The sequence below is a fragment of the Scyliorhinus canicula genome, chromosome 13, assembly GCF_902713615.1.
Source record: "Scyliorhinus canicula chromosome 13, sScyCan1.1, whole genome shotgun sequence".
NCBI lineage: Eukaryota > Metazoa > Chordata > Chondrichthyes > Carcharhiniformes > Scyliorhinidae > Scyliorhinus > Scyliorhinus canicula.
Genome location: NC_052158.1, coordinates 125868371 through 126012549, shown reverse-complemented (window position 1 = coordinate 126012549; position 144179 = coordinate 125868371). Strand labels below are relative to the sequence as shown.

At 44.1% G+C, this 144179-nt stretch overlaps 1 protein-coding gene across 4 annotated transcripts; it reads right to left on the bottom strand.

The window, feature by feature from the left end:
* Positions 1–47967: 47967 nt before the first annotated feature.
* On the bottom strand, positions 47968–125487 carry rubcn (rubicon autophagy regulator). Of its 4 annotated transcripts, none has more exons than XM_038815581.1 (22): positions 125200–125487; positions 119938–120091; positions 114785–114868; positions 110011–110158; positions 107838–107944; positions 103598–103754; positions 96582–97109; positions 94913–94957; positions 86035–86130; positions 83146–83261; positions 82378–82582; positions 79653–79751; positions 76803–76877; positions 70818–70878; positions 67291–67423; positions 63301–63446; positions 63134–63198; positions 62346–62584; positions 61420–61481; positions 57361–57514; positions 55208–55301; positions 47968–48996 (listed from the first exon to the last, which is right to left on the bottom strand). In XM_038815581.1, the coding sequence occupies exons 1-22, from the start codon at positions 125262–125264 to the stop codon at positions 48833–48835; spliced, it is 2997 nt and encodes a 998-aa protein (XP_038671509.1). In that variant the 5' UTR covers positions 125265–125487; the 3' UTR covers positions 47968–48832. The 4 variants fall into 4 exon arrangements, with proteins under 4 accessions (XP_038671509.1, XP_038671512.1, XP_038671511.1 ...); XM_038815584.1 differs by lacking the exon at positions 125200–125487 and adding an exon at positions 121430–121538; XM_038815583.1 differs by lacking the exon at positions 76803–76877.
* Positions 125488–144179: the final 18692 nt, after the last annotated feature.

Here is a 144179-nt window from a genome sequence, read left to right as displayed (position 1 = left end):
GGAGGACAAGAAGGCAGTCCTCCGCTTTCTCAGGATGGTCAACTTCCTCGGGAAATTCATTCCCAATAAGGCACCCCACACCACGGCCTTCCGGCATCTCGTCAAAAAGTCGATGGAATTCCAGTGGCTGCCCGCGCATGAAGAGGAATGGCATGAGCTAAAAGCGAAGCCCACCACAGCCCCGGTTCTGGCCTTCTTCGACCCAACTAAGGAAACCAAGATATCCACTGACGCAAGCCAGGACGGCATTGGGGCGGTGCCCCTCCAACGAGATGACTCCTCGTCCTGGGCTCCAGTGGCGTATGCCTCCAGAGCCATGACGCTCACTGAGCAACGGTACACTCAGATTGAGAAGGAATATCTGGGCCTTCTAACGGGAATCGTCAAGTTTCACAACTATGTTTATGGCCTGCCAAAATTCACAGTAGAGACGGACCACAGGCCACTAGTCCACATTATCCAGAAGGTTTTAAATGACATGACGCCTCGGCTACAGCGAATCCTTCTCAAGCTACGCCACTATGACTTTGAACTTGTCTACATGCCAGGCAAAGAGCTCATCGTTGCAGATGCCCTATCCAGGTCCATTACCACACCGTGTGAACAAACTGACTTCATCTGCCACATAGAAGCGCAAGTGCAATTGTGTGCTATCAACCCTCCGGCCTCTGACGAGCGGGTGATCCAAATTTGTGAGGAAACAGCCAAGAATCCTCTGCTATAGCGTGTGATGCAGCACCTCACGAATGGATGGCAGAAGGGACAGTGTCCCCAGTTCTACAACGTCAAGGACGACCTGACGGTGGTGGACGGCATCCTCCTGAAGCTTGACAGGATCGTGATTCCGCAGAGCATGCGAGCTATGGTCCTCGGCCAAATCCATGAGGGACACCTGGGGGTCGAGAAATGCCGATGCAGAGCTCAGGAGGCAGTCTACTGGCCGGGCATCATCCAGGACGTTGCCAACATGGTCCTCAACTGCCCTACATGTCAGAAATTTCAGCCAGCTCAACCCAAAGAAACTCTGCAGCAACATGAGATAGTGACCTCCCCATGGTCCAACGTCGGCGTCGACCTTTTCCACGCCAAGGGGAGTGACTATGTCCTCCTGGTCGACTACTTCTCCAATTACCCCGAAGTAGTGAAACTGTTCGACCTCACGTCGAAGGCGGTGATCAAAGCCTGCAAAGAAAAGTTCGGCAGCATGGAATACCGCTCACGGTGATGAGTGACAACGGTCCTTGCTTTTACAGCCAGGAATGGTCTGATTTTGCACGGTCCTTCAACTTCCGTCACATAACCTCCAGCCCCCACACCCGCAGTCAAACGGGAAGGCCGAAAAAGGGGTCCATATTGTTAAGCAGTTGCTATGCAAGGCTGCAGACTCAGGCTTCGACTTCAACCTGGCACTGCTGGCATACAGGGCAACCCCACTGTCCACTGGGTTGTCTCCAGCGCAGATGCTCATGGATCGCACTCTGAGGACCACGGTTACAGCCATCCATGTTCCAGACCTTGACCACCTCACGGTCGTACAAAAGATGCAGCAGTCTCGAGCCCAACAGAAATCCACATATGATGCTCATGCCACAGATCTACCCAAGCTGGTCCCAACTGAACGTGTTCATGTACAGTTGCCTGAGGGCGGCTGGTCTGCCACAGCTGTGGTAGTCAAGCAACTGGCCCCAAGATAGTTCCTTGTCCACATGGCTGATGGCTCCTTGCTACGGCGCAACAGACGGGCACTGCGTAGAGTTCCACTCCCGCCACCTGACCAAAGTGCCCCCCACCCACAATGCTTCCTCCGGACGTGCCCTACCACGAGGCCACCGATCTACCAGCAATCCTGCCGGCCCCTGCGACCACCGCGTTGGCGGCGGTCCTGCCTATCCAACTGCAGGCGGCCCCTGATCCACTCCTGCAGCGGTCAACAAGAATTCGTCGCCCGCCACAAAGACTAAATCTATAGACTGAATTTTTGTACATTTTGTGACCTCATTGTTTTGACCTCTGTAAATATCGTTTTCTCGTTTCATCTGCCTTATATCTGCACTAGCAACACTTCCTATGTATATAAGTTTATTTTGACACATTTTGTATATAGTCAGGCACATATACACATCCATACGCACACGCACCTTAATATTTATTATCTAAAAAAAAAGGGGAGGAGATGTCATAATATACATCTATGTATATAATGGAGTGCAGACAGGCAGTGATTGACACACAGAATGACCAGTAAGCACACAGAACAGAGCAGCCAATCACCAGACAGGACACCACCACTATAAAGCCAGTAGGCACTAGGGGCAAAATTCTCCGACCCCCACGACGGGTCGGAGAATAGCGGGAGGGCCTTCCCAACATTTTTCCCGCCCTCCCGCTATTCTCCCCCACCCCCCGCCCAACTCCCGACCCGAATCGCTGCCGCCGTTTTTTTAAGGCCGGCAGCGATTCACAGCTGTTCGATGGGCCGAAGTCCCAGCCCTTTACGCCGTTTTTACGAACGGCAAACACACCTGGTCTGGCCGTTCGTAAAAACGGCGTCACAAACTCGCTTTTCATAACCATGGCACCGATTGGCACGGCAGTACCACGGCCGTGCCAAGGGTGCCATGGGCCGGCGATCGGTGGGCACCGATCGCGGGCAGCGGGCCCGATGCCCGCGCACTATTTCTCCTTCCGCCGCCCCGCAGTATCCATTCGCGGGGCGGCTGAGGGGCATCCCGGCCCGCGCATGCGCGGGTTTCGCACAAATACGCGATGACGTCATCCGCGCATGCGCGGGTTGGAGTCTTCCAATCCGCGCATGCGCGGCTGACGTCATATGACGCGTCAGCCGGCGCTAACTCCGGAGCCTACGGCGTCGGGCTGCTAGCCCCGACCGGGGACCAGAATCGGTTCCCGGTCGGGAAGGGGCGCGCTGGCGTCAAACCCGCCCGGGTTTAACGCCAGCCTTACGATTTCTCCCGTTTTGGGAGAATCGCGCCCTAGGTTTCCCGCTCTCTCTGGACCCAGCCACTGAGACAGTCAGAGTTCGTGAGCTAGCCAGTGCAGACTCCATGCGGTAGCTAGTAAGTCTGGTCAGGCTAGTACTAGGTCTCCAGTCAATTCAGTATAGTGTCAATCCACAGTTGAACATGAACATAAGTTAAGACGTTGAATAAAATCGTGTTGCACCTTATCCTGTCTCTCGCTACATTGTCTCTCGCTACACTGCATCAAGTGCAGTCCACGTCGACCCAACCTGCCTAACACATCAAGTACCATCCAAGGTAGGGGAGCTCAATTGATGACATCCCATCCCAAATGTTAAACATTTATTCCCTTTACCATCAGTGCACAGTGGCACATGATATACTACAGCAATGCGCAATGCTCATTTGACAGCATCTTTCAACCCCATGACTTCTACCTTCTAAGGGCAGCAAACGCCCAATAACACCACCACCTGCAAGTTACCCTCAAATCACAAATCATCCTGACTGGGAACTACATCGCCATTCCTTTACTGTTTCAGTCTAAATCCTGAAACTTACTTCCTAATAGCACTGTGGGTGCACCTTTATCACATGGACTGCCCATGGACTGGTGGCCCATTACCAATTAGGAATGGGCGTAAGAGTAGGTGTTGCCAATACCCACAGAACATGAAATAATTTATGAAATGGAAGAACCAACAATTTGGGCAGCACGGTAGCACAGTGGTTATCACCGTTGCTTCACAGCTCCAGGGTCCCAGGTCCGATTCCCGGCTTGGGTCACTGTCTGTGTGCAGTCTGCACGTTCTCCCCATGACTGCGTGGGTTTCCTCCGGGTGCTCCGGTTTCCTCCCACAAGTCCCGAAAGAGGTGCTGTTAGGTAATTTGAACATTCTGAATTCTCCCTCCGTGTAACCGAACAGGCGCCGGAGTGTTGCGATTAGGGATTTTCACAGTAACTTCATTGCACTGTTAATGTAAGCCTACTTGTGACAATAAAGTTATTGTATTATAAACTATCCAAAGCGCTGCAAAGGAGCTTAGTTTTAAAACGCAGCTGCAAAGCATATTAAATTAAAGATTAACATACACATGAACAATGTTAATAGCATTAATGAAACCAAAAATAGTCAAGTAATTAAGTATTTGAACTGAACAAAAATGAAAAATCTTACCAGAAATTGTAAGGTAAGCACACAAAATAGTTTAGGGTATGTTGCCATTGCAGTGTTACAGCGGGAGATCTTCATGAACAAGTATCTCCAAAACTATCCTGTTATTCAGGGAACAGTCAAGCAATGTTTTGAGCAAATGCGACAATGAATGTTTTCTTTCAAACATTAGATAAACACGCTTTTATTATGCTCTTTTAAAAGATACTGACTTACGCTCCATAACTGTTTATTTATTCAGTTTCCAAGTGGACTTTCCCCTGTAATATATTCATTTAATCTGATTAAAGATTATTTTATACAAGGTATTTAGGTGCTTTTCAATTTTTGTTTGCAACTGATAAGTGTTCATGCAAAAATGTTTTTCGAAATTTCACTTCTTATCCATTTTAAGAGTTCAGAAGTGTTCAGTAACATTGGAAATATTGTTATACTTTATCAGTGACACAGGGGGCAATTCAGTGGACAAAGGTTAAAGTCCGCTTTTGGGGACTTGGGCGGCAGCAGTGCCGAGATTCACACTGCTATTCATTGGCACATTGCCAGTATTTTGTGCCCGCTAAAGCCACACCTAGGCAGTGGTCCTACACTGGCAAGCTGATCTTGCTAGCAGAACTAGCTTGTCGCAGAGCGGGTCACCATGTTTGGAAGGCTGCCCGATCTCTAGAGCCCCCTTTCAGACCCCTGGACTTTCAGGACCCCTCACTCCCACTCTAATGGGCAAGGTCCACCAGGCCTGATCCCTGACACTGCCAACCTGGCACCTGGGCATCCCCCTGGCATTCTGGCAATGCTACGCAGGTACCCTGGCAGTGCCAGCCTGGGTACCTAGGAGAATGCCAGGGTACCAGACTGCCTGTCCCTGAAAATACGATCTCTGATGGCCTGCAAGACCCCCGCTGTGCCATCACGTCTGGTCCAGGTTTGTGCTAAATGGCGCCCTGGCAAAGTCTAGCAGTCGCAGCCATTGACTCCTGGGCACCGGGTACTTACAGTGTCCGGGTATTTAAATGAGTCTAATGAATCATTTAAATATGCAGACCTGGTTAGGTGACTCGCCAATCGGCCCGGATTGTGGGCAGTCACGCAATTCACCCATTGTTCCCGGATCTACGCAAAGCACAACGCTGTTGCTGGAGCGTCCCCTGAGTCTCAGTACAAGCGGACAATCTTTGGAATTCTCCACCCCAGAGGGTTGTGGATGCAGCACAGCTGAATATATTCAAAGCGGAGATAGACAGATTTTTGATCTCTTAGGGAATCTAGAGATATGGGGAATAGGTGTGTTGCGCGTTTTACTGGAGTGTTACGCGTTTTATTGGAGTGTATTAACACGCCTCCGTTTAAAGGCCGTGTGCTTAACACTACTACGGCTCTGTGTATGTAATTCTGCTCAGGAGTCGCCAGGTGCCGTATTTAGACACCTCACAAGTATATCAAGGTCAGGTTCAAAGTAATAAATCTGTACACCGATTAGTAAGTCCAAACGATTGTGTTTATTATAACAAATATAATAAATACACATGCATACGCTAAAGAGACTAAGTTACTTCTAAACTAAACAACTAAAATACTTATCTAGACAGGAACAGGCAAGGTCAGGGAGCGAGGCCTTCATCCCGTTCTTGGTCTGCAACTCTCAGAGTCTTAAAAGTCGTCAGGGTCTAGCAAAGTCTGGATCACGTAGCGATCGTTGTGGTGACACTTACAGTTCGATGGCTGGTGACTCAACGGCTGGTGATGGAACTGGAGTCAGGATGCGATGTAACAGCAAAGCGATGAAAACAGCAGAGAGCCGGAGCCAAAAACAGCGGAACCATGTGCGGCGTCTACTTTTATAGGTCCCCAAAGTCCGTGCCTCTTCGGGGCGGTTCTCTACCTGCCCTGTATCGATTGGGCCTTTTTCCCAATCGATATTTTCCAAACCCCCCAATCTGAGGGTCGCTTCTCGATGGGTGGGGCGGTCTCTATGGTTCTTTGTGTTGGATACTATGGTGCCGTTTTGTCTGGGCGTCTACTCTAAAGTATCCATTAATACCTAAATGTTTCTATTGTGCGGGCCTGGATCTGGATCACCTCATTACTATGTAGATCATTGTTGCCATTTACACCTTTAGCTGAGATTCTGCACCTGGCCACAAACTGATTTCTGTACGTGCAGAATGCTAATTAGCCTTCTGCAAACTGCTTGTCCTTGCTAAGACTGTTTTCTCCCTGCAGCCTCAGCAGTTCTCCATTTTGTAGCCCAGTGTCCATCTTAGGTGGCTACAGGTGAGAAGGCAGAGTTGAAGCCAAAGATCCCCATGATCATATTGAAAAGCCTCACTGTTATGTGTATGTACATTTAGGTGTGGTTTTGTTTGGGGGCAGGGAGGTGGAGGGATGGGGGTGGGGGTAGGGATAGTTTGCTGACGGTGACTATGGATTTTTGTTTGTTTTGTCTTATCGGTGGGCTTAGCAGCCATCTTGGGGGGGGGGGGCTGGTGCCTGTACTCACTAAACAGTGGGTGCATGACCCCTCTTGATGGAAATGGCTGACTCCGGTTCGAGGAGGGGTGGGGAGCCCCCTATGCGGTTGGTCACCAGGAATCTAAAGGGGGTGAATGGCCCAGCGAAAAGGTCGAGTGTATTTGCCCGCCTGAAAAATTTGAGTGCTGATGTGGTGTTTCTGCGGGAGACACATTTGCAGGGAAGGGACCAGGCTATGTTGTGGAAGGAGTGGGTGAGTCAAGTATTTCACTCGGGTTTAGATGGTAGGGCCCAGAGGGATGACAATTTTGATCAGTAAAAGGGTTCAATTTTAAGCCACCAAGATATCATCCCCCCCCCCCCCCCCCCCCCCCCCCCCAGCCCTCCTATCCGCCACTGTGAATGTGTCTCTAATTCACTTGTCTCTCAGTCCGGAAGAAACGGTCTCGAACACGTTCGTACTTTAGAATATTCTTTATTGCGATCGGGGCAGCCCTCTAGGTATTCCAAAGAAACACCTCTAAGTGTGCCAAAGTTTTGCTCAAAACATCCTGTCTTTATATGTTTTTTTAAGGGGCTGTCCCTTACATTCACTTGAGCTTGCCCCATTACAAAATATAGCTTGTTTTTACCAAAGATCTAATACATGATTAACTTGTTATTGCCACATTTTCAATACATGATTTTACAGACATTGAGGTTATCTATTGGCACATAAGTATATAGCAATTTTAGCAAAACAACAGGTGTTCAGCCACAGTATCAATGGCTCCCACATTTCATATTCCGTCATCCAGCCATCTTCCTTGTTTCTCAAGGCTATTCGGCTTACTGTCATGAGTCGGCTCACGAATTCAATAATAACTCCCTTATTAGTAACTTTCCACTAATGTGTCCCATTAATTCTGGATTGTTCTAGCTATTAACCCTTGCTTCACATTCTCACCACTACAACCCTGCCCACACTTTCGTTACCGGCACAGTTGCACAGTGGTTAGCACCGCTGCCTCACACCCTAGAGACCAAGGTTCAATTCCAGCCTTGGGTGACTGTCTGTGAAGGGTTTGTACTTTCTCCCCATGCCTACGTGGAATTCCTCTGGGTGCTCCGGTTACCTTCCACAGTCCAAGGATGTGCAGATTAGGTGGACTGGCCATGCCCAATTGTCCCTTCGTGTCCACAAGGTTAGGTTGGGTTATTGAGTTACGGGGATAGGGGGAGGTGGGGGCTATAGTAGAGTGCTCTTTCCAACGGCTAGTGCAGACTCGATAGGCTAAATGGCCTCCTTCTGCACTGTAAAGTCTATGATTCTATGACGATTCTATGATCACCTCATCCCCCCTCCCAGAATCCCCCATCACCTCCACTAGCAAACACCTCACCCAATATTTATACCCTCCCCCCACCATTCACACATCCCAAGTCCATCAAAACCTGCTCAACCAGGCTCCAATAACCCCACTGCACTTCCCTTCACCAGCCAACCTACATTTGTTAGTGAGGTGACCCCTGCCAGAACACCCTCCTTCCCTCCCCCTCCTCAGTAACCCGGCCTCAGCTGCCCAAAACCCACCTCCCTTAAACCAAGAAACAATACAGAACCCACCCATAAGGAAGTAAGAAAGCAAAAAGGCAAAATACATGTAAACAAACCCACTCATTGAAGAGACAGAAACAGAATCCCAATCAAATAGAAAACCCTCAATAAGAAAACAGAACCCCCTTCCTCATCAACCAAATCCAAATCCCAACCCTCATCTCAGTCCCAGTCCTTCAGCCTTAACGAAAGCCTCTGCTGCCTCCACCATTTCAAAATAAAAGTCCTTCAAATTGTGAGTCACTCTCATCTTCGCTGGGTAGACAACTCCAAATCTTACTCCACTGCTGTACAATGCTGCCTTCACCGGTCCAAAGGCCGCCCGCCTTCTCGCCAACTCCGCTGTCAGATTTTGGTAGTTACACATGTCAGCACCTTCCCACTTCACATCTCGTCTCTGCTATTCCCAGCTCAAAATCCTCTCTTTCACGTGGGAGCTGTGGAAGCAGAATATAACCGTTCTTGGTGGCTTATTCACATTGGGCTTCGACCTGAGCAACCAGTGTGCCCTGTCCAAACTGTGGCAGGACGGTTCTTCCCCCACCCCCATCAGCAAACATCTTTGCAAAGTACTCGGTCAGCCTTGAGCTCTCTACCCCCTCAGCAGGCCTCCTTGGCCTGTTTTCCAGGTACTCCACCTTAGCTCTGAACCCTTAGTTGACCTCCGCCACCCTCCACAACTCCTCATCCATTGAGGTGAACTGGTCACTGTGTTACAACAATGCCCCCACCACTCCCTTCAACTTCTCTCCTTGCTCCCGCACCTCGACCAACATATCACTGCCGCCTTTACTGGGGCAATCACCTCCTCCACCCATTCTTTGAGCGAAGACTTATTTGGAAGAAAATAGACTTATCAGTAATAGGCAGCATGGTTTTGTGCAGGGAAGGTCATGTCTTACAAACCTAATAGAATTCTTTGAGGAAGTGACAAAGTTAATTGATGAGGGAAGGGCTGTAGATGTCATATACATGGACTTCAGTAAAGCATTTGATAAAGTTTCCCATGGCAGATTGATGAAAAAAGTGAAGTTGTATGGGGTTCAGGGTGTACTAGCTAGATGGATAAAGAACTGGCTGGGCAACAGGAGACAGAGAGTAGTGGTGGAAGGGAGTGTCTCAAAATGGATAAAGGTGACTAGTGGTGTTCCACAGGGATCCGTGCTCGGACAACTGTTGTTTGTGATATATATAAATGATCTGGACAAAGGTATAAGTAGTCTGATGAGCGAGTTTGCAGATGATACTAAGATTGGTGGAGTTGCAGATAGCGAGGCGGACTGTCAGAGAATACGGGAAAATATAGATAGATTGGAGAGTTGGGCAGAGAAATGGCAGATGGAGTTCAATCCAGGCAAATGCGAGGTGATGTATTTTGGAAGATCTAACTCAAGAGCAGACTATATGGTCAATGGAAGAGTCCTGGGAAAAATTGATGTCCAGAGAGATCAGGGAGTTCAGGTCCATTGTACCCTGAAGGTGGCAACGCAGGTTGATAGAGTGGTCAAGAAGGCATACAGCATGCTTGCCTTCATCGGACGGGATATTGAGTACAAGAGTCAGCAGGTCATGTTCCAGTTGTATTGTACTTTGGTTAGGCCACATTTAGAATACTGCGTGTAGTTCTGGTCGCCACATTACCAGAAGGATGTGGATGCTTTAGAGGGGGTGCAGAGGAGGTTCACCAGGATGTTACCTGGTATGGAGGGTGCTAGCTATGAAGAAAGGTTGAGTAGATTAGGATTGTTTTCGTTGGAAAGACGGAGGTTGAGGGGGGACCTGATTGAGGTCTACAAAATTATGAGAGGTAGGGACAGGTGGATAGCAACAAGCTTTTTCCAAGAGTGGGGGTGTCAATTACAAGGGGTCACGATTTCAAGGTGAGAGGGGGAAAGTTTAAGGGAGATGTGCGTGGAAAGTTTTTTTACGCAGAGGGTGGTGGGTGCCTGTAATGCTTTGCCAGCGGAGGTGGTAGAGGTGGGTACGATAGCATCATTTAAGATGCACCTGGACAGATATAGGAATGGGTGGGGAACAGAGAGAAGTAGACCTTGGAAAATAGGCAGCAGGTTTAGATAAGGATCTGGATCGGCGTAGGCTGGGAGGGCCGAAGGGCCTGTTCGTGTGCTGTAATTTTCTTTGTTCTTTTGTTCTTTGTTCTCTCCCAAGCGCCTCCATTTACTTGGCAAACAGCCTTTCAAATTTCACCTACATCACCTCAGTAAGAGTTTCCACCGTGAGGGGATCAACCTCACCCGATGACCCAGGCCCCACCATCTTTCTTTCCGCAGGCCTAACAGCCATCCCTGCCGACGGAATTTCGCTCCCCCTTGCTTTCCAGCACCTTTAAAAATGAATAAATAATCTTTATTGTCACAAGTAGGCTTACATTAACACTGCAATGAAGTTACTGTGAAAAGCCCCTAGTCGCCACATTCCAGCTCCTCTTCGGGTACACAGAGGGAGAATTCAGAATTCTCAGCTGGTACGGGAATTGAACCCATGCTGTTGGCCTTGTTCTGTATTACAAACCAGCTGTCTAGCCCATTGAGCTAATTCAGCCCCTCTACTGGGACATAGACATTCCTCGACTTCCTTATAACTTCCTACACCAACTCACGCACAAACTAACTCTGAAACTGGGCATAAAAGTCCAAAAACCAGAGACTCTGGCAGGAGCCATCTGACGTGCGACTTTCACCTACATGTTGCCACTGGAAGCCGCCCCCAAAACACATTGGTTTTAAGTTGCTTATGTTGAGGCATGGCAGCACAGTGGTTAGCACTGCTGCCTTACAGCGCCGGGGCCCGGGTTCAATTCTGGCCTTGGGTGACTGTCTATGAGAAGTTTGCACATTCTCCCCATGTCTGCATGAGTTTCCTTCTCATTCTCTAGTTTCCTCCCACAGCCCAAAGTTGTCCAAAGAGGTGAGATGGATTGGTCATGCTAAAACTGCTCCTTACTGTCCATGGATGTGTAGGTTAGGTCAGGTTACGGGGATAGGGCAGGGGTATGGGCATAGCTAGGGTGATCTTTCAGAGGGTCAGCACAGACTCGATGGACCAAATGGTTTCCTTCTGCACTGTGGGGGATTCTATGTTTCTAAAACATTTAGGAGAGCAAAGAGGGGATATGAGAAAGCTCTGGCTAGTAAAATTAGGAAAATTAACAAGATGTTCTATAAGTTTATCAATGGGAAGAAGATAATCAGTGAAAGAGTAGGGACCATTAGGGTCTAAGGGGTGGCAATCTGTGCGTGGAGCCAAAGGACATTAGCAGGGTGTTGAACAAATACTTCATATCCGACTTCACCCAAGACAATGAGGATATGTAAGGACGCAGGGAGAGAGGTGCGAGGTTCCTGAGCAAATTGGCATAGGGAGTGAAATGAAATGAAAATCACTTATTGTCACGAGTAGGCTTCAATGAAGTTACTGTGAAAAGCCCCTAGTCACCACATTCCGGCAACTGTTCAGGGAGGTTGGTACAGGAATTGAACCGTGCTGCTGGCCTGCCTTGGTCTGCTTTAAAAGCCAGCGATTTAGCCGAGTGTGCTAAACCAACCCAGGAGTGACAAGGTACTGGAGGTGTTGGCAGGCTTAAAAGCGGACAAATCCGGACTTCCATTGATGGCAGGCGGGAGGCAGCCAAACGTTGGAGGGCTCCCATTCGGGAACGGCATTGTCGGGTTGAAAGCCCGGTCCTAGGGGCAGTGAAGGCAGTAAAAGTCGTAGTGGCGGAGGTGTGGGAGCAGGGTGAGGCGCTGAAGGAAGTGGAAGAGACATTATTGCAGCACGGTGATCAACTTACCTTGATGGGGAAGGAGATGCGGAAGGTGAAAGTGATCAACAAGGATCTGCGAGGCAAAATGGAAGACCTGCAAAACAGATCCAAGCGACAGAATTTGAGGATTGTGGGGCTGCCCGAAGGAGTGGAAGGCCCGAGGCCGACTGAATATTTTGCCACGGTGTTGGCGAAACTATTGGGGGAGGGGGAGGATCCCTCCCAATATGAACTGGATCGGGCTCATCGGTCGTGGAGGCCTGTACCAAAGGCGAGTGAGCCACCAAGAGTAGTGGCTCTGTGCTTCCGTAGGTACAGTGTGAAGGAGAAGGTCCTGTGCTGGGCTAAGCAGAAGCGGGTGGTGCAGTGGGCTGGAGCTGGTGTACGCGTATACCAGGACTTTACGGTGGAGCTGGCGAGGAGGCGGGCTACCTTCAACCGGGTGAAGAGGGCACTGTACATCAGCAAGGTGCAGTGCGGCATTGTATATCCAGCAAAGCTGAGGGTGACCTACAAGTTCAAGGACTTTTATTTTGGGACGGCGGAAGCAGCGGAGGAGTTTGCAAAGGCAGAAGGACTTTGGCAGAATTGAGAAATGGTCATGTACCGATGTGGCCTCATGACTGTATTTTTTCTTTTCTGTTTCACTGCGTGCTGGTTATGGGCTAAAGGAGCCAATGTTGTGTATATTTGGACAAGGGAAGAGATGGGACTTTCACTCGCAATGAGGGTTCTTTGGGGTGTAGGTGGATATGCGGGGTGTGTGTGCTAAAAGGGGATTTCTGGGCTTTCCTAGGGTCGGGCAAGGGGGAAAGGGAACCGGGTGGGGGCCTCCACGCTGGCTGGTTTAAGCCGGCCTGTGAACGGGAGTGAGGTGGGGGGAGGGGCTGCGGCCATCAGAGCCTGGCAGAACAGGGTCCAATGGGTCTAGCCGGGGTGGAAACTTGGGGGAAAGGAACCGAGGATGGGGGAGGAGTTTTACAAGAGGAAGTGGAGGGGAGGAGTTGGGGAGGGGGGGTTTACAACTCTTGGATGTCATTTACGGTACTCGTTCGGAGGTTGGTAGGCTTTGAGTGTCAAGGGTCGGGGGGGGGGAGGTGGACTCTGTAGATTAATGGTGACCATGGGTGATTCCGGACTCCTTTTTCTTTTTCTCCTTTGTTTTCTTTTCCCACCGTGGGAGGATTTTTCTTATTTGATGCATATATTGACAGGTGGGCCGTTGTTTGGGGTGGTGGGAGGATGGGATCGTTGTTGTTAAGGGAATTGACTTTGTATTTTTTACCATTTACTGCTTGTTGATGGGGTGTCAATTTTGAAGGAAAATGTGAAAATGGAGAATAAAAACATTAAAAACACAGTGGACAAACCCCCAGGTCCAGACAAATTGTGCCCCAGGCTGCAGTGGGAGGCAAGGAATTGAAAGGGCCAAAATTTTTAATTCCTCTCTCGCCACATGGGAGGTGCCAGAGGACTGGAGGATAGTTGATGTAGTTTTACTATTTAAAATGTGTTGTAGAGGAACCTCCGGTGGCACAATGAAGATGCACCGGAGGTAGCTCCCCCTGAATTGGACTGAGCTCATCGTACACTCCGGCTGAGGCCACATCCCGAAGATTCACCACATGCAGTGATAGTGAGCTTCCACAGCTTCAAGGAGCAGGAAAGTGTTTTGGGTGCACAAAGGAAAACCGTGACTTTAAGTGGGAAGGCCATTCCATCAGGTTCTATCAAGACATGGGTGCGGAGCTGGCGAAGAAGAGGGCTGTGTTCAATGGAGCCAAGGCCGCCCTGTATCAAAGTGGAGTCCAGTGGAGCGTGGTCTACCATGCTTTGCCTAGAGTAACTGTCGAGGGAAAAGACTATTTCTCCAGCGCTCCTGGAGAGGTGGACTCTTTTGTTAAACATCACAAGTTGGGCATGATGTAGTTGAGTTTTTGTTTCTGTCAATGGGCATGTTGAATTGCTACAATGTTGAGGTTTCATGTTTGTTCTTGTTTTTCTTAATTCATAACTGGATGTGGGCATCACTGGTTAGCACAGCATTTATTGCCCATCCCTAGTTGCCCTTCAGAAGGTGGTGTAGGTTGCCTTCAACCGCTGCAGTCCTTGAGGTGTAGGTATACCCACTGTGCTGATGTTAGGGAGGGAGTTCCAGGATGCTGCCCCAGCGACAGTGAAGAAACAGCGATATATTTCCAATTCACAATGGTGAGTGACTTGGAGGGGAATCTCCAGGTGGTGGGATTCCCAAGTATCTGCTGCTCTTGTCCTACAAGATGATGGTGGTTGTGGGTTTGGAAGGTGCTGCATAAGGAACCTTGGCGAGTTACTGCAGTGCACTTTGTTGATGGTACTCAAGGCTGCCACTAATCATCGGTGGTGGAGGGTTTGAATGTTTGTGGAAGGGGTAGTAATCAAGCGGACTGCTTTGTCCTGGATGGTGTCAAACTCCTTGAGTGTTGTTGGAGCTACACTCATCCAGGCAAGTGGAGACTATTCCATTACACTCCTGATTTGTGCCTCATGGATGGTGGACCGGCTTTGTGGGGTCAGGAGGTGAGTTAGGATTCCTAGCCTTTGATCTGCTCTGGTAGCCACAGTATTACTATGACTAGTCCAGTAAAGTTTCTGATCAATGGTAATCCCCAGGACGTTGAGTGTGCGGTTTCAGCGATGGTAATGCCATTGAATTTCAAGTTCTTGCTGGGGTTGAGATTGTATAGTTCGTGTCTAGATTTGGGGTTTAGCTGATGTGGGGTTATGATAATATATAACTCCCTATCAGAATGCAGAATACATGGGGTATTGGTACTTTATTGTTTATAACCATTTTTCTTTGTCTCCAGTCGGGAGCCTCCCTGCTAACCAAAGAGTTAGCTAACGGAAACAATTTTGAAGGGTTCGCTGCAGCTCATTATAGTAATTTCTTTGACAATGAGCTTTAAGTTCTTGTTCTGTTTATATTTGTTAGAAGTAGACTGTAGTAGTTTTGTTTGCCTCACTTCGATTTGTATTTGCACTTAGATATGGTAATATTCTAGGGTGTTGGGGGTGGCGGTGCTTTCATGACGGTGTCTGTAGATTTCTCTTCATCCAGTCTTTTGACTTGGTTGGGTGGCCATCTTGGGTGGGCCTGTTTGCTGTACCTTGCAAGTATCTTTTGGAGAATGTCTCTTGGTGAAAATGGCTGACTTCTGATTGAGGGGAGTGGGGATGGGAGACCCCCAGTTCGCTTGATCACCTATAACATTAAGATCAAGTGTATTTGTTCACCTTAAGAGTTTCAACTCCGATGTGGTGGTTTTGCGAGAGACTAAATTTGAGGGTCAGAGACCAAACCAGACTGCAGAAGAGGTGGTAGGACAGGTCTTTTGTTCAGGTTTCAATGATAGGGCCAGGGATACGGTGATATTAATTAATAGAAGGGTTCAGTTTTATGCCTTTAAGATTTTGGCCGGCCCCAGCGGCCAATACGTTATTGCCTGCGGCTTCCTGGTGCACCCCAATGGGTATCGTTAATACAAATAATTACACTCACCAGCTTTGTAAGTTTAAATACAGTTTATTTATAACAGGAACTATAAGAAAATATGCAGCAAATACAGCTGGTTAACTATAATCTAATTCCCAATTCCCCACTTTAACTTACACACACAGACACAAGACAGGCAAACATAGATGGGGAAAATGGGGTAACAAAAAAGTTAAAGTTAAAAGAAAGCCTTTCTCAAAAAAAAGCCTTTCTTGCCATAGATAAAGACAGAGTAGACGCCCAGGAACTTGCTGAGGTCAGGGAACTCAAAGAGGGCACCCAAAGGCACTCGAAGAAACGTACATAGGTGATCCATCACAATTTCTTGTGAGGATCACAAGGAGGGAATGTAGTGAGCCCTGGGCTGTTTGCAGCCTGTCATTAATTCAGGTTCCCTATACAAATACAGAACTCACAGCTTTCTGGAGAAAATATGGAGGAGAGAGAGAGAGTCCTTGTTTCTGTGCTCCCAGGAGTCAAACAGAGCTCCTTAGGACTCTGAAAGTCATTCCACTGCAACTGGATCCAGTCACCACCTGCTACCGGGCAGAGTTCGGCCATTTGAGCCAATTCATTGAGCACCAGCCAACCAATCAAACCATAGAACATAGAACATAGAACACTACAGCGCAGTACGGGCCCTTCGGCCCTCGATGTTGCGTCGACCTGTGAAACCATCTGAAGCCTATCTGACCTACACTATTCCATTTTCATCCATATGTCTATCCAGTGACCACTTAAATGCCCTTAAAGTTGGCGAGTCTACTACTGTTGCAGGCAGGGCGTTCCACACCCCTACTACTCTCTGAGTAAAGAAACTGCCTCTGACATCTGTCCTATATCTATCACCCCTCAATTTAAAGCTATGTCCCCTCGTGTTGGTCATCACCATCCGAGGAAAAAGACTCTCACTGTCCACCCTATCTAACCCTCTGACTATCTTATATGTCTCTATTAAGTCACCTCTCAGCCTTCTCCTCTCTAACGAAAACAACCTCAAGTCCCTGAGCCTTTCCTCATAAGACCTTCCCTCCATACCAGGCAACATCCTAGTAAATCACCTCTGAACCCTTTCCAAAGCTTCCACATCCTTCCTATAATGTGGTGACCAGAACTGCACGCAGTACTCCAGGAGCGGCTGCACCAGAGTTATGTACAGCTGCAGCATGACCATGTGGCTCCAAAACTCAATCCCCCTGCTGATAAAGGCTAGCACAACATATGCCTTCTTAACAGCCCTATTAATCTGGGTGGCAACTTTCAGGGATTTATGTACCTGGATGCCGAGATCTCTTTGTTCATCTACACTACCAAGAATCTTGCCATTAGCCCAGTACTCTGCATTCCTGTTACTCCTTCCAAAGTGAACCACCTCACACTTTTCCGCATTAAACTCCATCTGCCACCTCTCAGCCCAGCTCTGCAGCTTATCTATGTCCCTCTGTATCCTATAACATCCTTCAGCACTATCCACAACTCCACCGACCTTCGTGTCATCTGCAAATTTACTAACCCATCCTTCTACACCCTCTTCCAGGTCATTTATAAAAATGACAAACAGCAGTGGCCCCAAAACAGATCCTTGCGGTACACCACTAGTAACTGAACTCCAGGATGAACATTTGCCATCAACCACCATCCTCTGTCTTCTTTCAGCTAGCCAATTACTGATCCAAACCGCTAAATCACCTTCAATCCCTTATTTTCTGCAATAGCCTACCGTGGGGAACCTTATCAAACGCCTTACTGAAATCCATATACACCACATCAACCGCTTTACCCTGATCCACCTGTTTGGTCACCTTCTCAAAAAACTCAATAAGGTTTGTGAGGCATGACCTACCCTTCACAAAACCGTGTTGACTATCACTAATCAACTTGTTCTTTTCAAGATGATTATAAACCCTATCTCTTATAACCTTTTCCAACATTTTACCCACAACCGAAGTAAGGCTCACAGGTCTATAATTACCAGGGTTGTCTCTACTCCCCTTCTTGAACAAGGGGGCAACATTTGCTATCCTCCAGTCTTCCGGCACTATTCCTGTCGACAAAGACGACATAAAGATCAAGGACAAAGGCTCTGCAATCTCCTCCCTGGCTTCCCAGAGAATCCAGGATAAATCCCATCTGGCCCAGGGGACTTATCTATTTTGACATTTTCCAAAATTGCTAACACCTCCTCCTTTTGAACCTCAATTCCATCTAGCCTGGTCGACTGAACCTGAGTGTTCTCCTCGACAACATTGTCTTTCTCCAGTGTAAACACTGACGAAAAATATCCATTTAACGCTTCCCCTATCTCCTCTGATTCCACACACAACTTTCCACTACTATACTTGATTGGCCCTAATCTTACTCTAGTCATTCTTTTGTTCCTGATATACCTATAGAAAGCCTTAGGGTTTTCCTTGATCCTATCCGCCAATGACTTTTCGTGTCCTCTCCTCGCTCTTCTTAACTCTCCCTTTAGGTCCTCCTGGCTAACTTGTAACTCTCAAGTGCCCTAACTGAGCCTTCATGTCTCATCCTAACATAAGCCTTCTTCTTCCTCTTGACAAGCGCTTCAACTTCCTTAGTAAACCACGGTTCCCTTGCTCGACAACTTCCTCCCTGCCTGACAGGTACATACTTATCAAGGACACGCAGTAACTGTTCCTTGAAAAAGCTCCACATTTCGATTGTACCCATCCCCTGCAGTTTCCTTCCCCATCCTATACATCCTAAATCTTGCCGAATAGCATCATAATTGCCTTTCCCCCAGCTATAATTCTTGCCTTGCGGTATATACCTATCCCTGCCCATTGCTAAAGTAAACATAACCAAATTGTGATCACTATCACCAAAGTGCTCACCTACATCTAAATCTAACACCTGGCCGGGTTCATTACCCAGTACCAAATCCAATGTGGCCTCGCCACTTGTTTGCCTGTCTACATACTGTGTCAGAAAACCCTCCTGCACACACTGTACAAAAACTGACCCATCTATAGTACTCGAACTATAGTATTTCCAGTCAATATTTGGAAAGTTAAAGTCCCCCAAACCAAGTCCCGCACTCTCTCTCTCTCTCTCTCTCTCTCTCCCTGGTGCTGAAAAGTCTGAAGCTCCTGTTCAAACTGGCAGTGTGTTCCCTCTTGTAACTTCTGAAGTACTCATTCTCTCTGCTGCTTGACTTAAAGATACATTTCCATTAATCACCCATGGATCAAAAGTGATAGCAGCAAACTAAAAGAAAAGGGAAATAAGAGAATAAACAGGAAGGATCCTTACACTATCTCATTGTTGGATGCAGACATCAAGTTACTTGCTGAGGTTTGCCGCTTTAGTGGGAGCTCTGCCTGCCAAATATAATGTCTGAGAATCAGATGGGCTTCGTGAAAGATCGACAATTGCCGGCCAATAAACGGCGCCTGCCGAATGTTGTCCAAGACAAGCTTTCATTATTGGGGTGTCCCACAATTGGGTCTCTCTTTATAAATTAAATTACACTGGTCTGGTTGGCAGTCCATCTTAGATGACTACATTCCCTCCTTGTGATCCTCACAAGAAATTGTGATGAATCACCTATGTACGTTTCTTCGAGTGCCTTTGGGTGCCCTCTTTGGGTTCCCTGACCTCAGCAAGTTCCTGGGCGTCTACTCTGTCTTTATCTATGGCAAGAAAAATTTTATCTGACATTTCTACTTGGCGCTATGTCAAAGGGGACAAGCATTACCAATAACCGGGAACCTCTACCTATCACAACTACTATCCTTATCTTTAAACATTTTATTACAGTCTAAAAACCTTATCCATTCACACCACATTACATATCACTTTCTGACTCGGCAGTCGAGTTCAGAACAATATAATACATTAGTGTCTTTTTTATTAACATAGTGCTTTATTCATTTCCTAGGCATCAAGGGGTTGGGGGGATTGGTGAAAACCGAAAATAGGGGTTTGAAAATAGGGGTAGATGGTTGAGGGGCAGAAACGGGAGGCTCTCCTTTTCCATTTCCTCAACCTGAGGGTCTGTACAATAACGCAGAGAATTGCAATCACCAACAGTGATTCAATCACGTACGACATTGAGTACCATGTCATAAATTTTGTGCACCAGGTCTGAACTTTGCTGATCAGAGCTGAGCACGGGGAAGTTGGTGTGAGGGAAACATTGACGGCGGGGGTTGTGGGGGAAACATGACTTGCTTCCACGTATACAAATACAACATTTAATAGTAGTAGGTAGGCTTCCATCATGGTCTTCTCTTCGTTCTCTTTGTCCTCTTCCTTTGTATGACCTATCCTTGCCGTGAACCCTCTTTCGACTCTTCGAAAGCTATGGGATCAAGCACAGTATCTGTCAATACACAGTTTAATATCCGTACTTGCTAGTGTATCTGTCCTCTCATTCCAATTGACCCATTAAATGACTGGCCAAGTCACACCCTGTGACTCCCCTCATTTTTTTTTTTTTCAAAAGCGAATTTAGGAGCAGAATACACATAACAACGTTCCTCCTGCGAGCCGTCTCGCAGGCTTTGTAAATTTACCATCCAAATGTTCCTGGATGTAAATAGCATGTGGGATGGCGGCCTAAGGGCTACCTAACGAAAAATGAAACAAAGTTTTGAAACAAAAAGGTCGGATGGGTTGCGTATGGGCCGCTACGGGTATGATTTGGATGGAATCCCCGGGTAAGGCGTGCTGTGCCGTACCCGAGCTTGGCTGACCAAAGTGGGTTCTCAGACAGGGCGGGTCCTCAGTGCCGTTTCTCCACTGCCTGAGTAACCTGGAATGAACGGGCAAGAATGTGTTAACCGTGGGTTTGCAGCCTCTATTCACCGAATAGAGGGGCACCTGAAAAACAAGGGAGGAGCCAAGATGCTCCTTGTGAAAGTTGAGCTGTGCTCCAGACATTGTAGCGATAATGTGAGGTGGTCACAATCTTTTCAGCTGAAAAGATCTGCAATCAAACCCTTAACATATCGACAAGCAAACAAACATAAACTAACAAACAAAACATACGTGCAGGTTCCATCAGAAAGGATATCGCTTCCCTCAAGCGGTTCCTATTTTACATCATCTGGACACCTCACTTTTCCTCTGTCTCTGTGAACAGGGTCACAAAGGGGTTGCCGTATCGGGAGTCAGACACCGTGTCGTCCTGCTCTCCCGGATCCCACACCCTTGTGTGGATCAGGCATGCAATTTTGGAATTATGTGACCGGGGGTCACTTTCATCGTTACGGACAAGTCTGTATGAATTGTCCCTGTGCCAAAGTGTGGGGTCTAAACTTGAATGGGCATTGTCGGGGTAGTCGGGGTCGGGTGGTGGGTCTGGGTTTTTAACATAGGTGACCTCCATGGGGTCACTGGAGTCGGGGTCATAGTCGCTACATTGTGGGCTGTAGGGTTGTGTGCTGTGGCTGTCCTCAAAGTCAGTGTCAGTATCGCTGTCTCTGCTGTGGCAGCTTGTGGGCGTTTCGGGGCGTGGTCTGTTGTGGTCAGTGGGCGGAGTCGTGGGCGAGTCCGATGATGAACTGGTCTGTGAGGGGGATGGTGGAAACGTGTCTCTAGTGGGCGGGGCGAGGTGTTCAGCTGCGTCTAGCAGGACATGGTGTGCGTGGTTAGACTGTGTTCCATATGCCTTCAGTTGGTTAATATGGAACCATGCAGTCTTTCCATTGGGGTATTTTATCCTGTAAACTGAGGGGCTAATTTTGTCCAAAATTGAATACGGGCCTGAAAATTTTGGTGCCAAAAAACTGCTGGGGTTATACACAGATAGCATTACCTGTTGCCCAACCTGAAATTCTGTGGGGTGTACGTTCTTATTAAAGCAGGCTGTGCTTTGTTTGCGTCGTTTTCCCAGTTGAACTGCGGCTGCGATCTGTGCAGACCTCACAGTCTCAACTAGGTCTTTAACTGCCTTTTCATGTGTGAGGGCCGTCACTTCGGGGCTAGTCATGTCCAGTCCTAAAAGGAATTCTGTACCTTTCATAGGGCGTCCGGTCATGAGTGTGTGTGGGGTGAATCCTGTTGATGTTGAAACCGTGTTTCGGATAAACATTAGTGCAAATGGGAGTACTGAATCCCATGTAGAATTGTTTTCCTGAACCATTTTTCTGAGGGTCGATTTTAGGGTCCGATTCATGCGCTCTACAATCCCGCTGGCCTGTGGGTGATACGCAATGTGAAAATTTTGTTTGATGCCGAATATGGTCAGGACGTTCTTCATGACACGTCCTGTGAAGTGAGATCCCTGGTCCGAATCTATACTTCTGAGTAAACCCCATCTCATGAAGATGTGGTGGGTCAGGATCTTTGCAGCTGTCTTAGCTGTATTTGTTCGTGAGGGGAATGCCTCTACCCATTTTGTAAAGGTATCAATTACAACCAGCACGTATGTATAGCCATTCCTACAAGGGGGCACTGGTCCTATAAAGTCGATCTGGAGGTTTGTCCAGGGGCCATTAACTGGTCGAGTATGCCGAAGCTGTGCCTTTTTGGAATACCTCTCCGGGTTATTCTGGGCGCAAATAAGGCAATTCTCAATGTAATGGGTTACATCGATCCTTAAGTTAGGCCACCAACAGAGTTGCCTGAGGTGCCTCGTGGTCGGGTCGATCCCTTGATGTCCATGGCTGTCATGGAACAAGGCAATCATTTGATTTCTGTCCTGCTGCGGGACCACATAAAGCTGGTCCTTGATGATCACACCCTCATGTGTGGTCAGAGCGTGTCGGAACTTATCATACTGGGGCACAAAAGTCCCTTTAAAAATCTCCCTGAGATCTTCATCTTGCTTCTGTGCCTCGGCTAAATCCTTAATGTCTGTCTGTGAGACCTGAACTGCACTCACATGGGCGCTAGCTGGTGCGCTAGCTGGGGGTGTCCAAAAGTGTCCTCGCCTGGAACCTGCTTTAGCCAGTGCGTCGGCTTTTACATTTCCAGGGGGGGATGGGCGATGGTGGCTTCTAACTTTTATAATGCCAAAGGTCCTATCCCTCGCTTTGTCTAGAATGTGGCGGAGTAAAGGGGCTGATGGAAGGGGATTCCCGTCTGCGGAGACAAAACCTCGTGTCCTCCACAGGGGTAGAAAATCTGTTAAGCTGTTGCAGACATATAGACTGTCCGAGTATATGTCTGCCGGGCTGGGGAAAGAATCGGAGTGGTCCACTATGTAAGCTATGGCCGCGAGCTCTGCTGCCTGCGCGCCTAAGTGACCTGGCAATTTTAGTGCTATTTCTTCGAGTGCGCGACCCTGCGCGTCCTCGACATAGATGCCGCATCCAGTGATACGCTCACCATCTAAAACCGTGGATGAACCGTCCACGTATATCTTCAGTGGGCCACACATGTCTGTGTGTTGGGGGCTTTGTCTTGGGTTCCCTATCTTCCTGGGGGGTGTCTTCGCTATGAAGGGTCCTGTGTTGTGTAGGGGTGCTACAATTTCACATTCATGGGGCTGTCCTGGATATTGAAGGTTGTCAGCTAAATGTGTGTGTGTCCGGGTCCGTTTAACCGTAATGTCGCGTCCTTGTAAAAGTAGTGTCCACCTAGCTGCCCTAATCTGGCTAACTGAACCGTCCTTCAGTCGACCGTCTAGGAGTAACTGTGTTGGGGTGTGCTCGGTCAAAATGGTGATGGGGTTGAGTCCGGTAATGTAGGAAAAGTATTGAACTGCCCAGAAAACTGCTAAGAGGTGCCTCTCGCAGGCTGAAAATCCTTGTTCTACTGGGTCTGAAAGTCGGGAGGCATAAGCCACGGGTCGTAGCTGCTTGTGCCGTTCCTGAAGTAACACGGCCGAGAGGGTCAGATCTGTGCTCGCTACCTCTATTGCATAGGGGGAGAGTTGGTCTGGGACTTGTAGCGCGGGTGCTGCGCTAAGGGCTTTCTTTAACTCTTCCACAGCCCCTGTATGCTGCGGAAGCCATTCCCAAGGGGCTCCTTTTTTAAGGAGGTCTGAGAGTGGGGCTGCCTTTGTCGCGAATCCATCGATATGGTTCCGACAGTACCCAACCAGTCCTAAGAACGACCGGAGGGCTGAAACATTCTGGGGAAGGGGCAATTTGACAATCCAATCAATCCTTTTGAATTCGATCTTCCATTTGCCGTGCGTGATGACTGTACCCAAATACATCACTTTATTTTCCAATATCTGGGCCTATCTGGGGTTAACTTTACATCCAATTGAGGTTAAAAGTTCCAGGAGCTCGGCCAGAAGCGTAATGTGCTCTGCCTTTGTGTCTGTCTGCAGTAATAGGTCGTCCACATACTGTACCAGACATTCGGGGCGGGAAAATTTTTCTAAACCATTCGCCAGCTGTCGGTGGAAAATTGAGGGGGAATTGTGGAATCCTTGTGGAAGGCATGTCCATGTATACTGCTGTGCTTTGAATGTGAAGGCAAATTTGTACTGGCACGCCTTTGCCAATGGGATTGACCAGAAGCCATTGCTAATGTCCAATACCGTGAAATATTTGGAGTGGAGTCCCTGTTTGAGCATGGTCTCGGGACTTGTTGCTACCATGGGGGCTACTGCTGGGGTTAATTTATTGAGCTCCCGATAATCGATGGTCAGACGCCATGATCCGTCGGGCTTTCTCACTGGCCAAATAGGAGCATTATTGGTCGAGGCTACTGTCCTAAGTACCCCTTGTTCCAATAAGCTACCTATTACTTTCTCTATTTCTCCCTCTGCTTCTAGGGGAAATCTGTATTGTTTCTGTGGTCAGGGGTCAGGTCCGGTAACGTGAACTTATCCAGTCATTCTGCCGCAGTCGTGCCGGTGACTGGCAAATGCTGTCCTGTGTTTGTTTAAAACTGCTCTCACTTGTCTGTCCGTGTTTAGTGTAGTCAGGTCGAAAGAATATTCGCCTACTGCGCTAATCCGATTAGCGTACTCTCCTACTGTGAGAGTAGCGGGTGCTCTGTCTGACCTTGCTATTCGCCAGACACACTGGTTTACTGGGTCGAACGACAGGCTATGGCCATTCATAAAATCTATACCCAATATGTGTTCTGCTGAACGGGGAAGATTTACTAAAACGACTGGGTGTCTGGTGGAAATGTTCCCTAGCTGGATTGCTACGGGGGCTGTAATGTGTCCCTGCTGCGAGTGACCTGTGAAACCGCTAAGTGTGATGGTGGAGGTGGTCAGCCACGTGTCTGCCTGTGCCGTGGTGGTGGAATTAATTGTGGTGCGGGACCCTCCTGTGTCCCAAAGTAACTCTATGGGCTTCCCTCTAACCTTTGCCGTGACTACCGGTCTTCCGGATTGATCCCAAAGAGTGTCACAGACCCAAGTGGGGGAGCCCGAACACCGTCAGTCCGTCCCGTCCACATTGGTCTGTCCTGACTGTATCCCTATACTATGGATCGGCTGTGCTTTATTTCTATTCAGAGTGCCTGTCTGCTGGCCTCTCTGTGATCTTTGGGGTGCATTGCATTCCTTAGCCCAATGTCCTGATTGGCCACAGTTGTAGCATTCGAGCGACTTCTGTGGAGGGCTGTTCTTCCCTTCATTTACCCATGCGGGGCTTTGGTGTGCTCTCACTGCCTGAATGTCCGCTGCAGCCTGAGCTTCCTCTGGGGACTTTACTTTGCCTTTGCCCTGAACTGATTGCTCCCAAGCGCGGGACAATCTTTTCAGGACCCATTTCTCATTGTGGGCTTCTTCTGAGGGGTCATAACTTTTGCAAGCACTCTGTCCTGCATCTGTGGCATGGGAAATTATGGTGCGCGTCCATTTAACCATGTTTTCACGTTTCAAATGCGCTCTATTTAAATCGCCGAAAACTGCGTTAAAATGGATCCACAGCCTTCCTGCAAATGCTGTGGGATGCTCTGTTTTCTTTTGTCGGCACTTGTTTAGTCCTTCAACTGGGTCACCTCGGTTATACTCTATGGTATCTAAAATGGAGGTGTGCATTTCCTCTAGTGTGCCTCCTCCAACGTTCTGTGGGTCGGGGAGGGCTGCTACAACAGACTGGTCGAAGCTCAGGACCGTGAGCTTAACCTGCTCTCTCTCGTCCAGGCCGTACATGGTTGCCTGCTGTTTCACTTTCGCGAAAAATTGGTGGGGGTCTGCGGTGGGGAGAAACGGAGTGATCTTCTCACACGCGTCCCTGAGTTGGGTTACAGTTAAGGGGGTGGTGTAGGTAATATCGGGTGCGCCTTCTGTGGTCGCTTTCCTTTGGGTGGTAACTGGATTCATGGGTGCGGTAACTATCTGATCTGTGGGGGGTTGGGGTGCTTTTCTTTTCTGCTGCGCTGCTGGCGCACATGTTCCTTGAACATAGCGCTGCGCTGTCTCACTCAATTCCTGCCAGTCTGGGGCATTCTCCTCATCTAGCTGTGTTCCAAAAGTACTTTGGAACCCATTCTACACTGAAAGCAGAGATAGCAGCTCCGCAATCTGCTTCCTACACTTGGCATGATCCACTGTACTTTGTCTTTGTTCTGTGGTGGCAGCATGGAGTGCTCTTAAAGCTGCCTTAAGGTCAGAGCATTGCCTCTGCAGTGCCTCTACCTGCTTTTCTGATTCTTCTCTTATCAGGACGGCACGTTGCACGTCCTGATAGGCTTTTTCGTACTGGGTCTGGGAACTGCTCAGATGGGCTAGACATGACTGATGTGCCCTCTTGGCATCATCCACCTCGCTACCCTTCTCTGCCAGCTTCCCTCTAAGTTCCATGTTTTCTTTCACGATGTCCCTGACATCCACTTTGCTCATCCTATTTCGTTCTTCTAATTCTGCCCGGAGCGTCTGAACGACCTCCTCAGTGCCTCGCAACTGTGCCAAACAGGACACGATTGCCATCGGCTTGCGTGATTTACTAAGGTTTTTCTTATGAATTTGAGAGAGGTTCTCCCACCAAGTATGTCCTATACTTCCGGGACCTGTCTCCTCATTCATACAGAACTCTTTCCAAAGGGGCCATCCCTTTCCTTGCAGATACTTGCGGAGTTCCAGCTCCCACACGGGACACTGACCTACTCGGCTACTGCTGGTCGCTGCGACCACAAACCGTTCTGGGTTCATGAGGCGTTCCATTGCCTGCATGGCCATTTTATCTTTCTCTCTTAAATTTAGAACAGGGGGTGTTGAGGTAATGTTTTACAAGACGGGTAAGGCTTACGCTATGTTCCGCTCACAAAAATCCCGATAGTTCGTCGCAACAAAAAGCTCTCAGGTTTTCCTTACAACCCTGTTAGTACGCATGCACAAAACACACTTCCGAATTATGTTTATTCGTTTGAACACCTTGATTACTTGTGATTTTTCCTTTTTCTTTACTCAGATTTCTAATTCAAATTTCTGGGTCCTCGACGGAGTGGGGGTGCCATTTGTAACCGCGTCCCATCAGGATGTCGCCACTAAATGTTGCTCGTTTTACTGGAGTGTATTAACACGCCTCCGTTTAAAGGCCGTGTGCTTAACACTACTATGGCTCTGTGTATGTAATTATGCTTAGGAGTCGCCAGGTGCCGTATTTAGACACCTCACAAGTATATCAAGGTCAGGTTCAAAGTAATAAATCTGTACACCGATTAGTAATTCCAAACGATTGATATTTATTATGACAAATATAATAAATACACATGCATACGCTAAAGAGACTAACTTACCTCTAATACTAAACAACTAAAATACTTATCTAGACAGGAACAGGCAAGGTCAGGGGACAAGGCCTTCGTCCCGTTCTTGGTCTGCAACTCTCAGGTACTTAAAGTTGTCAGGATCTAGCAAGGTCTGGATCACGTAGCGATCGTTGTATTGGCACTTACAGTTCGATGGCTGATGGCTCAACGGCTGGTGATGGAACTGGAGTCAGGATGCGATGTATCAGCAAAGCGGAGCCGGAGCAAAGCAGCAGTCAGAGTCGGAGCCAAAGCAGACCGAACCATGTGCGGGATCTACTTTTATAGGTCTTAGAAGTCCGTGCCCCCGTGGGGCGGGCCTTTTACCTGCCATGTATCGATTGGGCCTTTCCCAATCGATATCTTCTAAACCCCCCCAATCTGAGATTCGTTCCTCGATGGGTGGGGCGGTCCCTATGGTTCTTCGTGTTGGATACTGTGGTGCCATTCTGTCTGGGCGTCTACTCAAAAGTATCCATTGATACTTAAATGTTTCTATTGTGCGGGGTCTGGATCTGGATCACCTCATTACTATGTAGATCTGTTGCCATTTACACCTTTGGCTGAAACTCTGCACCTGGCCAAAAACTGGTTTCTGTATGTGCAGAATGCTAATTAGTCTTCTGCAAACTGCTTGTCCTTGCTAAGACTGTTTTTCCCTGCAGCCTTAGAAGTTCTCCATTATGTAGCCCAGTGTCCATCTTAGATGGCTACACTTTCCCCTCCTTTCCTTTGGCACCAGCCTCTTCCCCGTTGGCTCGGCCTGACTGGGGGTCTATTTCAGACATTCCATGCCATACACCTTCAACGGATTCTGTTCCGTTGAGTGAGGTGAGAATGAAATAAGAGGGCAATTCGGGTCCCGTTCTTAATGGTGAGTACGGAGTGAAGCCCTTTGCAGGGTCAACTCCGCGTCTTCACGTGCTCAGCTGAGTCCAATTCAATTCAAGGTTCTGCATAGGATGCAGCTGACCAGATCTATGATGAGTAGATTTTTCTCTGGGATTGAGAACAAGTGGCCCTCTGACACAGCCACGACTGGTATCCGCGCCAGAGTCAGTGCCCACAAATCCTACATTTACCTGGCTCCTTATCGGAAGGAGCTTCCGACGACTACTGGCATGGGCTCTCATTGTGCCCAGTCCCAGGCACGGCAGGGGTACAGGAGGTTATTCCGGACAGGAGGGGGCATGTCCCAGGGTGTTTACTTCCATGCCCTGTAACTCCTGTACTCCCCGTTCTGCACTTTCTTGGGACAACGCTATCTGGATGGTCTGTTGAAAAGTCAGTGTCTGCTCGGCTAACAGTTTCCTCTGGGTAGCCGCTTTGTTGATACCACAAATGAACCAGTCATATAACATCTGATAAGGCAGGGCCATATTCACAGTACTCTGCAACCCTGCGTCGCCTGGACTAGAACTCGGCAATGGGTTCCCCAGGGGTCCTCTCTGATAGGTTCTAGTACTGTGTCGGCGTACCAAATAACATCTAGTTCTAGACTAATAAAATTTATTATTGTATAACAAACTGTCGATTGGAAACTAATACTCACACACTGGAACAATCACAAACACACTTAACCAATACGACTTCTACAGACTTCCCCCTAGGTTGCAGTGAAATATGATGTAGCTTGCCTGCCACCTAGTGGTCAGAGGTCAAACATATGTACAATTGCTTATGAATATCACTACATCCCCTATCCTTGAGATTTTGAACAAAGCATATTATACATAATTTCAATAAATAATTTTATATGATATGCATAGCACAGTAATTTACAGTAATTTATATCATGTACAGTTATATTGTCCAATTACAGATTAAAGATACTCAGGTTTCTTTCTGTGCCTTATGGATCTTCTTAGCTTCGATCGATCTGATGAATCTGTTTGACAGTCCTGCATTTCTGTAGGTGCAATTCGTATGACCACATCACTGTTCGGAATTTCAGACTGTACAATGATGTTTGATTCGTCCTCTGGTTGTGTTGGTCTTGGTTTGCTTGCAGTTGAGCAACATGTTGTTTAACTTTTAGGAATGCTCTCCTATTTCTCCTGAGTACCTGTTCTTGCTTCGTGAATAGAGTGTAAGATCTTGGACCTATTTTCTGTAAAACTATTGCACATTTTGATCAGCCATCAGGATCCTCCACTCTCACTACATCATTCGGTATTAAAGGTTTTGGAGCCCGAGTTGACTTGGCATAGTGCCTCTTCTGCTTCTTCCTTTGAGATTGCAACTGATCCCTTTCTCATTTACTTGTTGTTTCATACGGCATGGCAGAATTGTTCGAAGCTTTCGATTCATCAACAGTTCTGATGGTGACAAACCACAACTTAACAGGAGATGTTCGATAGCTGAGCAATGTGGATATGGATCATCTTGACTGACCATAGCCGTTTTCAGTAATTGTCTGACTATCTGCACACTTTTTCTGTTTGCAATTTGATTGAGGGTACAATGGGCTTGATGTTACATGTCTGAAGTCATAATGCTGTGCAAATTCCTTCCATTCTTTACAGCTGAAACACGGTCTATTATCACTCATAACTGCCTGAGGTATACCATGTCATGGAAACATTGCTTTTGTGTGCATAATAACACAATTGGCCGATGAGCTACTGTGCTATTTCTGGGTAGTTTCAATAGTAGTCCACTACTCGCAAATATTCTTTACCATCGAGGTAGAATAAGTCTATCCCAACCTTTTGCCAAGGAACTGACTCAATTTCGTCCATCTTCATTGGTGCCTTTGCTTGTCGATACTGATATTGTTGACAAATGGTACATTCTTCCGCCATTGTCTGCATTTATTTATTTATACCTGGCCAATATACAGTATCTCACACTCTTCTCTTGCATTTCTCAATTCCAGGGTGACCCTCATGAACCTTTTGCAGTATTGTTTTGAGCAGAGACTGTGGAATAACTGTAGTGATCTCTATATGTGCACGTACACAAGGGGTTATGGTGTAATCAGTAGCACCACATGATCACGAGAGGGCTGGACCAACAGCGCTATAAAAGGCAACCACATTGGGTCTCTGGCTCTCTTGGGGTGCACTGTGACCAGGGCAATAGCAGACTAGTTCAGATGGCTAGTGGAGTTAGGTATAGTTACTGTAGTTAGATCTTGTTAACCTTATCATGAGTATCAAAGTTAAAGTAAAGAACTCAAGTAATTATTGTTATAGTTACTCAATAAACCCTTTGTTACTACTGGACGAGTCCGAGTCTTCTTCATCGAGATTCAGAAGACCTCTTCATTAACCAAGGATTGAGTAGCACATGTTACCTACCACACAGGTAACAAAAAATGGTACCAGGTGTGTTGGCTTTAACAGAACTAGTTAGATTAGGTTAGACAAAAAGAGAAGAAAATTCAGACCGGATATTCAACTGTGGAAGACTTCGCAGCAAATGGATCCTCGATGACTAACTATGGGACTCATTGGACCTCTAGGGCAGCTGGAAACAACCGGTAATTTAAGTTATAACTGGAAAAGATTTGAACAGATATTCTAAATATTTATCGCAGCTAATGATTTAAGCACGGTCTCTGATGCAACAAAAATAGCATTACTACTCTCAATAGGAGGGCATAAAGCAAGAAAAATCTATAATTGCTTTAATTACTTAGAAGGTGAAGACAACACCAAAATAGTAGTAATACTCAAAACATTTGATGAACACTGTAAAGAGTCAGTCTGGAGAGATGCTGGAAAGATTTAACTCTTGTCATAAATGCCAGAGAAACGGAGGCCCCATCACTGATTTTATTACAAATCCCAAGTTAATACCACAAGGCTGTGATTATGCTGATTTCAGAGACACTATGATAATGGATCAATTAATTTCTGGATTATCTGAGAAAAATTTAAAGTATCTAATTCTAGAAACTGCTATACAAAAATGCCTTGCTTATGAACAAAAGCAAAATCAATACCGTGAGTCTTCACAAACACAGAATCAATATCTAGAAAACAAAATCGGTAAAAATGGCGCGAACACTAACCACGAGGCAGAGGCAGGATCTCATTCGATGCAACAGCGCTTGGCAGCCATCTTGAGCGAGAGCGTTCTGGACAGTGCGCACACGCACTTCTCAAAAAGAAGGAAAACGGCAAAATACACTCAAGAAGCCGCGCATGCGCAGTTGCGAAAAGACACACAGTAAACAAAACTTGAATTGCGCATTTGCAATCGATTCCTATGCATGATGTCAAGAGCGTCATGATGTCAGAGGACCAGGACCACGCCCACTTAAAAGGGAAATGCACGAAAATGAACAAAAAGACATTTAAAGCTGCAAAACCCAATTTTCTTACATCAAAAAAACAGAACAATGTCCGAACTTACACCAGCAGTTAAAAATAACCTCCCCAGCACCCTGGCACAAGCAGTTTGCACCATCCAAAGAGGAGAGCACAGTGATTTGTTCATTGAAGAAAACTACTCAGAAGGTGATTTCTTCATTGGACATAGAAAGAACAATGACAAATCAGAAACAAAAACAGATGACTGTTCAATGAAGACATGGATGAGTTATTCGGAATTGATGATCATTGCATCAGCAACACGGTTGAAAAGCTCAACACAACTCTTCTCATGGTATATGGATCCAATACCATGATGCCATGGCAGATCGTCGATACATTGGATGACAGCAATACCCAAGAAGAAGACAACGCCACACAGAGAGCACAGATCGACTCTGCAGCGAGAACACGGCACGACTCCACAGAGAGAGCGATGACAGACTCCACAGTGAGAGTGATGAAAGACTCCACAGAGAGAGTGATGAATGACTCCATAGAGAGAGTGATGAAAGACTCCACAGAGAGAGCGATGAAAGACTCCACGGAGAGAGCGATGAAAGACTCCACAGAGAGAGTGACACAAGCCTCCACAAAGAGAGCGACGCAAGCCTCCACAAACAGCTCAGTGACAGACTCAAAAATGGAAGCAAGCAAACACACCATAGCAAACGCCATGCATGAACAAGACTATGAAGGTCTATCCAACTTATCTGTGCAACCAGCAGCAGACTATGAAAGTCTACCAAGCTCATGTGAACAATAAAAAGACTATGACAGTCTCCCAGGGTATTTGAGCCACCAGAAGAAGACAATGAAAGTCTACCCAGCTCATTTAACCAACAAGAAGATACTGAATGTCTACCCACTGTATGTGAGACAAGTGATGAAGAAATCACAATTCCCATACGGGATGTGCAGGATCACAGCGAGACTGGCAGATCTCAGCTTGTCTGCACAGAAGCACTCAACAATCAGAGGAGGGCAACTCATGAGTCCAGAGAGACCACGTCAAATGAAATTGTGAAGATTTTGACTCCAGAAGAGGAGCACCAAGAGTCCAGAGAGACCACGTCCATAGAAATCCTGAAGATTTTGACTCCAGGAGAGGAGCACAAAGAGATCACAGATGATTCAAGTGAACCAGAAATGACTCTAGAAGACAAATACCAAGAAAGCAAAGAAGAGAAATCAAATCGACCACAAATGACTGATGTCACCAACATCAGTGCAACATCTGATCATTCTCACAATTCTCAAGAAGAATCACTCAACGTAACAGATACCACAAAGGACACTGACACCAATAACTGTAACAATGACTCACATCATCCACACAGAACACTCATTAAACGCAACAAGAACAAAAATCGCAAGAAGCACAGCAGAAACAAGAACAACAGCAACAATGAAAACAACATGCAGCGCAACAAGAGCAAAAAAAACAACAAGAAGCGCTGCAGAAACAAGAACAACGACAGCAACATCAAAAACTACAAGCACAACAACAGAAACTACAAGAAAAACAACAAGATCAACAGCAAAAACAACAAAAACACCAAGCACAACAAAAACAACAACAAGAACGACAACAACAAGAACGACAATGAAAACGACCAAGACAGAAAAGATAGAAACTACAGCAATGAAACAACAACCTGTACAACATGGTACAACTCTGCACATGAAGGGCAATGCCACAGCACACTGCAAAACAATGACAAGACTACAGACATGCCATGGCATGACAAAGAATCTCATGAATTTAAATCTGCACCAGAACAAGCAAGCACACCAGCTTTCAAGGCAGATGACACACTAGATCAATACCGCAAGCACAGGAAATAGTCCAGGCCAGACAACAAAGATGACATACAAAATCATTAATGCAAACACAGGAAAAAGTCCTGATCAGACAATGGTGTAACATAGAAACGCTACCACAAGTATAGAGAAAAAAAAAGAAAGTCTAAATCAGACAACAAAGTGATTCAACCATTCGAACACCTCATGATGACTTGATGGTCACTTAAAAACAAGCACGCTGACGACGTTCACAAAGAAATAACGACATCAACATCACCACTTCAACAACAGAAGACGAAATCAACTCAACCGAATAAATTCATAAAGTTTGGACTCAATTTGTTTTATTAAGATTGTACTCATAAATATTAATTGGCTTTGTATAATCATCAAGATCATCACAACTTGTACATAACATCATTTGTCTACCTATTTCACGCAAGCGAAAAAACCTTAGAGACTAAATGTATTCACATTTAACGGACTAACTCATTGATTTTATGTAATGCATTTGCACTTGATACTTTTTTCATCTAACTTGAGCTTCCAGAATCCCTGCAAAGCATCAAATTTGCTGAATAATGTTGCTTCAGACATCCACTTGTGATCTCCTCTCGCTTAGGAATCGGTTATTATTCCCTTTTTATGTTTGCATTTAGATCTTTAGAATCCATGCATATCCGAAGATCATTATTCCGTTTTTAACACACACCATCAAATTGATCCAATGTGTCGGCTCTTCGATCTTTTTGTTAAAAATAAGATGCGTCATTCTGTCTAATTCAGCTTTTAGATGGTCATGTAATGGTGCTGAAACTCTTTTCGGAGCATGTATCACTAGTTGAGCATCATTTGTTATTTGAGTCTTGTAAGTGATAGTCAAAACACCAAAACCCTGGAAAACTTCTGAAAAAGCCTGCACAAGGGACTACAACGATCCACTGAGTGTGTGCTCAGTGCACAGTTAGTGCGATACACTCTTTTTACCGGTTCCAGTGCTTCACACACTTCAAGACCTAGCAGATCTTTAGCCACTATGAAGAATTTGACTTTGTGAACTTTATCTTTTACTTGGATATTGCGTTCACACATCCCCAATGTGACAATTCTCTGACCATTATAGCCTTTCAGGAAGATGGGCTTGTTTAATATTCTCGGTTTTATTTTCATAGCTTCAATATCACTTATAAGGTTCGCTCTAGTTTCTGTAGTCAATTTAACAATGATGAGTGCTTTATTTATTGACAAAGAAACTGTCCAGTTATCTCTTTTGTCACTGTTGAAATGTCATTTTTATAACTTTTTATTTCTGTAGGCGACGTTTTACTCTGTTTGGCTTTGTTGGCCCTGACTTCATTCGAGACTACATCGATGAAAAATGTGCCCTCTAAGTTAATGTCATCGATAGTATTGACGAACTTTTCTAAATTAACTTCCTTGTTTGTAAAACATTGTTTGACAAAGTGTTTTTTACCTTTGCACTTCATGCAAATTTTTCATTGCCTCGGTAGGTGCCGGTTTCCACATCTTTTACAATTAATGGCTGCTGCTGGCAAGTGTTCAAAAGACTAGCACTGCGGAGACCATGTTTTATTTTTGAGTGTGTTACAACATCAATGGGGTCGGCATCGCTTCCAATCCTCACAAAAAAACTTTGTGCATTTAATGTATTTATATGATGGGCAGCTAGTTCACTGGTATGGCAAATCTTTTTTTTTAATAACTTTATAGTACCCAATTCATTTTCTTTTCCAATTAAGGGGCAATTTAGCATGGCCAATCCACCTACTCTGCACATATTTGGGTTGTGGTGTCGAAACCCACGCAAACACGGGGAGAATGTGCAAACTCCACACGGACAGTGACCCAGAGCCGGGATTGAACCTGCGACCTCGGTGCTGTGAGACAACAGGGCTAACCCACTGCGCCACCGTGCTGCCACTGGTATGGCAAATCTTAATTGCATCTTCTAACTGAAGCTCATGCTCCCGTAAAAGACATTCACGCACCTTCTTAATTGATCCAGGATTTTAGCGTTGCGAAGTTACACGGTTGTGCTTTTAACTTAAGGTCGATAAGAAAGCTATCAAAGGTCTCATCCGTCTTCTGCGTGCATGTTTTAAATATGTACCGCTCAAACCTTTCATTCTTTTTCAGCATACAATGCTCATCAAACCTTTTAATGATGGCATTGAAGCTTTCACTATCTTCTTCCCGCTCAAAAACAAATGTGTTGTAAATCTCTATAACCTGGGAGCCTGCTACTGTTAGCAACAATTTTTCATTCATCTGGCTGCGCTTGTAATCCGAAAGGCTGCCACATACAGCATGAACTGTTGTTTGAATGTGCGCCGATTGCCATCTACATTACCGGTTACTTAAAGATGTTCAGGCATTTTCAAAATTTCCATCTTCTTCTTTTACTGGTTTAGCATTTTCAGAGATTACTTTCAATGTTCCCCATTTGTTCTTTTTGGTACCATTTCCGAATTTGTGTCCCTCAAATGTTCACACTTCAGATCTTCAGTTTTTGATCACCACTTCTGGTACCATGTTATGTTCTAGGACTGTGGCAATGATTAAGTTGGAGTACCAAAGAACATCTAGTTCTAGACTAATCAAATGTATTATTGTATAACAAACTGTGAGTTGGAAACTAATACTGACAAACTGGAACAATCACAAACACAACTAACTACCATGACTTCTCCTACAGACTCCCCCTAGGTTGCAGTGTCACATGGTATAGTTTGCCTGCCACCTAGTGGTCGGAGGTCAAACATATTTACATGTTTATACATATCACTACCCTCTCCACAGTATTAAATTGGAGGAGTCGGCATACCAAAGAACATCTAGTTCTAGACTAGTCCAATCTATTATTGTATAACAAACTGTAAGTTGGAAACTAATACTAACAAACTGGAACAATCACAAACACAATTAACTACCATGACTTCTCCTACAGACTCCCCCTAGGTTGCAGTGTCACATGGTATAGTTTGCCTGCCGCCTAGTGGTCGGAGGTCAAACATATTTACACGTTTATGCATATCACTACCCTTTCCACAGTGTTAAATTAGTAACGTTAGACCATCACGAACGGAGTTGGGTTAAAATTTCGACCCACCAAAGTCAGAAGCTCAAACGTTTTAGTGCCAGGTGTGGCTGGGTATGCAAGGCTCATCACCCCAAATGTATGCGCACCAGAGGCGGTGAGCAAAATAACCACCTGGTGGTCATTTTCTGTGCTGTTATTCGCCCGGAAGTAGTAACGCATTCTTTGTGTGTATTGGTTCCAATCCTCCAGGGCAGCATCAAATACATGTAAACATCCGAAGAGGCATGGTGCAACAGAACAAAAAACCTCCAACCTGTAACCAACAAAATTCCAGGGTGGCGGCTTCAGCGGCATAGACAGCTATCCAATGTTAACCCTCACCGCCAGTTTTGTGAAGGCCACAAAGAATCCAACAGGAGTTGCAGAGTCAAACAGAAAGTAACTTTATTTACAAAAATAGGTACACAGTATCATTAGTTCGCTACTGGATCTCTCTCTAGCCAGTACCACACTGGCCAGCTCCATTTATGCAGCTGAAAGCTTAATGATTGCTCCGTCCCCCTCATTGGCGAAGCTCATATTCCCCAAGAGTCATGGGGTAACCAATTATCCCCAGCCAATAAGATATGGGCAGGTTATAACATGTGGGTCGTATGTATTGCCTCCTGAAATTTGGGAACCTAGCAAAATGTTAAGACTGAATGGCCCCTGCCATTGTTAATTCTCAGTAGTCATCCCAAACCAAATTAATTCCTCAAGTCTGCTAAAGATGGCATCAGTGACCTATGCAGTCTACCTGAAGTGGTACAATCCCCTAATTTCAGTATTGCACAGTGGTTAGCACTGCTGTATCACAGCGCCAGGGACCTGGGTTCAATTCTGTGCTCAGGAGACTGCTAGTGTGGAGTTTGCACGTCTCCCTGTGTCTGCGTGGATTTCCACCCAGTCCAAAGATGTGCAGTTTAGCTGGATTGGCTATGCTAAATTGCCCCTTAGTGTCTAAAAGGTAAGTGGGGTTACTGGGATAAGGTGGCGGCGTGGGCCTAGGTGGGATACTCTTTCCTAGGGTCGGTGCAGACTCCATGGGCCGAATGGCCTCCTTCTGCACTAGAGATTTTATGATTCTATGAAAGGAGACCGTTACTGACTTTGACAGCTTTTGGCAGAGCTGCTCACTAACTCAATCTGGGCTGCAGCACAACCTGCAGCAAGTCGCACATTTCTTTGGAGGAGGACTCAAAAGTATCCCAGGAGTTTATGGACTCATTGTGGAAGGTAAAAGCAGGATGGCCTCATCCCAAGTTTTTGCTGCCTCACGCCATTGCTCTCGTCTATTCTTCAATTCCTCCTTTCTTTACATCAAGATTGCAAGTAGAGGAATCCTTGTTGATTTAGGCTGTCCTTTACTGTTGCTCGGGGGGGGGGGGGAATGTTCTGGTGCTAGAAGCTCCTCACTCTGTCAATTTAAAGTACAGCCCAATAGCTTTTGAGAGCGTACATAAATTCCTACAATATGCAGGAAAACCTGAAATGTGGGCAAAGTCAGCCAACACCTTGAAAGTGGATCTGCTCATGAGGTTACATTGCATCGATATGCTCAAAGCTTATATCTGACACTGGCCCAGATGCTTTAAGCAATACATTTCATGTTCACGTGATGGAAGACAGGATCCCGAGGAAATGCCCCTCTTCCCATCTGATCCAGAAATTTCAGTGGCTTGAAATTACGAGTATAAGCACAGGAGAAACGGGTTCTGGTCTAAAGGTCATGCTGCACCTATATTACACCCCTAACCCGCTAAAACCTGTGTTGCTTTTCATTACATCTAACTCTGATCAGGAATAGAATCTTCCCATTGGCAACGGTAGAGAAATACTACACAAGATCATCGCTGATTACCTTAAAAGGTTTCTACAAGCCAATCATGCCCAGAAATGCATTTTACTGATGAACCAAAGCTGTTCAGTTCACTCATAAATGTGCAGTTATTTTTTTTTTTATCCATTCCTAATTACCTGTGCCTGACTCATAGGCTGCATGTGGTCAATTTGCGGAATCCACGACCAAGGCTGGGCAGAGTGATCTGTCTGGCAAGATTCACTACATGGATTATAGTGGCTGCAAGAGCAAATTTGACATTAGCCAGTTTGAAAGAGAACACAATTACAAGAAGCTTGCAACACCACTGCAGATCAATGTGTATGTTTTCATAAGGATTGCATATTTTGGGGTTTTGTCTTTTTAAATTCAGGACAAGCACACGCAGAATAAGAAAAGCCCATTTGAATAATCACAAACTTTCTTCACATCTACCCTATCCCTGTTTCATACACCTTACCCCATTTATTCATTCTTGTAAAATGTTCTGAATGAAACTCCCCGATCTCTAAAGGCAGTACAGCAATATTCCAGAATCCATTTCTCCTACTGCTGACCAATGCCTATTGGTTCTCTATTGCTGCTTCCTGCAATCTTCACCTCTCCCCAATGGTGACATAGCATTGAATGGGTATAGTGTGTCTGTACTGTGATGCATAGGATATCACGCTGCTTCGATATTCCTATTGAGGTCCTATACTACTGTCCCTGCCAAAGTCCATGGAGTTACCATAGAATGAGGAAATAATTGAAAATGGCATGGTGATGTAAATAGGGTATCTGGGATCGTAACCAATTAATTTTAAAGCTGGGCAGTGCAAATGACAAAAGGAAATCGGGTGAGCATTTTAGTCCCCAAATGATGAGCGTAGAATTTCACACCATTGGCCATCATGCAGGTTTCCCAGCTCCATCACCATGTCCGCCATCCCTGCTGGCCATTTTCTCAGAGCTGGGTTTGGAGGCTGCCTCGCATACCCACCCCTTGTGGGAAGCTAACTGGGATTTTCTAATTTCAAGAGTCCACCCACCATTCTTAATAGGATGGTGAGCCTGCCTTCTGCCCACCAAATGAAATCTTCCCCCACAGTGCAGCTTCTGCCTCCTTTTTATAATGTAGGAAACAGAATAGCCAATGGATGAACTGCCACTTTACAATGACAGAAATTCTGCTGAGAGGTTGATTGCAGGCTAGGACAGTGGAGATAACTTACCTGCTCTTTGAAATTGTGCCACAGGATCTTTTATGCCCACCCTAGTAGGCAGCTATGGCCTTGCTTTAATGCCTCATCGAAAGGACAGTACACTATGAAAATGCAGCACACGTCAAGTTCTACACTTAAGCTTGATACTCAAACCCCAGAGTGTGACTTGAACTTGTGACTCAGAAGTTAGTGTGCAACCAATGAGCCGCAGCTCACAGGAAAAACTGTATTTTCACAGAGACGAATTAGTGAGAATGGAAAGGTTGGATTGGGAGAAAAAGAATAAACATTTTTTAAAATAAGTTTAAAAACACCAATAACAATTTACAATTTGGATGGAGAGTCTGGTTGCCATTGTTCCTTTCTAGATCTCCACAAATAGTATATCAGGAACATAATTCTCAGCATGAACATGGTCCTTATTACATCAAATACCAGCCTTCAATGGCTCCAAGATTCACTTGTAATTAAGATGTAAATCCAACCATTTCTTAACACCAATGGTGAGGTTGCTGGTGAGTTCACTAACAGTTGAACAATGCAAATCGTCCAGCAATTTCTGATGCTTCACAACCCATAGCTTATTTCTCCATCAATTACTTGGTTTCTATACTCTAGGAATTGATAGATACGGTGATAAAGGCAAATTACTGTGGATGCTGGAATCTGGAACAAAAACAGATAATATTGGACAATCTCAGCAGATCTGACAGCAGTTGTGGATAGAAAGGGGAGCTAACGTTTGTCAAAATTGACTCTTGACAGTCATCCCAACTCGATAGATATTGTGAACTGATTTTCATATTTCCAGCAATTTCTAAGAACTACAGACTGCAGTCACTTGCCGTGTAGAATTAGTACTGTAGTACATTACAATGCTAGAGCACACCACGGTGGTTCAAACTGAACAATGCATCTTACTCATTTCTTCGAAGGTGATACACCTAAAAACATGAACCCCGCCCCTTGTGGAAAGCTAACTAGGATTTTCCAATTTCAAGAGTCCACCCACTATTCTTAATAGGGTGGTGAGAAGGTTCTCACCTTCTGATAGAGCTACCAGTGCTAGTCACTGATGGATGATTTTTGCTGCTACCAGGGATTTGTTTAGCACACTGGGCTAAATCGCTGGCTTTTAAAGCAGACCCAGGCAGGCCAGCAGTACGGTTCAATTCCCATACCAGCCTCCCCGAACAGGTGCCGGAATGTGGCAACTAGGGGCTTTTCACAGTAACTTTATTTGAAGCTTACCTGTGACAATAAGCGATTTTCATTTCATGAACCTGGCTTTCTACTTTACAAGTATAGAGCAACACAGTGCAAGTGAAGGTAACTGTAATCAGTCATACATAAATACTTTGATCTTGCAACTATGTTCTCGGCATTTGCTAATATATTAACGGGTATGTCAGAGATTTCTCATGGTAGAACAAATTGCACCATGCATTCACTGGCAAGAATCCAACGTTCTTGAAATTATCTATCGTGTTGAGGTCATCCACAATTCAGCTGCCTGTGCCTTTACTCACTCAAGTCCTGTTCAGCCATCACTCTGTACTCATCGACTTCGATTGGCTCCTGGTTAAGCAATACCTGAATCTTGAAATTCTTGACCTAGTTTTCATTCCCTCCATAGCCTCATCCCTACTTAGCTCTGTAATCATACAAATTAGTAGTATACCATTCAGCTATCATGGCTGATCTGATTTTTTTTTTAAACATTTTTTTTTATGGCATGCGAGCTTCGCTGGCTCGGCCAGCATTTATTGCCCATCCCTAATTGCCCTTTAGAAAATGGTGGTGAGCTGTCTTCTTGAACCACTGCAATCCCAAAGGTGTAAATACGCCACAAATGTTATTAGGGAGGGAATTCCAGGATTTCTAAAGGGCAATTAGGGCCTAGCAACAGTGAAAGGCAACATATTTCCAAGTTGGGATGGAGATTGACTTGGAGGGGAACCTCCAAGTGGTGTTCCCATGTATCTGCTCACCCTTCTAGATGATACTGGTCATAGATTTGGAAGGTGCTGCCTAAGGAACCTTGAATATCTTGCAATGCATTTTGTAGATGGTACATATTGCTAACACTGTTCGGTGGTGGAGGGATTGAATGTTTGTGGAAAGTGTAGCAATCAAGAGGGCTATGTCCTGGTGTCGAGCTTCTTGAGTGTTGCTGGAGCTGCACTCATCCAGGCAAGTGGAGAGTATTCCATGACTTGTACTTTTCAGATGGTGGACAGGCTTCCTAGCTTTTGACCGGCTCTGGTAGCCACAGTATTTATATGGTTAGTCCTGTTCAGTTTCGACCTCTCTTTCCTAACACACAGCAGTCGTCACATTCTGCCAATGAGAAAAGACTCAGTTTACAAACTATTTTGTGTTAGCTAGCCAATCTATTGCCCTCAAATCTCTCCAGCAATCAGAAATCACTACTCTCTCTGGTCTCTTCAGTACCCCCAACTTTCAACTGCTCCATCATTGGCAGTGATGCCTTCAGCAGCCAAGCCCCAAAACTTTCCACCTCTTTCCTCATGCTTTTGGTCATTTGTCCTAATAGTTCCTTTTGTGGTTTGGTGTCAAAATTTAATGTTCCTGTGAAGCTTTTGCTATGTTAAATGTGTTATGTAATTTGTTGTTGGACATGTGAATCTTATGGTAACAAAATATGGCCCATTCCAGAGAATTGGCAAGGGTAATTGAAGTAATTTTTGTGCTTAAAGAAATCGATCTAAGCATTGTAAATAATGATGCAAATTGTGAATATCAGATCATTTAAATAAAACCCATATTGTTCAATATCTAATCATATATTTTTGTATTTCAGGGACGATAATTACAATTTGTGCCTTCTGCACATGCTTCTCGTCTTTTTGAAAGCAGCCAAGAAAAAGCTTGCCATAAAACATTGGACCTTGCTTATCCAAAGCGGCAGTGGATCCTGTATTACAACAGCAACCACATTTCAGATAATTGTAGATCCTTAAAGATAAAAACAGCCATACAAATTAGACGGAAACTAGGTTGAATTGTAATTCGTTACAAAAATGGAGTAAAGCTGTTTGATTTCTCTTGTGCAATAAACTTAATTGCAGATTGAAAATGGTACTCCATGTTTGTTGTCCTTAATTTTTAAAAAAGCCACAACACATTTGAAAGTAGTTTGTTTTATTGTGGATGGATTACTGAATATAGTTACCATGTAACAATATAATGTTCTTGTTTCCAGTTCTAAACACACACGAGATTTGTCAGAATAGGACTGTTTACAAATTGACACTTACATATACAGTTTAAATATCAATGTCAGTGCTTTGCTTTTTCAGCTTCAAATTATTATTTTGCCATTCAACTTTAGGACATTCAGAATTAGTACACTTCTATTTAAATTTAAGGAAGCATATATACAGTTTAAATATCAATGTCAGTGCATTGCTTTTTCAGCTTCAAATTATTTTTTTGCCATTCAACTTTAGGATATTGAGAATGAGTACACTTCTATTTAAATTTAAGAAAGCATAAAACACAACAAAAAGCTTTTAAAATCCTGCAAATGTTTAAGAAATTGTATGCTTAAGCCAGAATTTAATGCATTTAACTGGGAATGATGCATCGCATTTATGAAATTACTATAGCACGCATTTCCAGATATACACTACATCAGAATATTACAACTTGTTTAAATGGGGCTTTCTACTAAACTAGTCAGTGAAAATGCATTAACCCACTTCTCGAAACCACAGAATTCTATGAATAATGCAATGTCCATGTTCCAGAAGAATTTGTACTATTTTTACATAAACCTGATGGAATTGAGTTTGGTTTGCTGCATTCCATAAAGCTAAATCATCAAAAAGTAGTCTTAGGGTTGAAATTTAACTTCAGTGAGGGTGCAAAACGGGCAGTAGAATGTCTGCTACTTAATATATACAGTGTGATTTTCTGGTCCATGAATTCATGCCATGCTAGTCAGAATATTTCTCAACTTGTTTAAACAGTTACAGTTCTATACATTTTATTCATAGAAAATACAAACGAATATATATCAGCAAATTCCTGTAATGTTGCCTCTTCCAGTTTAAAAAAAAATTATTTTAATAAATGATCTTCTTGAAGCAGTTTCCAAAGCTGCCACAAACCAAACACTCAAAATGCAAACATATAGACCACAGTGCTTAACTAATAAGTAGCAACCTTTGAATGTATAATTTTGAAGTAACCTAACACTGAAAGAAAAGAAAATAATCAGCTCAGGAGAAATGGCACCACATACAAGATTTGTCATTCATCTGCATTTGATCTGCCAACCAGTGAAATAAGATTTTAGCAGCTTTGCAGGGAAAAGAATACAAACTGAAAAGCGAACAGGATATATAGGTTATCCCCCCCCCCCCCCCAAAGACTCATTGTTGGACCACTTGGTGATTTTTAATGCTCTTCAAGGAATTAACTTTCTTCTCTACGAGGTTGTATGCCTTCCCAATAAGACACCAACGTTTGAAAACATTTAGACATAGAGGAATTGATATAAATTGTTAAATAGTTTTTGAACATGAGCACTTTTTAGTTGTTTAGTGGTTTATTTTTCCACATCTGCAATTTGAAAATTAAAATGTGAATATGTAATACCCCTGTAGAAAAAAGGAAAAAATCACTAACAAGGCATTTGCACCCTATATCTATATATTTACATTCAGCAACATGTCTCAAGACATTTGAGAAAATGGAGAACTATTTTCCAAACATTCTGATCTTGCACTTACTGCTGTGTACATTATTTTGAGACAAAGATTAACGAACTGTTGCAATATTACATACATTCACATTCTGCCCCAAGATATCTAGACGCCATAATATTAAACTCTGATAGCTATTAGCAACTGTACCAATCAGCCATTTCAAAAACATAATGAATGCACTTCAGTCCTCCCCAGTTTACAAAGATAACACACTCGAGTGCATAATTGATTTTTATTCCCTAAACTTCTAGTAAATTTATAAAGTGTAATCAGATGATGGGAAATCTGTAGCACAAAATTATTTTAATGGCGTTTTATATTGTCTTAATGAAAAATTACAACTTTTTCACTTTTTATATTGACTTTCTGAAATCATGGGGGGTGGAATTTACAACACAATGATGAAAAGTATTTAGTATCACAATCTCCTTTGAAAAAGATAGCACAGAATGATTAACTGATTTGGGGAAGGTGGAAAACTGATGCAGTGCACATGCTGTAAAAACAGGAATGTTCAAAAGCACACATCGTATCTCAGCCTATTTCTTGTTCAAATTGCATATGCTACAAACGCAATGGCAGAGGAAAAACAGGCTGGTTAAATTTCCTGAATACAAAATAAATGACCTCCCTTCATGTTCCCTAAGATGGTACATTTTCTGTAATAGATTAATATGAAAGTGTGTGTCAGAATGTAAATCACGATAAAGCATTGGGGACTTCAGTTTTTTTAACTGTATTCTTTCATGGAATGTGGGTGTTGCTGGTTAGGCCAGCATTTATTGCCAATCCCCAATTGCCCTCAAGAGGGTGGAAGTGAGTCACCTTCTTCAACTTCTAAAAGTCCATGTGATCAGGTACAACATTGCTATTAGGAAGGAGTTCCAGGATTTTTAACCCAGTGGCAGTGAAAGAATGGCAATATTGATCATAGATATTGATTATATCACAGCATTATTCATAGATCATAGAATTTACAGTGCTGAAGGAGGCCATTCGGCCCATCAAGTCTGCACCAGCTCTTGGAAAGACCACCCTACTCAAACCCACACCTCCACCCTATTGCTGTTACCCAGTAACCCACCTAACCTTTTTGGACACTAATCTGTTGGATGATGAGGTAGAAGAAATATCCGGATTTTTCCCATTCTCAATTACTAAACAGCAAACTCTTCCAGGAATATTTATGTGGACAATGCCTCCCACTATCAAACAGCTTGTGACAAACATGTATGTGGCTCACATATGAATAAAGGCCACAGCAAAGTAATGGAGATAATCCCTTGGAAAAAGCCAATCTTTAGGGAGAGAAATTTGGGAGAAAAAATGCATGCATTTATATAACTGAAAATAAATGTTCTTATTGATCACCATACTCCTATTTTCCTAGTAGTGGTTGCATTCACTGCTGCCTATGCGACAACTGTTACTACAAGGCAGTAGATGTTTATCGTGCAACAATCTGGTGGATATTCGCACCATTAAATCCATCACAGACAATCCTGCCTTCAAATATCCACATGCTGTGAAATCCACAGTCAGCATTTTCCTTCCCAGTTCGAGGAGTATGAAAAGCATTGCAGCACCTTCACTGTTACTCTGGATGAGATCAGGTAAAAGCACCACCAGGGATTATGCCTTTATGTGCTGCCTCTTATCACATCACTTAATGCACTTGCCTAACTGCCTATCAGGTCTAGGAAATATTAGTTAACGGCCACTATCACAGCAATACAAATCAGTGACCATCTCTACACAATTTGTCTCATTTCTACCTTCTGCAAACACAAATTAATAGTTATTTCAACTGTTTTTGATTACATGTCTTTGATGCTATTTCCAAGGGAATTCCTATAGAAAAATGTTGGTTATTAATGCAAGAATTGCTATCTCAGGGCGGCACAGTGGTTAGCATTGTTGCCTACGGCGCTGAGGACCCGGGATCGAATCCCGGCCCTGGGTCACTGTCCGTGTGGAGTTTGAACATTCTCCCCGTGTCTGAGTGGGTTTCGCCCTCACAACCCAAAAGATGTGCAGGACAGGTGGATTGGCCACTCTAAATTCCCCCTTAATTGGAGAAGGTAATTGGGTACTTTAAATTTATAGAAAAAAAAAGAAAGAATTGCTATCTCTAGGGCGGCACAGTGGTTAGCACTATTGCCTCATGGCACTGAGGACCCGGGTTCGACCCCGGGTCACTGTCCATTTGAAGCTTACACATTCTCCCAGTGTCTGCGTGGGTTGCACCTCCACAGGCCAAGGATGTGCAGGGTAGGTGGATTGGCCATGCTAACCTGCCCTTTGATTGGAAAAATTAATATATTTTTTAAAAAGAATTGATAACTCGATGTCCACGATTTTTGCTGCAAGCAGAGTGCTTTTGGCAAATTAGCTTATGCAACAAAAATAAATTGTTAAATCTACAATCCACCATCCAATAGAACACAACAGCACCGAAGACCCTGCACTGGACAGAGACTGCAGCAAGGATTAAAATAAGGATCACTCAACTGAGATTCAGACAACTTACAAAACTCAGGCTTCATGTTAATATATCGTCTGAGCCACTTCAATTGTGTAGTTCACACATACAAATCCAATCCTTTTCATGAAATGGAAATCTTAAAGGTGGTGAGTCTTTATCAAAACTTCATAATTCAATTGCATATCTCTTTTTACATTGGTGTCCAATATTTATCTTCATCATAATAATGGAATACAGACAAGAATGTGTTTTTAATTGGATTGCAATGGACCTAAACGTGTTATGTATAAAGCGTGAACAATATAAAAGGTTTGCTGTAGCAATGAGAATGGTCCAAACAAAAGTGAAAAAGGCCCTGAAATATCAAGCTGAAGATCATTGAAATTATATGAGGTTTTACAAACCTCACAGCAACACCATTCTCACATGATAAATTGTTTTAGAAACGACTAGTTTGGAATTTTAGAACTCTGCAATAAGCATGTTGGGTTAAAACTAAGGCAGATTTCACACAGTTATGACATTTTTCAACGGCAATATTTTTTGCTTAGACTCGTCATAAACCCTTGGTAAACAATCGCGTCTATAACTTCAATCACAATACCACCCTTCTGTGTTCAGCCAAGAGTATCTGATACGGGCACAATACTGACCAGTTTTTCCTCCACCCGAGTTAAGACATCACATTACAATTAAACACCAAACCTTCCGGCACTGTGGTGAAGAGACAGGTTTTTCTGCATTAACATATGGATTTTAATTGGCTTTATCCAGATCCTAAATGTACAAATACAAAAACCTCAATATACTCAATATTTAAATAGCTTTTGCTCCATCTGCTCCATTCTGTCAAACCCCCAAATCCATTTTATTTTGTATACCAAGCTTACCCTAATTAATTTACAAACTATTCACTGCATAGAAGTGAGTAAAGCTGAACAGATTAACCATCGTGCAACAAAATAAAACAGCAGAGAATTATACCAGCCAAACACACATCACAACAACAGCAATGCTTCCTGAATGCATCTCACTTTACAATCACTTTTACAATCTGTCCATCGCTATAATATAGAGAGTCTAATATAGTAGATATGCATATCTCTTGCTAGAAACTATAGTGCAGTGTATATGGGATTTGTTGAATACATTACAGTTCATTATCCTGATGATAGTACAATGAAATAGTCTGCTCACGAAGAGTATCAGGAGACTCCTCCAACCACCCCACTTCACTTCACTAACCTGGCTGTACGATACTTTAAATGCTAGGTTCTGACAGCTAGTAAACAAAAAAACTGTTAAATTCAAGCCAAAATTTATTTCTTGAATAATCCTTTCGCTATCCTACAGAATCTGAAATTAAAATAAATCTATACATTCTTGGCAAGTCTTATTTATTAGACAAAGTACATGATAGCAGCTCAAATTGGGCAGTAACATATTGGCTTTATGCAGTTAAATCTGCAATATCCAAAAAAATATTAGTTGTGAAAATTTGATGAATGGAACGCTAAAGGCTCTCTTTGACATCATTTAGCATTGTAGTACCTAGTCCTAAACATCAGATCACTGCAACATCGATAAGGTATCAATGCCATAGTGACAATTAAGTACTACAAATTAGAACACCCAATACCAAAAGGTGAGAATTTTTGTTTACAGACATTATTTTAGTTGTCTCTCCAAGATCTCAATGTATCTGCCTTCAACCAGAATGGCAAGAACCCGGAAGGAAGCAGATGCATATATTTCAAGCCAAACTGTTCAGCTGACTGAAAACTTGCTCACTTTGGCATGAATGTTGACTGTTCCTGGAATGCACCCTGTAGCAAAAGGGATGAATGGTGTCTGTTATAATACACACAATACCAGGATTGGGCAGTCTCCTCTCCTCCCAAAAAGAGCCTTTAGACATTCATGTAAAAAGATACTCTTAAAAATGCTTAAATGAACAAAATTGTTCAACAAAAAGGACAAATGAAGAGTTATTAACTATTTGATGAGCAGAGACACAATCGCTAAATTTCTGTTCTTGGAAGGCAATAGATAGCATCTTCATTATAGATATGTAGAATAGGTGTAGGCTGTAGTGCCAGTTCTAATAAAAAGTGCATGAATCAACTCTTCAAACCCAAATTTCAAGTGGCGCGGTCTTCTTCTTGGTCAGTCACAACTTGTACTCTGTGAACTCTCCTCCTCTTCACCCTCAGACTCCAAGTACAGTTCTATAGTCTGTTTGGCAAGGAGTTCTTTACGTGCCTGCAACCGGTCACACCGGGGACACTGATCTGACTTAAAGCAGCACCTGTGATAACATGCTTTACATTCTGCAGAGTAAAAAAGATAAATACTGTTTTTTGTTTTAATCACGGTACTCAAACCTCAACAGCAGTTTAAAATATAATTTAACATAAGTGAACTTATTTGGTGTTACAACATCAGGTTAAAGTTCAACGGGTTTGTTTTGAATCACTAGCTTCCGGAGCACTGATCCTTCCTGAGGTGAATTTCTGTGTACTGTGCTCACCCCAGTCCAACGCCGGCATCTCCACATTATTTGGTGTTAACAGTTTAATGCTTAAAGTGAGCTATAGAAGCTAAAGCAATGATATGACAGAGTTCAAATCCCTGAATCTATGAGAAAGAATTTGAATGGAAGATTTTCCCAGGACAAACCATACCAACCTCCCAAACAGAATGAACACAGGTTAATGAGTAAACATAGACAACTTCCATTTATAATCATCTTTAAGCTGGTTATCATCTCAACCAGCTTTTCAAAGTTGCGATAAAATGACAAACGGACACCAAGTCAAAGGACACATTGAAAAGCTTGATCAAAGGGGTGGGTTTTGAGGAAGGTCTCAAAAGAAGAATACTGGAGACAGAGGGATTTTGAGAAGAAAGTGCAGGACTTGAGAACAAGATAGCTGTCAATAGTGGATGGAAGGTGCGAGGAATATACAAGAGATAGAGCTGAAGGAACAGAACAAAAGGTTCCAGGCGGGGGGTAGCCACAGGAGCTTTGGAGGTGACAACGGCATGGATGAATGGATAAGAGTTTCAGGAAATGACTGATGCAGTGGTAGGCAAAGTTACTTAGGTGGAATTAGACACGCTGTGTTGTAGGGAACATGAGGTTGAAAGCTCATCGTGGGGACACATTGGACAGCAATAATGCAAACATTCTGCTACATGACGAGATAGTAGCCAGGGAAGAGAACAGCATCTGCAGCAGTGTCCCAAAGTGTCCTAAGCCTAATCATCTTTAATAACTTTTCATCCATTAGGTCATTAATTGGAAGGTTCGCTGATAATTGCAGTGTTCAGTCGCATTTCCAAAGCTTCAAAAACCAAAGCAGTCTGTGCTCAAATACAGCAAGACCTGGGCAATATCCAAGTAAAGTTGTCTGATATGTGGCAAGTAATATTCATGCCACACAGCTGCCAATCAATAACCTTCTCCAACAGAAATCTAACGATTACTGCTTGACATTCAACAACATTCTATCGCCGAGGGAACAAGTGCCCTTGGTCTGAGGGCAGCACAGTAGTACAGTGGTTAACACAGTTGTTTCACAGCTCCAGAGTCCCAGGTTCAATTCCCGGTTTGGGTCACTGTCTGTGCGGAGTCTGCACGTTCTCCCCGTGTGTGCGTGGGTTTCCTCCGGGTGCTCCGGTTTCCTCCCACAGTCCAAAGATGTGCAGGTCAGGTGGATTGGCCATGCTAAATTGCCTTAAGTGTCCAAAATTGCCCTCAGCGTTGGGTGGAGTTACTGGGTTATGGGGATAGGGTGGAGGTTGGGCTTGGGTAGGGTGCTCTAACCAAGGGCTGGTGCAGACTCGATGGGCCAAATGGCCTCCTTCTGCACTGTAAATTCTATGACTCTAAGTCAGGAGTGTGGTGAATTCTCTCCATTTGCCTGATGAGTGCAATTCCAACACATGGAGCTCAACACCATTAAGACAGAGCAGACCATTTGATCAGCAGCCCATCCATGACCTTAAAATATTCACTCCCTCCACTACTGGCAGCAGTGTCGACCATCTACACGACACAACAACTTGACAAGCGTCCTTTTTTAAAAAAAAATTTAGAGTACATAATTTTTTTTTTCCAATTAAGGCGCAATTTTAGCGTGTTCAATCCACCGACCTTGCACATCTTTGAGCTGTGGGGCGAAACCTACGCAAACACGGGGATAATGTGCAAACTCCACACAGACAGTAACCCAGATCCGGGGTCGAACCTGGGACCTCGGCGCCGCGAGACTGCAGTGCTACCACTGCACCACCATGCTGCCCTTTGGCAAGCCTCCTTTGATATCACTGTTCAAATATGTGATCTCTGATTATCTTGAAGGTTAAGGGCATCAGCTAAATGCGAACACCAACTGAAAGTTCCCTTCCAAGGCACACACCATCCTGACCTGGAACTATGCAGCTATTCCTTCATTTTTGATGTCAAAAGCTTGAACTCCCTTTCGGAGAGCACCATGCATTACCTATATAACACTGTTTGCAGCAATTCAAGGCTGCGGTTCTACCACATTCTTGTGGGCAATTAGGGATAGGCAACAAATTCTGGCTTTTCCAGTAATACTCACATCCCATGGATGAATATGAAAAAAGACAACTTCAGTCTGTCCTATACTTAATGTAGAAAATTATGGGTCCAAGACTCCAAAATGATATAGATGGTTTGGTGGAGTGGCCAATAAAGCAACAGATGGAATTTAACACAGAAATGAGAGGTCATGCATTTAGGGAGGTCAAACAGTTATAGGGTGTACACAATAAATGAAACATACTAAGAGGAGTAGATGAAGTGAGAGATCTTGGTGTACAAGTACACAAGTCCCTAAAGACAGCAGTTCACGTAAATAAGGTTAAGAAAGCATATGGAATGCTCTTCTTCATTAGTAGAGGTATAGAATATAAAAGTAATATAATGTTGGAATTGTAGAAAACACTGGTTAGGCCACAACTGGAACACTGTGCGCAGTTCTGGTCGCCACATTACAGAAAGGACGTTATTGCTCTGCAGAGAGTGCAGAGGTGGTTTACAAGAAGGTTCCCAGGATTAGAAAAGTGCAGCACGAGGGGAGATTGGATAGGTGAGAATTCTAGAACTAGGGGACATGGATTCAAGATAAGTGGCAGAAGGTGTAGAGGGGACAGGAGGAAGAACATTTTTACACAGAGGGTAGTGGGAGTCTGGAAATCGCTGCCCAAGTTGGTGGTGGAGGCAGAGGCCCTAAACTCTTAAAAAGTACTTGGATGTGTACCTCAAATGCTCTAAGCTACAGGGCAATGGATCGGGTGCAGAAAGGTGGGATTAGAAAGGCCACCTAGGTGTCCTTGGGCTGGCATGGACAAGCTGGGCCACATGGCCTCCTTCTGTGCTGTCAATTTTCTATGATTCAATGGATGTTGGACAAGCAGTCTGACACCACAGAATTAGCAAAGGGGGTCAAGAGAGTTGGCACAAATATTTTTAGAATCTGACCCAGTATGTTTGGATAATGTAGCCACGTGAAACATACATGGCAGGGGAATGTAGGGTGGCAGAGGGAAGAACTTTGGAGAAAAGGACCAAAAAAAAGGGGGGGAAATGAAAGGTGGTATAATTGCGTGCCTGAAAGAGCAAATGGGAACAGGCCAAAAGAAGCAAGAAACACACCCCACCCACCCCCCCCCCCCCCCCAACCACAAATATTATGGATTAGCTCCAGAACAGAAGGCTTTTCCAAAGTATATATATCACCTCTTAGTATCCCATGCAACATTTTGTTTTTAATGTTGATATGACTGACAGTTAATTTTGTCTTTTTTTAAAAACACACAGTCCGGAAAACAACGGTAGTTTTAAGCGATTTACATTTGTATTGGTAAACATTAGAAAGAAGGTACAGCTTTCAGTGGGTTTGAGTGCCTGCAAGGGTAAAACAGATAGTTAGATTCATGCTGGACAAAGGTGTTTGGGGGCTGGTCAAGTTCCAACTGTGTTTTTATTGTGCTTAGAGGGGGCAGCGGTGTGAATACATAAACCAGCAGTGGTTGCTGAGCAACTGGGGCCTTGTAGGGGAGAGAAGCTTGTAAGTTTTATTTTAACTAATTGGATTGCAGTTAAAGATAGATAGTGAGAGAGAAGGTAGCTCTCGCAGCTCTGCTAGAAGGAATTGGTTTGGAAGGCTAGAGGGGGATCTCTCTCAGCTTTGCTAGAAGAAAAGCCATACAATGGAATAAAAGTGCAGGATTGGACAGCAGGAAACCAGAGAAATGAAGAGATGTTTACAAGATCAAAAGGTGTTAGAACAGAACACAGTTTGTTCAGCAAAGTTAGAAAGTGGAGACATCAGAACGATGTATGAAATGATCTTCAGGTTTGAGAGATTTTACTGCAGTCTGTGGAACGCAAGTTGAAATAACTATGAAAATCGGTGGGGAGATCTCGGAGTTTGTGTAAAAGCAGGTAACATAGAACAGTACAGGCCATTCAGCTCACGATGTTGTACCGACCATTTATCCTAATCTAAGATCCACCTAGCCTACACCCCTTCAATTTACTGCTGTCCATGTGCCTGTCTAAGAGTCGCTTAAATGTCCCTAATGACTCTGACTCCACCACCTCTGCTGGCAGTGCATTTCACTCTCTGTGTAAATAGCCTACCTCTGACATCTCCCCTATACCTTCCTCCAATCACCTTAAAATTATGTCCCCTCGTGACAGCCATTTCCACCCTGGGGAAAAGTCTCTGGCTATCCACTCTATCCATGCCACCCATCACCTTGTACACCTCTATCAAGTCACCTCTCTGCCTTCTTCGGTCCAGTGAAAAAAGTCCTCGCTCCCTCAACCTTTCTTCATAAGACATGCCCTCCAGCCCAGGCAGCATCCTGGTAAATCTTCGCTTTACCCTCTCCAAAGCATCCACATCGTTCCTATAATGAGGCGACCAGAACGGGACACAATATTCCAAGTGTGGTCTAACTAGGGTTTTATAAAGATGCAGCAAAACCTCGTGGCTCTTAAACTCAATCCCCCTGTTAATGAAAGCCAACACACCATACGCCTTCTTAACAACCCCATCAACCTGGGTGGTAACTTTGAGGGATCTATGTACGTGGACCCCAAGGTCCCTGTTCCTCCACACTTTCAAGAATCCTGCCTTTAACACTGTATTCAGCATTCAAATTCGACCTTCCAAAATGAATCACTTCACATTTAGTGAGGTTGAACTCTATCTGCCACTTCTCAGCACAGCTCTGCATCCTGTCAATGTCCTGCTGTAGCCTGCAACAACCCTCAACACTTTCTACACCTCCCCCAACCTTCGTGTCATCGGCAAACTTATTAACCCACCCTTCCACTTCCTCATCCAAGTCATTTATAAAAACCACAAAGAGCAGAGTTCCCAGAACAGATCCTTGCAGGACACCACTGGTCTCCGACCTCCAGGCGAAATACTTTCCATCCACTACCACTTGCTGTCTTCTTTTGGTCAACCAATTTTGTATCGAGACAGCAAAATTTCCCTGTATCCCACGCCCCCTACCTTTCTGAATGAACCTACCATGGGGAACCTTACCAAATGCCTTACTGAACTCCATATATATCACATCCACTGCCCGACCTTCATCAATGTGTCTCGTCACATCCTCAAAGAATTCAATGAGGCTTGTGAGGCATGACCTGCCCCTCACAAAGCCATGCTGACTATCTTTAATCAAATTGTTTTTCTAAATAATCATAAATCCCATCTCTCAGAATCCTTTCCAGCATCACCGCAGGGATCAGTGCTGGGACCTTTGCTGTTCATAGTATATATAAATGATTTGGAGGAAAACGTAACTGGCTGATTAGTAAGTTTGCAGGCGACACAAAGGTTGGTAGAATTGCGGATAGTGATGAGGACTGTCAGAGGATACAGCAGGATTTAGATCGTTTGGAGACTTGGGTGGAGAGATAGCAGATGCAGTTTAATCCGGACAAATATGAGGTCATGCATTTTGGAAGGTCTAATGCAAGTAGGGAATATATAGTGAATGGTAGAACCCTTAAGAGTATTGAAAGTCAGAGAGATCTGGGTGTTCAGGTCCGCAGGTCACTGAAAAGGGACTGTGTGTTGAGATCACTGTATAATTATAATATATTTTGTAATTTGTGTTAATCCAAAAACCTGTGTGTAGAAGGGTGCAGTAAAGGAGTATTATATAATAATTCAACGTTTGATGTTTAATGAATGCTTGTTTCTGGTTGTTAAAAATAATTAGCGATCTTGTGACTCTATTCCTCCACAGTTTAGAAAAAAACAAAAAGTTATGATCCTTTGAGCCAGGGATCCATTCTGGGATCTTCCCGTCCAGTTTTATCAACTAGGATTGTAACAACACTGGGTACACACAAAAAAGCTGCTACAACATTAATAGGTTATGCAGATAAATGTATATAGTACATGCTTTTGAAATTTTGAAGATACTACCATAATACGATCAGTTTTTTCTCATCTCTTAATGTAACTTCAAAATACTCACCTTCACATCGTTTACATTTGTTCAGTTCAAAAGGGAAGATGATATCAGTACCATCACCACAGAATTCACAGATGAAGCCTTTAGCCTGACAAAGCTGAGTAAAAACAGGCCAATTATTTATTTATTTTACACTGTACACTGCTCTATTACAATAGGAGTTCACTCTAAAAGAAGCAGTTCATGAGTCAGCCAGGCTGTCACCAGATGAATATTAGCAGCATGATTAATAAATAAAGCAGTAGACAAATTACAAAAGCTTATAGGAAACTTACCATACATCAGAATCGGTTCCATATTTCAATCCTAAAGTGCAAAATTTCAAAGTCCTGGGAGAAGTTCACACTTCCCTATTTCCACACTGGCAGTGAATGAAATTACATATTTTGGCAGGTTTGAATTGAACTAATGATAAAGTTGGAAGAGTACATCATTAATGAAACTTCCTTTCCTACATAGACCATATGACCATAAGACATAGGAGCAGAATTCAGCCATTTGGCCCATCGATTCTGATCCGCCATTCAATCATGACTGATATGTTTCTCATCCCGTTCTCCTGCCTTTTCCCCATAACCCCTTATTAATCAACCTATCTATCTATGTCTTAAAGACGCTCAGTGCTTCAGTGATTTGGCCTCCAATGTCTTCTGTGGCAAAGAGTTCCATAGATTCACCCACCCTGAAGCTGAAGAAATTCCTCCTCATCTCAGTTTTAAAGGATCATCCCTTCAGTCTGAGGCGGTCCCCCCCCCCCCCCCCCCCCCCCCCCCCCCCCCATCCTTTGAAACTCCAATGAGTACAGACCCAGAGTCCTCAACTGTTCGTCATATGACAAGCTCTTCATTCCAGGGATCATTCTCGTGAACCTCCTCTGGACCCTTTCCAAGGCCAGCACATGCTTCCTTAGATACAGGGCCCAAAACATCTCACAATACTCCAGAGCCTGACCAGAACCTTCTGCAGCCTCAGAAGTATATCCCTGGTCTTGTATTCAAGCCCTTTTGACATGAATACGAACATTGCATTTTCCTTCCTAACTGCCGACTGAATCTGCACATTGTCCCTTTATGCATCTGATTTCCTCAGCCTTTTTCCATTTAGAAAATAGGAATTCTTCCTATCAAAGTGCCTAACCTCTCAATTTTCCACATTGCATTCCATCTGCAACTTCTGTGCCTACTCTCCTAGCCTGTCCAAGTCCTTCTGCAGCCCCCTTGCTTCCTCAGTACTATCTGTCCCCATAGGATTTATTAGATTGGCACAGTTCAATTTGTCCAGAATCTGGGTCACGCAAAATGGAAAACAGGTTAGAGAAAATAAAAAAAGATAGAAATTACTGTGGTCTTTAGAAAATGTTGACATGGCAGGATGAAATAGCTAAATTTACTAGTCTTGGAAAGTCATTAACCTAAACATTGATGGAAGCTGACCCAGTTAAATGATTTAAAACAGTGAACACAAAAATTCCACTTAAAACAAACGTATGAAAAATAACCCATCAAGTAATTTAATCTGCAAAGTAGGTGCTTCCTTTAGATAGATATGAGTCACTTACAAACCGTTCCAATTTGGGAGAGGAATCCTGACAATCCACTTACTGGAGCCTCATCAAATAGCACTTGAGAATTGATAAAAGACTAATGATTCAATCTGCTATATTTGAAAATTGGCTTGCGTTGATGATTCTTAACTGTAAAAAATTGATAGGTGACAGGACTCAGTGTGACTGTTTTAGAAGATTTACAGAAACGGAAGCTGTGGATAACATTGTGGATCATAAACTGCTTGCCAAAGTCAATTGGGCTCAAAATCTGACACAGCGGCCTCACTGAGAGAAGGAAATCTTTGAAGTTAAACCCTTGTTTGAATTTGTAACCCATTCATCGGCAGTGTAATCCCACCATGAAGGAAATAATAAAACCATGACATCTCTAAAAGCCAGTTTCCATATGGATGATTCACAAGATATACCACAAGTATTTAGAATGATAGCAGAATGTATCTGTCTCAATAAACCATCTGGAACATTGCTACTATTTTGTATAAACCATCCATATTTTTGATGCACCATGTTCTTATTTGCAATACTGTTATGCAAAACTACATAAATGTTTATTTACATTGAAAATCAGTGTCATTTCTTTTGAACATACCATACATTTCTCCACGTGTGCTGCACCTATCATCACCAGTTCCTTCAACCTTCCAGCCAGTTCCCCTTTCTTCACAGCAATGAGATCATTTAGTGAATATAGATGATGATCCTCAGTCAAGTGACCTGGTTCTGAATCAAAGTTATCCAGGAGACTACAAAAGAAGCACATGACAATATTCTATAATGGAGATTAACAATCCTGATTGCACAGGCCCCCCACAAAAAAACCAACATTGCCACATACTCCAACAATAATTAATATTGGGCATTTTAGAGTTGCTAATGGCCGAGCACCTATACTTGCTGCTTTAGTTCAGCCATTATTATAAATAGTCACAGTACATAGCTTCTGTATTAATGTAATAGTTTTAAAATGGGTCAGAATTAAATGGCAACCACATCAATATAGTTGATGACTGTGGTTTTAGCAAAACTTGGAGGCGATCATTTCAAAGATGGTACTTCGTTTTTAAGTATAATCTTCAACTTTGTGCTTTAACTATGGAGAACTGCAGCTTGCAATATTTCTTTGTGAAGAAGGGAAGTTCACTTGCTGAGTGCAGTCCTTTACAATTTTTCTTTTTTAACTTCTCTCCAAAGTCCAAGTGTTGGAACTTCCCAGATGCATGACCATCTCTTACAACTGCCTTTCTGAATCTCTCCAATCAAATTTCAGTTTCTTCCATGGGATCAAAACAGCCCGAGTCAAGAATAACAATCTCTGACAAAAGTAGAGCATTAATCCTACTCCACTTCCTCTGCAGTCTTTGACACAGGTGATCAACATCCTACTCCTCCCCTCACCTCTTCCCTTTCTTTGTTGCTAATTGACAGTCATAAAATTTATGCTCAACTTCAGATGGGAGAATTTTGTTACTGTAGTCTGAGTCACATACATCATCCACCCACTTATTCCAAACAGCCACCAGGCATCAGGAAAATGAGGCCAATCAATTGCCATCACCACTTACGTCAATTGTTGTGTGGGCGGCATGGTGGCGCAGCGGTTAGCACTGCTGCCTCACAGCGCCGAGGACCCAGGTTCAATCCCAGCCCCAGGTCACTGTCCATGTGGAGTTTACACATTCTCCGTGTGTGTGTATGGGTCTCACCCCCCAAATATGTGCAGACACGTTAAATTGCCCCTTAATTAAAAAAAAATCTACATTTTTTTTAATCATATAAAGCACACCAACTATTTCAGGCTTCAAACCACAGTTTTCACCTACAATTACCTATCATTTCATACTTTCAGACAGCGCCACCACTGTCAAGAACCCATGCAGTTTACAACTGCAATTTAAAACAAGAGAAGAAACTGTCCAGATGCTACAACCCCACTCAGTCAGAACAAATAATCCCTTAAATTATTGTTTGGACATTGTATCCAGCACATCGTTTGTCCAAAACGTGTAGGCCAGGCTGTGGCAAATGTTTTAAAAAGTGTACACAAAATGAAGAAAGTTGGGCGCACTAAACATTAATTTGTATCTAAAGTGCGAAACTGCTAATAACTGACATTTTGATAATCCATTTCATGGGCACAATACTCTGCTGCTTCGTGCTGAATACAGTTTTCTAGAATCTGGTTCATCAATCCAGTATAGAGTGCAAAGCTATCTCGACACAATCTAATTTTTTCCACAAGTGCAAGAAAGCTCGCAGCTCCGGTTGTCTTCTACCTTCCAGTTATCATCTCTCATCTAAGGGTGGCAACATGTTGGGGTATTTTCATATAACGAGACAGCACAGAAGGCATGTCATGTGTTGGCTTGCATTTTTGATTTTGATTTATTGCCTTTATTATTAGCTTTTCAGGTAGTTTGACAACCAGTTGGTCTCACTCCTGTGCTCTTTAACAGAGAACGCGGCAACCTTTTCCCCTTCAAGTGTTTATCCAAATCTCTTTGAATGTTGCTATTACAGGCAGTACACTCCAAATCATCAGAACTCGCTGCATTAAAAAAAGATATCTCATCTCTCCTTTGGTTGTTTTGCCACTTGACTCAAAATTTCTTCCGGGACAGCACAGTGGTCCAGTGGTTAGCACTGCTGCCTACGGCGCTGAGGACCCAGGTTCGATTTCGGCCCCGGGTCACTGTGTGGAGTTTGCACATTCGCCCCATGTCTGCTTGGGTTTCACCCTCACAACCCAAAGATGTGCAGGCTAGGTGGATTGGCCACGCTAAATTACTCCTTAATTGGAAAAAAATAATTGGCTACTCTAAATTTAAAGAAAAATAATAAAAAACTCAATTTCTCCCTACCAGTCTCCCTGCCAGGAGAAACAGTTTCTACCTACTTCATCAAAATTCTGAACCTCAATTAAATGTCCTCTTAATCTTCACTGAAGAAAATTCCATTTCTCTCTTCTATCCATTCAGCTTTCATTCCTGATCTCATTTTAGTTAATCACCACTGTATCAAGGCTTTGGCATCCTCCCGAAAGTGTGGTGCCGACAATTCACACATTATGGGTTTATGGACAACTACCAACCTCGTTCTAGTTATCTCATTCTAGTTATCATTCTTCAAATGCTGAATTCTCCAACCCCCACTTGTCTCTTCTCCAGAGCAACCAATAGAGGACGAAACAAGCTCAGCAGCATTGACCAGTCGATTAGAAAACTCAGCAGCATTGGCCAGTCAATTAGAAAACTCAGCAGCATTGGCCAGTCAATTAGAAAACTCAGCAGCATTGGCCAGTCAATTAGAAAACTCAGCAGCATTGGCCAGTCAATTAGAAAACTCAGCAGCATTGGCCAGTCAATTAGAAAACTCAGCAGCATTGGCCAGTCAATTAGAAAACTCAGCAGCATTGGCCAGTCAATTAGAAAACTCAGCAGCATTGGCCAGTCAATTAGAAAACTCAGCAGCATTGGCCAGTCAATTAGAAAACTCAGCAGCATTGACCAGTCGATTAGAAAACTCAGCAGCATTGGCCAGTCGATTAGAAAACTCAGCAGCATTGGCCAGTCAATTAGAAAAAAGGCAAACAAGTGATTGTAAATTTCTAAATAATCTAGGATTATGTTAAAACAAAAAGTGAATTTGAACATTTGGGGAAAAAGGTAGCCCGAGAAAATTACTAAAGATTAGCAAACAGAAAATTGAGGATGCATCTTCAAAATTCAGACATTTTGATTGAATTTTTCCTGGAGATCAAATCAGAGTGTAAACTGACTGCATGAGTTATCACATCACAAAAATGGCCACGTTAAATTTGACGATGGAGAAGAAATGAGGGTATATTTTCAGAGTGCCTTGCTCATTAGAGTGTGCACACATTTTGATTTAAGTTAGATAAATTTATAAAAATTGTGGGCAATGTGCTTCAGATTTTCAAATACATTCCAATAACGAGCAAGATCCCTCTCCATAGGTGAGGACTCCGAAAAATTTACTTGATGGCATTCTTCTACATTCTATCTTGCAAGCTGGAGTTCTCCACAACTTAAAAGAGTGGATGACGTTCATGCATTAATTACTGAAATTTTAACCCCTGCTGGAAATTGTCACAGACGTTAACACTTTTAACTCAACGGCGTAAATGCAACTAACCACTTAGAAAGGGTTGCATCAATACCAACAGCATTCAAGTTGGAGGATGCAAGGAATCCACAACAACTTTGAGGTATAGAAGATTAGCAATTAAGCTAGTTTTAAATAAATACTCAAAGTTGGAATTAAGAAAAACAATTGCAAGTTGGCAACAGATAACCAAAAGCCATTTTCTGCACAATTTTTCAAGTGATGTATAATATCAAGTATTCAAAGTAAATGGAATCCATGTGGTATACCTTATGAAGTATTTTGTTGATGGCAGAAAGAACCTCCACATATGGAAAAGCTGGTTGTCTTGTTACCAATTGCAATAAGTCATATTTAGTTAAGTTTGAATTTCTAGTCTGGGGTATTCAAATACAGTATTCAATTACTAGTAAGGCAGCAGCAGAAACACAATCAATCTTCACTGCTCCCCCATTAATGCTCTATTTCATGGAAGTGCTGTGGAAGAAGCAAAGGAATCACTTTATTAAAAAAAAATCTAACTCACTCTTTTGCCAGCCGGCACGTTTTGAATAAGTTCTTCATGTGAACTAACTGGAGTCTCAGCATCTGACAACATTTTCAAAAATAGAAGAAAATATGAGTTAATGCAGATTTATCAGATTTTAGTCTGTTTTTTTTAAAAAAGCACAGTTTGGGGGAAGGCTTCAATTTTGCTGTTCACATTTTTTGGTATGCGTATGAGTTATCAAGTTATCTCCAATAGGATATAATCTTACAAAACAATTTTCACATCACTGGATAATACTGAACCAACTGGAAAATTGCAATATTAAGTCAGTATTGCTAGACACTTTGCAAAATATGGTAAGCAAAAATAAAAAGTTTACTTGGGCCCTAAAAACTGTAGCTAATGAGTAAAAATATATTCTATGCTATTTTAATCACTGGATGGAACAAATGCAGTACTTCAAAATAATTTTTCATACAGATTAAAAAAAGAGAATATTACAGCTCAGAAAGAAGCCACTCAGCCCATTGTGCTTGTGCAAGCTCGCTGAAAGGGCCATCAAATTAGCCCCATTCTTATGCTCCTTCCCCATTGCCCTGGAAATCTTTCCTTTCCAGAATTGATCTCATTCTCTTTTTAACACTATTCTCGAGGCAGTGCATTTCAGATCACAACAACTCACTCCATAAACAAATTCTCTTAATCTGCCCTCTGGTTCATTTGCCAATTATATTAAAATTGGTGCCTGGCCCTGTTATTGGATGTTCTTAAAACTTAATTAGAATCCTAACTATAACACTAAAAATTACTTCCATACTGGTGGCACTGCAACAAAAATGGTGCAGTCATTCTTACAGACATTGCAATCATGCTACTTTCTTACATCAAGAAAGCGGATTTCTTAATCATTGGAATAATCTACTTTTCAGTCCTAATAAGGAAAATATCTTCGGATTGCTTACATGAATTTGATCCAGCGCCTTCACCTTACGATACAAAACACTGTTGATGTCCTGAACATTGAAGAGTGGATCATTCCAGATTTTATTCATCAAATCCTTGGAAAAGTTACTAACGTAATACTTGCTGAAGTCCCATTTCCGCAATATCCGGCTTGGGATCACCGACTGGACATTCTCGTGACAGCACTGGCAGAAATACTTCCCCAGATATTCACAATAACGTAGTCTCTTTATGTAATCTGGAAGGAAAAGGGAGAAAACATTTGCAAAATCAGGAGCTGTTGGGAAAAGAGCAAGTTCACAATAGAATGCTATCATAAATCCACTGCACAAAATAACGAAGAAATTAGAATTTGTATTCATCTCTGCATTTTGAAGGATATGGCTCACTCCTTTTCCTCTCAAACAAAAAACGCCCCGTTATCAATAATGTTTAAACAAACAATGTATTTCTGAGCCTCCTGCAGTGTCTTTCGTAAAATCAAATACTACGATGCACTGTGGTTCGTCAACAAACCTACCGGCCAGTGTCTCTGTGTCTGGAAACTCAGAAAAATGCACCAGTATTAGGCCAGATTTTTGTTTTTAAGTAACATAATTTTTCAAACATTATTTTCAGGGGAGGCCGAGGGGCAAGTCACAGAGGGACTGTTAGCTACGTAAAATTATATATTTGCATTAGCAACATTTATAAATAAAACAACCCCATGCAGACGGAAATAGAATACTGAATATGCAAGTACAAGCAGAACTTTATCACCATACTTAACTTCCTGAACATCATTTACCTGGCTCCACTCGGATACCACATCCTGCGCAGCGATAATTTTGTTTGGCAACAACCACCTTTCTCCTATAAGGACAAAACATTATCACATCAAATTGTCACAACTTATACTCAACGAAAAGAACAGCATCAAGTAGAAAAAGTTTAGTTGCCGAGCTTTTAGCTTACTTGGGCGAAGGGTGAATGTTGAAGATTATTTGTGGCCGAGGTGGTGCCCATTCTAAATTTCCTCTCACTCTAATTCGCAGTTTGTAAATATCAGCATGCTCGCCATCGTCAGGAGACACCGGAAAAGAGTCTGGAATTGGCAAAAGCTGTAAAAAAGTTATTGATGTAGAACTGGAATAATTAGTCCAACATTAGTTAAATCTGCTCAAAGTAACAAAATCGAAAAGTTCTCTCATCTTATTGTCACAAGTCGGCTTCAATGAAGTTATTGTGAAAAGCTCCAAGTTGCCACATTCCGGCGCATGTTCGTGGAGGCCTGTGTGGGAATTGAACCCGCGCTGCTGCCTCGTTCTGCATTACAAGCCAGCTGTTTAGCCCACTGTGCTAAACCAGGCCAGTGTTTCTGGAGAGGGCAGGGAAAGGTGCATGTCCAGTGGGAATGGAACACATTTTAAATAGAGTAATCTAGGGCAGCAGTGGTTAGCAGTGCTACCTCACAGCAGTGAGCAGCTGGATTAGATCCCAGCCCCTGTCCGTGTGGAGTTTGCACATTCTCCCAGTGTCAGTATGGGTCTGACACACCCACAACCCAAAGATGTGCAGGGTAGGTAGATTGGCCACGTTAAATTGCCCCTTTACTTTCTTTTTTATGAAAAAAAAATTAAATTATCAGCTGTGTACTTTGTGACTATGTGATCCACTACATTCCATTAAAGGTCAAAGCCTGAATTTTACCTTCGGGGGGCACCCAAAGTTGGCATGGGTGGAAAATCCACTCCTGCCCAAGAGTGCAATTAAAGTAGGACCCTCACAGCATGTAACAGGGGTTGCTGGATGGGTCCTTGCTGAGCACGGGTGGGAATGCACCAGGCACCGATCCCAGCTCGGAGGTGGGGGGGGGGGGGTTATAAAAACCGAGGAGGCAGCTCGTTGAAGGCTGCCAGGAATTGTGGGGAAGGTGGAGGGCACTTGTGGAATAATAATGACTTTCCTGTTGTCCACCAATGGCATCGGCTCCAGGGCAATTAGCACAGTTGCTTCACAGCACCAGGGCCCCCAGGTTAGATTCCTGGCTAGGGTCACTATCTGTACGGAGTCTGCACGTTCTCCCAATGTCTGCGTGGGTTTCCTCTGGGTGCTCCGGTTTGCTCCCATATCCCAAAAGACCTGCTTGCTAGGTAATTTGGACATTCTGAATTCTCCCTCAGTGTACCCGAACAGGCGCCAGAAAATGGCGACTAAGGGCTTTTCGCAGTAACTTCATTGCAATGTCAATGCATGTCTACTTGTGACAATATAGATTATTATTATAGGATGTCATGGTTGGCAGGCAGTTGGGCAAGTCGAGTGGACCTGGAATCCCAGTTTTGCCGATGAGTGCCCGGCTGTCCCAGAGCAGGTCAGTGCCAGGTACCACATTCTTCAGGCCCAGGGATGGCGGGAGAAGAGCGTCGCACCTGACAAAGAAGGCCTGGATAGAGGTAGCTGCCCAAGTCAGCGAGCACAATATTGTGCGCCACACCTGGATTCAGTGCCACAAAAGATTCAACAATCTTCTACGGTCAGCAAGGTTTAAGTGCAGAGATGGCATGGACCGGTGTGGCGATGTGCAGTCAGGTGTCCATTCCATGTGCTCAGGGGCCTGAGTATATATGCCACCTGGCACTGAAGCCTGCCAAGGTTGGTCTGTCAGCACAAAAGGCTGCATTGCATTGGAGGGAGATGTGTGCCATAGTGACAGTCTGCGGAGATGGGTGAGGCACATAGTCTGTCTGCTACGTGCCCATCCATCAATGGTGAGCAGTGAGGTCTACCACACCTCACACAGGCAGATGAGCTGCCCGTCAACTTTGTGGGCTCTTCTAAGGGTGCTACGGATGAGGGCGTCTGCTCCATTATCCATCTGCCAGTTGCCACTGCATCTGATGATGCTGCGACAAGTGAGGAGTGCCCAGCCATGGGGCCAACTCAGGCTCAAGTGGCGGAGGATGCCAGCCAAGGTCATCACGCCTACCAGGACTACAAAGTCAACAGGCTGCCTACAATGCCACTGCCAGCGACAGGGAGGAGAGGGAGGGGGATCAAGACACAGCACTTGCAGACGCAAATTTCAGGTACCTTGGGCACAACAGGATATGTCACGGATGACATTATTTGCATTTCTTACTTAGAAATTTGTGTTTGTGTTGAGTTTGGAATATTTGTACACTTTTTGTATTCATGTGAAGTCATAAATCATGCATGGAAATCCTGACATGCTACAAGACAAGCTGTAAATGCTAAACAGTAACTAGGAAGCTCAAGCTAAACGCTATACTCACACAGCTATGCACCTGCAATGGCAGAGAAACTGCTGCTGCTCTAGGGGCCTTTTATTTCACCCTTGGATGATGATGAGGGTAAAATTATTATATCGGAATTAATTTGAAACTCCAGTTATCCAACAAGGGCTCAAGGGGTTAAAAATCTTCTGTATTGATCTGCAGTACACACAAGCTGTTTAGTTGAAGTTGTCAGCCACAGGAAGCATGCCCAAGGACACCTCGCACTGGTGATGATGCCCAGAAAAGATATGCCAGATGCTAATTATCAAGGGTGATAGAGGAACAGTGTGGGATCTTTTTGTCGGTGCCAGCCTGTCAGGGAGAGGGAATGTAGCTATTCAGTATTGCTATAATAGTGTGTCATTTATCGTGGGAAACAACATTTTACTTTGAAGGTAGGTGAATGACATCCACATTATCGATAATGGGGGGTGATAGGGGAACAGTGTGGGATCTTTTTGTTGGTGCCAGCCTGTCAGGGAGAGGGAACGTAGCTATCCAGTATTGTTATAATAGTGTGTCATTTTTGTGGGAAACGACATTTTACTTAGAAGATAGGTGAATAATATCCACATTCTCGACAATGGGGAGCCGGTGATAAATAGTAGGGGGCACATATATAGATTAGACAGTTTTATTAAGTATGCGGACCTTTGATGTGATCGGCTAATTATCCACATATACTATTCATGCTGCAACCTTAAATCGATAGTCACGATTGGACATAGTAACAAATGATTGGTATAAGCTAATTTCTTGTAACCGAATCTCTACCACTCTTGAATCTGTGTTCTCTGGTATCCCAATTTGGAATGCCACTAGCTTTTGCTATGGCATTGTAATAAAGGCCTAGTTTTAACATCAAGAGTCTTCATCTTGAGTTTCTCATGAGTGGGAGTGAAGTACACCAAAGCAAAATGGCTGCACTTTTTCCCACAGATCAGAAAATGCAAAGGATATGAGCATCCACCCATTTTTGCCCATACGATGAACTGAAAAATTGCACGAGCAGTATAAAATTATTGTTCATTGGCTCTTTAATGGTCATAATTGGCCCTTTAAGGGCAGCACGGTGGCCTAGTGGTTAGCACAACCGCCTCACGGCGCTGAGGTCCCAGGTTCGATCCCGGCTCTGGGTCACTGTCCGTGTGGAGTTTGCACGTTCTCCCCGTGTCTGCGTGGGTTTCGCCCCCACAACCCAAAAATGTGCAGAGTAGGTGGATTGGCCACGCTAAATTGCCCCTTAATTGGAAAAAATAATTGGCTAATCTAAAATTTAAAAAAATAAAATAATTGGCCCTTTAATTGTCAGTAGACATGTATCCGATTCACGCGGATGTGTTTGCTAACTTTGAAATGCATGCATGCATTCATGATGACATCAGGAAGCATGCCAGATGTCATTTCACACAATTTAATGCACTTCATGATTGGAGGCACATCCACCGCAACCACACAAAATTCTGGCCCAGGATAATCTTTTGCAAATAACTCAAAACTCCCATTTCTTTTTAACTTGTATGTCAAAAGCCTGACAGATTTTATTCTAGGACAATTAAACTTTTCAGCATCCTGGATTCGAAAACCAATTATAGTGATTCACAAGCAGCTAGTCACATCAAATTTCTCTCCAATTGCAAGGTGGCAAGAATAATTTATTTCTTACCTTCTGAGGAGCATCATGCTCTGGAACCAACCAGTCCAACTCAGAGGCAGCAGGAAGCTGCATCCCCTCAAACTGCTTCAAAAGACCCATGGCAACAGCCTCAGCTGAGTTTGAATGAAGGAATGAGAATGAACTGTAACACAAATAAATACGCAATTATCACATTACTTTTTTTTTTAAAGCCTGAAAACACTATAATTTATTAATTTCTGAATGTTATACTTTTATTCAGAACAAATATTTAAGTATTCTGCTGCAATAAAAAACCGATGAGAGATCAAATAACTCTTTATATGAAGGCTTCAAAACCAGATCCGAACCTTGATGGGACATATACTATTTTTAAAAATTAATTTATGGGTTTCGGTGGCTCGGCCAGCATTTATTGCACATCCCTAACCGCCCTTGAAAAGTTGCCAAGTTGCCCTCTCAAAACGCTGCAGTCAACTTGGTGTAGGTACATCCACTATGCTGTTACAGAAGGGTTTCCAGGATGTTGACCCAGTAACAGTGAAGGAACAGTGATATACTTCCAAATCTGGATAGTGAGTGGCTTGGTGAGGAACCTCACAGGTGGCGACATTCCCATGTGTTTAGGGCATTTGCCCTTCTAGATGGTAGTGATCACGGGTTTGGAAGGTCCGGTCTAAGGATCTTTGGCGCACACCTGCAGTGCATCTCCACTAGTAAAGAATTGGGTAGGCACAAGTGTCCTCTTTTAGAAAACTTTAATTATAATTACAGTACAAAAGGAGCCATTCAGCCCGTCGAGATTGTGCTAGCAGTGTGTAGAGCACTGCAGTCAGCTTCTTGCTCAATTCTCATTTCCCTACAAGTTTATTTTCCACAGGTGCCCTTCCAGATTCTCTGAAATAATTCAACATTCCCACTCTTGCCACCCTCATGGGCAGTAAGTTCCAGGTCATTACCACTTGCTGTATCCATAAGTTCTTCCTCACATACCCCCACGTCTCTTGGCAAAAATCTTAGTGTCCCCTAGTTCTTGTACCATCAACTAATGATAACAGCTTTTCTTTGTCTGCGTTATCTACACATGTCATAACCCCTCAAATAACCTCTCAATCTTCTTTGCTCTAAGGACATAACCTCCAACCTAGCCTCATCGCTGAAACTGTTTATCCCCAAAACCATTTCACGAAATCTCCTCTGCACCCTCTCAAGGACCCTCACATCCTTCCTAAAATGACTGAAATAGTAAAAGTTAATCTAGAACCATATGCATTGTGACCTAACCAGAGCTTTATGAAGGTTAAACTTTTTTTTAATATAAATTTAGAGTACCCACTTAATTTTTTCCAATTAAGGGGCAATTTAGCATGGCCAATCCACCTAGCCTGCACATCTTTGGGTTGTGGGGGCGAAACCCACGCAAACACGGGGAGAATGTGCAAACTCCACACAGACAGTGACCCAGAGCCAGGATCGAACCTGGGACCTCAGCGTCGTGAGGCAGCCATGCTCACCACTGCGCCACCGTGCTGCCCTCATGAAGGTTCAACATAACATGTCTACTCTTGTACTGGAGATTTAAGCCCAGGACCCCAGATGCTTTGCTAATTCAATAAATATGTCCTGTCACCGTCAAAGATCTATGCACATGAATCCCAAAGCCCCTCCAATCCCCCGCACACTCTTTAGTCTCCAATGAGGAGAACTGATTTGAAAGTGACACAGCCCGATGTCTTCTTCACTTCCTGCACTCCCATCTACAATCCTGGTCCATAGCTCGTTATTTTTCAGTCTAAACTCAGCTGTTCCTCATTCAGGAACCTCACAGAAAACATAGAACTGGGGTTCGATCCGTTGAATTGTATTCCTGCATGGAAAATGTCTTCAGTTTTAATTCATATATTTGCAACATTTTGCAGCACGGGTTTGTCTCCACAAGCATCTTCTACTGACTTGGCGCTCACTGCAGCCTCCCCTTCTTAAGATTAGCAGCACATAATGTTGTTTACAATGTACTTCCCAGTGTTGGTGGGAATGGTTACAATTCTTCAAACTTGCTTGCCTAAATAATGGAAATTAAAATATGGTGCATTCTGTAATTGACAGTGAAGGTGAAATGTATTACCCAGAATGGCAATTCACAGCAAGTAAACATAGATTCATACAGGGTTAAACCCAAAAATTGAAACCAGGGGCGGGATTCTCCGCCAGCGGGATTCTCCGTTATGCCGGTGCCCAGGGGTTTCCCGACGGCGTGGGGCTGCCCCACAATGGGAAACCCCATCAACCGGCCGGTGCAACGGAGAATCCCGCCGGCCGGTTGGGGCGGAGAATCCCGCCCCAGATTTCCGGTGGCAACATGCAGGAGGAGGTCACACATAAGGTAGCTCCCACTATAGTCCTCGATTTTTGGCCCTTTTTACCAAGTTTTCAGGGATAATGTGTGTACAGACTCGCCCTGGTTGAGAGCTGTTTGCCAAAGGATGTCAAAAGACCCAAGAAGAAATATTGGGAGGAAGGGTGGGAACATTGGTCCTCCTGCAGAGTCCAGCAAAGTGTGGAGTCCATTGGGAGGGAAGCTGGCGGAGGCAGGCTTGTCAGGTAGGGCCGCACGTATTACAGTGGATAAGCTGGTGGAAATGACGGCGGCTGAATTCGAACAGCAGTTCAATAAACACTTTGAATGGCAAGCGAGGAAGATACTGGAGACCCTCAAGCAGGGTGGAGGGCGCCCTGGCCCTGATAAACGAGGTACTTGGAGGGCTGCACGGTGGTGCAATGGTTAGCACTGCTGTCTCACGGCGCCAAGGTCCCAGGTTCGATCCCGGCTCCGAGTAACTGTCCATGTGGAGTTTGAACATTCTCCCAGTGTTTGTATGGGTTTCGCCCCCACAACCCAAAGATGTGCAGGATAGGTGCATTGGTTCCTCAATTGGAAAAAATGAATTGGGTATTCTAAATTTGTAAAAAGAAAAAGCAGGCACTTGGAAAAATGTTGGGGATAGTGCATGAGCATGGTGAGGTGTTGAAGGGGTGGAGGAGGCACTATCGCGGCACAATAACCAGCAGGCCTGAAGGTGGATGAAAGGAATAAGGACCTGAGGGCCAAGGTTGAGGACATGAAGAATAGGTCATGGAGGCAGAATCTCAGGATCGTGGAGATGCCCGGGGAGGTGGAGGGCCTGTGCTAAGGGGGCTATATTTGGGGTATCAGACCTGCCAGAGCTTCAGACGAGAGCGGGGGCTGATGTTCTAGCCTTTGTCTCGCTAATTGCTCGCAGGCAGGCTCTGTTGGAGTGGAGGTCAGCGTCCCCACCCAGTGCGGCTGGGGAATTAATGGTGTTTTTACACCTAGAGAAAGTAAAGTCTACCATGAGGGGGGGCTATTGAGGGGTTCTACAAAAGATGGCAGTTTATTTTGTTCTTTAAAGAGCTGGTCACTGTCAGCTATTCAGGGGGCAGGGGGTACTGTTGTTTCTATGTGTTTTAAGGTTTTATGATGTATTTATCAAAGAGCTTGCATTTTTATAAAATTAACTTTGAAACCACAGTCTTACATGGACTCAGAACTCATCGCTGACTTACTCCTTGAAGCCAAACTTCTTCTAATATCAGCGTCTGTAAAACAAAACGATACACAGTACTCAAGATATTCCTGAAGGGCCACAACCTGAACTCAAAAGGATATTTCCAAAGTTTGAAGAATCCATTCCACTACTAATACAGCATGCCTAATCGACTAAAATAGCTTCTGCAAAAAGAGAACCAATTTTCAGAGTGCTAATGGGCAAAGACAACGGTGGATTTTAATCATGTAAATCCAACACTTCAATTTACAACCTGTGAAAATAAAATGGATTGATGATACTAAAATTTGAACAGCACAATGAACCTGGAGGTCTAAATAATCGATCAAAGAATAGTAGGACACATGCCTGTCACTTCCTACATAATGAGTTTCAAATAAGGGCAGGGGAAGAAATCATCGCATAATCCTTAGTAGCCAGTGAGTGAGACACTGGTCAACCCTCAAGTGTCACTTGTCCATCACTTTAGCCAAGGAGAAAAATACTTTAGCCAAGGAGAAAAAGAATGCATCAAGACTAAAATCTTAATTTCAAATGAATGATAGTGTCTGTCCAGTACCACAACACATTTTCTGCAACAATGTGATACTGATGAAGTAGTTATTGTGCTTTCGTCAGGTTTATATGAAAGGTGAGATTGCTTCCACAGTGACTACTGAATGAAGCAGTTCTTCACGACAATGCATCTTGAAAATTGCCAATAGTGTAGACATCATATAGGTAACATTTGTAAAAGTCCATGTGACCAATAGACAGCTATAGCTCAGCAAAATTATTTTCTCTTAAGTGTAAAGAAACTGATGCAGCTCATTTGTTTTGCTGAGCTTCATTTATCATTGGCACTTTTGAAAAACAACATAAAATAACAAACAGGAATATCAATTGTGCTAAAGAATTCTACAGTAAAAATCAAACCCAGAGATCACAGACGTAGACATTAGCTAACTCTGGAACAATACTCAAAAAGCAGCCAAAATGTAGCAACATTTTATCCTGAGCAACAAACCTAACCACCACCGAGTTTAACATCAGACACATTCAGATTACATCCAGTTAAAAATGGAGAACACCAAGACAACACAATACCTGCAAAAGGACCATTCCTTAGAACACAGCTCACAGTTTAAACTGTAACAGGTAAAGGGATCAAGCTTTAAAAGTGCCCATTAAAAGCGCAATGAATGGCGCCTTTTAAAAATCAACTTACAGGGAAGGCTGTACAGGCATAGGGAAAATTTTAACACTTAAAAACCAATCTGCTAAATATGAACCAGGGGTTGGAAAAAAGGTTGCAAGTTTCACCACCTTCGTAAATCTAATTTATTGTATTGGCTCTTATAGGGAGACTCATAAGACTGCAGAATGAGCAGAAGCCAGGGTCAGTCAATGTAGTGATCTGTCAACATGACAGAATTCAGAAATATTCTACCTTTTAATCTATCTCAGGCCAATTTGCAAATGCCAAAGGAAGAGCTTTTAACCATATAAGAGCTCTTAAATAAATGTGCTAATACTGGAATGCTTTTCCAATACATCAGACCAGACAAACTCAAATGGCTATAATCTTACTGGTCTCGGTTCAGCACATCAGTTATTTGGGAGTTCTGACATGACTGTACACAAGAATTCACAGCAGTGATTTTCAAAGCATTTTCCTAATTGTCAGCTTAGCATATTTTGCTTAACATTTCCCTCAGAGAGGATAATTAAATTAAAAGAAAGGGAAAATTAAGGAGAGCAACTCGAATTTATGAACTGCACAGCTGTCTAATAGAGTGAAAATCAGATTTCTCCTACCCCACTTCTCAAGGAAAGGTCCTTTCTGGAGCCTAACTAAAACAAAAACCAACACAAAACAAAGCGCCAAAGAACTCCAGGGAGAGCTGCAGACTTTCACGACTAATTTGTTGGAGCAAAAAAGTATAAAAAATTTATTAATAAACACAACATTCAAAAGCACCAATAATTGCACAGAGTTAAATGGTCTTAATTGGAAGAGCATTGAAAGTACAACTGACCTCAATGCCTCCAGATTAAGAGAAAGGAAATCGACCAATCAGGGGTCTTCCTACCAAAATAAAATGAAACCAGTTTTCCGGAAATTTGTACATAATGATTCCAGATTTGCAATTGCCTCAGACGTTAATAACTCACTATTTGGTATGATGCAATGATAAATGGCCACTTGGACAAGGGTCACTCACACCTATGGATCTTTATCCCCATTAAGCTGCTGTATTAAAGATGTGGGAAAATGAAGGCAGAAAATCAGAGGAATCCAAAAAGGATCATTGCTCACAAAATATGTGCTGTGTGGATCTTCAAGACTTTGTTTTGAGTATTTAAATACAAGTTTGCCAAAGATCAAGTTCATTAAACAATGTTGGAGGAAGGTCTGTTGTGGAGTTCCCCATGAGTCAGTGTTGGGATGCTTGCTCTTCCTGATATATATGTATTAATAACTTAGAATGTGGTGTTCAGCGCACAATTCAAAATTTGCAGCGGGTACAAAGATTAGAAACATCGTCTCGCTGTTTAATGTAGACGGCAAACTGATGGCGGAAATCTTGGCCACGAGGATAGAGGACGGTGTGCCACGTGTTATTCATGAGGATCAGACGGGGTTCGTGAAGGGGCGACAGTTGAACACCAACATACGGAGGCTCTTGAATGTTATAATGATGCCGGCGGTAGCGGGGGATGCGGAGATAGTGGTGGCGCTGGACGCGGAGAAGGGCTTTGATAGGGTTGAGTGGCAATACTTGTGGGAGGTGCTGGATAGGTTTGGGGAGGGGTTTGTCAGATGGGTGAGGCTACTATACGAGGCCCCGATGGCGTGCGTGACCACGAATAGGAGATTGGAGTATTTTCGGTTATATCGAGGGACGAGGCAGGGGTGTCCCCTGTCCCCCCTGCTCTTTGCGTTAGCAATTGAACCCCTGGCCATGGCGTTGAGGGAGTCGAGGAACTGGAGGGGACTGGCGCGGGGGGGGGGGGGGGGGGAGGAGAGAGCACCGTGTGTCGCTCTATGCCGATGATTTATTGTTGTATGTGGCGGACCCGGTGGGGGGAATGCCGGAGGTGATGAAGATCCTTAGGGAATTTGGGGAGTTTTCAGGATACAAGCTCAACCTGGGGAAAAGCGAGCTGTTTGTCGTCCATCCGGGGGACCAGGAGGAGGGGATTGGTAGGCTCCCACTAAAAAGGGCGGAGAGGAGTTTTAGGTACTTGGGAGTCCAGGTGGCCAGGAGCTGGGGGGCCCTACACAAACTCAACCTTACAAGGCTGGTGGAGCAAATGGAGGAGGAGTTTAAAATATGGGACATGTTGCCGCTGTCGCTGGCGGGCAGGGTGCAGTCCGTCAAGGTGACGGTGCTCCAGAGGTTTTTGTTCTTGTTCCAGTGCCTTCCCATCCTTATCCCGAAAGCTATTTTCAGGAGGGCCAACAGGAGCATTACGGGGTTTGTGTGGGCGCATGGGACCCCAAGGGTGAGATGGGTGTTCTTGAAGCGGGGCAGGGCTGGCGCTGCCCAACCTCTGTGGGTACTATTGGGCTGCTAACGCAGCAATGGTACGTAAGTGGGTGATGGACGGGGAGAGGGCAGCATGGAAGAGGATGGAGATTGCGCCCTGTGTGAGCACGAGCCTGGAGGCGCTGGTGACGGCGCCGCTGCCGCTCCCTGCTACGAGGTATACCACGAGCCTGGTTGTGGCGGCTACTCTCAAAATTTGGGGGCAGTGGAGGCGACACGGGGGGAGGTGGGGGCCTCAATGAGGTCCCTGATACGGGGGAACCATCGGTTTGTCCCGGGGAATATTGACGGTGGGTTCCTGGGTTGGCACAGGGCGGGTACTAGGAGGTTGGGGACCTGTTTTTAGATGGGAGGTTTGCTAGCCTGAGTGAGCTAGAGGGGAAGTTCGGGCTCCCCCCCCGGGAACATCTTCAGATACATGCAGGTAAGGGCGTTTGCCAGGCGGCAGGTGACGGGGTTCCCGCTGTTGCCCCCGCGTGGGGTCCAGGACAGGGTGCTCTCGGGGGTATGGGTTGGAGAGGGGAAGATTTCAGAAATATACCAAGTGATGCAGGAGTTGGACGAGGTCTCGGTGGAGGAGCTAAAGGATAAATGGGAAGAGGAGCTGGGTGAGAAGATTGAGGAGGGGACGTGGGCGGATGCTCTAAGAAGGGTGAACTCCTCCTCTTCTTGTGCGAGGCTCAGCCTCATACAGTTTAAGGTGCTGCAGAGGGCTCATATGACCGGGACGAGGATGAGTCAGTTCTTTGGGGGCGAGGACAGGTGTAATAGGTGCTTAGGGAGCCCAGCGAATCATACCCATATGTTCTGGGCATGCCCAGCGCTGAGGGAATTTTGCAATCGAGCACGGTGTTGAGGGTGGTAGGATCCAGGGTCAATCCGGGCTGAAGGCTCGCAATTATTGCGGTTGCAGTAGAGCCGGGAGTCCAGGAGGCGAAAGAGGCCAGTGTTCTGGCCTTTGCGTCCCTAGTAGCCCGGCAGAGGATTCTTCTTCAGTGGAAGGATGCGAGGCCCCCAAGCGTGGAGTCCTGGATCAATGATATGGCGGGGTTTCGCAAATTGGAAAGGATGAAATTTGCCCTAAGGAGATCAGTTCAGGGGTTTTTCAGGTGGTGGCAGCCTTTTCTAGATTTCCTAGCAGAACGATAGGGAAAGAGGCCAGCAGCAGCAGCAGCCCAGGTCTATTTTTTCTGTTTTGTATTTACGGGGGGGGGGGGGGGGGTTTCTCAGTTGTTAATATATAATTTGTTGTTATTAATATTTTGTAAAAATTATTTCAAAAAAAGATTAGAAACATCGTTAACTGTGATTAAGGTACTCTTGAACTTCAAAAGGACATAGATCTGTTGGTGGACTAGGCAGCTGAAGTTCAATGCAGAGAAGTATGAGGAGTTTCATTTCGGCAGGAGGTGGCATAAAATACAGAGGGAAATGCTAAAGAAGGTGCAAGAGCAGAGGGACCTCAGCGCATACGTATATAAGTTACTGAAGATGGCAAGGCATGTTCAGAGACCCATTAGGTTTTATTAATAGGGACAAGAAGAACAAGAACAAGAAGGACATGTTGAACTCACGCAAGGCACTTGTTAGACCTCATCTGGAATACTGTCTCTAGTGCAGGGCACCATACTTGAGGAAGGATGTGAAGGTATTGGAGAGGTTACACAGGAAATACACAAGTTTAATTACAGGGATAAAGATAGATTGGAAATGTTGGGACTGTTTTCCTTGGAGAAAGGAAGGCTGGGAGGAGACTAGATAGAGGTATTGAAGGTCCTAAGGGGCATGGACAGGGTAAATAGTGAGATACTGTTCCCACTCAAGAGAGCATCAAGAACTAGAGGGCACAGATTCAAAATAATAAGCGAAAGGAGTAAAAGTGATGTGAGGGAACATTTTTTCCCCCCCACAGAGGATGGTTGGATTCTGGAACAAAATGTTTGAGTGGGTCGTGCAGGTAGGTTCGATCGAGGTATTCAAAAGGGAATTGGATTGCAATCTGAAAAGAATGTGAAGGTTACAGGGATAAGGACAGGGGAGTGGAACCAGGTAGAATGCTCTTTCAGAGAGTCAATGCAGACTCGATAGGCCAAATGGCCTCCTGCACTGTAAAGGTTGTGATTTTGTAACGTCTGTGGAGGATTCAATATTCCTTTTAGTGCAAATTTGTATCATATTAATTGCAGTTAATGACAATCGTGTTTTAAAATTTTGAACTGACAAAGTTTGACAAGTATGCAATAAGTCTGTGTCAGGAGCTCATTGAAAATTGCTTTGAAACACCGGAAATAAATGAGTGAAGTTAAAATAGGCAAAATGTATTAAAAGCCTATTGCCAGCAGACTGAGCTCTCCCTTAAGTACTGTGGAAATCAAGCATTGGCAACATAAATCAGACAACATCTAAGTCACTAATGAAATACCTGAAAACAATGATGCCATTGATGCTGAAAGCCCATTCTCTGACATGTGAATGAGGTTTGACTCATCAATACAATCTGTATGACACAGTGACAATAAGATTCACATCATTTTCATCACTTTTCTCAGCGGCAAATAAGAGCAGGCAGGTTGACAATAAAACCCTGCCTAATAAAACTAAAAATAAATTACAACTACCATTCTGAAATACTTATCCACTTAATGGTTACTGTGTTGAACTTAAAAATATAACGGCTTTAATGGAAAATTAAAACAAAAAGCTTGCACATTGAGGGAATGCTCAACAACAGAACTTTCGAACTAAAGCTCACCACTTTGAGCACCATTGGAAGACTTATTTCCTAAAAATGTTGTCCACTAGCGATTGAACAGATCAGGTCAACTACCAACTGATCTGAGAAAGTCTCTAATGCTGCACTGCTCTAAACGTGCCATGTGATGAAGAGTGGAAAGGGGAGCAGGGACATAATAAAGACTGTTCCCTTGCAAATGTCAAGCCATCTGTGAAATTATGTACACAAACCACTATTTTGTAGTGCATTAAAGATTATTTAAATAGAGTTTAAGCAACTGTAAGCTAGAATTTCTTGCATTTAATGCGGGATGGTTATTTACTGTAACCTGTTTGGATACATGTTTGTAATAAAATACATTTTTTTTAAAGTTACATTTAATGCTAGTCAGCTGCATTAGTTATGTTTATAAAGCCACAAAATGTTTTTATAAATTTAGAGTACCCAATTTATTTTTTTTCCCAATTAAGGGGCAATTTAGCATGGCCAAGCCACCTACCCTGCTCATCTTTGTGAGTTGTGGGAGTGAGACCCACACAGACACAGGGAGAATGTGTAAACTCCACACGGACAGTGAACCAGGGCCGGGATCGAACCTGGGTCCTCAGTGCCGTGAGACAGCAGTGTTAACCACTGCGCCACCGTGCTGCCCAGCCTCAAAAAATTAATAGTGGTTAAGATCCAGGTAAAATAAGTTGGAGAAGTGTTCTTAATTCTGTTAAACCACACCACATGGGACAAACTTTGTAAAAATGATGATAGCTATGCCTCTCTTACCAAAGGAATACAGATTGAGGAAGGACTGTGACCAATGTCAGAATATTCTGAGTTGTGTACCTAATCAAGCAACAGCAGGTCAATTTGGGGGAAGGGGGAAAAATAAAGATAAATTGACATTTTGAAGTGCATCACAAAATTAAATGGAGACTATTTCTGGTCTCCTGGATGCTTTGTTCCAGATTGGACTAATCAAAAATACAATATAATTGATGTTTCTTCCTTTAGTCAGTTTGTAGCTGAGCTCAGTCTCCTGGGATTCAGCTTCAACATGCGGCACTGCTTTAGGATAGTAAAACAGCTCTTTCCTTCAAGTTTCTTTTGTTGGTTTTGAATTTTCTCTTTGCACCTGCATTCTTGACATACTCTAACATTTTCTCTTCCCTTACATCTGAAGCCCTCAAACTTGCACTTTGCAACATACCTAGTGAGGGTGTTCCCGAGATAAAAAACTTCTATTTAAAAGTACCATCCGCTTGATAAACCTACACAATTCAAGCTCTAAAACAAAGTTGATTTTTTTTGTGCAAATGTGGTTACTTTGGATTTCCCATTAAAAAAAAAACCCCGCGAAAGCTGACAACGTATAGTGAAGAGAGTTATCAAGTCCAAATAGATTGAGAAGAATGGCCCTGGCTAAAATAACCAATGATAGTTTAAATGGGCATGGTACACCATGGTAAAGTGACAACAGTGTCCTTTGCTGATGCACTTGTCCTGAACACTTCCCTAACCTCCTTCAAAAAGGATGTAATCACACTGAACTATAGCAGAATACTAACAAAGCTGCTTTCAGTATTTATAACACAGACTTGTAAAGGAGATATTATCTGAACTAAATTTATTCTAATTGGAGAAAACACAGGTAAAAGATCCAAGATTTTAAATGTTTAAAGTGAAAGCTATCCAATTTGAACATATTCTTCAATAAAAGTTGAGCACAATCTTAAGACTCCCCTTTGTTCTCTTTTGCAAAGTGAACTAAATGCCAAAGGTAATTAATTCACATGCAATGAATCCATCAATAATAATTGCAGGTATCTCTTGGGAAGATAGACATAGCGCATAATAATAATAATCTTTATTATTGTCACAAGGCGGCTTACATTACCACTGCAATAAACTTACTGTGAAAATCCCCTAGTCGTCTCACTATGGGTACACAGAGGGAGAATTCAAAATCTCCAAATCACCTAACAGCATGTCTTTCGGGACTTGAGGGAGGAAACCCACGCAGGCACCGGGAGACTGTGCAAACTCCACATAAGACAGTGACCCAAGCCAGGAATCAAACCTGGGACCCTGGCGCTGTGAAACAACAGTGCTAACTGCTGTGCTACCGTGCCGCCCTTGAGCATTTCATGAAGTATAAGGTTGCTCAATTGTCCCTTGATGTATGTGCAGTTTAGGTGGGGTTAGGGGGATATGGCAGGAGAGTGGGCCTAGGCAGGGTGCTCTTTCAAAGGGTTGCTTCAGACTCGATGGGCCAAATGGTCTCCATCTGTACTATAACGGTTCAATGGTTCTATTCGGTCATTGGAATGCTATTTGTGAAATAATGTAGATATCTTGGAGTTTTATGAATTGCCATTAATCAGAGTTTTGTCATACAATTTTTCCCTAGGTTACTCATCTTTCTCAAAATTAAACAGTTTAGGAAAATCCAGGATGGTGCAATTGCACATAATCTCCTGATAAGCAGCTACATAAGCAAAATGAAGTTATCATGTGTCACAATTGCTCTTTTGTCTCTGACAATACCTTTTAATTCAAATTCATCCACTCCATCAGTCGATCCAGAATCTGATAGTGGTGCAGAATCATAGGAACTGATAGGGGACCCACTCTCTGTGGTACAGGCTGTAGAGCAGAAAACATTTTTGTAAAAACTTTGCATTTTACTAGGAGTTAATTTAGCAACTGAACGAAAAGTTAAGAAATGCGCAAACAACCCATAACGAATTAACACAACCATATGGCATGGTTGAGTGGCAGCATCGCCGGAGTTAAAAGATCATGGGTTCAAATACCATTCCAGTGTTTTCAGCACAAACAAAGCGGTCACTTCAGTGCATTGAGGGATGTCTTTGATTTGATTCAGGTTTGTCACGTGTACTGAAGTACAGTGAAAAATATTGTTTTGCGAACAGACCAGGCAGATCGGTCCATACATGAGAAACATAGGACTTACAATAAATGCACAACGTAAATTTTGGACCCGACGTCAGGCCATAATTCTATCTACCCTCTCTGGTGGGCACAAGAGACACCAATGCATTATTCAAAAAGCTGCAAGTGAGGTTTCCCTCCTCATCAAAGTTTATCCTTTAGCAAAAATCACTTAATAACAAATGACTGAGGGCAGCACGGTGGCACAGTGGGTTAGCCCTGCTGCCTCACGGCGCCGAGGTCCCAGGTTCGATCCCGGTTCTGGGTCACTGTCCGTGTGGAGTTTGCACATTCTCCCCGTGTTTGCGTGGGTTTCGCCCCCACAACCCAAAGATGTGCAGGCTAGGTGGATTGGCCATGCTAAAATAAAATAACAAATGACTGGCCATATATCTCATCACTATTTTCGGACATTGCTTGGTACAAATTAACTGCCATATTTTCCTGCATTACTGGCTGACTCCATTTCACTGGCTGCAAAACACTTTGGGATCTCCTGAGGTTTCTTTTCACTTACTATGGGGATGCAGGCATCACTGGCAAAGCCAGAATTTATTGCCCATCCCCAATTGCCCTGAACGGAGTGGCTTGCTGGGCCATTTCAGAGGGCAGTTAAGAGTGAACCACATTGCTGTGGGTCTGGAGTCACATGTAAGTCAGACGGGGTAAAGATGGCAGATTTCCTTCCCTAAAGGCTGTTCGTGAACCAGATGGATTTTTATGACAATCACCAACAGTTTCATGGTCATCATTAGACATTTCATTCCAGATTTTTATTCAATTCAAATTTCAACATCTGCCTTGGTGGGACTCAAAACTGGATCCCCAGAGCATTACTCCGGGTCTCTGTATTACTAGTCGAAACCTGGTCTCCAGAGCATTATCCAAATCTTTGGAATGCTTGTTCAGTGACAATGCCACTATTCCATTGCCTCCCCTGTTAAATATACTAATCAAATGCAAGTTTTTTCTCAGTTGCTTAAATGTTTTAAACTTTGGAAGGAAAAAATCCATCTTACAGCAAATCAAAATTTGTCTACTTACATTAAGAATGCTACAGTTGTAACATATTAATGATTTCCAGAAACTGTTTTCCTAAGTTTGTACCACTGATTCAGAATTTTTAGCTACAAATTTTGTTTTTGAAACTAGGAACTTTCTTCATTCTAATATGAGATATTTCATGTTTTTGCAATTTACCATGATTTGTCATATTTATAATAATTGAAGTAAAAATCCAAATTCAATATCAAACTTCAATTTTTCTTCTCAAAGGATTGTCCCAATTAAGTAAATTTCTAATATGGTCCTAGCTTTATCTGTCGCTGGCTGGGCCAGCATTCATTGCCCAACCCTAAAGGCATTTAAGTGTCACCCACATTGCTGTCAACCACATGAAGGCCAGTGCAGGCAAGGGCGATAGACTTTCTTCCTAAAGAACATTAGCGAACCAGATGTGTTTTCACGACAATTGAAAATGGTTCCATGGTCAACTTTTGGACTTTTTAAAAAAAAAATAAAGTACCCAGTTTTTTTTTTCCCCAATTAGGAGGTAATTTAGCATGGCCAATTCACCTACCCTGCACATCTTTTGAGTTGTGGGAGTGAGACTCATGCAAACATGGGGAGAATGTACAAACTCCACATGAACAGTGACCCAGGGCCCAATGATTGAGCCCGGGTCCTCAGTGCCGTGAAGCAACAGTGCTAACCACTGCACCACCCTTCATTAGGGTTTTAATTCCAGAATTTATTTTTAGCAAACTTAAATTTCACCATCTGCCATGGCGGGATTCAAACCCGGTGCCCAGAGCCTGGGTCTCTACATTACTAGTCCAACAACAATATTACTACGTCACTGCCTCCCCAACTGTTGAATCAATGGTATTATGTTATGGTGAAGATTACTGGGCAGAATACCATTTTATGCATTTTTATATACACTCACTCTTTCGTCATTGCTTTCAGGGATGCTTCCTGATGATGTCCACTCTAAGGAACAAACAATGGATTCTTTTGGCTCCAGGGACCGGCAGCAAGGTTATTTCAAGCAAAAACTCATCTGTACCTGGTTGGCATGGCAGGGGTCAGTCACCCTACTAGATTCTTCAAAGAAAATATACCTTACCATGCAACACTCCACCTACCCCTCGATGTCAGAACTAACTTAATTAAGAAAGGCAATTGGATTTTAATACATAGTATTGGAGATTAATTTCACATACCCATTCTTACATTCTCACTTCAGCAAATATCTGGACTGATTCAACAGTCAAAGGTTTATTTTCCATTAACATGTTTACACAGTCATACATACTGTCCGAATCAGTGCCCCTCATTCCAGGCAGGAGCTTTTTTGTACGGATCTGCTGCCGTCGAATACGGATTTTCTGTTTTAGTTCTCTTATTTCTTTGTCACTGTCCTCTTCATCATCATCCACCATTTGTTTCTTCATCAGATTGCACTTCATCAGCTCAATGGCAGCAATCAGTGATTCAGAGATACTGAAATGAGCATTCTCCTAAATAATAGCAGGGAAGGAGGAGAAACAAGAGAATTAATGAGAATTCCAAACTAAGGAACTCGCACAAATCAGACAAGGATTATGATCTAAAGTCAACTTTGGACAACTTTGCAGCTGTTGAAATGAGAGTATTTGGCCAAACAGGTCAGTTCTAGACCCTAGCATCTCCAAAAGAAAACAGTTCTTGTTGGGAGCATCGGAAACGGATCAGCGCCGGATTGTTCTTCACGATGCGGAATTCTCCACCACACCGGGAACTCCACTACCACCAGCAGGCGGCAGAGAATCCAGCCCAGAGTTTAAGAAATCATTGGTGTGGGGTTAATGAAAGAAAATGAGGCACAGGCTTTGCATTTTAAATACAGAAAGAAAACTGACTAGAAATAAGCTGCGGTTCGAGAATTAACATAAACAAGAATTAAAAGACATAACGGCAAGCCCATAATGCCACTACAGCCTAAAAATGTTCTAGTGCACAGAAGTATAAATTTTTAAAAATAACTGAAATTCAAGACCTAGAACAATTCTTTACATGTTTAAGGAAGGAAGCATTAATATACCTTCTCCAAATCCGCACAGCTTCCAAAGTCCTGCTCTGATAGATAGCTGATCAGAGACTGGCCCTGCGATGGTTGACGAAACATTCCATCAGAACTGTGTATGCAATGGGCACCCTCTAGAACAAAATAAACCAAAATTACCAGTGTAAGTTGAATCACTGGAGCTACACACCTGAAGATATCATCCCAGATCTTCTGGGTCTCTGGATCCCATTGGATCCCAACGTACTGTCTTTGTGGGAATTGGCTGGGACATTTGAACTTCTTGCTCCCAAAGACTCTCCGAAAGAGTCTGCAACTGTTCATTTAGAGTTAATGACTGCCGGTGGTTAAGTTCTTACCTGAACATTCAGTAAATGTTCGAATATCCTAATCTCCTGGGTAACAATACAACTGATTTCACCCCCATCAACCCATTGACTTGCCTTCATCATCTGACCGAACCCCGATCCTCCATCTTCACCCCCACCTGGCCCCACCACCTTATCTCCTGAACTCATCAATCCTAACCCCCAAACCTTCTCTCCTTAACTTAAACAAAAAACTTTGGGACATTTAAACTCTTTGCATACCCAAATATGCGAGTTAGTGCCATAAAAAAAGGGATGTGGCTTCTGCGTGGATTTTGTTTGTTGATGTCGAAGGTTTCCTGCACTGAGTGAGTTCAGAAAAATCCTCCATCAGAAGAATGTCCAGAAAAAATTGGAGGAAGGCAAACTGGTAGTTTTTTTGTCTAACCAGGGTCGGAAACAGGAGTTCCAACACTGATTGAAAGATTTGGGCCATTATGCTCCCTGCTCTATGACTGCTTATTGCCTATTTTATCAGCCATTTGATTATTAAATAATAGTCAAAATCTCAGTAGACACTAGAATTCTGCAATATCATGTTAAGCCAAAAAAAACAAGAAACAGAAAAAACTCCAGCAAAGGTTGTATAGAACTTTGGTGAGGCCACGGCTGGAGTAGTGTGTGAAGTTCACATTATAGGAAGGATATGATTGCACTGGAGGGGGTGCAGAGGAGAAACACCGGGAATTTGCCTGGGGCGTACATTTAAATTATGAAGAGATTGGATAGGATTGGGTTGTTTCCGTTGGAGCAGAGAAGAACGAGGGGCAACCAGATCAAGATATACAAGATTATGTGGGGCATGGACATGAAATGGATAGATATCAGTGGTTTCCCTTAGTTGAAGGATCAGTCACGAGGGGACACAAGTTCAAGATAAGGGGCAGGAGCTTGGAGGTGGGGGATGTGAGGAAAAACCTTTTTTATACAGAGGGTAGTGACGGTCTGGAATGCACTGCCTGGGAGGGTGGTAGAGGGGGGGTTACCTCACATCCTTTAAAAAGTACCTGGATGAGCACTTGGCACACCATAACATTCAGGGATATGGGCCAAGTGCTGCCAAATGGGTCTAGGTAGGTATGTCAGGTGTTTTTCATGTATTGGTGCAGACTCTTTGGGCTGAAGGGTCTCTTCTGCACTGTGTATTTCTGTGATTCTGTGAAAAATATACCGTCTTAACTACGTAATTTAAAAATTCCACACACCAAAATCTAGATAGCTTTTAAAAAACAAACTTGCAAATGTTTGAATAGACTAATTAGTTATCAGCTGTTCAGAGGTATTAAGAATTTATCAGAAGTTAACGACATATGATAAAGGTTTTCTTCTTAAAAATTAAGTACAATGCAATTGATGGTACGAAAGAATGCAGTACCACGTGTTTCACGGCAAGTAAAATTATTGTGCAGTTTTTAACTAATATAATCTAACTAATGCAATGATTTTACATTCGATACTGCAGGATCGATACTGCAGGATCGAAATGTGATTTGTGCGCTCACCTAGGAAAATTACAAGAAATTAATTAATTGGGTAGTTGGAATCAAATGTATTAAGATTGTACCTTTGTGTCAAAGAAAAAGAAAATTTTCAATGGTCCTAAATTACTTGGTGGCACAGTGGTCAGTACTGCTGCCTCACAGCGCCAGTGACCCAGGTTTAATTTCAGCCTTGGTAACCGTGTGGAGTTTACACTTTCTCACCGCGTCTGCATGGGTTTCCTCCGGATGCTCCGGTTTCCTACCACAGTCCAAAGATGTGCAAGTTAGATGAATTGGCCATGCTAAGAAATTGTCCTTTAGTGTTCAAAGATGTGCAGGTTAGATGGGATTACGGGGATAAGGTGGGTGAGACGGCCTAGGTAGGGTGCTCTTTCAGAGGGTCGGTGCAGACTCGATGAACCAAATGGCCTCCTTCTGCACTGTGGTGATTCTATGATTCTTTGTTGTGAAACTCTGCTGTCTAATGAGAGCTACATCAGTGCTAGACTTTGTTTTTTTCCCACAGAGTGGTGAATTTGTGGAATTCACTTCCACAGAAAGTCATCGAGGCCAAAATGTTGTGTAAATTCAAGAAGGAATTAGATATAGCTCTTGGGGCTAAAAGGATCAAGAGATATGTGGGGAAGACAGGATCAGGGAATTGAACTTGATGATCAGTCATGATCATGATGAATGGTGGAGCAGGCTCGAAGGGCCGAATGGCCGCCTCCTGCTTCTATTTGCTATGTATGTTTCTATGTACTGCAATATTGTTTGGGATAAGTGTTGCTTGTGATTTGCTCGATAGAAAAATAAAAGCGGGGGTGAGTGAAAAATCACAGTTACATGACGTCTATTCACACTGCACAAAAAATATTTTAAATATCTCACTAAAAGTGCAGAGAAATCTAAATTATTGAAAAATAATGAAAATAACGAGGAATCAAACCTCATGGCTTACTAAATTCCTGGGTAACATCAGAAACATCTAAAACAGAAGAATTGAGTATACAACTTAAAATGGCAAAATTAAAACACAGATTTTAAATAGCATTTACCAGCTTCCATGTAGGGAGAGCTTGGAGTGCTGACCTTGCCACTCTGAACTGAGAAAGGACCATATTCCTTCAGGTTTCTGATTTCCAGATGAGACTCTAAATTACAAAATACAGTCAGTCAGTCATTCATTCAAGGGACTAAAGACCTTATTTTACTGCAAGGGGCTTTTGTTCTGTAGTTACATTTCAGTGTCGATTAATTTGAGATATGCTATACTGGGAAAAGAAAATATTATTGAGAACGCACTTATATTACATTAATTCAAAAGGAAACATGCTTTAAAACAAAGGAGCTTTTTAAAAGATTGATTTTTCTGTTCAAATTATCTGCTTGACATGGGAATCTGACTTCAAGGATCCAATGCATACATATGTGAGGGGGGAGTGGGGAGCGAAATACCAATATTTGCAAAAACAAACAAATAGATCTCACCATGCAAGAACTAGGTAAAAAAGGAAACGCACAATGATATGAAATGCAAGTAAGCATAGAAGTGGTGTCAGTGGTCATATCAAGTAGGCATCAACCAATATCAGTGGAAGGATTGGGAAAAAAAATATGCTCTGCAATTTATACAATGGATGTTAGACAATTTCAGCCTGAATAGTGCATTTTAACACTGAAAAATCAAAAAAATTTTCAAAGACTTCTGTTCAGTGTTTTCAGTTGCTATAAACAGGTTCTATTAGATCAGAGGAAGGAACATGCAGCCTCAACACCTTGGAATGGGTCAGTTCAAGACTGCGTCTTTTAGGCAATAATCATTTTGTTGCCAACTATCAAGTCCCATCATGACATCTATTTTAGTAGTTATTCTGGAGTTGCTTTTACTTAATTCTGAAGTTATTATACGAACTGGATTAATTAATTCAATTACCAAAAGGTAATAAAATAAATTATTTTAATCTCACGAGGCACTTGTCAGCCAAAGCAGTGCATCAAGAAATTCCTGTTTAACGACAGCATCTGGGTTCAATCACACCCATTTGATAGCTGACACCTCAAAGATAAAACCAAAAGAAATGTTTTTACCTGTTTATACTGGAAACAGGTCGACAGTGATAGGTCTCATATTATTCAGGACTGCAATCCATTTATCTTGTGCATGAATTTCAGATTCTTACTTGTTGCGAATGTTCTAAGTGCATTGTGTAGCATCACAGCCGTATTTCTGATCACTGACCTTCCATCATTGGTACAGGCCAGCATTGAGAAAACTGCAGGGGGCAGTCATCCAAAATTCAGAGAAGCTGCTGCTCTGATTGTTCATGTTCATTTTAGGCAATTCTGCCCCGTTTGGGGCGCTCTCAGAAAAGCACTTCATAAATCAATTTTCTTTTTAAAACACTTTGTGGCACTATGGTCACCCTTGTGCGTATTATTTTCTGTTATTGAAAGCAGGGGTCCCATTAACATGGTAAAATCACATTAATTTTCCTTTAATGAGGGTTGTAAAATATATAGTAAAGTGTATTTTCATTTTTAAATGCAGCTTTGAGGCAAGCTTTCAAATTATGAAAAACGTAATTGATGTTCCACAAGCTGCACCACCCAACAATGGAACAAAGTTTGCACCTAAAATTCCTCACCTAAATTTTATATCTCGGAAGTGGCACAAGGGGAAATGCTAACTGAGGCGTTTCTCTCTTAAGGAATGAGTAAAGAAATCACAAAGCACTATGGTTCTAAAACAATAACTGCAAAGACTTTTTGTCTCCATTTTATCTCGTATACTGTTAGATTGCTAGAAAATTTCCCTTTTACAGGGAAATAGGAGAAATTTTTGGAGATAGTCTTTCACATTATGCAAGATCCTTTTTCAGCTGTGATTATCTACAAATATTCCAGTTGCAATTAAAATAATTACTTTTTCCATTTTATACATTTGCCAATAGGACACAAGTCCGGTGTGAGCATGTGCATACATACAATTTCCTAACCATGTCAGCACAAGGAAAACAAACATACAGGATACTGAACCCACACATCCTTCAATTGTGGATTATGCAGACGCAAATATGAACATATTGAATTATATTATAAAATGTAAATTTTCTTCTAACAAAGTCCAATTATCTGGTGAAGAGATTAGCTCTCATTTGAATCACTTTTTTTAAATTTCCCAATTAAGGGTCTCTCTGCAGTGGGGTTGGCACCCCCGCTGGAGGACTCCCAGAATCTGGCACATTATAATTGAAGGTTCTTTTGTTTTTCTGCCTCCGTAGATGGTTCACACGGCGTGGTGACGGATCAGGATAGGGCATCCGCGACGATCAGCTCCTTACCCGGTGTGTAGACGAGTTCGAAGTCATATCGGCGGAGAAGATCAAGAATTCACTGCAGCCGAGGTATCATGTCATTTAAATCCTTTTGGATTATGTGGACAAAAGGCCTGTGGTCTGTTTCCACCGTAAACTTTGGCAGGCCATATACGTAGTCATGCAACTTGACTATTCCTGTCAGGAGACCCAAGCACTCCTTTTCGATCTGGGCATACCGTTGTTCGGTTGGAGTCAGGGCCCTGGAGGCGTATGCCACTGGAGCCCAGGACGAGGAGTCGTCTCGCTGGAGGAGCACCGCCCCAATGCCGTCCTGGCTTGCATCTGTGGATACCTTGGTATCCTTGGTTGGGTCAAAGAATGCCAGTATTGGGGCTGTGGTGAGCTTCGCCTTCAGCTCAAGTCACTCCACTTGATGTGCGGGAAGCCACTGGAACACGGTCGACTTTTTTTCATGAGATGCTGGAGGGCTGTGGTGTGGGATGCCATGTTGGGAATGAATTTCCCGAGAAAATTCACCATCCCGAGGAAACGGAGGACTGCCTTTTTGTCCTCTGGGGTCTTCATGGCATTGATTGCCAGCACCATGTCAGCGTCAGGTTGCACACCCTGCTGTGAAATGTGGTCACCCAGAAACTTGATAGCGGACCTACCAAATGAGCATTTGGCCCTGTTGAGCTGGAGGCCGTTTTCATGTATCCTCTGGAAAATGTGATCCTCGGGCGTCGTGGACCAGATGATCACGTCGTCCACATGGACTTGCACCCCCTCGATGCCCTCCATCATTTGCTCCATTATGCGATTAAATATTTCGGAAGCTGATATGATACCAAAAGGCAAGCGGTTGTAGCAATACTTGCCGAACGGAGTGTTAAACATGCACAGCTTCCGACTGGACGAGTCCAGCTGTATCTGCCAGAACCCATGGGAGGCGTCCAGCTTGGTAAAGAATTTGGCATGAGCCATCTCACAGGTTAACTCTTCATGCTTTGGGATCGGGTAGTGCTCACGCATGATGTTGCGATTCAGGTCTTTGGGATCAATGCAAATGCGGAGTTCACCAGAGGGTTTCTTGACGCAGACCATGGAGCTGACCCAGTCTGTTGGTTCCGTGACCTTTGAGATGATACCCTGGTCTTGGAGCTCTCGTAGCTGCGTTTTCAGACGATCCTCGAGAGGAGCTGGCACCCGGCGTGGTGCATGGATGACTGGGATGGCATTCGGTTTGAGCAATATCTTGTAACGATATGGGAGCCTGCCCATTCCATCAAACACATTGTGGCACTGCGTGAGAATGTCGTCTATCTCAGCCTGGAGATTTACATTGGGCGAGGCAGTCACCAGTGTCGAGGACATGGCATGGACGCGCTGGACCAGATTTAGGAGTTTGCATGTGTGAGCACCGAGCAGGGATGCCTTGTCAGGCCGGACGATCTTGAATCGTAACGTCACTTTGATTGCCTTGTGAGATACACCTAGCTGACACGATCCACTGGCAGCTATGGCATTGCCATTGTAGTCAAGGAGCTGGCAGGCTGGTGGAAGAATGCTAGGTTGGTCTCGGATGCTGTCGAGGTCCAACTGTGATATGAGGTTTGCAGATGCGTCGGTGTCCAATTTAAATCGGAAGCGAGACTGGTTAACCGTGACGACAGCACACCACTCGTCGTCCGGATCCAGAGTGAGGATTGAAAGGCGGTTTTGCAGGCACGGTGGAGGCCAGCTCGCGCGTGGTGAGTATGTCCACCCGGTATGGAGACTCGAGGCAGTCAGCATCGGGGTCCGTTGGGCTGTCAGGATCTGAATCCTGCATGCCTTGCTGTACGCAGCAGACACGTCTGTGCTGCAGCTGGGATCGCTGGCCGTTGGAGCGGACCTGCATCAGGCCGCGTAATGCCCAGGCTTTCCACATTGTAGACATCGCCTTTCTTTGGCTGGGCATTTCCGCATTAAATGGGCAGAGCCACAATTTGGTCACGTCATGACGCTGACATCAGCGCGTTCCGTGCATCATCACGCATGTGCAGTGCGGTCGGCCGACATTCGCACATGCGCATCAGGGTCTTCGGCCGCGTCGTCCACTCAGTTGTGGCGCGCATGCGTAGGGACCCGGGAAACGCGCGCGGAACGGCCACTCTCCTCATTGCTCAAGCCTTGCATTTTTGCGATGGCTTGCACCCTTTCTGCCTCGTGGGAGACTACTTTTGCATTTTCTTCCACCCTGATGCGGGAGTAACGATTCCTGGCATGCTCATGGACAATGCACGTTTCGATGGTGATGGAGAGGGTCAACTGTTTGATTTTGAGGAGCTGCTCCCACAGGGAGTCGGACTGGACCCCGAAAACGATCTGATCCCGGATCATGGAATCAGCCGTCGAGTCATAATTACATGACTGTGCTAGGATGCGGAGATGGGTCAAGAAGGACTGAAAAGGTTCATCCTTACCCTGAAGCCTCTGTTGGAAGATGTCCCATTCAAACCTCTCATTCACCTAATGTCGCAGTGGTTGTCGAATTTCAGCAGAACCGTCTTGAACTTCATCGTCTTCGCCATCAGCAAACGTAAGCGAGTTATAGATGTGGATGGTGTGGTCCCCTGCAGTCGACAGGGACAGCGCGATCTTTCGAGCATCCGATGCTGCCTCGAGGTCGGAAGCCTCGATATACAGGAGGAACTTCTGTTTGAAGACTTTCCAGTTGGCGCCGAGGTTACCGGAGATCCAGAGGAGGTTGGATCTTTTCCATGCCGCTGGATGGCTGCGTGCTGGTCGTTGCTGATTCACTCGAGGTAGGTTCGTTAGAGTTAATAGCTCTCTGGTACCATGATGTGTTATCTGTGTTGGTCTAACATCGACTGCAACTGGATGCAGTAAAATGAGAAACAGGCTTCCGACACAGGAGATGGTCCAACACTGTTTTACTGAATCTGTTGATTGCTGTACATAATCTGCTGTGGGTTGACACTCTATTAACCTAACTGATAACCTCCTACTGGCTTGACCAGACTAGCTCCCTATCACATGGTGGTGACATTCATTGGCCTGTGCACTGCGACTATCCCCCTAGTTGTGTCCTGTGAGAGAGAGAGGGAGCCTTAATGCCCTGTGGGCTTTATAGTGGTGGTGTCCTGTCTGGTGATTGGTTGTTCTGTGTCGTGTGGGTTCAGTGGTTATCCTGTGTGTCAATCACTGCCTGTCTGCATCTCATGCTATACATGAGTGGATATTATGGCAAGCCCGACTCCCTCCCTCCCCACCATCCTCCTTTTCTCTCTCTCTCCCCACCAACCCCCTCCCTTTCCTTTCTGTTGGTACAGAGGCGAGGGTATCTGGTCTCTCCAGCACAAAGTTTAGTGCTTGTATCCGGGCAATAGCAAGGGATGACATCGATGCTATGGAGGATAAGGTTGAATCCATTTGGGTGGAAATCAGGAATAGTAAGGCGAAAAAGTCACTGATAGGAGTTGTCTATCGGCCACCAAATAGTAACGTTATGGTGGGGCAGGCAATAAACAAAGAAATAACTGATGCATGTAGAAATGGTACAGCAGTTATCATGGGGAATTTTAATCTACATGTCGATTGGTTTAATCAGGTCGGTCAAGGCAACCTTGAGGAGGAGTTTATAGAATGTATCCGCGATAGTTTCCTAGAACAGTATGTAATGGAACCTACGAGGGAACAAGCGGTCCTAGATCTTGTCCTGTGTAATGAGACAGGATTGATTCATGATCTCATAGTTAGGGATCCTCTCGGAAGGAGCGATCACAATATGGTGTAATTTAAAATACAGATGGAGGGTGAGAAGGTAAAATCAAATACTAGTGTTTTGTGTTTAAACAAAGGAGATTACAATGGGATGAGAGAAGAACTAGCTAAGGTAGACTGGGAGCAAAGACTTTATGGTGGAACAATTGAGGAACAGTGGAGAACCTTCCAAGCGATTTTTCACAGTGCTCAGCAAAGGTTTATACCAACAAAAAGGAAGGACGTTAGAAAGAGGGAAAATCGACCGTGGATATCTAAGGAAATAAGGGAGAGTATCAAATTGAAGGAAAAAGCATACAAAGTGGCAAAGATTGGTGGGAGACTAGAGGACTGGGAAATTTTTAGGGGGCAATAAAGAGTAAGATAGAGTATGAGAGTTAACTTGCTCAGAATATAAAAACAGACAGTAAAAGTTTTTACAAATATATAAAACAAAAAAGAGTGGCTAAGGTAAATATTGGTCCTTTAGAGGATGAGAAGGGAGTTTTAATAATGGGAGATGAGGAAATGGCTGAGGAACTGAAGAGGTTTTTTGGGTCGGTCTTCACAGTGGAAGACACAAATAGCATGCCAGTCACTGATAGAAATTAGGCTATGACAGGTGAGGACCTTGAGAGGATTGTTATCACTAAGGAGGTAGTGATGGACAAGCTAATGGGGCTAAAGGTAGACAAATCTCCTGGCCCTGATGGAATGCATCCCAGAGTGCTAAAAGAGATGGCTAGGGAAATTGAAGATGCACTAGTGATGATTTATCAAAATTCACTAGACTCTGGGGTGGTCCCGGTGGATTGGAAATTAGCAAACGTGACACCATTGTTTAAAAAAGGAGGTAGGCAGAGAGCAGGAAATTATAGGCCAGTGAGCTTAACTTCGGTAGTAGGGAAGATGCTGGAATCTATCATCAAGGAAGAAATAGCGAGGCATCTGGATAGAAATTGTCCCATTGGGCAGACGCAGCATGGGTTCATAAAGCGTAGGTCGTGCCTAACTAATTTAGTGGAATTTTTTGAGGACATTACCAGTGCAGTAGATAACGGGGAGCCAATGGATGTGGTATATCTGGATTTCCAGAAAGCCTTTGACAAGGTGCCACACAAAAGGTTGCTGCATAAGATAAAGATGCATGGCATTAAGGGTAAAGTAGTAGCATGGATAGAGGATTGGTTAATTAATAGAAAGCAAAGAGTGGGGATTAATGGGTGTTTCTCTGGTTGGCAATCAGTAGCTAGTGGTGTCCCTCAGGGATCCGTGTTGGGCCCACAATTATTCACAATTTACATAGATGATTTGGAGTTGGGGACCAAGGGCAATGTGTCCAAGTTTGCAGATGACACTAAGATGAGTGGTAAAGCGAAAAGTGCAGAGGATACTGGAAGTCTGCAGAGGGGTTTGGATAGGTTAAGTGAATGGGCTAGGGTCTGGCAGATGGAATACAATGTTGACAAATGTGAGGTTATCCATTTTGGTAGGAATAACAGCAAACGGGATTATTATTTAAACGATAAAATATTAAAGCATGCTGCTGTGCAGTGACCTGGGGGTGCTAGTGCACGAGTCACAGAAAGTTGATTTACAGGTGCAACAGGTGATTAAGGCGGCAAATGGAATTTTGTCCTTCATTGCTAGAGGGATGGAGTTTAAGACTAGGGAGGTTATGTTGCAATTGTATACGGTGTTAGTGAGGCCACACCTAGAGTATTGTGTTCAGTTTTGGTCTCCTTACTTGAGAAAGGACATACTGGCACTGGACGGTGTGCAGAGGAGATTCACTAGGTTAATCCCAGAGCTGAAGGGGTTGGATTACGAGGAGAGGTTGAGTAGACTGGGACTGTACTCGTTGGAATTTAGAAGGATGAGGGGGGATCTTATAGAAACATTTAAAATTATGAAGGGAATAGATAGGATAGATGCGGGCAGGTTGTTTCCACTGGCGGGTGAAAGCAGAACGAGGGGACATAGCATCAAAATAAGGGGAAGTAGATTTAGGACTGAGTTTAGGAGGAACCTCTTCACCCAAAGGGTTGTGAATCTATGGAATTCCTTGCCCAGTGAAGCAGTTGAGGCTCCTTCATTAAATGTTTTTACGGTAAAGATAGATAGTTTTTTGAAGAATAAAGGGATTAAGGGTTATGGTGTTCGGGCCAGAAAGTGGAGCTGAGTCCACAAAAGATCAGCCATGATCTCATTGAATGGCGGAGCAGGCTTGAGGGGCCAGATGGCCTACTCCTGCTCCTAGTTCTTATGTTCTTTGTGAACTGTTTTAATAATCAGATTATCCACCCCCCCCCCCCCCCCCCACACATTGGTACTGAGGGGAAGGGACCCTGTTTCTCCAACACAAAATTAGTGTTTGTACCATTTGGCCGTGTATATATTTTTTTACTGTTTTAATAAAAAGATATGGCTAATTCACCTACCCTGCACATCTTTTGTGTTGTCTTGGCGAGACCCACGCAGACAGCTGCAAATTCCACATGGAGAGTGACCTGGGGTTGGGATCAAACCTGGGTCCTCAGCGTCTTGATGCAGCAGTGCTAACCATTGTGTCACTTTGCCAGCCTTTCATTTGAATCACTAAGCTATCTATATTAACAACTTTTCTACTCGGCCGATTTTGAATAAGTAAAAATTTATTTTTTTAAAATTAATAAAAAGGTTAATGGGGGAATTGCATTGGTTGAAACCTCAGAAACGTAGACCACCAACCAGTTCCATTTCTACATTTTACATATGATAAAACTGATGGTGCTGGTATCATTAATCATAGTGGAGATTGCATGCTGTTTCATCATATTGAAAATGAAATTTATGACAGCCATTTGCAAACCTTCCACTGGGTCCTCTACTATAATTGTGATTTGCCGGAGGTCTCCTTGAGAAAGCCGAAGAATAAAAATTGGGAAATGAAAGGTTAGAAGACAGTAGGATTAGAGGTTAGTGCAAAAATAGATGATACCTCCCTCTGCTCCCTGCCCTCATCCCTCCTTTCTTGAGACAGTATTATAATATTGTGTAAATCATGCATAAATCTATACTGTCCAGTAAGCATCACATCTTGGCTCACTTGACATGTAGCATCATCTTTCTTATAAGAGAAGGTGACTTTCTCTGGTTTTCTATCCCTCCTCCAAATGACCAAGCCAAAACAGTGAAACTGCCTCTACAGCAAGACCAGGTTATACCTAGTTAGACTAGAATTTTAAAACAGGTCCAGACACAATTATTGTAACGTTCTGGTTGGCTAACTTTCATTACACATCATGTAACAGGTGTTCAATGTTTTATAAAAGCAGTAAAATATTGCAAATAAGCATAGAATCATTGAATCCCTGCAGTACAGAAAGAGGCCATTCAGCCCATCGAGTCTACTCCAACCCTCTGAAAGAATACTTTACCCAGGCCACCCCCCACCCTCTCCTCAACCCCCATCATGTGTAAACTTGGAACCTAACCTGCACATTCTTAGACACTAAGGGGAAATTTATCATGGCCAATCCACCCAACTTGTACATCTTTGGACTGTTGGAGGAAACTAGACCACCCACGCAAACACGGGGAGGATGTGAAAATTCCACACAGTCATCAAAGGCCGGAATTAAACCCTGGTCCATATATAAACAGTTTTACTCAATTAATCTGCAAGATTATTCTTGAGATTTTCCAGCATTTGTACTTGCTTTTTTAAAAAAAACAAGAAAAACTTCTCAGGCTTGAATAAAGAACAATACAGCACAGGAACAGATCCTTTGGCCCTCCAAGTCTGCATTGTTCATGATACCACTCTTGGCCAAAACTCTAAAGAACAAACAATGCACCAACACCACTCTGAAATGTCTAAACTGACAGTTCTTCACATTTTCTTTGTTAACATCTACCAAAATAAATCAATCTTGTGGAACAATGCACAGGTCTACAGTCTACCACTACATTGTGCTGTGTGCTGAGCCCTGTACATAGACCTTCAAAGAATTACTCATTTAGATAAAGCTAATTTCACCTTAAAATCTATTCCCTATTTTCTGAAGGCAGCTGCTCGTACAATGGTGTGGATCCCCAGGCTTCAGATATCACTGACGTCTTTCCTAAAATACCACCCTTAAAGAGTTCACACAGGAAGTGCTGGCAGGTTTACCAACCACAGGAACTCATGGTGGAGTCTATCCGGTCCTGCTTACACCTGCTGCTCTCATACTGTAACTGAAGAGGTCACTGGATAGATATAATGAGTAGGAACTCTAATTGACTTTTTTTTCTCTGTAGTCCAGACACGGCAAGGTTTAATATAGGCCAAAACTTGATCCCCTTTCACACAGATAATGAAGTACAGGCCACAGAATGAAATGGTCTACAGGCTTTGGTATTAGCACCATCCTTTGAGGGAGCTACCAGTTATTATATTTTCCATCTCCTTCTTTAATTAGCACAGGAAGATATTTAATATCTTGTAGCAAGCAAATCTTGATATACACAAACATTTGAATTAAAATTCACTGTACCTGTTGTCTTTGTTGTTGCTATACCAGTATCAGAATGGGAACGAATATGGCTTTTCTTGAAACTGCCTTGTCGTTCCAGGTTCTGGGTTTCAGAGAAGCTGGAACGTCTTGGAAGATTCAGTAGAGATTCACTACAGCTAACAGTCAGTTTAGAAACTTGCCCTGCCAATGGAGCAAGTTTCTGCGAACCACCAGAACAAGAAGAGGAGCTATTGCTGCACTGACTCGAGCTGCGATCCCTCCGTCCCAGGTTTCCAATAGCCAAATACTCTGGTCCATCATCTATTTCACTTGATCCCTCATCTTGTACTTCGCCCGAAGAGTCCTCACTATGGCTAACTGGGGTACTAATTGTTGTCTCACTGACTGGGGAAAATGGTTCCATAGAGGGGATGACACTGAACTGGTGGATGCCAGAAGCCTGATTTGGTACCAGTTGTTCTGTAGAATCTGGAAAAAATGTCAGATTAACCCTCTTGTTGGTCTCTTGCTGAGTCGGATTTATATTGAGGTCATGTGGCGTAGCACCTATATCAATGAGGAAAGGAGAAAATAAAAGGGAAAGGGATCAGTTGTATTTTCAATTGTCTTATCTAGACAGGAAAGTATATACATCCATCCAAGTCAAACTGGTTGCTTTAATTTTTAAAAATTTTAAACTTTGACATGGCTGACAAACCACGATTCATACCAGGGGAATTTCTAAACTCCAGAAACCAGTGGGGACCTCATTATCTTGGAACATGTGCTAATGTGATCTGTAACTATGTCAAATGCCAACAAAATTCATCAATGCTCTTTACATTTCCAAGGCAGGACTCTGGCCATGGAGAATATATGTCTGCAAAGGCAAAGGGGACCCTGACCCTCTATTAAACCTTTCAATATGCCACCCCTGGGAAAATGCATCCTTTGTTCAAAACCCAGGAGTTGTAGTGGGAGGTGTGTCACCGTGTAATATCACCGTGTGGATCTGAACTCAGGCAGTTTGCCATTTTACCACCTAACAGGTAGCAGCAGAAAGAGCTCTGTCCAGGTAAATTGCCTGGCTCTCAACTACATTGTGTACCATTGAAAACATCAGAACCTCTGTATCGATGCCTTTAAGACTAATTCATCTTTTCATGCCTTCTTCCATGATGGAAGTCCTTGCTTCTGGAAAGACTGATCACCCTGCAATAGTTTCAGACTGCAAATTTGAAGGAATACACCATTGAACTTTTGATTCTGGACTCTGGGCTCACGTGAAACCACAAGATTCATTTGAATCATGGTCTTGCACTGTACTCCTTTTCTTTCATTATGGTGTGTAAATGTTGCCACAGTTCCAGAGGACCATTCCCCTTGAGGGCTGACTGATGGCGATTTAACCCGAGGGTCACCACAGCTCACCTTCATGAGTAACCTCAGCCAGTATGGGCTTCATCATCTCTGAGCTCCAGAGACATAGGGAGGAGATGAGAAAAGACCCCCTTGCAGCCGGCAAGATGGCAGTGGAAGCTACGACGGCTCCCATGAGGGAGGTAACAGACAATATGGAGCGGAGGCTCGAGGCCAGGATGCGGTCACTCCGCATCATAAGCAGCCATCCAGCCAACTGAGCTAACTGACACCCTATCTATTGTACAGGTGCAAAACCCCTTCCCACCTGTGTGTAAAATAAACCAACCCTCTTATTTTTACCTTATCTCAAGTTTGCTGTGGGGTTATTAGTACAGGATCAGATCACTCCAATCTGAAGAGTTGGGGGAAATGTGCCGCCATTCAAAGGGGAAAGTCAGAAATCAAAAACATCTTTTTGTTTGTAGATAGGTAGTGAGGAGGGAAATCAGGGCTCTTTAAATTAATCCCCGTCCTGTCCGTAGCACAATAAAGCAAATGGTTTCATACCAGCGGCTAAACTATAGCTTATACTTCCAAAGATAATAAATTATTTTTCTATTTCATATATTAATTAATTTTCTCCCCCCCTCCCCCTCTCCAAGTAAAACCAAAGTTTACAATTAACTCAATAAAGACTCACAAATAGAAAGCCAAGGCTTGGAGACTTTACTTCAATGTTTATAGTGCTTTACATGATCTTTGTCCAGTGATTTGGATATTATAGCTCATTATTACTGTCTTTTACTTCACATTACAATATCAGTTTTACTCCTACGGTAATATATTCACTATATCTACCCTGGTTGCCTTTTATAGATGGCAGGGAAGAGGAAAAGAAGATGAAAAAAAAACACCATCTAAATCAAATATCTATGATCAAAAGCTAAATTTGGCACGGTTTGGTTAATTATTGTATATATTAGAACTGTTTAACCATTCTGACAAACATTGTCAGAGATTCATGCTATCTAATTATTAACAGCACCAGGAAATTCTGTAAAGACTTTACAAACTATCATTTATGCTTTCAGTTTCAACTTGAACTCCATTATTACTACATTATATTAACTTCTGGTGACGGGGATGTGCTGAGTGAAGCGCAGGGCCGAATTCAACCACGCAAAGTCGGCCCTGTGCAAAAACAATGTTAGATTTGGGATGTTATTCTCAGCAAGGCTTTGGGTAACGTACCAGAACAGAGAGCATTATTTTACTACCCCAGCAGAGACGGACGAACAAGGACAAGGCAAAGAACAAACGAGGAAGACACAGAGAAAGCGATTGAAATGGACAATTTTGCTCTGGATTGCACTGTCTCACTATCAGTAAGGGAACTAGCTCATGGGTAGGAAGGGACGAGGGCAGCAGTGCGAGGGGAGGGCGAGGAGACAGAAAGGATACCAGCAGAGCAGGTATAATAGGTGTCAGATCAACCCTGGGAGATGGGGCCACCACACTAGCAGAAACAGCTAGTGCCAAGAAGCATGAGAGAGAGGGGTGCCGTGGAACATCTCCCAACGGGGAGAGAGCGTCTCCCAACGGGGAGAGAGCGTCTCCCAACGGGGAGAGAGCGTCTCCCAACGGGGAGAGCGCATCTGGCGCGCGGGGTGGGGCCTCTGGAGAGGCTTCAGCAGGTCAATTTTGCAAATGTGGAACAAGGTGGCACACCAAGCAGAAACTTTATAGGTCCCTGAACAAAAGGGAAACTACCGAATGAAGGGGCTCACTCACGTGGCCAACATACAGCTGGCAGCCATGTTGGGTGTCCCCTGGACAAAAGGAAAACCCCAGAGCGCATGGGCCCAGCCTCATGGTGAGAACAGTGCCTATGGCCATTTTGGATGGCTCCCCAACAAATGGAAATGCCAGAGTGCAGGGGCACATCTTCAAGGTTAAGAATGGCTGATCCCGCAGGAAGTGGGGGACAGAAACCTCCCCTACCAGGAGAGTCACCTGGAAGGTCAGGGGACTAAGTCCCAGAGTCTTTGCCCACCTGAAAAATATGAAAGCTGACTTAGTCTTCCTCCAAGAAACATACCTGAGGGAGAAGGAACGACTGCGGGTAAGGAAGGGCTGGGGGGAGGGGGGGGGGGCTATTTTGTTAAGCAACAGGACGGTGTTCATAGCGACAAAGACGGTCATGGATCCAGGGGAGGGTACATCATGGTCAGCGGTGTCCTACACAGGGCACCAGTAGTCCTGGTGAATGTGTACGCGCCCAACTGGGACGACATGGATTTTGTAAAAAAGATCATGGCGGAAATCACCTACTGATCATTGGAGAGAGATGGGGGAGGGGGGAGTGCTTTAACTGTGCACAGGATACGCTGACGGCAGATCAAACACCAAAACAAACCCCAGAGCGGGAAAAACAACATCGCAAGGAAATTGGGAATGTTCTTGGTGCAGATGGGGGCAGTGGATCCACAACGGTTCATGAACCCAGGTGAGAAGGAATTCTCGCTCTTCTCACCGGTACACAAAGTCTACACCCACTTTGACGACTTTGTAGTTGGAAAAATCAGTGCTTCCTGAAACAGTCAGAGCAAAACACTCCGCAATTGTATCTCCGACCATGCTGCACACTACGTGGATGTGAGGTTGGAGTCGGGCCATGTCCAACAGCTCCTCGTGGAGGTTCCTTGATGGACTGTGCATGCCAGTCGTGGGGCATGATAGATGGAGGGAGCTGGAAGCACCACTAGGACTAGGAGGGGTCATGGAGAGTATTAACTCCATGCAGGCAGGGAAGGCGCCAGTACCCAACGGGTTCCCTAGCAGTATTTTACAAATAATTTGCGCCGCACCTGCGGGAGATATTCACTGACTCACTAGCAAGGGGCACCCTGCCTCCAACAATACAGGCCACCATATCGCTGACATCCAAAAAAGACAAAGACACAGCGAAATGCGGCAGATACATTTCGCTGCTTATTGCTGACACAAAAATACTGGTAAAAGCCATGGCCTGGAGAACTGCGTATCAGAGATGGTTGCAGAAGACAAGACAGCTTTGTTAAGGTAGTCAGCTAACTGCGAGCATCAGACAGCTGCTGAACGTGATAATGACCCCAACCAAGGAGAGAACACCAGAGGGGATCACCTCGCTTAATGCAGAAAAGGCCTTCGACAGAGTCGAGTGGAAGTACCTCATTAAGGTACGATTGACAATTGAGCTGCTGGCGATCACCTTGAGAGAGGCTGGAAGGGAATCCGAAAAGGAGTCAGAGAGCACAGAGTCTCATTCTATGCAGATGACCTGCTCCTCAACATCTCAGATGACCTGCAAAATGGCAGGAAATAAATCATGAAACTCCTGGGAAGAGTTTGGAGCCTTCTCGGGCTACAAACTCAACCTGGGCAAGAGCAAAGTATTCCCAGTGAACAGGAAAGGAGGAAGAGCAGAGCTGGAACGCATACAGTTTAAAATAGCTCAAAGCCCACGACTAGACACAGATCCACAAATGGAACCTGACCAGACTGGCGGAGGAAGTAAAAAAAGGACCTTCAAAGATGGGATACACTCCCACTTTCCCTGGCAGTAAGGGTGCAGATGATCAAGGTGAACATACTGCCCAGGTTCCTCTTCAGAAACAAACCAATCTACATCCCAAGGCCTTTTTCAAGGCCAGAGACAAAATGATTACCCCAATCACAGAATGGGTGAGGATGGAGGAGTAGTCCTGCACAGGGACGGCACTCCGGGCTCTCGTCACAGCAACTCATTCCCGCAACAAAACACTCAACAAGCCCAGTGGAGTTAGCAACCCCGAAAACCTGGAACCACATGGGGCAGGACTTTGGTCTGACAGATATCCACCATGGCCCCCATCTGTGGCAGCCACAGGTTTCCACCAGCCATGCTCAATGCCATCTTTAAGTGCAGGGAGGGAGGCAGACAGAGAGGGAGGGAGGCAGGCAGACAGAGAGGGAGGGAGGGAGGGAGGGAGGGAGGCAGACAGGGAGGGAGGGAGGGAGGGAGGCAGACAGAGAGGGAGGGAGGGAGGGAGGCAGACAGAGAGGGAGGGAGGGAGGGAGGGAGGCAGACAGAGAGGGAGGGAGGGAGGGAGGCAGACAGAGAGGGAGGGAGGGAGGGAGGCAGACAGAGAGGGAGGGAGGGAGGGAGGCAGACAGAGAGGGAGGGAGGGAGGGAGGCAGAGAGGGAGGGAGGGAGGCAGACAGACAGAGAGGGAGGGAGGGAGGGAGGGAGGCAGACAGAGAGGGAGGGAGGGAGGGAGGCAGACAGAGAGGGAGGGAGGGAGGGAGGCAGACAGAGAGGGAGGCAGACAGAGAGGGAGGCAGACAGAGAGGGAGGGAGGGAGGGAGGGAGGCAGACAGAGAGGGAGGGAGGGAGGGAGGCAGACAGAGAGGGAGGGAGGGAGGGAGGCAGACAGAGAGGGAGGGAGGGAGGGAGGCAGACAACACTTTTACATGCAGGACATACTAGCGACCTTAAGAGGGGCTGATGGAGAGACTGAAACCGCCAAACGGGAACAAACACCAACATCTGCAGGTCAAAAACCTTCTCTGCAAGGAGCGTACGCAAGGCCCCCGGGAAACACAATGTTCGAGAAGTTACTGGAAGCACACAGTCCGGGGAAGGGAATTGCAGAGACCTGTACGGATGACCTTTAGAAAGGACATACTCCCCACTGGACGAAACAAGGGAAAAATGGAAGGAAGAGCTCGGGACAGAAATAGGGTGGGACTCTAGAGCAAAGCATTGAACAGGGCCAAATCCACCTCCTCTCACACAAAGCTAAGCCTCATGCAGCTAAAAGTGGTGCACAAAGCACACTTAACAAAACCCGAATGAATAGGTTCTTCCCGGAGCTAGAGGAGAAATGCAAAATGTGCCAGGGGGCCATGCCAACCACGCCCACATACCCTGGGCATGCCACAGACTTCTCGTGTTCTGGACAGCCTTCTTTGAGATGATGTCCAAGGTTGTGGGGGTGAAGGTGAAGCCCTGCCCAAGAGTGGCAGTCTTCGGGGAACCAGACCAGCCAGAACTATTCGTGGGGAAGAGGGTTGACAGAGGGTTGGCTTTATTTCCTTAAATCGCCCGCCGGAAAATCCTGCCTGGCTGGTGATCAACAGAACCATCCACAGCTACATTCAGGCTGGCAGACCTATCAAACTTTCTCCACCTATAGAAGATTAAGTTCACTGTCAGAGGAGGGCTTCCAGAAAACCTGGAAGCCATTCAACAACTTTATCCAAGGCCTGTTTGAAGCCAACAACCAATAGACCGGGGGAGTGCACAGGAGCCAACTGGACCACAGGGGAACAGACAGAAGCAGAAAGGGGAGGGGGCAGAGGAAACAATAAGGGGGAGGCCAGAAAGTGGTCAACACAGAAGCCAGAGGGCCTATCACAAGGCCACAAGAAAGAGAACCCTCAAAAGAAGACTGATAACAGGTTCGAGAGAGGGGAAAAGGAAAGGGGTGGAGACCAAGTGACAAAAGGCGGCGGGGGGGGGGGGGGGGGGGGGGGGGGGTGTATGGTTAAATTTTAACCTTATTTTCTGAATGTATCCCATCTAAAAACCCTCTTACATTTAACATATAGAAGGAAGGAGAAAAAAGTACTTTAAAAATAAAGAGATACAATTCATATTATTCGTCACTCACCCAAGTTCAAAGTGGTACAAGCACCTGAGAGGCTGGTATATGAGGTTTTATGTCTTTGCTGTCCTCCCTCTGGATGAGATATGCACTTGGATCCAGGTAGAGCAGTCAGACTTTGACTTTTCATCATTGGTAAGGAGGAATTAAACTTCCTTGCAAACTAATTATTATTAAAAAAAAAAAAATTTTTTTAAAACACTGCAGATTATGACTTATCTTCATTTTTTGGAAATTAAAAATGACTAAACCACAGAAACCTAGAAAATAGAAGCAAGATGTGGCAGCACGGTAGCATTGTGGATAGCACAATTGCTTCACAGCTCCACGGTCCCAGGTTCGATTCTGGCTTGGGTCACTGTCTGTGCAGAGTCTGCACATCCTCCCCGTGTGTGTGTGGGTTTCTTCCGGGTGCTCCGGCTTCCTCCCACAGTCCAAAGATGTGCAGGTTAAGTGTATTGGCCATGATAAATTGCCCTTAGTGTCCAAAATTGCCTTGGGTAGGGTACTCTTTCCAAGAGTCGGTGCAGACTCGATGGGCCGAATGGCCTCCTTCTGCACTGTAAATTCTATGATAATTCAGCCCTTCAAGCCTGCTCCGCCATTCATAGGATCATGGCTGAACATCCAACTCATTAGCCTAATCCTGCCTTTGATCCCCTTCGCCCCAAGTGCTATCCATAACTGCTTCTTGAAATCATACAATGTTTTGGCCTCAACTACTTCCTGGGGTAACAAATTCCACTGGCTCACTGCTCTGGGGAAGAAATTCTCCTCATTTGTCCTCAATGGTCTACCCCCTATCCTCAGACAATGACCTCTGGTTCTGGACACTCCCACCATCGTGAACATCCTTCCTGCATTTGAAATGAAAATCACTTATTGTCACAAGTAGGCTTCAAATGAAGTTACTGTGTAAAGCCCCTAGTCGCCACATTCCGGCGCCTGTTTGGGGAGGCTGGTACGGGAATTGAACCGTGCTGCTGGCCTGCCTTGGTCTGCTCCCAAAGTCAGCAATTTAGCCATGTGCTAAACCAGCCCCTTTTACCCTTTACCCTGTCTAGTCCTGTTAGAATTTTATATGTTTCTATGAGATTCCCCCCATCATTCTTCTGAACTCTAACGAATACAATCCTAACCAACTCAATCTCTCCTCATACATCCGTCCTGCCATCCTAGGAATCAGTCCGGTAAACCTTCGCTGCGACCCCTCTGCAGCAAGAATATCCTTCCTCAGTTAAGGAGGCCAAAACTGCACACAATATTCCAGGTGTGGCCTCATCAAGGCACTGTACAATTGCAGCAAAGACATCCCTGCTCTTGAATCCTCACAAAATGAAGGCCAACATACCATTTGCCATCTTTGCCACCTGCTGTACCTGCACGTTAACCTTCGGCAACTCATGTACAAGGATGCCCAGGCCTCGTTTCACATTCCGCTCTCCTAATTTAGTCATAGACTCATAGAATCTACAGTGCAGAAGGAGGCCATTCGGCCCATCGAGTCTGCACCGGCTCCTGGAAAGAGCACCCTACCCAAGGTCAACACCTCCACCCTATCCCCATAAACCAGTAACCCCACCCAACACCAAGGGCAATTTTGGACACCAAGGGCAATTTATCACGGCCAATCCACCTAACCGGCACATCGTTGGACTGTAGGAGGAAACCGGAGCATCCGGAGGAAACCCACACACACACGGGGAGGATGTGCAGACTCTGCACAGACAGTGACCCAAGCCGGAATCGAACCTGGGACCCTGGAGCTGTGAAGCAATTGTGCTATCCACAATGCTACCGTGCTGCCCCTTTACGGCCATTCTGGTAGTCTGCCTCCCTCTTTTTGCTACCAACGTGGATTTATCGCATTTATCCAAATTATACTGCAGCATCCATTCATTTGCCCACTCACTCAACTTGTCCAAATCACACTGAAGGAACTCTACACCCTCCTCCAACTCATCTCCCACCCATCTGTGTCATCTAGAGATATTACATTTTGTTTCCCCATCTAAATCATTGATATATATTGTGAATAGCTGGGTTCCCAGCACCGATCCTTGTGGTACTCCACTAGACACTGTCTGCTCATTTGAAAAAGACCCCTTATTTCCTACTCTGGTTTCCTGTCTGCCAACCAGTTTTCTATCCATCTCAAAACACTACCTCTAATGCTATATGGTTTAGTTTTTTTTTAAACATATGAATCTATGTGGGACTTTGTCAAAAGCTTTTTGAAAGTCCAAATGAACCACATCCATTGGCTTCCCCTCATCAACTCTACTAGCTACACCTCGAATAATTCTAGTAGACTTGTCAAGCATGATTTCCCCTTCATAAATTCATTCTGATTCTGTCCAAATGTCTCATTTGTTAAGAAAGAACAAAGCTACGTATTTAGTAAATCAGCCATTTCTGTTCCGCATCATCAATTCCCCATTTCTATCTTCACCAATCATTTTCTCCTTCACGTACCTATAGAAATTTTTACAGTCAGTTTTATGTTCTCTGCAAGCTTGCTCTCATTCTTTTTTTTCCCCCTTCTGAATCCATCCCTTGGTCCTCCTCTGCTAAATTCTAAACTGCTCCTAATCCTGTTGTTTTTTTTGGGCAATTTGCATACTTCTGCTTTGGATTGAATACGATGTCTAATTTCCCTTGTAAACTATGGATTGGCCACCTTTCCTGTTTTACTTTTGTGCCAGACAGGAATAAAGAATTGTTGCAGTTTGCCCTACATGAACAAATTCATAATTAATTCAGTTTGAACACTGCTGCTGTAATATAACAAATGTTATACCTCCAGCACTATCAGCTACAGATTTAAGCCATGTGCTCTCCTCTGGTTGGCTCTGTTTGACAAGGTTAAATTCCTCACAAAATAAAACTTGTGCTTTTAAATAGGGTCACAGGTTTGACATGAACACAAAACCCATTTGTTTTAAGACACAAGATGTTGCAAAATGCTTGCAATATTTTCTAATTGAATTTTGTCTGCTTTCTATAGAAAAACTTACAGAACAGGAAGCTGTTTGGCCTGTGCTGATACATTGAACAGACCAGTCATACTTGTTCCTGTTAGATCCACATCCGTCAATCAGTGAATGCAGGGTTGGGCATCCCATTCGGTTGTTGAAGCAACATTGTAATGGTTTGGTAAAAGCTATTTGGTGGAGACGGTGAAAGGGAGTTGAGGTGGGCACACCTCTGGAGATTTAAACATCTGGTGATGGAAAAATTACCACTCAATTTTTAGTTTTGCCTCAGACTTCATATACATGTCTGGGGCAGGAAGTGTGTGTTTAAATTTAATTAACTGGGAGAAATAACAACAACCCCTATTTTCATCTTGAATGATGTACAATATTACTTAGGATATAGCATGGGTCTTAACAGTTCTTGGCTACATAAAGTTGCAAAACTCGCTCATATTGCTGTTCGAAAGCCAAAAGTATAATCAAACAACTCTCCACTGGTGACGGATAACATTAGAGATGATGTCTTTTCTTGAACAGAACCTAGTAAATTGGCTCAAACAGCCAAAAGTAGATCACAAACCCACCTTCAATTAGAGTTGACTCAAGAATCCGTAGGTGGTAGAAAAAAAAATGTTACAGCGAAGAAATCTTATTCCTGGCTACATTCTTCCAGTTCTGCCTCTCCCTGCCAATCACTGCATCTGAAATCTCGCTCAAGTGCTGGCTCCAGGTCACTAATATGCCAACCTGAAAATTTGCAGCAGTCCTTTGCTTGTTTACACAAACTGTAACCATTTTAGACAGTCCAGTTTGATAAAGCAAGAAATGCTACATTGTCCACAGTGAGTGGTGTCCCCTGACTAATTCTGGTTATAAAAAGGAGAATAGAAAAGCTTAAAAGAAATTCAGGCAGTGGTTTGGGAAGGACTGAGACAAGTATGGAATTAAAGTAATTACAATAATTAAGTTGCCTCATTGGGCAGACTCAAATGAAAAGTGACCACTTGGACATGATAATGTGGAGCTAAAACACATTCCAACACGAGTCAAAGCCTTCAGGAAGAGAGTGAGGCAGACAGAGTCAACAAATACAAAATTACAGAGAGAACAATTGATACATACACCATATTGGAGCTTGGAATAATCATTTTAATGCCATCATTTAAATCTGAAAGTTGGCTTCTCTTACAAATATAATTTCAGTGCTTAAAATTGCTCTGCATTATAATGTATGCGCAATTATTCTCCAAGGCAAAGGTCAGTCTTACCACAGATGTGTCAATCTGAGCCAACATTTTAGGATTATTCTGTTCCACAGCTTCCAGACATTGGAACATAGCAGTCACATGAGGGTCACTCAACAGAAATGCAGTATCTGTTAGAGATAAACAGCTTAAAATTATTTTGTTCATGGTCCGGAGGTTATGGTAAATTACACCTAATAACAGGAATGTTCTACACCAATCTGTTCCAATAACCCATTCTTCTTAACCCATTGTGGGGCTAGTTTAGCACAAGGCTAAATCGCTGGCTTTTAAAGCAGACCAAGGCAGACCAGCAGCACGATTCAATTCCCGTACCAACCTCCCCGAACAGGCGCCGGAATGTGGCGACTAGGGGCTTTTCACAGTAGCTTCATTGAAGCCTACTCGTGACAATAAGCGATTTTCATTTAATTTTTCATTTCATTGCTTCTGCAACATTTGGTCCCGAGCCCTGCTGTCTTTAAAAAGGACACAGCCAACACGTCAATTAACTACACTTCATTAAAAATTTCCATCAGCTACTTGTCATTTATATAAGACTATAAGATATAGGAGCAAAATTAGGCCATTCAGCCCATTGAGTCTGCTCCACCATTCAATCATGGCTGCTATTTTTCTCATCCCCATTCTCCTGCCTTCTCCCCATATCCCCTTATTAATCAAAAAATGATCTATCTCTGTCTTAAAGACACTGTGATTTTGCCTCCACAGCGTTCTGGGGCAAAGAATTCCACAAATTCACCACCCTCTGGCTGAAGTAATTCCCTCTTGTCGTTGTTTTAAAGGATCATCCCTTCAGTCTGGTGCTGCGCCCTTGGGTTTAAAAAAAGTTTCATAGCCAGTTATAATCTATTACCAAGTTAGCATATTGTTCATAGTACAAAATACTACTAGTGGTGGAAACATCCTCTCCATTTTCACTCTATCTATACCTCTCAGTTTCTGTAAGTTTCAATGAGATACCGCCTCATCCTTCTAACCTCCATCCAGTACAGACCCAGAGTCCTCAACCCTCCTCATATGGCAAGTCCTTCATTCCAGGGATAATTCTTGTGAACCTCCTCTGGACCCTCTCAAATTAACCTGCATGTTAACCTCAAGAGAATCATGAACAAGGACTCCCAAAATAAAATTCAAGAAATCACAAATGAGCTTGAACTGAACCAAACTACTACTGCAGTAGTAAATTTTCATTATAGATTTTGAAATAAAATCCTTTTATGTAAAGTTATGCACCTTCGTAGGAAGCTTTGTGCTTCTGACTTCTGAAGCTTTTCCCATTTTGAAAATAGTCTATGCCTCTATTCTTCCTACGAAGGTGCATAACCTTACATAAAAGGATTTTATTTCAAAATCTATAATGAAAATGTACTACTCCAGTAGTAGTTTGGTTCAGTTCAAGTTAATTTGAGATTTCTTGAATTTTATTTTTAAAAGCAGCTCTGAAGAAGTAATCTGAAGTGATGCAAACTTAATCCCTTCCATCTCCAAGGAGCATTCGCACTCCTTTTTTGTACAAAGGGCAATTAATTGCTGTAGTAACCACTGCTCTCTACTTCTACTATCTACCCTGAAACTTCTCGTCACATCATGCTTTCCAAAATACCAAAGTAAGCTTTTCTAGCTGGTTACTTCAGCAATTAAAACGTTTTGACTACTTTTCTCCTCTAGTACTTGGAATCCCCATTACTGTGGAGTACTTATCCAGTGGCCTTTATCAGCAGTGTGCGCTTTTCAGAGTAAGCCCAACAAACGTACATGTGTCAAGGCTGATTCTACCTGAATGATTCTGGTCCTTGTACGAAACGCTAGCAAGAAATGGCCCTCCATGCTTGATTTTCCATCCAATTCAATTAAAATTGAAGGAACAGCCCTTACAGGCTTCCAATTTCTCAAACAAGACTTCCTGCAATTGCTACCCTTCATTGCAATGCCCAGTTGCAGAATAAGGCTCATTATCTTTAGCCTTATAGGATATGTAATACTCGTCTCCGGCCTGCAGATAATTATACCTATGTAACCAATGTATGGGCTCGAAATGGAGAATTTCAAGCTTTTAGAATGAAAACACTCAATGTTCAGCGATGCATGTTTTACACTTTATGTATTATTGTGGAGAAGATGCAAGTTCCAATCCTGCACAATAGGGTCTAAAGAACATTAAGTTATGTTGTACCTTTGTAGAATTTCCGAGTGTATTCACAGTTGCTGAGCAATGGCCTCAGCTGTGATGACAGGCAGTGGAACTGAAGGCTGTGGTTAAGCCAGTGCTGTGCTTTCTGCAGATTACTCTTTGGGACAGAATGTGCATCAGTGTCCATAAACTGTAGGGAGAAATGAAAAAAATTATAAATTACAAAGTCATGCGTTTCAGTTCAATTCTCTGCAAACTGAACCACTTTACTTTGGTTGGAAAAACAGAAGAAACAATTCAGCAATGGTTTGCAGAGCTTTGAAAGCCCAAGTTCAGCATCATCTAACTAGTTATTTCCTACCTTAGTTAGTGATGTCACAAAAGAAAGCACATACCAATCTCTTCCTGTTATATTTTTTTAAAAACACTGACTTGATTCTCTTCTCTAGTTCATCACTTATCCTGCAACTCTCTTGGCTTTACCCTTTCTCCGATCTATCCATTTTACTATTGCCACATTTTAATACCGTTGTCTAGATTTTGGCTTTACTTCCTCGAACATTGGAAAAGAGTTTGAATTAGCCACCACTTACAAGTAAACGTATTGCTGCAACATTGCCACAGCCCAGCATTTCAACAACGAGACATTAAAGCCAAAAAGATTTTTTATATATATATATATATAAATCCTTCAGAAGTCACTGAGCCAAGGAAATGTAAGCACTAATAAAACCAAGATTAAGAAAATAAACAAAAATTGGAAATGGAATTAAAGGCACCTATTAAATACAAAAGCTAAATCAGTTATTTCTCTTGCCCTAACTAGGCTATTTTTAACCACCTTTCCCCAGATTTTCCCTTGATCGCTGCTGCTCCACTTATCGCTTTGTTATTTGTCTCAATTTAAAATAGTTATATACTTTTGAGGCATGCAACGTTACACAAAGGATGACCCTGACTGGAGTTTTGCAATGAGAAGCGGAGTGAAACTGTAAAGAAACCTTGCATAAGTGAGGCGTTCCGAGTTGGCTGGACTGGGGCCCAGCTTGCAGAGGCTTTTTTGTTGATGAGCGGGCCTGCACCTCGGCAGTGCAGTGGGCTTCGGGATGATGGTTGCCTCCAAGTGTTGTTCTGCGTGGTGATTTCGGTTCAGTGTTGCAGATCTTTGGAACTCATCTTGAAGGACCACGAGGTAACCCGGGGAGAAAATCCTTGCAGTTTTCCTGGTTAAGGCCCACACTTGGTTCGTTGAGATCCTGCTGCATGATGTGTCGCATATCCTACTGGTTTCGGGAGGCAGGGGCCAGACAAGGCGTGTCGGTGTGTTCAGTTTCTGCGACTGACTTTGAAGATTAGGTGCCATGCTTTAGCAATCCTGATTTGGAGGCTGGGTACTTCAGGTTCGACGAAGCATCGAGTCTTCAAAGCCTGTGGTCATTTTGGGCCTCCGTCCGCTTGCCTTGTCTTCGATAATCGCCATGAGGGGATAGAGGTGGCTGGTTGTGTTGAGTGATCCTACCCCTGGCCAGGGCCGAGGCTGTTGGTCGCCTGGGCACTGACTTGGTGGAAATGAAGGTGCTTTGTTCGTTAGAATCCTTGACAAATATTTGATGTTACACACGCACACACACCTTGTGATTCACTCCTGGTTGCTCTCCGTCCCTTTTGCTAGGAGGCATTGGCAGCACTGATCATAATCCGAATATATAGCTGCTGATCCGTTCTGTATGGAGTGATGTTGGTTCCGTACAGGACCTGAGACTGGTCTTATGTTGCCGTGTTAGAACTTTAGAACTGGGGCTTTTGCAATTTTTCTTTTGAATAGATGGGGAATAATGAATGTGCAATTGAATCCTGTAGGGGTGTAGAAGGATCTGGTATCCAGAGGATGATGATAGCGGTGCGTCATTGATATCTCTGCACATGGGAGATGTATGTTGGGGCATGGCAAATTTATCCTGACCCTCGTGGGAATTAAGAGTAATCACCAGGTGGGAAGGTGTTCACCATTTTACCATGGCTTTATCCTGTTTCTCCCTTCTTCTCTGGTGGGGCTTTTACAGGTATCAAGTTCTGTCTAATAATTGTATTGATCCAGCTGTATTCTTCTTCTCCTGTTTCCCCTCTGTATTCATGTATTGAGTCTTCATTTTTTCTTGGAAATGTTGTACCATTCCTGTGGTTTTTTTGCATTAATTGTTAAAATATAAAATATAAATAAATATAATTTTTTTTTAAACAAATGATCTAGTGATGATGACTCCAAAACATATGAGAAAAATGGGCCTTTCATTAAACACCAAGACAACTAAGGTCCTCTTCCAATAGCTGCCATAGCACAACACCTCCCACCATTGATTGTGATCAACAGAGAGATCTTGGGAGGCTCCTCTGGGTGAAGACAGACAGACGATAAAATTCACCATCGCTTCCAATGTTGCAGCTCAACCTTAGGCTGACTGAGGGAAAAAATAAAGTATTTAAAGACCAAAATCTCAAACCCAAGACTAAGGCCAAGGCCATGGTTTGTGGGGCAGCAGAGATACCAATGCCTTAAAGACACTGATATCCCACAGTAGGCCCCTCAAAGCAAGTACCACCAGTGGTGCCTTCACAAGATCTTCCAAACCTGGCGGCAAGAAAGGCATCTAACAGCAACATCATCACCCAAGCCAATTTGCCCAGCATTATGGGCTGAATCACAAAACCAGCAACAGGTCTCTACTTGGAACTCGGTTGTGGCAGGAGATTCCCAGGATGGCAATATCCCTGCCAACACATGGGAGTATCTGGCTTGTGATCGCAATCTGGGAAGATACTGAACAGAGAGAGACTTCATTGGAAACATGCAGGTGAAAAATCAAGGTGTCAACTGAAGCACACAAATCTACAAACAACCAAGCTACTCAAACTTTCAAGAATCACCTGCCCTACATGTGGCAGAGTCTACAGACTGCACATTGAACTTAATCAGCCATCTCAAAACCCACTGAACCGGAGTGGAAGCAATCATCCTTGACCCTGAGGGACGGCTCAAGATGATTGGTACTCATGTTAAATGCAAATCTAGTGAGCTTAGTTTCCATTATTTTAAATGGGTAAACTACGGTGTTAAAATAGCACTGTTAATCAGCATTCTAAAATAGCAAATAAGTAAACCTGCAGTGGTTTCACTTCCAACTAAAGAAACATTAAGAAATAATGCTTAAATGAGAATTCGGGTGTTATTCATCTGTTTCCATCCGGACTACTAATCATTCTATTTTAGCGGCATTGTCATTTTGAATTTAATTTTTAGTTAAAATCTTTGTATTAAAATGCAAGCTAGTGATCTAGTGATGATCACTCCAATGCATACAAGGAAAATGGACCTTTCATTGAACACCTTAACAATGATTCATATAGTACAGCACATCCCACCATCAATTATGATGAATGTAACTTTTTAAATTATCAATAAAACTTCTGATAGTGATTACATTTGTCATTTTTAGACAAAACAACAACAATGATTGTATTTTTTTAGACAAAACAACAACAGTGCATCGAGTAACACAGTATGGATTGGAGTTCAACAACCAGTGACTTCGGCACTTTGGCTCCCAAAATTTAAGTTGCAAATTGAAATAGGTTTATAAAGTTACAAATCTGGATATTCCGATATCCTCAGCAATGGATCTGGAAACTTTGTTGTCATGGAAACAATGAGTCAGAGAGCACTTCCCATGGCAAGATTTTCCAACCATTCAGAAAAATACCAATTTTCATTCCCCACTAAAATTTTGCTAATCACAAAATATCACTGACAGCAATTCTGTGTGGGAAAGAAACAAATGGCCTGTTACATACTGCAGTCCAAAGATTGAGCCATTATAACAAACGCAACAAACATCATCTTCAACAATTTTTTTGGGAAAGCAAAAAGGTTTATATTTTGGGGAACAATTCAAGAATAGCAAAATACTAATAACTTTATTTGTGTTACAAGTAGGTTTACAGTTACGCTGCAATGAAGTACTGTGAAAATCCCCTAGTCGCTACACTACGGCGCCTATTCGGGTACACAGAAGGAATTCAGAATGTCCAATTCACCTAACAAGCACGTCTTTCGGGACTTGTGGGAGGAAACCGGAGCGTCCGGGGAGAACTTGCAGACTCCACACAGACAGTGATCCAAGCCGCGGATCAAACCCGGTTACCTGGCGCTGTGAAGCACCACTGTGCTACCGTGCTGCCCCTGAGGATGAGGCACACATTTTTTTCATAACTATGAATTGTTTTAGTTATAATTTTGCTGGATGTCACACTCAAATTGGTTCTGGGTATTTCTGGCAATCACATCAGGAAATGGAGACAAGAAAATAGTAGCTGTCATTTTTTTTCTTACAAAATACTAACATCAGAAAAACAAACCAATGTTGAATTCATCTGAATTCGAAGAACCATTGCATGGTTTCAAAAACTGAAAGATCAGAACAATCGTTCGTTGAAAAGGGAGGCACTCTATACTTTACAACAAAACTGCCTGCAAGTGGAAAGCGCAACAATTCAGCCATATTAATTGATATTGTTTGAAGAACATGGTGCCTGAAAAACTACAAGACATCATTTCATTGCAGGAATAAGTCCTAATGTACTTCAGCAGCTTTCAAAACAAGTCGGTAATAAAAACAACAAACAAGAAGCATGAGAAAGCGAAAGTTTATTTATCTACTAAACAATCCCATGGGAGTAGACAAAGGATTAAGCACACTGATCAAGCAAACGCTAAACAGTTTATCATGACAGTAATATCACACATCTGTGTCTGGCTTACCTGCTCAATATGGTGAGCAAGGCGAGGGCTGACCCAGTGGACATCATTTATAAATGGCCAGTAATCCTTATGCTGAGAGTATACCTGTTTAATTGTAATAAAACCATAATTAATTACTTGCATACTTAACTCTCTAGCACTAGTTTACACTTCACACGTAATTCCTCTTTAGTCCAGACTCAACTAATTACTAGCAGTCTCAATGGCAACTTCACCAAAGAAAATTCTGTTAAGGAGTTAAGTACTTGCTTATCACAGCCTTAGCATACTGTAACTCTCGTCCAAGGACATTGATATGTCAACAAGTGATGTAACAATAGCTGCTCCACAATATTCGTAAACTAGAGATAAACTTTACAGTATTGCAAAGCACAGAATTAAATATATTCCACAAAAGATTCTTCTTTAGACATGTCTATATTCCTTATTTGTCAAATATATTTAAAATAGTGAATTGCAGTGGCTCCAGCGAACAACAATCAAAGCAGCAGGAATAAAAAAAACTACAAGTTTCCATACCCCCTTTAAAAAATGCTACCTTACGTACAATGATATCATTTCATCCGCTTCATCAAGTTCCTGAATTGAGGGGAGCTGCATCGATGTCGAAGCTGTGGGCTTCCCACCAAGTGGAACGAAAACTAACTTGCTTTAATACAGCTATTCTGATATGCTGTTATTTTAAACAGTGAATATAAAAAAAACACATCTGCAGTATGAGTCACAGTACTGCAGTAGCACACAAGTAAGATACACGAGCTATGGGAGCCAATTATCAGAATTTCAAATAGAATGATGCACAATTTAGTGGCTCAGGACACCTTAAAACCTCTCAATTACATCACAGCATTGTAACAACTTACCAAAGTCAATTATTCATTTTCAACATGTTACCACAAACATCAGCGAAGAAAACTTCAATTCTCACTGACACCCATTGAATTTAAGTAGCGACGGTCATTTACAAGTCTATGGCAGCGTTTCTTTCAGATCTTCAAAAATCCATTTGACAGCGAAGGACAAATTCACAAGTCCACCTCAACCCAAAACAGTTCAGCACTGAGTTACACAGCAAGTAAAAAATGGGATTTTAAGCTCATTGATTTTTTTTTTTAAAACACCTTTCTCCTCTGTATGAGCATTAGAGCATGGTGCTTTAATTAAAATCTACTCCAACTGATGCCAGGTGAGATACCTTTAAATAAACAAAATAAGCTAAAATCGCATTATTCTAGTTACTATCAATATCTGTGGGCTGCAACTCTATCTTTTCACAAAGGTGTAGGTTTTTAATTTGTACCTTAATTTGCTACAGCATTTTAAACTTGCTACATCATTTTAAACTTGCTACAGCATTTTAACACATGGCTGTTGCAAGGGCCCTTCCTGTTGATTCCTTTTTCTCTATTTTTGCTGTCATCATTTTGATCCATGGATGCTTAATTGACATATACCTTCAAGAGGGGAAAGTGAGGAATTTCAAAGAAGAGAACACGGTTAGCTTTCAGACAGCAAAACTGAAGACTTTTTGGCATCCGAGGGACTGGTGGGACTTGGTTCGATTGGTTGGCTGGTGGCCAATAAATTGGCCAAAGGCAGTATTCTGCCAGGTGACATGCGGTGATTAGGTCCTGCCTGAGTGGGATGATTTTCAGAGAGCCAGGGGAGAAACAGTTCGGGACCTGAACACTCAGAAAAGGAACTGCTATCTCTCTCCCCAGTGTTTCCTCCAAAAAAGCGGTTGTATTTCTGAAATTGCAGAGACCCGAATGAATCTACAGTGAAACAGAAATCTCCAACTGAAAGCCTTGAAAGACAGTGTGCTAGAAACAACTGTCTGAAACAAAGATTCTTAACTTTTTACTTTACACCCATCTTTGTTTGTCTGTCTTATATGCGAGTACATATAGAGGGTGAGGCGGGTTTAAGTGGGGGGGGGGGGGGGGGGGGGGAATTAGATAATAGTTAGCCTGTTGTATTTGCTGCATATTTAATTATAGTTAATTTAATTAAGTTTATTAATAACAGTAACAAATCTGATGATTGTAGTTATTGGGCAGCTAAGAGACAAAGATTTGGGGTGTTTTACCAAGAAATATTTATTTTTGCAATTCCGGGTCAAGTGGGGCCTGAATTGACCACGCACTTGCCCGGGGGTCATAACACGCTAGATTATAGAGGTGCTGGAATGGTTTGGGCCAGGGTCACCTCCTGAGTGAAACTACTGTACAGCACTCCCATGGCAAACACCACCAGCTCTGCATACTGCCGACTGCACAAAAGCAGGAGGCAAGGACGCCCACTGTCCCCTCTGTGGTTTGCCCTGTGAACCTGCAGGGGGGAGGATGGGAACAGAGGGGAATACTGCTCAAACTGGCCCAGTTCAAATTTTGCTACCTGGGGATCCAACTAGCCCATGACTGAACACAGATCTACAAGTGAAACCTGGCCAGTCTGGTGGAGTAAGTAAAAAAGGAACCTGCAGAGGTGGGGCTCCTTCCCACTCTCCCTTGCAGGGAGCCCAAGAATTAGGAAGAATGTCCTACAAAGGAGGGGAAATGTGGGAGGCCTGGCCCTCCCCAACCTCCAGTTCTACCACTGGGCAGTCACCGCAGAAAGAGTACGGGGATGGGTCAAGAGGTGGAGTGGTCAGTGGTTAGCACTGCTGCCTCACAGTGCCGAGGTCCAAGGTTTGATACCGACTCTGGGTCACTGTCCGTGTTTGCGTGGGTTTCGCTCCACACAACCCAAAGATGTGCAGGGTCGCTGGATTGGCCACACTAAATTGCCCCTTAATTGGAAAACATGAATTGGATACTCTAAATTAATTATTAAAAAAAATAAATAAAGGAGTGGAGTGGTGAGGATGAAGGAGTGTTCCTGTGCCAGGACATACCTCCGAGCACTAGGCACAACCACACTCCCATCCCACCCCATCCCGCCCCACCCCACCCCAGCCAGATGCTCGAAATGCCCAGAGGTAGTAGCCACCCTCCAAACGTGGAATCAAATGAGACAGCACTTCAGACTAACCAAAATGGCCACCATGGTCCCCATTTGCAACAATCACAGGTTCACTCCCACAACAATGGATACCTCCTTCAAAAGATGGAGACAGGACGAGGGGAAACTGACGGTTAGGGACATGTACACAGATGATAGAGTAGCAACCCTGAAGGAACTCACGGCGAAGTTCCAGCTCCCAAGTGGGAATGAACTAAGGTACATACAAGTCAAAAATTTCCTCCGTAAGGAAATAACGATGCACCGCGGATTCCAGGACAGTCAGTGCTAAAGGACTACTGAACATGGCCGAGCTAGGGGACATGGAAGCACAACTGTTAGAAGAGGTACGCTTATTGTTTATTGTTGGGCTTAAATTTGGGAGAAAATGTGAAAAGGAGAATTTTTTTAAAATATTGAAATAAAAAAAAAGGTACACTCACTCCTGGACGAGACAAAGAAAACTTGAGAGGAAGAACAAGGCAGGGAGATAGGAGGAGGGCTCTGCATTGAAGCACTGTACAGGGCAAACTTCACCTCCACCTGCTTTGGGCGGAGCCTATCGCAACTAAAGGTGGTGCACGGGGGGGGGGGGGGGAAAGACAAATACAAACTGTGCCACATGTTCTGATCTTGCCCCTCATCAAGTACTGGACATCCTTCTTTGAGGCCACGTCCAGGGTTGTGGGAGTGAGGTTGGAGTCATGCCCACTAGTTGTGGTCTTAGGGGTATCAGAGCAGCTAGAGATCTTCATGGGGAGGGGGGAGGGGGGAATGGGCTGACACCCTAGCCTTTGCCTCACTGATCGCCTGCTTGAAACTCTTGCTCGGATGGCGATCTGCAGCACCACCCAGGGTTGCAGACTGGCTGTCCGACCTGGAAGAATTTCTCATACTGGAGAAGATAAAGTTCATCATCCGTGAGTCTGAAGGCGGCTTTCACAGAACATGAAGCCATTCACCAACTTGTTACAAGACCTGCTCATAGCCAGCAACCAATAAATTAAGGAGTGGGATGGGGACACAGGACAAGTCACAGAATAAGGAAGAGAAAGGGCAGGGGTGGGGGGAGGACGAATGCACTCAAAGAAGTTCAGAAGAGAAGAGAGACAGATTGCTGACAAATTACAGCCTGAATCACAATGCATGTCAATTATTGTATCTGGCCATGTAAAGTTTACAAATATAAAAAACGTGAAAACGTGAATAAAAATATCTTTTTTAGAAACTGGATATTGTACAATTCAAAAAAGGAGAATAAGAATCACTACTTCCTATGATATAATACACCCAGTGGTAACACTAGCCAGTTCTTGGAAACCTAGTCAAGTAGCAACATGCAATGAAGCACTTTCCACACAGAGGACTTGGAAATTTGATTTGAAATCTCTGTATGAAACTAATCTGAGCAGATCTCTTCCACAATTCCTATTCTGGAATATAATCACACAATTCCTAATCTGGAATATAATCAAACAGATCTTCACATTTTTGTCTTTGAGGAGCATAATCCAAAGCAAAAATTAACTGGTTTCATACTGGATTCAGTTGAGCCACTGCAGTGTGCAGTAACAATCTTTGAAGTGACTCATGTAAAATTGTTGTGTGCAATTTTGCAGATAACAGAACCATATTCTGTGTCAAAAGGCACAAAGGAGCAGATTCAATACAGCAAGGCCCAGGTGTTCAGTGCTACACGATGCAAGTTACAATTCAATTGTAAAATTTGGCAAGTTATTAAATGCAATATTCATGGTAACTGTGCATAAGACTCAAGAGTTCAGAAAATAATCACCAAGTAACATTGATCATAGTGTCCTGCCAAAGATAGAGCTTGCTTATTCGGTTGCAGTCTCCCTCACATCTACAGTAAAAGAAAAAGCCCTTTCATATTTAAACTACATTTCCCTTATGGCTCAAACAATGACAGCTACTATTAACCAAAGTTCCTTCACTAATATGATACATTCAGTAGAATGTGTGGACTAAGAATGAATGAGTATGATCATTTAGATTTTTTGGAATTATTGATTACAATAGCTAAATTATTTATTGGCAAGTTCTGCTTGCTACTGCAAATATATAGTAATTGAGTTTTAATTGGAGTAAACTCTCCACCCGACTGCAATTTAAAAAAATATAATTGAAACCTCGTCTTCCAGGAGTCCATGGCACATAATCTTGTTCATGTCTTTACAGAGTCGCGCCAATCCTCCATACTTAGACCAGACATTGGGGTTGTTTGTCGACAGCAGTCCCTCCACAGTCGTCTTCAGGCCTCCCAGCAACATCCAATGTTCTTGTCTATAGTAAATTTAAAAAACAAAAACAAATTAAGACAACTAAATGAGGTTATTTTATGTGGACCCACATTTTAAGAACATTTGTTTCCAAATTCAGATGTTATTTTCCTATTTCCAATGCCACTTTCTATTATAACAAAAAGCATCCTTTGAGCAAAATAACATTCATTATATTCTCTGGTTTGCACAGTGGTTAGCACTGTTGCTTCACAGCCTCAGGGTGCCAGGTTCGATTCCTGGCTTGGGTCACCGTCTGTGTGGAGGCTGCACGTTCTCCCAGTGTCTGTGTGGGTTTCCTCCAGTTTCCTCCCACAAGTCCTGAAAGACGTGCTTTTAGGTAATTTGGACATTCCGAATTCTCCCTCCATGTACCCGAACAGGCGCCGGAATGTGGCGACTAGGGGCTTTTCACAGTAACTTTATTGCAGTGTTAATGTAAGCCTACTTGTGACAATAAATATTGTTATACTAGTCACTAATCAGCTTCTCTAATGGCCTTGTGTATAATGGGTGTAATGTTTTGACAGCACAGACACACAATATCTGTACAGTGAGAAAAAGAATTTGTACCCTCAAAAACAAAAGGCAAATAAACCAATTTTGAAAGTGGCACTGTGTAAGAGAAGGCAGTGAAGACCTACTGCTTTTATTTAACTGAGGACCATTCCCTTAAATGAACTTAATTCTAGAATATTTATCTCTCAACCCATTTACAAGTAGCAGACCAGTGAGCAAATCAAACACAGGTTTCTATGTATTTGTACAAGGTCATTAATAAACCTATATTTACAACAACTTAAATTTATCTACTATTCCTCACACTGAAATTCCATATCAGAAGTCTTAATAGAGCAGAAGATATAAAGACAGGATGGCAGGGAAGAATTAAATTAGGAGACAAAACAAAGACTGGGTGCTGAGAATCAAGGAGATGTTTGAAAACAGGGAGGTAGGGAGTAAGATGGAAAGATTTTGGAAGGAAATTCCAAAAAGCAATAGTATGATGACCAAAAGAATGGCCACCAATGGTGGATTACAGAGGATAGGGAACAACAAGTACAAAAGTGTAGGAGGGGTGCAGTGTGCAAGCAGCAGCATATGCTTGAAGGAAGTTAATGACATATGGTGCAATGATGCTTTCAAAGATTTAGAAGTAGAAGGATTTCAAAGTTAAAAATCAAAAAAGCACAGGGAGGCTGGGAAGCACAGTAAATAAAGGGATTATGAAAGTACAAAGCAATCAGCAAAGAGCATGAAGGTGGAAGCATTTTAAATTAATTGCAATTTATGGAGAGTAGAAGGACAGCATAAGAGAAGTCAAGCTTCCAAGTAAATTTACCAATAGATGCAGCAGCAATGATGATCAGGTAAAGATAACGGTGAAGAGAAGATGCAGCAAAAAAAAAATTGATTCTGGATCTATCAACATGTCATGTTTCATTTTGGACTCAGCCCTAGGCGGCAGTCAGTGAAACTTGTGTACTGCAAAGGACAAAACGTAAAAGTCAAAAAGGATGGCTTCATTTGATTAATCAGAGACATGATATCATAGAGGCAATTGGAAGATCAAGCAATAACCTTGAAATCAAGAGAAGATAGAGAAGTAAATCAATGTGTGATCAGCATACATAGAAACCTGATCCCTGTTTCTAGACAATGTCATTAAGTGACATTACATAAATAATGAAGAGGATGAGGCTGACGAGTACACTGGTAGTTAAGTTACCTTGAAGGGAGGAGGCAGTTCGTGATATCATCACCATTGATAAAAAAAACTTTAAGGAATCCTTACTAATACCCTTTCCTATAATAAGGGGCTATAAGGGACTGGTTTAGCACAGTGGGCTAAATAGCTGGCTTGTAATGCAGAACAATGCCAGCAGCGTGGGATCAATTCCTGTACCAGCCTCCCCGAACTTGCGCCGGAATGTGGTGACTAGGAGCTTTTCACAGTAACTTCATTGAAGCCCACTTGTGACAATAAGCAATTATTATTATATTGTAAGGAAGTGCAACCAATCGCCTTAGTGAAGGAATCAGCAGGTGCAATAACAGAAAATGCCGTAGATTGTACAGGAAAGGGATGAGTGGTGCTGAGGTACTCTGATAAAGTCGCACAGGAGAAAAATAACTGACGTTGAGCATTCAGCCTGTATGAACATGACAGCAATGTGCGCACATATAATCTAGCTACATAAATTCTTTCCATATACTGGCAGGAAGTGGATAATAATGGGGCAAAATAATGGGACACTCAGTACAAAAAGTAATGTGAATAAAATTGGTATTCCGCAAAGAAATGGGTTACGATCTATGCAAGCCACTAGCACATTTTGCAGGAGTCCCTCATCCCCTGCCCAAAGGCAGCACAAGGAAAGATTGTTTTTACACAGTGAGTCATTGGGATGTGGAATGCACTGTCTGAGTGTACACTGGATGCAGATTCACTCGTAGTTGTCAGAAAAAAATTGATTATCTGAAGAGGAAATATTTGCAAGGTGATAGAAAAAAGGGAGGGGTGTGGGCCTAGCTGAGTTGATCTTGCAGACAGCCAGCACTAACACAATAAGCTGAATGGCCTCCTTCTGTGCTATAACCATTCTAATGACTACTTATTTTTAAAGCACATTTTGTAAAGACAAATGCTGGGAAAAAGGATTGGGCAACAACCTGGTCCAGCAGTAACATTCTGCACTTAGCTGGTAGGATCTGTGCAGATGTAGAAGGACTAACTCAATAGCGCAGAACAGCAGTACCAGTTCATAGAATCATAGAATTTACAGTGCAGGAGGCCATTTGGCCCATCGAGTCTGCACCGGCCCTTACAAAGAGCACCCTACTCAAGCCCACGTATCGACCTTATCCCCGTAACCCAACTTGCCATTTTCTTGACACCAAGGACAATTTATCAAGGCCAATCCACCTAACCCGCACGTCTTTGGACTGTGGGAGGAAACTGGAGCACCCGGAGAAAATCCACGCAGACACGGGTGGAACGTGCAGACTCCACAGACAGTGACCCAAGCCGGGAATCGAACCTGGGACCCTGGAGCCGTGAAGCAACTGTGCTACCCACTATGCCACCGTGCTGCCCCACATTGTGGCGCAAAACAACTAAAACATGTCATGCAACAGCACAAAGTGCTGGCATGTGGGATCCTCGCCATGATCTCCCAACAGCATTCACCTGTCAACACAAGAACAAGGAGAAAATAAATCAGATAGCCAAAGACCCTCCAGTTGCAAAAGAATACTAGAAGTGGCTGAGGAATAAATTATCTGCACTTGCAGTCAAAGAGATGTGAAACAAAGAAACAATTTTATAAAAGGAAAGAAAAAATGCAAAAGTTTGGTATACTGTCTCCTCTCGAACAAAAAAGTTTAAATTGGAGCCCAAACTATTGGGATACAAATTTCCTGTTGCTTGTAAATATCTTATCTGAAAATATGAGCAGTCTCATACAATTTCTAGTGGGCATGAGTTCACAACACAAAACTATTCCTTTGTTTAAATTTAAAGTACTCAATCCATTTTTTTTTCCAATTAAGGGGCAATTTAACATGGCCAATCCACCAATCTGTACATCTTTGGGTTGTGGAGGTGAGACCTACACAGCAACAGGGAGAATGCGGACAGAGAGTTAGGGCCGGGATTGAACCCGGGTCCTCACCGCCATTGAGCAGCAGTGCTGACCACTGCACCGCATAAACTATTCCCTAATTTGGCATTGCAATTTGTTTTTCTCATTTCAAAACATTTTTAGTTTAAATTGTAATTGGATATGGTGCAGAAAGTCTAATTTCATTAAAATTCATACTCATTAATTATTTATTTATTTTTTTAAACCAAATCAGAATTAACAGGAGGATACCGTCATTGGTAATCTCACTTAAGGCAGTCGGATACCAGGTTTAATGAAAAAAAATATAGTGCAAGATTTTGCTCTTTTGAAGCTGGTGATAATAATCTTTATTGTCACAAGTAGGCTTATATTAACACTGAAGTTACTGTGAAAAGCCCCTAGTCACCACATTGTGGCACCTGTTCGGAGTACACGGAGGAAGAATTCAGTATGTCCAATCCACCTAATAGCACGTCTTTTGGGATGCCCATAAAATGGAGCCCACCATAGAATCCCGACAGGAGACCATTCAGCCCATCAAATCTGCACCAACCCTTCAAAAGACCACCCCACCTAGGCCATATACCCTGCCCTATTCCTGCAACCACACCCTAAGAGGCAATTTAGCATGACCAATCCACCTAACCAGCACATCTTTGGGCTGTGGGAGGAAACCGGAGCAGCCAGAGGAAACCCATGTACACAAGGGAGAATATTCAAATTCCACACAGTCACAATCTGATTGGAGTAAGATCCAGGGAGTGGTGCTGAAAATTGGGGGGAAAAAATCAATTTCCTTGGAGGTGACCATTCTTAATACACAATAAAAGTATACTTGCAAAATATGAGGGGTATCAGGAATGCAAAAGGTGACCTTTAGAAACCTCCTACGTCCATTCATGACATCAGAACAAACGAACATAGCCATCTGTCCTCTCTACCCCATTTAAATGATTCAAACAAGACTAATATATATATATATATATATGTCTTTATGTCATAAATTCTTGTAACTGCATCTCAGAATTCTTTACTGATTCAAAATTCAAAACTGCACAGATATCTCCATGTTCATGAAGACACAAATCTAATACGTGAAATTCATTCTCACCTGTCAGCATTGAATGTTAAAAGAGCATACATACATTGTGTAAATGGAACTCGATATTCCCCATCAACCTAATCTCTCCCAGTCTTTCTGCAGCCGAGCAAGAGACAAATTTGTACTGGAGGCACCTGTCATTACAGCAGCCTCCACCCGTTTAGTATGACTGTGCTAATTAAATAAATTATAATCTGGAAACTAAATAAGGTCAGTTACCATAACAATTAAAATTATAACCCGCGAACTAAGCACTGCACAAGATTTGTAAATCGTAAATGGGGAGGGAATTCCAGGCGCACAAATCAGGGACAGCCCGTTGACAAGAAGTGAAGACAGGACACAGGAGACATGTGAAGGCAGCTCATTCTGCTTGGCAGGTACCTGCACTCTGCCTCCTCGGCGCTCTCCATGTCGCGCGGCCAGTTAGTCTCACTCCATGTCAACATGTCCTCAGGAACCCGGGCCTCTCCCCGGGCATTCCGGGGAAGTCAGCTCTCTGTCACCCAGCTTCTCAACTTCCTGTCGAGGCCACGTTCCGAATCCGCTTAGCACAGCCTCTCGGTGCTGTTCCCCCCATCGACCAGAACCAGTCTCCCCGCGGCCACTGCCTCGACTCCCCTCAGGCCTCCGCCTTCCTTCACAACACGTGATTTCAGGCTATGCCCCGCCCTGCCAACGGCCCCGGATACAAACCACTCCCCCGGATACAACCCGCTCCCCCACCCCCGGCACACACACCGACCTCCAGCCCCTCCCCCCCAACCCCGGCCTCCAGTCCCTCCCCCCCAACCCTGACCTCCAGCCCCTCCCCCCCAACCCCGACCTCCAGCCCCTCCCCCCAACCCCGGCCTCCAGCCCCTCCCCCCCAACCCCGGCCTCCAGCCCCTCCCCCCACCCCCGGCCTCCCGCCCCTCCCCCCACCGTCCTCCCGCCCCTACCCCCACCGTCCTCCCGCCCCTCCCCCCCAGCCCGGGCCCCGCCCCCCCCACCCCGGCCTCCCGCCCCTCCCCCCACCCCGGCCTCCCGCCCCTCCCCCCACCCCGGCCTCCCGCCCCTCCCCCCACCGTCCTCCAGCCCCTCCCCCCACCGTCCTCCCGCCCCTCCCCCCAGCCCGGGCCCCGCCCCTCCCCCCAGCCCGGGCCCCGCCCCTCCCTCCCTCCCGGGCCCCTCCCTCCCTCCCGGGCCCCTCCCTCCCTCCCGGGCCCCGCCCCCTCCCTCCCTCCCTCCCAGGCCCCGCCCCCTCCCTCCCTCCCTCCCGGGCCCCTCCCTCCCTCCCGGGCCCCTCCCTCCCTCCCAGGCCCCGCCCCCTCCCTCCCTCCCTCCCAGGCCCCGCCCCCTCCCTCCCTCCCTCCCGGGCCCCGCCCCCTCCCTCCCTCCCGGGCCCCGCCCCCTCCCTCTCTCCCGGGCCCCGCCCCCTCCCTCCCTCCCGGGCCCCGCCCCCTCCCTCCCTCCCGGGCCCCGCCCCCTCCCTCCCTCCCGGGCCCCGCCCCCTCCCTCCCTCCCGGGCCCCGCCCCCTCCCTCCCGCACACGCGCGCTGAGCCCCCTCTCCATCTCCCTGCATGCCGGCCTTGCGCCCTTGTCCCTGCACCTCAGCCGCGGAGCCGGCCTGTACCTCAGATCCCAGGTTCCTAACGCGACAGTGCCCGCCCCGCCGGCAAGCTGAGGGCTGGGCGTGCCATTAATGGACGAGTTCGATGATGCCACAGGGCATTCCCGGCGCTTCATTCTAAGTTCTAACCGCACGGCGACGCCATTAATGGATCTACCAGAAGCTGTACCAGGGTGTTTGGCAAACTTTGAGGAACACACATAACCATTCATCCCCGAGAGTCTGCTATTCCATTCAGTGTGGATTATCAGTACCTCAATTCAATTTGTTTGCCTTGGCTCGATATTTCCCTTGATGGATGTTTGTTAAGTAAAGGCTGTCCATCTCAGTTTCAATTATCTAATATCCACAACATTTTAGGTGAGGGAGTTACAAATTTTTAATATCCTTTGTGTGAAAAATATTCAATAGCTGTACCATGCAATTTGATTTAGAAGCACAACTCCAATGGAATATGATTGTTTCTAAAACTATTTTCAGTGGTCCAGAACTGGCTGTACCACTACAAACACATTAGTACAGCCTCTGCTAAAACTGCTCACCCGAGATAACCTTGGCTTCTTTTGTGTACGGTAAACCATTTTCTTGTACCACCACCCCCAACAACAAACAGAAAGAGCTCATACACCTTTTTTGTCACAAGGTTTGGGGCAACGCTTGTCATCTCTGCTGCTACCCTCCCATCGACTACCCCACCTGGGCAAACTTTGTTTAATGCATGTCACCAACCCTCCTCCCCAAGCATTTTTCTCTACCTCTCTCCTATCTCACCATATGCCCTCAATACTATTCCCACAAAACTGTTGACCACCAAACTTTCCTTCCTAGTCCCTATATTACCTGATACAATCTTTATTATTGTCACAAGTAGGCTTACAGTAACGTTGCGATGAAGTTACTGTGAAAATCCCCTAGTTGCAACTTCAGCTACACTGAGGGAGAATTCAGAATGTCCAAATTACCTAACAGCGCATCTTTTGGGTCTTGTCAGAGGAAACCCATGCAGACACTGGGAGAACGCACAGACTGTGACCTAAGCCAGGAATCAAACCTGGAACCCTGGCACTGTGAAGCAATAGTGCTAACCACTGTGCTACCATGCCACCCCTATTGTAAACAGATCTCTCACTAAAGGCGTTCTCCGTATCTCATTTAAATCTTCCGTCATCACCCCTCTCCACCTTGGCCCCACTGTCCCTGAACTACTATTCCATTTCCAACATCCAGTTCCTCTCCAAAGTCCTCATTCTTCTTTACCACTGTAAACTACTGTCCCATTTCCAACATCCAGTTCCTCATAAAGTTCTCATCCTTCTTTACCTGTCTGCAGCCTTCTTGCAGTTGACCACACAATCCTTCTCCAATGCCTATCCACTGTTGTCCAGCTGGTGGAACTGCTCTCACCATTCTTCTGTATCTAATCATAACCAGAGTATCACTTGCAATGATGCCTCTTCCTGTTCTTACACGATTACCCCGGTGTCCCTTAAGGACCTATCCTTGGGCCACTCCTATTTCTCATCTACATGCTGCCCCTTGATGACATCAGGAGGCACAGCATTAGTTTTCACTTGTGCTGGGACACCCAACTCTACCTCACTACCATTTCTTTCAACTCCTCCATTACTAAATTATTTGCCTGCTTATCTAACATCCATTACCAGATGAGGAGACCTTTCCCCCAATTAAATATTGGGAACACAATGTTTTTGGTCTCTGCTTCAAACTCTATTCCCTAGCTACCAACTCCATCTATTTCTCAGTCAACAATCTGAGATTAAGTCAGTCTGTTCACAACCTTGGTATCACATTTGATCTTGAGGGTTGTGCTGGGCTCATTCATGCCATCACTGCCTCTTTCCACCTCCGTAACAGCACCCTACTTCGGCCTTCTCTGTTTACCTACTGAAAACATAAACTTTTGATACGTCCAGACTCTTAATATTCTAATGCATTCCTCCCTCTTCCCTCACTTTCTACCCCTCATAAATTGAAAACTCGCAAGTCCCACTCACCTATCACCCCTCTGTTCACTGACCTACATTTACCCTGAGTCAAGCAATGCCTTTTAAAAATGTTACATTCTAATTGTTTACAAATTCCTCCATTGGCCTTTCCCTTTCTTACCTCTGTAATCTCCTTCAACCCTCAGATATCTACGCTCCTCTAATTCTTGCCTCTTGTGGTATTTCCAATTACTACAGCATTGATCGTTGTGCTTTCAGTTGCCGAGGCCCCGAGGTCTGGAATTTACTCCGTGCACCTCTGTACCTCTCTATCTTGCTTTCCTTCTTTAAGGCACTCCAAAACCTAATTCATTGACCAAGCTTTGATGTTCTTCCTAATAACGCCTTATGTGGTTCAGTATCATACTTGATTTTATAATGCTTATTGAGTGTAGCGTCGTTGGACATTTCATTTTGTTAAATGTGCTATTTGAATAAGTTATTCTTGAAGGACCTCTTTTCAAATGGATTAATAATCACAGACTCCATGTTTAAATTATAATACTGATAATAGCTTGATGAGCTTGTACTTTGGCAGTCTTTCATTGAGTTTATTAGTATGTCTCACTTAATATTTTTTTTTAACTACTTTGGTGGCGCAGTGGTTAGCACTGCTGCCTGCGGAGCTGAGGACCCGGGTTCGATCCTGGACTCGGGGTCACTGTCTGTGTGGAGTTTGCACATTCTCCCCATGTCTGCATGGGTTTCACCCCACAACCCAAAGATGTGCAGGTTAAGTGGATTCGCCACAGCCGCCAGTAAGGCTGGTAACGTGGAATGTCCGGGGACTGAATAGGCTGGTTAAAAGGTCGCGAGTGTTCGTGCACCTCAGGAGCTTGAAAGCGAGGGTGGTCTTTCTGCAGGAGACGCACCTCCGTGTGAAGGACCAGGTTAGGTTAAGATGTGAATGCGAGTCTGATTCACTTGTCTCTCAGTCCGGAAGAAACGATCTCGAACACGTCCGTACTTCAGAATATTCTTTATTGCGATCGGGGCTGCTCTCTAGGTATTCCAAAGAAACACCTCTCTGAGAGTGCCAAAGTCTTGCTCAAAACACCCTTCTTTTATATGTTTTTTTAAGGGGTTGTTTCTTACATTCACTTGAGCTTGCCTCCAATACAGATTACAGCTTGTTTTTACCAGATGTTTAGTACATGATTAATTTGTTATTGTCATATTTTTAATACATAATCTTACAGACATTGAGGTAGATATTGAAATTGTCTATTGGCAAAGAAGCGTATAGCAATTTTAGCAAAACACCAGGTGTCCAGCCATGATTTATCAATGGCTCTTACATTGGTTATTACAATAGTTCCAATACATGATTTTACAAACCTTGAGGTTATCTATTGGCACATGATAATGTAGCAGTTTTAGCCTAATTAGTAGCATAATTGGTAAATGGTAGCTATAATTGCAAGCGGCCTCCATATTTCATCTCTCATCATCCGGCCATTCGCCTTGTTTCTCAAGGCTGTGTGGCTTATAGTCACACTCCCTTACCTTGAACATCCTGCAATGGCTTCAATAACATATTCTTACATATTCGTTTAATTTGTGATGTCCCACCTGGCTCTTTCTGTTTCTGGCTATTAACCCATGCTTCACATCCTCACTTCCTTGCTTCACATCCTCACTCCCCCCTTTGATCATTCCATGATCACACAGCCCTCAGAAACTTTTCCTTGAGAGTCTGAAGAATGCCTCCGGGAAATCTAGCTCTACATCCTCATACACATTCTCGGCACGTGCTAAGTCCTGTGGGTCTAATTGGGAAAGCCGCTGCAGCATCTGTGGCATCACAGAAGCGCCTAAACGATTACAAAAGCATTTAACACAGGTTATAATAATACACAGCAAAATGCAAATAGCGATAAAGAAAATAAATCCATGAAACAGATAGGTGGTCCAGGAGCTAGACCACAGCCATCCCCAGTCGTCTGAGGAGGACTGGCGGAGTCTCTTTACCCCATCCCTAATGTGGTCCACTAGGTGAGTAATGTTCTCCGAGCTATCAGGGATATAAGTACAGCACTCAGAACCCACCACAGCACATGTACCTCCCTTGCTGGCGAGGAAGTAGTCTAAAGCCATGCGATTCTGTAAGGCAACCGTCCGAACAGCTACTAACTCTGCGCTGAGCTCGCTGAGTCCTTCTGCGCTTCATTGGCCACCTGCTCCAATATATCCCGGAGCTGGATGACTTTTTGGAGAGATCTAATACTGCTGAACTGTGGCCAAAGGACAGTAGCTATTGCCTCCCAAGGCACAATGGACCTAGTGGATCGGGCATAGGGATGGTTGGATAGGTCTGTATAATGGGCGATACCAGGAACTACAAAGCCCATATAGCAAGAACCCGACCAATTTTCCGGCAACCAGAGATATGCTTTATGTCCGCATACAAAATAGGTATCATTGTACGAGCTCAAGTTCCCCTTGGCATCCGTCATCATGATTCTAGTCAGTTCCCCCCTCCAGGGACCACCACTAGTCTGGTTCTTCACTGCTGACCAATTAACGGTGAACAAGCCCTTTTGTGTAAGATTAGTTATGGGTGGTTGCTAAATCAGGGTCTGGTTACATTGACTAGTACCTACTGGGTAGGTCCCATTGGCATGATCCTTTTTAAAACATATACTGCCTTTTGGAAATTTAGCATACTTGGGGAGGATCAGGTAGGGCGGCTGACGGGTTGCATTAAACTTCGGCCACCACCATCCTTGAAACCTGTTCATATTGAACCCAGCCGACTGCCAATCTATCATATCTTGTGTATCATTATCAGAATCGGTATGATTACGTCGCAAAGCCCATTCTGCAACTTCCTCGATCAAATAGGAAAGAGGGACCAAGGGAATACCCCCATGGGCATGGCTGGGAACATGCGTACATACCCAACAAGAGGAGACATTCAATTTCTTTGCATAAGTATAAGACATAAACAGGAATGAATTTGCAGTCACATGGTGCGTTGCCCGCTTCCTCCTGGTAGGCGGGTTAGTATGGATAGTCTTATCTGCAGGAACTCGTGGCCTGCTTTTCCTTGTACATCGGTAATCGCTTTTCCTCGTACACCGGTAGTCCCACCGGCAAGCGTAGCGAACGCAGGTCAGGGATCGAGGCTTCTGCTCATCTTGATGAATGATGGTGGTGCTGTTTTCTACTGTGGTCGTCGTCTGCAAGGTCTCATTTGTGGTTTTGTTGACATAGCTAGAGGTGTTCTTACGATGAAGACGCAGAGATGTATCCTTCCGATAAAGGCGCAGAATCCTTGAGCTGGGTCTACATCGCCGGTCTCAAGCGGTCGCACACAGTAGTGTGCTAGCGAGGATCGTGAGGACAAAAGGCAGCCTCATCCTGTAGTCGAACGATCAGCCACATGCACCTAGAACTTGAAAACGAAAGTTAATAATCACGAAAACTTCACTAGCTTACAGTGGTGGGTGTGAAGCCACGCATTGCATCCTTCAACTTTGACTGCCGTGGGGGTGGTTAGGAGAACTTGGAACGGTCCTTCCCAACCCCTTCCATGTCCAATTGCAGATCATCACATGATCTCCCGGTTGTACAATATCGGGGCTAACTAAAGGTGGCACTTCCTCTTGCGTGGCATGTACTCGTAAGTGGAGACTCTTTAATACTTTAGTCAAGGCTATTATGTAATTAGCCATTTCTGTAGTCATGTGGTGGAACTGGACCTCTTGGGGAATCTCACAATCCCATGGAGTGCGGAGTGCAGTCGGTAATAGTTTCAGCCAAGTGGCTCCAGTCTCTGCTTGTAATTTAAAAAGCTTAGTCTTTAAAGTCTGGTTAGCTCTTTCCACTATCCCAGCTGCTTGGGGTCTGTAGGCGCAGTGTAACTGCTGTTTAATTCCTAGTTGAGTGCAAAATTCTTTATTAATCTGTCCCACAAAGTGAGGTCTATTATCAGAGCTTAAACGATATGGAAGTCCAAATCTTGGTACAATTTCACGCATAAGAACTTTTACTACAGTTGAAGCCTTATTATCTACAGTAGGATAGGCCTCTATCCATTTACTAAACACGTCAACAATCACTAATACATGCTTATAACACTGGCATCTTTCCAACTCAATGTAGTCCAGTTGCAGGGTCTCAAAGGGACCCTCGGGCAATGGTGTTTTTCCCTGCTCGCAGGGGACAGCCTTCCCAGGGTTATACTGCTGACATATCAAGCAGCAATTGCTAATTCGTTGGGCTATCTCCTGCAGTCTGGGATGCCACCAGGTTTTTAACAAGATATCACCTGTAGCGCGAGCACCACAGTGAGTTGCAAAGTGTACACATTCGGCCACCCAGGCTGCCAAAGCATCGGGCATACATGTCTGCCCTGCTGGGGTGACCCACAGCTTACTTTCTTTATCATATATACATCCCAATTCTTCCCATAACTTTATATCGCTAGCAGGAGCGTCCTCCTGTAGCTGGATTTCGTCAGTAATGGTCGGCATAGGTTTTTCAGAGGGAGACTTGTCTTTTGAGCTTTTAGTCTGGCTCATCATTTTAGGCACTACCATGGCCTTTGACTTTGAGGCTTCTTTTGCTTGGTGGTCGACCTGCCTATTTCCTTCATCTACTGGAGTTTTTCCTTTCGTATGGGCAGTACACTTTATCACTGCTACCTTTTCTGGGAGCATAAGAGCTTGGAGTAACTGGGTTACCTGATGGGAAATTGGGGTGCCAGCGGATTTTAAAAATCCTCTGTTCTTCCATAATTGTCCAAAATCATGTACAACTCCAAAAGCATATCTGGAGTCTGTATAAATATTTACTTTTTGCCTGCTCCTAGTGCGCATGCGCGTATTAGTGCGAACAATTCTGCTTGCTGTGCTGAAAACGGAGTCTCAAATGCTGCTGATTCTACTGTCTCCCCACCCCGGTTGATTATAGCATATCCTGATAACTGCTCCCCCCTTTCACCGATGGAAGCACTTCCATCTGTGAACATGGTTAGGTCTGGGTCGTTAAGAGGGTGAAAATTCAAAACTTAAGATTTGTAAGTTCCAATTAAAATGCATCTTCAGCTGTGTGGACTGTTCATTACTTTATCAGAATTTAAAAGGCCAGAGCTCACAGGCAAACCCGCATGGGAGTGTCAAGACATCTTTTGGATTACACACAAAAGCTTGTTGAAAGGGTTAATTGTCTTGCAGAGACAAAAAGGGGCGTATAGTGGGTGGATAAATTGGAATGATGCCATTCACGTCTCTAAACTTGTTTTTAATTTTTCACTCAAATGGCTGGGAGTAAAAGTTGGAGTGCTGCCAAATTCCCGTTATCAAGTTTTTCAAGGAACACTATGTTATTGAAACTCATGGACATATTTCATTTACCCATCTGTTGTTTATAAGTCATTCTGCAATCTCATAATTAAAACATCTGCGTTGTGAGACAGTTTCGTTTCATCCTACTGAAGACTATCTGTGTCAGGGAAGTTCCAACCCTGAACCAATGAAACACGGCTTGATCACACCTGTCACATGCACTTCAACCATCCCAACCTCCGCTGAACACCACAAAACCAATACTTTCCTATTCCTACACACGTGATCTCGCACCCTGACCAAAATTCTCTGTGTATTAAAATTACCCTTCAATGACAATGCGCAGACAACCCGAAGCTTTCAAATAATCACAGCTCGTAAAAAGTCAAGGTCTGAAGTCAAAGTCTGAATACAAAGACAGTGAATAGTTCAGAACAATGTTTAAATGCCTAAAACTCTCTCTCTCTCTCTCTGTCTGTCTCTGGAACTCTTGTCGCTCTTTCTGTTTATCTAACTACCCTTGCCCTTCTCTGTCTCTCCCTGACTCGCTCTCTTTCGCTCTCTCAACGTTCGCTGTCTCTATCAGTCTCTCTCTCTACGTAACTCTCTCTACGTAACTCTGTCTGTCTCTCTTTCTCTAAAATGGAACAAAATTAAAATACTGAACAAAATTTTTCATTCTCCTTCGAAAACTTTATCTGTGTCATTCCATTTAAGTCAATTTCCACTGATTAATTTTAGAGGCATTAGCTTTTCTTAGAGATGTATATTTCTTTGTGCAGATGGCCTGCTTGCTGAAATGGTTACATTTTTGTACAGAATCAAGTGTTGGAGAACTTGGCATGGTGCCATCTCCGTCTGCTATGTGACCTCAGACATTACCCATCCTTTCTTTCAATTTTCAATGTTCGTTATTTAACCGGTTTTTGGAAAGAGACATTACTGGATGTTTATTTTTCTTTTATTTCAAATGAGTTGAATTACTGCTGAGTTCATCTGGACGGCTTGAAACGATCTGAAGTTATTCTCAACATGTATCCATTCTTAAGTTTCTAACCGTAACCTTGTATTGATTTTCCTCCCCATTTTTTCGTTTTGGGAGGGGGGGGTTAGTCACCCTCAGATATTCCTAAACAAAACTAATTGAGTGTTTTAGCCCCTTTCTGATCTTTTGGACTTCACTTAATTTGATTTTTTTTTCTTTTTCTCTCCTTGAGACATTCCGGGACAGTTGTTAGCCGTAATTGTTTGGCAGTTTTGTGAGGTCTTTACACTATCTTTACCCGCTTGATTGCTTTGCTTAAAGGAGTTAGAGCTCAATTCCTTTAAACCAGCCTGTCTTCCAAATGGTGTGAAGGTTGAATTTATCATTTATGCTTCTAACTTTATTTGCCTTATCTTTACTTCTGTGTATCTCACCATTTTTCTCTGTTCCACAGAAATCACACCCATCTTTGATCATTGTTTTTTTTTACCAGAGTATTTTGCTCTTCAAAAACCAAACAAAAAAAAATTTTTTAAACTGACTTTTTTACTCATTTGGCCTTGATAGTAGATTTATTGGATGTTACCTCACCGTCTGTCTGCCTTGCCAAGTGATTCTAATTTTAGGCGGTCAAAGGTTTGACGACTCGCCTTGTCCACCGGCTCGAGTGGCGTCCAGCTCAGCAAATCCTTCCAAACTTAATGTTAGGGGTGAAAATATTCACACAAAGGCCTGAATATCAGTAACAAAGCAGTTTACTATGTCAGAATTCTGGGAGATAAGATTTGGGAACTTCGCAGTCCCTGACAGCACCTTATCTCACTTAAGCTTAAACTCACATGGATTAATATACAGATTCAAGGCGGATAGCCTAATGACTTGGTTCTTTTCCCATATGTGCCTTCCTTTTTTTAAGACCTTGGCTGTTTTAACTATTTCTTTCTCTGTCAATTTTATACCCAATTTTAATGCATTAGTTTTCCCCCAGTGGCCGTTTGTCTTCTAAATTTTTATGCAATTCTCCTGACAATTGTCTCAGTTGCTTGGAATATTCGGGATATTGTTTACACAAGGTTTGAAGCGCGTTTCCACTATCAGAGGTTGTATCTAACGTATTACCCATCTCTACACTATTGGCAGTTAATGATCCTTGCGATTATTGTTAATTTGGTGAAATGGTCCTGGACCACTTTATTCAATCTTGAATTTAAACGGAGTTATCCTGCTCCGTTTCCCAATTCAGGCAGGCTCATCCGTGCCTGCAAGCCTATCTAACTACAAGGTTATAACGTCCTTGTTATAGTTTTAACTTAGGGTTGATCACGCACCCTTCTAAAGCCTCTTATCGCGGGGGCACTTTTAAACAAAAGCAAGGATCATAATAATGCCGAAACCTCTGTTGTGGCTATTAACTGTCAGGGCTACCACCCTTCCTTACGACACTAGTCCCTGACTGTGCCCATGGCTATAACTGTAGGGGCCAACTCCCTCCCTTAAACTGGTTCGCCGGACTGACCTGGATTTCGTAGGAGCGTCCCTGAGCACTGGCAGCGGGGCCGAATCGCGGACGGTACAGCGGAGGGGAATACCAAAGTGGCAAAAATTTTACTCACAGTGGTGGCCCAATTCCTCCTTCGCTCCCGAACTTGACCAGTCGCTTACGCCGTCAGCCTCAGCGGAGACTCTTTGAAATCCCACCGCTGCCACCAAATGTGAATGCGAGTCTAATTCACTTGTCTCTCAGTCCGGAAGAAACGATCTCGAACACGTCCGTACTTCAGAATATTCTTTATTGCGATCGGGGCTGCTCTCTAGGTATTCCAAAGAAACACCTCTCTGAGAGTGCCAAAGTCTTGCTCAAAACACCCTTTTATATGTTTTTTTAAGGGGTTGTCTCTTACATTCACTTGAGCTTGCCTCCAATACAGATTACAGCTTGTTTTTACCAGATGTTTAGTACATGATTAATTTGTTATTGTCATATTTTTAATACATAATCTTACAGACATTGAGGTAGATATTGAAATTGTCTATTGGCAAAGAAGCGTATAGTAATTTTAGCAAAACACCAGGTGTCCAGCCATGATTTATCAATGGCTCTTACATTGGTTATTACAATAGTTCCAATACATGATTTTACAAACCTTGAGGTTATCTATTGGCACATGATAATGTAGCAGTTTTAGCCTAATTAGTAGCTTAATTGGTAAATGGTAGCTATAATTGCAAGCGGCCTCCATATTTCATATCTCATCATCCGGCCATTCGCCTTGTTTCTCAAGGCTGTGTGGCTTATAGTCACACTCCCTTACCTTGAACATCCTGCAATGGCTTCAATAACATATTCTTACATATTCGTTTAATTTGTGATGTCCCACCTGGCTCTTTCTGTTTCTGGCTATTAACCCTTGCTTCACATCCTCACTTCCTTGCTTCACATCCTCACTGGCAGGGGTGGGTCGGGCAGGTTTTTAACTCCGGGTTTGATTTGAAATCGAGGGAAGTTGCAATTTTAATGAGCAAAAAAATGTGATTTGTGAGTGCACAGGAGGTGAGGGATATGGGTTGGAGGTGTGTGATTATGAGTGGGGTATTGGAAGGGGCGCTGGGCGAATCCCAAATTGGGATGATGTGGGTTTGAGAGGGTTGCTGGCAGAGATCCTGGATTTGGAATCCAACACACCCGTTGATCATGGGAGAAGATTTTAACTGTGTCCGAGAGCCGAGAGTGGATAGGTCGAGCCCCAGGTCGATGGGTAAGGTACAAATGGCGAGGTCGCGGGGGGGCGTTTATGGAAAGGATGGGTATGGTGGATCCATGGTGCTTTCAGAACCCAGAGGGAAGGGAGTATTCCTTCTTTTCACACGTCCATAAGGTGTATTCCAGGATTGATTACTTTGTAGTGAGTCGAGAAATTTTGGTTGGGGTTGAGGGGGCAGAGTATGCAGGGATAGCTATCTCGGACCATGCGCCCCACTGGCTGGCGATTTATGTTCGGTTTAGAACGGGACGAGATCAGAAGCCGGGGTGGAGGTTTGATTTGGGGTTCTTGGCAGATGGAGATTTTGGTGATAAGGTGCGGGCGGCGATTAAGGAGTATGTGAGGTTGAATCAGAATGGGAAGGTGTCGGCGGCCATTTTTTGAGAAGCACTGAAGGCAGTGGTCCGGGGGGAAATTATTTCATTTAAGGCCTGTGCGGATTGGGAAAGGAGGGAGGAACATGACCGCCTCGTGAGCAAGATAGTGGAGGTGGACAGAGAATATTCAAGGGTGCCCACCATGGAGGGATTGGCGAGGAGGAAAAAGTTGCAGGGGCAGTTTGACAGGCTGAAACAGGGAGGGCAGTAGGGCAACTGTGTAAGGCAAGGGGGGGGTGCAATATGAGTATGGGGATAAGGCAAGCTGCATGCTGGCGCACCAGCTGCGGAGGCAGGCTGCATCCAGGGAAACATTGAAGATATGAACTGGGACTGGGGATGTGGTGTCAGAGCCAGGAAAGATAAATGAGGCATTTAGGGAGTACTACCAGAGGCGGACCTGGGAGGAGAGGAGGGGGACATGGGGCGGTTTCTGGACAAGCTGGAATTTCCCCAGGTGAAGGAAGCAAAGAAGCAGGCATTGGAGGAGCCTCTGGGGCTGAGGGAGGTGCTGGATAGTAAGAGGGGTATGAAGTCGGGGAAGGCCCCTGGGCCGGATGGGTACCTGGTGGAATTCTATAAGAAATTTGCGGCGGACCTGGCACCACATCGTTTGAGGGCGTTTAATGAAGCACTGGAGAAGGGGGAGTTGCCGGAGACGATGACACAGGCAGTAATCACACTAATTCTGAAAAAGGGGAAGGACCCAGTGGAATGTGGGTCATATAGGCCCATATCACTGTTGAACACGAATGTGAAAGTATTGGCTAAGTTATTGGCAGGGAGGATGGAGGGCTGTGCAGAAGATCAAACAGGCTTCGTGAAGGGCAGGCAGCTTGTGAGTAATATAAAACGGCTGTTGAATGTGGTGATGATTCCTTCGGGGGATCTGGTACCGGAGGTGGTGGTGTCCATGGATGCAGAGAAGGCATTTGATCGGGTGGAGTGGCGGTACTTGTTTGAGGTTTTGGGAAGGTTTGGGCCGAGATTTGTGGCATGGGTACGGTTGCTGTATGTGGCTCCAAGGGTGAGGGTGAGGACGAATGATATGAGTTCACAAAGCTTTGACTTACACAAGGGTACGAGGCAGGGGGGCCCGCTGTCACTGCTGCTGTTTGTGCTGGCCATAGAGCCATTGACGATGGCTCTCAGGGGGTCGGCAGAGTGGCGGGGGATTATGAGGGGACAGAGGGAGCATCGGATGTCGCTCTATGCCGATTACTTCTTGCTGTATGTTTCGGATCCTTTGGAGAGTATGGGAAGGATTATGGACCTGCTAGGGAGGTTTGGAGGGTACTCAGGGTACATGCTAAATGTAGGGAAAAGCAAGGTATTCCCGGTGAATGAGCTGGCACAGCAGGCTAATTTAGGGGGGCATACGATTTACGGTAACGAGGGATAGGTTCAGGTAGCGAGGGAATGGACGGGGTTCCATGAGTGGAACTTAACGAAGCTGGTGGAGGAGACTAGGGAGGATCTTAAGAGGTGGGATACACTGCACTTAACGCTGGCAGGGAGGGTCCAAGTGGTGAAAATGAATATTCTGCCGAGGTTCTTGTTTATCTTTCAAGCACTTCCAATCTTTATACCAAAGGCCTTTTGTCGGAAAGTGGACATGATCATTCTGACTTTGTATGGGCGGGGAAGGTGTCAAGGGTGGGGAGGACCTTGCTACATATACCGAGACAGCAGGGGGAGGTTAATTATTATTGGGCGGCGAATGTGGACAAGGTGGCTCCGAGGAGGTATCAAGGAGCCCGGTGGTTCAGTCCACAGTGAAGATATAGAATCAGTTGACGAGGCATTTTAGGGTGGAAGGGATGTCAGTGCTAACACCTCTGTGTGAGAATCATGAGTTTGAGCCGTGGGGGGGGGGGGGGGGGGGGGGGGATGGATAGTGTATACAGGAAATGGGGCTGGTCAAGGTGAGGGATCTGTATTTGGAGGAAGGGTTCGCCAGTCTGGCGGGGCTAAGGGAGAGGGTAGAGCTGCCAAGGGGGAGTGAGTTCAGGTATCTGCAGGTTAGGGACTTTCCGCGAAAGGCCTGGAGGGGGTTCCCTAGGTTGCCGGGAGCGACTGCTGCTCCCGGATGTGCACAGTAAGAAGTCTTACAACACCAGGTTAAAGTCCAACAGGTTTGTTTCAAACACGAGCTTTCGGAGCACTGCTCCTTCCTCATTCACCTGAGGAAGGAGCAGTACTCCGAAAGCTCGTGTTTGAAACAAACCTGTTGGACTTTAACCTGGTGTTGTAAGACTTCTTACTGTGCTCACCCCAGTCCAACGCCGGCACCTCCACATCAAGGCTCCCGGATGTGGAAGGGGAGGGAAGAATTGGGGATCAATACAAGTGACTGGGGGAGCTGGGAGGCGAGCAGATGGTGAACATCAAGGAATGGGAAGCGGAGTTGGGAGGGGAGATCAATTGGGGAGCATGGAGTGGGGCACTGCGTTGGGTAAACGGACCTCCTCGTGCAAGGATGAGCCTGATATAGTTTAAGGTGGTGCACAGGGTGCATATGACTCGGGCGAGAATGAGTGGGTTCTTTCAGGGGTAGCAGATGAGTGTGAGAGCTGTGGGCGGGGGCCAGCGAATCACCCTCGCATGTTTTGGGGTTGTGAAAAATTGGGAAGATTCTGGGTGGGAGTGTTCGCAGGCTTAACCAGGATAGTGGAGGACGAGGTGGATCCAGACCCTTTGGTGGCGATATTTAGGGTCTCAGAGAAGCCGGAGCACATGGAGAGGAAGAAGGCTGATGTCTTGCCCTTCGCCTCTGATTGCGTGGTGGCGAATTTTGCTGGAATGGCGGTCTGCATCGGCGCCAGGGGTAGCAGCTTCGTTGGGTGACCTGTACGACTTCCTGCAATTAGAGAAAATAAAGTAAGATTTTAGGGGCTCTTCAGGGGGGTTTGGGCAAAGGTGGGGATGTTTGTGACCATGTTTGAGCGGGGGGAGGGGGGTGTGAAAAAGAGAAAAATCTGTACAGACTGTATACAGTAGTCCCCCGTTATAACGCGGGTGTTGGGGTCCAAGACAGCCACCCGCGTTGCATTGGAGCCGCGGATATCCACGATGGGGGTTTTTTGGCTCTGCAACTTTTTTTTTGGACCGGAAGCATTGGATAAAACCTTCGATCAGAGTTCTGATAAGAACTTACTTTAGTTGACTGCAGAATTATTACATTATGCTACCATAAGTTAAATATAAGTTAAAGTAAGAAAGTAGCACTTCTAAATTTATTTAAAAATCTATGCATGCGCTTCCCATTGTGAGTCTACGGGGGGGCGGGGGGAGAGATCAGACCCCCGTAGACTCACAATGGGAAGCGCATGCATAGATTTTTAAATAAATTTAGAAGTGCTACTTTCTTACTTTAACTTATATTTAACTTATGGTAGCATAATGTAATAATTCTGCAGTCAACTAAAGTAGAACTCTGATCGAAGGTTTTATCCAATGCTTCCGGTCCAAAAAAAAAGTTGCAGAGCCAATATGCAGCAGTGGCTGCAGGTTTGATTGCTATAATAAACTGACAGCATCAATTTCTCCTGGTCCTTGAAACTATATGAATAGAATCTGCATAACCCACCACCTAGTTCCCTTAGTTCATATTAGGAAACCCACAGAAACTTACCAGGAACGCTGCTCCTCTCTCACTGAATCTCCCTCCAATCAGCCGGCAGTGTCAATTTCAGCGGCCGGCTCACTTTGATCCGGAGAGGGAAGCTGACAGTTGGGGTCCATAAGCCCCCCCGCTGTATTGTGGAGCGCGGTATAACGGGGGACTACTGTAGTTGATTGTAGGGAAGCATGTTTCCCGGGGTCTTTGTTCACTGTAACCTGATTTGATACATGTTTGTAATAAAATACATTTTTTAAAAATGGCCAATCCACTTTGTGTCATGTCATGTGTATCTAGGGAGTATAGTAGGGGGCTAAGTATGCAACCTTGCGGGACCCCGGTATTGAGGACTATTGTGGAGGAGTGTTGTTGTTTATTCAAACTGATTGTGGTCTATGGATTAGAAAGTTGAGGATCCAGTTGCAGAGTGAGGGGCCAAGTCCTAGGTTTTGGTGTTGAAGGTGGAGCTATAGTCAATAAATAGGAGTCTGATGTAGGAGTCCTTGTTATCGAGATGCTCCAGGGATCATTTACCAGTTATATATCCATATATGTGTTATTTTAAGATTTTGAATCATTCTATCTTGGAATCTGAACTGAATTGGAGTAATTGGTGCTCACTGATCTGAGCTTACAGTCCATATGTCTGAGCTAATTAGGAAATTATGGGTCCTGGTTTTCTGTGACAGGTCACTGCAGATAGCTAGTATTTAAATTATATGGATACTCTTGCTTTGTCATATAACACTTTATGAGTTCATAATGTTTTACAGGGGATAAACATTATTGGGTGGATAAGATCAAATAAGATTTGAATGCAGTATTGTTACATTGAGTATTGGTAGAAAACATGAATATGGTTGTTAAGAGTATGTGACATTAATTTCAGTTTAAGATCGGGCCCAACATCTTGGAAGATTTAAGGTAGCAATGTAAAAAATTGGGAAAACCTTTGATTTGCTCTTTTTTAATTGCTTGACAACTATCATATATTGATGGCCTGAAGAATTGCTCTTCCTCACAAGCAGAAACACCGCTCTCAATCTACTCTATCAAAATGTTTCATGAATTTTAAATACTAATATTTCAGGTCACCTCTCGGTATTTTCTAGAGACAGGAGACCCAGTCTGTTTATCCTTTCCTGATAGATATAACCTTGCATTTCTAGTATCCATGTAAATCCTTTTTACGCGTTCTCAGTGCCTCTAGCGGTAGCAGAGTGGTTAGCACTGTTGCTTCACACCTCCAGGGTCCCAGGTTCGATTCCCAGCTTGGGTCCCTGTCCGTGTGGAGTCTGCACGTTCTCCCTGTGTCTACGTGTGTTTCCTCTGGGTGCTCCAGTTTCCTCCCACAGTCCAAAGATGTGCAGGTTAGGTGAATTGGCCATGCTTAATTGCCCTTAGCGTCCAATAAGGTTAGGTGAGGTGCAGATTTGATGGACCGAATGGTGTCTATGATATCCTTTATATAATATGATGATCAAAACTGTACACATAATCCCAAGTGTGATCTAATCAAGGTTCTCACCAAGTTTAACATAATGGGCGGGATTCTCCGACGACCCCCCCCACACCACCCGGCCTGATCGGAAAATCACCGGGGGAGGCGGCATGAATCCCGTCCCCACCGGCTGTCGAATTCTCCGGCGCCGGGGATTTGGCGGGCATGGGAATCACGCCGCTGGCAGCGGGGGGATCTGGCCACGGGAAGTGCCCCCACGGTGGCCTGGCGCGCGGGTGGGCCTGTGCCGTGAAAGCACTCTATTCCTCCGCATCGGCCGCTGTAACAGTCCGCGATGGCCGACGCAGAGATGAACCCCTCTGCGCATGTGCTGGGATGACGCAGCACATGCTGGCATTCCCGCGCATGCGCCAACTCGCGCCGGCTGGCGGAGGCCCTTCGGCGCCAGTTGGCATGGCGCCAAGCCCCTTCCACGCCGGCCAGCACGATTCTGCACCTTCGGGGCAGCCCGACGCCGGAGTGGTTCACGCCACTCCTTCGCGCTGGAGTTGCCGGCCCTACTGGTTCACGGAGAATCCCGCCCAGTGTCTATACTTTTCAATTCTGTCTCTCTGGAAATAAACCTTTGTGCTTGATTTGCTTTTTTATGAACTTATTAACCTGCATTGCTACTTTTTCAGTGATTCTTGCATCGGTTCCTTGCTCCTCTAACCATTTAGACTCAACTTCATAAGGATTATGTGACCTCCTTTATTTTCTTACCAAATTATACTCACTCAAACTGAAATATTGAAATGCACTTGCTATATTATAGACTTATTCTATGTACTCACACTTCCAGGTGGATGTGGAGGCTTTGGAGAGGGTGCAGAGGAGATTTACCAAGGTGCTGCCTGGTCTGGAGGATGTTAGCTATGTGGAAAGGCTGAATAGACTCGGACTGTTTTCATTAGAAAGACAGAGGTTGAGGGGTGACCTGATAGAGGTCTACAAGATTAAGAGGGAATGGATAAAGTGGATGGGCAGGCACTCTTTCCCAGATGGAGGGGTAAGTCACCAGGGACCATAGGTTTAAGGTCCGTGGGACAAAGTTTAGAGGAGATGTGGTGGGCAGGTTTTTTACGCAGAGGTTAGTGAGTACCTGGAACGCACAGGGGAGGTTGTGGCAGCAGATACATTAACCGAGTTCAAAAGGCATCTTGACAAACACATGGATCGTATGGATATAGAGGGGTACGGCAAAAGG

Coding starts and splice junctions, on each gene's coding strand:
- rubcn (XM_038815581.1), bottom strand. CDS start 125,264: ATGTTGACATGGAGTGAGACTAACTGGCCGCGCGACATGGAGAGCGCC. Junction 97,110..103,597: donor TTGTACCACTTTGAACTTGG/GTGAGTGACGAA, acceptor TCATTGATATAG/GTGCTACGCCACATGACCTC. Junction 79,752..82,377: donor GAGGGGCACTGATTCGGACA/GTATGTATGACT, acceptor TCTGCTCTACAG/CCTGTACCACAGAGAGTGGG.